The sequence below is a fragment of the Amphibalanus amphitrite genome, unplaced genomic scaffold, assembly GCF_019059575.1.
Source record: "Amphibalanus amphitrite isolate SeventyFive unplaced genomic scaffold, NRLGWU_Aamphi_draft 000626F_arrow, whole genome shotgun sequence".
Lineage (NCBI taxonomy): Eukaryota > Metazoa > Arthropoda > Thecostraca > Balanomorpha > Balanidae > Amphibalanus > Amphibalanus amphitrite.
Window position 1 is genome coordinate 86385 of NW_024882120.1, and position 142843 is coordinate 229227.

General features: G+C 48.9%; 7 protein-coding genes across 9 annotated transcripts; 3 read left to right on the forward strand and 4 right to left on the reverse strand.

Moving 5' to 3' along the window:
- Positions 1–5083: 5083 nt before the first annotated feature.
- On the reverse strand, positions 5084–14974 carry LOC122363543. Its single transcript, XM_043332958.1, has 2 exons — positions 14776–14974; positions 5084–6324 (listed from the first exon to the last, which is right to left on the reverse strand). Exons 1-2 carry the CDS (start codon positions 14861–14863, stop codon positions 5486–5488), a joined length of 927 nt encoding a protein of 308 aa, XP_043188893.1. The 5' UTR covers positions 14864–14974; the 3' UTR covers positions 5084–5485.
- A 29078-nt stretch (positions 14975–44052) lies between these two features.
- Positions 44053–47209, forward strand: LOC122363546 (glutathione S-transferase 1-1-like). Of its 2 annotated transcripts, none has more exons than XM_043332962.1 (4): positions 44053–44422; positions 45638–45843; positions 46071–46209; positions 46549–47209. In XM_043332962.1, exons 2-4 carry the CDS (start codon positions 45644–45646, stop codon positions 46867–46869), a joined length of 660 nt encoding a protein of 219 aa, XP_043188897.1. In that variant the 5' UTR covers positions 44053–44422; positions 45638–45643; the 3' UTR covers positions 46870–47209. The 2 variants fall into 2 exon arrangements, with proteins under 2 accessions (XP_043188897.1, XP_043188898.1); XM_043332963.1 differs by having other exon boundaries at positions 44302–44422; positions 45642–45843.
- A 3943-nt stretch (positions 47210–51152) lies between these two features.
- On the reverse strand, positions 51153–53664 carry LOC122363540. The gene is made up of 2 exons (XM_043332954.1): positions 53043–53664; positions 51153–51370 (listed from the first exon to the last, which is right to left on the reverse strand). The coding sequence occupies exons 1-2, from the start codon at positions 53662–53664 to the stop codon at positions 51153–51155; spliced, it is 840 nt and encodes a 279-aa protein (XP_043188889.1).
- Positions 53665–74567: 20903 nt separating this feature from the next.
- On the forward strand, positions 74568–84391 carry LOC122363536 (glucose 1-dehydrogenase-like). Its single transcript, XM_043332951.1, has 2 exons — positions 74568–74617; positions 83079–84391. The coding sequence occupies exon 2, from the start codon at positions 83122–83124 to the stop codon at positions 83899–83901; it is 780 nt and encodes a 259-aa protein (XP_043188886.1). The 5' UTR covers positions 74568–74617; positions 83079–83121; the 3' UTR covers positions 83902–84391.
- Positions 74665–82433, forward strand: LOC122363535 (glucose 1-dehydrogenase-like). Of its 2 annotated transcripts, XM_043332950.1 has the most exons (3): positions 74665–74796; positions 76952–77634; positions 81957–82433. In XM_043332950.1, the coding sequence occupies exons 2-3, from the start codon at positions 76987–76989 to the stop codon at positions 82086–82088; spliced, it is 780 nt and encodes a 259-aa protein (XP_043188885.1). In that variant the 5' UTR covers positions 74665–74796; positions 76952–76986; the 3' UTR covers positions 82089–82433. The 2 variants fall into 2 exon arrangements, with proteins under 2 accessions (XP_043188885.1, XP_043188884.1); XM_043332949.1 differs by lacking the exon at positions 81957–82433 and having other exon boundaries at positions 74677–74796; positions 76952–78126.
- A 137-nt stretch (positions 84392–84528) lies between the features above and the next one.
- Positions 84529–102021, reverse strand: LOC122363534 (Usher syndrome type-1G protein homolog). The gene is made up of 10 exons (XM_043332948.1): positions 101870–102021; positions 93101–93244; positions 89927–90152; positions 89457–89555; positions 88967–89140; positions 88527–88649; positions 88027–88090; positions 87545–87638; positions 86633–86760; positions 84529–86030 (listed from the first exon to the last, which is right to left on the reverse strand). Exons 1-10 carry the CDS (start codon positions 101890–101892, stop codon positions 85780–85782), a joined length of 1326 nt encoding a protein of 441 aa, XP_043188883.1. The 5' UTR covers positions 101893–102021; the 3' UTR covers positions 84529–85779.
- A 5627-nt stretch (positions 102022–107648) lies between these two features.
- Positions 107649–115400, reverse strand: LOC122363537 (facilitated trehalose transporter Tret1-2 homolog). Its single transcript, XM_043332953.1, has 2 exons — positions 115186–115400; positions 107649–109918 (listed from the first exon to the last, which is right to left on the reverse strand). The coding sequence occupies exons 1-2, from the start codon at positions 115309–115311 to the stop codon at positions 108494–108496; spliced, it is 1551 nt and encodes a 516-aa protein (XP_043188888.1). The 5' UTR covers positions 115312–115400; the 3' UTR covers positions 107649–108493.
- Between the last annotated feature and the right edge of the window lie 27443 nt (positions 115401–142843).

Below are 142843 nucleotides of genomic sequence, written 5' to 3' on the forward strand. Positions count from 1 at the left end.
CAGGGTCCCGGTAACTTCTTTCAGACTGGGGGGGGGGGGGGGGCGGCACACTATAATAGAGATCCACCTATGGTACCCCCGAATCTAGCTTTCTCATCGGTTTTAGGCCACTTATTTTTCGTCCCTTGGGGGTTTTCAACAAAAAAGAGAAGACTTTGGCAAAAAAAGTACGGTATTCCGTCTCAAAGTTGTGGGGGCACCGCCCCCACGGCCCCAGACTTGGGGGGGCAAGCTGTCCCACTGCCTCCCCCCCCCCCCGGTTTCTGCGCCTTTGCTGTCAGAGTTCGATGCCATCCACATAAAAAAACGATGCTGCATTCGCTCGAGCCGCACAAGGTGGGTTTTCCTACAAACATTAAACTTTTTTTCCTTGATGCTCCTTTGCGATCAATTCATGCGCAATACCGTTTGAATATAGATACAAATCGGTAACGAAAACTCGAAAAAGACATTGATGCAAACCCGGCTAGTCATGTGATAGAAAACTTCGAGCAGAACGAAAATTATGGTTGACCCTAGAATTATGGATTAGGCTTAACTTATATGGAATTGGTATTCACTATGATGTCAGTTACAGAAAATCTTAATGCCGATACCAAACCAAATAACGACCAAAACGGTAGGAAAATACCGAAACCGAACCAACTAGGAAATATTATGGAAATGCCAACTTTTTACTAAAATTTACAGCCCCTTATACATAAGCGAGGATCCATGATACCAACAAAATACCAAACACATTAGGATTGAAATACCAAATCAACCAATTCGGTGTCAGTTTGGTATCGGTATACCAAAAATTGGTATCCGATTGACATCTCTAGTGTTCACTGACCGGACAATGTTCACAGGTCCATAGCATATGAGGCCTTCGCCACGTTCAGTGAACCTGGGGCCCGACGCAGGGCTAGAAATGTCCTCAAGTTCACCTCATGCAAATGAGCTCATATATGCAGCGCTTCTCTGGCGCGGATGACCGGTTCTCGAGACCTGCAGGAGGCGCACTGCTCCCCGGAAATCACCTTTGACCCTAAGGAGTCAGCTCGAGTCTCGTCCAATGTCTTAACCCTCGCGGGCACAGGCCATTTTGCGTCATTCGACGGCACAAGGGCCGTCGGTACGAACCCCCCCCCCCCCCCACCACCACCACCTCGAGCGTTTGGCCCCTGATCGAGCTAGGGTTTCGCAGAAACAACGAACGTGTTTCCTGTGACAAGAGGAAGCCGATGATACCCAATTTTAAGGTCCTAGGTCATTGGTTGACCTTCCAGGTCAGGTCAATGACCCAAAAGTCGGGAAAATCGGGACCTGTTAGAACGTCGGTAAAGTGTGGCTGCTCCTGGGTTTTTTTCGGGGTGCTGATCACGAATATCATGTTAGTTTTGATCACAGATGATGTCTTTACGCATTTAGGCCAGGTCGGTTCAAGTCAGGTCAGGTCAACCGGTTGGGGTCGTGCCGGATATTCGTAGTACGTGTCAACCGCCTCTGATAGCTTCGTAACATGCTACGAAGGTACCAAAACTGCTTCGTAAATCTTCAAATGGTTGCTAAATTCAAAGTCAGCTCCAAAAACTAGCCTAGAAACATGTGAAACTCGAAATAGTGAACCGTGGTCATCAAAGGTCAGTGACCTGACCTGACCTTCAGGTGGCCTTGACATCCCCCCTTATGCATGGGAGCAGCATCATATCGTATGTTTAACCCTCGCCCGCACATGCCATTTTCCCATCCTAGAACGCACATGGGAGGGGGGTGGTTGCCACCCCCCCGCACCATTTCGTTCCTGTTGGAGATAGAGCTTAGCGGTAAAGACCAAAAAGATTCTTTGGGAAAAGACAAATCCAATGATACCCAGTTTTACCTTCTCAGGTCAGTCATTGACCTTCCAGGTCAGGTCAAACTAAAAAATGTTGCTGTTTTGGGTCACCGTTGGATATCAAGTGCGCTGCCTATTATATACCGATGACGATGCTGTTTTCTGGTGCCAAGCCAGCTAGAACCTCTTTGTCACACTACCCGACCAGATTTTTGCTGCTGAGGTCATTTCAGGTCAAGTTAGGTCAAGGTCAATTATATGTGTTTGTAGATCTGTGTGTGTCTGTGTGTATACTGATGTGTGCACCGATTGTGTTTGTGTCCATATTACATGAAATCATGATCTGAGAAGCTTTTACCAAAAATGCAGTAAAAAAACTTCACAAAAAGTAAATTCAGCTTGCATAAAACGCGATTATCTTAGATGACCTAGGTTGACCTTGACCCTGACCTTGACACCTGTACATCGTCGAACAACATGTTCCATGATAGGTGGGAGGTAAGACTGGCAAAAAAAGGCCGAAATCAAGGTGTCAAAAGCTCACAAGGCCCATAGCCAACGCAAGATGTTGAGAATTGGCCATTTGGGTCATGACATGACCTGAAAAACAAGGTCATATCTCCGAAACCAAAAACCACAGAAACTTGAAATTTTCAGTGGACGTTGAGAAAGGATAGAGGAGCAGCTATACGAAAAATCAGCCTTCTAGCTCTAAAAATGTTGAGTGCAGAGCAGAAAGACTACCTGGGGGGGTGGCAACCCCCCCCCCCCCCCATGTGCGGGCGAGGGTTAAACGCTTGAAACCACGAAAAGACTGCAAACGCGCGGCTAATGCGAGCCGATGGCTAAGCGATTTTTCATTTACAGGGTGCTGTCGCTGTGGAACGAGGCCCCGGCTAACGTGAGGGATGCCAGCGTAGCCAGTTTTAAGCGGAATGTGGAGGGCTGGCTGCAGACGCGAGGCCGTGCTCGACACTCCAATTGATTTTAGCGTAGTTGTATGCAATGCATCTTACTTCATGTTCATTTTCGTCGTGTTTTATTCGCTTGCTTTTACTACCTTGTATTGACTCTTGATCATAAATGCCATGTTATAGAGATCATACGAAGTAAATGAATGAATGAATGAATGGACTTCCGGATACGTCTTCAGAATCTATGGGATGACGGCACTGGCAAGTAGACGCTCATGCATCGTCCTGTTCATCTTCTCATTTGCGTCAATGAAGACGATTGAACACTTTTTTCCACCCGATCCGTTGGTTGTCCCAGATAGCCAAAGACATGACAGTGGCATTCTCATAGCTCTGACTGGATGTGACCGGCCTGGCCTGAGGGCATCCTCAAGGACCTCCCCTATTCGTTTCTGGCTTTGATACTTTGTTATTCTTCGCAGGGGGCTCCAAATTTCCCCGCAACCTACTTAACAGTCATGCCCGATTCACCGCCACGACAATGTGACCGTTAGCCTGCCTATTCATGACTTGCCGCTCATTATTAAAGGTCTGCTTTGTTTGACATCTGGTTGCGTAGCAGGATCATTGAAGATAATGCGTGCGGCTATTGGCTGCCCGGAAAGCAGCCGCAGCACGAGTAGAAGTGCCAGAACTTTTTGCGCACCCTTTACTTCAGTTAAGTGGTTTTGATAAATCCCTGCTCCCAAACCAAGCGGATATACGGGTGATCCGTTTTTATCGTATACACTACATATTCAGGCAGGCATAAATCATCTCATCACGTTTCTAAGATAAAAAAGCAACGAATAACACAATCTCTATCGTTATTTTTTATTTTTATCCTCTCATCATGTTTACCTTCTCTCGCTCAGCTCTTTCTTTTTCTCTTCTGCCTCTCCTCCCTACCCTTAGTCATCTATAACTTTTTGCTCTCCCTTTTCCACTCTCTTCTACTACCTCTAATCTCTTTCTCCCTCTCTCTCTCTCTCTCTCTCTCTCTCTCTCTCTCTCTCTCTCTCTCTCTCTCTCTCTCTCTCTCTCTCTCTCTCTCTCTCTCTCTCTCTCTCTCTCTCTCTCTCTCTCTCTCTCTCTCTCTCTCTCTCTCTCTCTCTCTCTTCTCATGACGATGGTACCAGCAGTGATTCTCCGCTCCCCTAACACCAGTGATAGCGAACCAATCCTTCTCTGTCAGACACGGGGGTGAGAAGCGTCGAACCACCACTATTGTCCACCAGTTAATGGCCGCCCATTAATGGCCGGCCACTAGCGCAAACACATTAGCGGCGGATGACGTGCCAGCGCGCAGAGGCGACCACCGGCAGGGGGGGGGGGGGGGGTGCAGCTGTCTGCTCCCACGGAGGGGGGGGGGGGAGATCCTCTGATGGTCGGAGGTGTGAGGTACGTACTAACATGAGAGCCAGGAGGGGACGGGGGGCTGCACACTGCACACTGCACAGTATGCACTACAGCTTTTGTACGGTGCATGGCTGGTATAGTGGTATGGAGATAAGCGTTGTGTGTTGGGGGGGGGGGGTGATCCTAAGGTTTGAGCCAGGGCGGTGTCTTATGATTAGTACTAAAACTGTTATTTCGAGTTGCTTTAAGCTCAAGTTAAATCAAGCATGTCGAATAAAATAAATGTTGGACTTTTGTCTTGTCACTGGCACAAGTATTTATTATACTGCATTCGTATTTCATCGTGATCGAACGTCTTGGGAGCATATCAACCATTATCATCTATCTCAAGGCGAAAAGCGTTTTCACTTTAACAAATAAAACATAATTTTAACAAACAACAACCATTTTAACCCGCGCCCCGCTGGGGCTCCTGGATTTCTACGTCTTGCTCAGGGGTGGGGTGTTTGAACACCCCCTCCCCCTTATAACCATCTAAGCCTAATTCATAATTATAAGGTGTAAGCATAACTTCCCAGCGTTCTGCCCGACTTTTTTATCATATGGCTAGCCGGGTTCGCTGCTGTGTCATTTCCGAGTTTCTTGATCGATTTGTTCATCTGCTTAAACAGTGTTGCGCAGCAAATAATTGCCAAGGAATGTCAAGGAAAAGAAACTTTAATGTCCTTTGGCTCTTGCAGCTTAGCTGTCACAGTTAGATAAATATAAATGACCGGTAGGTACCCGTAAATAAAACGACTACATATATTTTTGCTGGCAATGCACTGACCAGCATGTGTTCTTTTGAATGAATGTCACATTAAAATTTGCCCTATCACAAATGATTTCAGTGCAAAAATAGGAGATCAGTAAGGTATCATTATCAAAATGTTAAACATCTCTTCATGCTAAATTGTATCCAGCACTCTTTTTATTATCCCAGCATGACACATGCGATATACAACAAAAGCAAGATGCTAGTGTTCTACAATCTACAGTCACACAGACAAACACACTAACTTACGCCGAACGTAAGTATTTACAGACCGAGCCCGTCACGACGTCTCATAACATGAATGAGTCGAGAGGCACACAGCTCAAAAAGTGTAGCTGAATTTCAAACGAGTTTCTCGGTTCGTGTACTGGCTACTGCTACGGGTAGCTTAATAAGATCTAGCCGAGCACACAGTGCTATGCATAGTCGTGACATCGTGGTACATCACGATGTGCATAAGCATGAGTCGTATGTAGGTATATTGCGGACAATAAGTGAACGCGGCGCTACCATCCCAGGATACACTACCACCCTGCTCAGTTAGCAGGGAGCTATGAAGGTCCGGTACTGGACTGGCGGGGGTCGGCTGGGGAACACAATGTGTTGGTGTGTAACTACGGGTCGGTTGGTAGCTACAGGCTTGCTGGGAGGAGCCACGGGACGCTTCGGACTCTGCGTGATCTTGGAAAGGACGTCGTTCACGTTGACTGAACCGACTGAAAGGGGTCTCGGCCCAGGACGGATGATGCCAGCGCCCTGACTCCCGGGGCCCTTTATAGGAACTCCGTTGGTGAAAAGCACAGTAGTAGACTCAATCTCAAGTTTTGATTTACTTCTTCGCAACACTTTCGTAGCTATAAACTGTGTTACTGGCTTTATGATGGGAAGCCGGGTTAGAAAGCCGAGGCCGAGCCGAGCCGACCGCGTTTTGGGAAGCTTGGGTGTAGGGTTTTGCTTGAGCTGGAGCGGAGAGAGGGGAGGAGAAAAGGGACGGGGTTTGTTCGCCTGATTTTTTGGCTGTTTCTGAGTGGTTTTGCGACCGAGCTGAGCTTGTTGCCGTAAAGGGAGGTCACTGAAAGGCGACCTCTGAGGGCTTCGTTTGATGCGGCCGGCCTTGGCCAACAGTCCCACACTGGGTGCCGATGGCGTCACGGGCACTCGATAGGTGCAGAGGCGGTGCTGGACCGGCGGCGGACGGATCACGACCGGCCGAGTTGTCGGTCTCGATGTTGTCACATCGGAGGTGCCGCTCACACGAAGGCAGCAAACCGTAAAGCGCGGGCATCCGTCAGCGGTGGCGCCATCTACATTGCAATTTCTAGCTGAGACGCAGTTTCCGAGGAAGCCGCTAGATGTCACGCATGACTTGCCGGCCGGACCTGTCGATGGCACAAAACAAATGACAATATTGTCATTTGTTTTGAACGCCCATGCATTTATTCTCATTTCTTTATTTAAAGAAATGAGAATAAATGCATGGGCGTTCTTAAAAGATCATGCACATTAGCAGGTGCAAAACCCGTTTGGATTTTGCATAAGTAGGTACCTACCTATCTGCAAACTAGTAAGTAGATGGGTGCATAGGTGCGTAGGGTACCTACCTAACTGTGGGGAAAACGCACCCCTGGGTTAAACGCCTCCCCTAAAAAATCGTACCTATTTCCTATCGACGGATGGGTGTTTTATCCTGTCTTTCAGAACAGTCAGCTGCTTGTTTACGTAGGTCTCTATTTCCGGTTCTGCGTCTTGAGGAACAGCGTGGGTAGGTGCTGATGTTGGTTTTGGGTGTTGTTTTTGTTGTTTTTACATAAGATTCCTAATATTTTGATGCCCTCTTTATATCACAAAACTTGCTGTTGTGCACATCACTCAAAACTGCGTTTTATTGTCATTCTGATGAATTTATTATGCTGCGGCGTTAGTGGCGCGTTTTTTGTCAATATTTTATTGACCGGAAATGGAGTGGATGGGGAAAGACGCCTACTCGATGCATGGGGCAAGACGCTCCCAGTTTTCTGAAAGGGGGGCGTTTTGCACGGTGGTGAGAGTGCAGGGTAGCGCCCTGTAGGTCGAGGCCGAAAAGGCCTCTCCCTGTCCTTGTTTGCTGATATATCCTGAACGACTGCAGACATCGTCACCAAACTTTCAGGACTCCTCCGGGCATCCATTTTACACATTGCAACAAAATTTTATTCCAAAGGCTATGATAGGTTGACCACAAATGACGTCAGAATGACGTCAAGTTCTGCCATGTTCATCATGTTCTGTTGATGGATGGGGTGGGGGCGCTTTGCACATGGGTGTGGGCGTATTACCCAGGGTGTGAGGCAAAACGCCCTTTTGTAAGGGTATGCGAAAACCTTTTTGGGGGTTAAATACCACACGCAGGTGTCTTTCCTTGGTCTCAAAGCGTAGTTAAAAGAATGAGCTACATGATGGTGCCCAAAGGTTTGAGTAATCTGTGTTGGGTTGAGTGTCAGAAGGTTTCGCGCTTAACCCTCGCCCGCACATGCCATTTTCCCATCCTAGAACGCACATGGGGGGTTGCCACCCCCCCCCCCCCGCGCCATTTCGTTCCTGTTGGAGATAGAGCTTAGCGGTAAAGACCAAAAAGATTCTTTGGGAAGAGACGAATCCAATGATACCCAGTTTTACCTTCTCAAGTCAGTCATTGACCTTCCAGGTCAGGTCAAACTAAAAAATGTTGCTGTTTTGGGTCACCGTTGGATATCAAGTGCGCTGCTTATCAAATACCGATGACGATGCTGTTTTCTGGTGCCAAGCCAGCTAGAACCTCTTTGTCACACTACCCGACCAGAATTTTGCTGCTGAGGTCATTTCAGGTCAAGTTAGGTCAAGGTCAATTATATGTGTTTGTATGTCTGTGTGTGTCTGTGTGTATACTGATGTGTGCACCGATTGTTTTTGTGTCCATATTACATGAAATCATGATCTGAGAAGCTTTTACCAAAAATGCAGTAAAAAAAACTTCACAAAAAGTAAATTCAGCTTGCCTAAAACGCAATTATCTTAGATGACCTAGGTTGACCTTGACCCTGACCTTGATCCCTGTACATCGTCGAACAACATGTTCCATGATAGGTGGGAGGTAAGACTGGCAAAAAAGGCCAAAATCAGGGTGTCAAAAGCTCACAAGGCCCATGGCAAACGCAAGATGTTGAGATTTGGCCATTTGGGTCATGACATGACCTGAAAAACAAGGTCATAGCTCCGAAACCAAAAAACACAGAAACTTGAAATTTTCAGTGGACATCAAAAAAGGATGGAGGAGCAGCTATACGAAAAATCAGCCTTCTAGCTTTAAAAATGTTGTGTGCAGAGCAGAAAGACTACCTGGGGGGGGGGGGGTGGCAACCACCCCCCCATGTGCGGGCGAGGGTTAAGGGGGGCGTTTTTGACCTATTCACCCTACCTACCTACCTGCATGGCCTGGTCTTCGTTCCTATACCTACCTACCTACCTAAGGCCAAGCTGGTTCAAATGTAAACAGCTGAAGGTTTTTCTTCTTCCTTTTTGCGGGTGCGTCGCTTTTGGTTGTGTTTTCCAAATTTCCAAATGATGATGTCAAATTTTCAAACTCAATTTTTGGCAATTCTAGACCACATAGGGCAAAACAAAGACCACCAGTAAACTCCCCGTGACGAGCTGCATCGAATCGATACCCACTTTATGCAAAAATATCAACTTTGAAATTTAACCTAATTTGACCTGACCTTGACCTGACCTTCACCAAAATGTGACCTAGGCTGGCCCCAAAGGCTGCTAACCCACATAATCGCATTTGTCATGTAAAATGGACCATAAAACATGCATCACACCACTTCCATATTGTGACCCCCGGTGACCTGACCTCGCTGTGACCTGACCTGGTGTCAGTGACCTCAGATAGCAAAGTATGTGTTTGACGAACAATATACCATCGATGGTTTTCAATAAATTACCAATTTACTTGAATCCACAACACATTTCTTGAAATGCCTGTGAGCGGTGAAAATCCTACGTTTGACCTGACCTGTGACGTCATCGGTTTGACCTAGGTCAATGAAATTCGGTCACAAGGTAGTTCCCTGGTGGGGCTATCGAACGCCGTTTGAATTTTGAAAATCGGCCGGTAAATTTCCGAGATCTCAGGGGGGGCCGAAACGCCCCCCCCCCCCCCACCCCCCTACGGGTGGTAGGGTCCGCCGATAGCCCTACGGGGCACGGGCTATCAGCTGACCTCCCCTCATAAAAAGTTTCAATATCGGTCATAGCTACATCGAATGCCTGATCGCTTTGAAATCGCTCGCGATTATAACATATATGTTACCACCCTGTCGCGTTTTTTGCGTGTGAATAAAAAACCGCGGCGCGTAGCGCCGCGCCGCTCCGGGTAGCTTTTGGTATATCAATTTTGGACAATGTGTGAAATTTTTGACCCCAGGTCATGTCAGGTCAGGTCACCAGGTCAAGTTAACTGACCAAGCCTAAAAAAAGTTTGCAACCATGTCCAGCCTGCAGTGTTTGTCAGAAAGGTTTTAAACTTGGTGGATTGCATGCTGTTATGGGCGCCTACAATTTGTATATCTCGGATTTTTCATATCCGTGACCTAAGGTCAGGTCAGTGGCGTGACCTTTCCATTACAAGTCAATGGAGAAAAATGAAAATGCCTCTAGATCCGTGTGTACGCATCGGAACAGTCCAAATATTTCAGAATCACAATGATTTAGTCCACTCGTGATGACCAAGGTGTCATTTTTGCTGATAGCCTCTAGATAGGTCATCCGAGGTCATTTGAGGCTACAAACAGTTTTTTGCCAATAACTCGCGATTGGAAAGAGATAGAACGCTGGGGATGGTCTCATTGTGTTTGTCTTGTTGTGACGCATCGACTGATATGCAACATGACCTTTTCCGGTCAGGTCATGACCTTGACCTGAGGTCAAATTTTCAAGTTGACCTTTCAAGGTCAAATTATAGTTCATTCGACGCGTCTCGGCGAGGGGAACACGATTCTGGCAATAGAAATGTCGTGGCTTTTTGCAGTCGAAAGTTATTGTCGAAAAACACTTTTCGTAAAAACAGCTATTTTTGGAGTTTTTGCCCTCTGGAGGCTAAACCGTTGACCTGAGGTCAATATTGATAATGACCTTTTCAAAAGAAGAGTTCAAAAGCTATCGATTGCTTTTCCATGCGTTTTTCTAGCTACCATAGTTCCTGAGATAGCGGCATGTTTTCTGAAAAATATAATGACAATTGGCAAATTTTGACCTTTGATGACCTCTGGTGACCCCAATATTGCTCTAAGGTGAAAAATGAACGAAATACTTTCAAACGTAGGCATTGAGAGCTATCGACTGCTTTTTACCGCGTCTTTCTAGCCCTCTTACTTTTTGAGTTAGAGGTGGGTGGTAACATATGCCCCCCCCCCCCCCCCTAGGGCGAAGTTGGCTGAGACCGCCACTGGGGCGCGGGTTAAAATGGTCATCCCAGGTCACGAATGTTAGCATACAGTTTTTCGCAAATAGCTTTTGATAGACACATGCTAGAGCGATGACAACGCCTTAGCTGCGTGCACCTCGACGATACGGATCGACTGATATGTACCTAACATGACTCTTTCCGGTCAGGTTATCACCTTGACCTAAGGTCATTTTTTTCAATTTGACCTTTCAACGTCAAATTATAGTTCTTTCGATGCGTCTTGACGAGAGGAACACGATTCCGGTAAAGTAAGCTCGTGCAAGGCTTGAGTCAAAAGTTACTGATGAAGAAAAAACTTCTGCAAAAATCGTCCATTTTGGCAGTTTTTGCCCTGCAGGAGAATCCGTTGACGTATGGCTAAATCTGAGAAAAGTGTTCGGAAAAAAACGTTAGGGGAAGATGGGGGAACACCGCCCTTTGGGGAACACCGCCCACCCTGATATCAGAAATATAAAAAGGTCTAGGGCGACAGCTGGCTGTCTTTTGGCAGCGTGACAACAACAGAAGTGCAGGTATGGGTAGTGCACCGCATTGGTTTAGGTGATTTGTGAGAAATTTCTAATTTTACGTTTCGTGAATACGTTTTATATTTTTTCTAGCATAATAAGCAGAAGAAAAGTGATGTTATTAGTGACAGACATTTGTCCTGAAGTAGTATCGTTTGCCATAATTAGGACTCATCCAAGCATTACGTGCTCCTGCTCGAGCGAAATTTTAGCCGTGCTGCCTTATTGAAGGATTTTTTTTTAGAAAAATGCAGACACTTGGGTAACACCACCCACTTGGGAAATTTGGTATTTAATAGCACATTGTGACACCTGACCCAAGAGTGGTGCATTTCAAATAAAGAAAGAACGTTGTTGCTATGTTTTATTTTTAGTGGAAAAGGAAAAATTTCGAGAAAATGAAATTTTGGGACTTTAAGTCGTCTAGTTGTATAAATGAGTAGGTACTACATTGTACCAGGGATATAAAAAATCGTTTGCAATATATTTTACAAATATGCTAAAACGCCTCGAAATTTACGATAAGAAGAACAACTTAACACGCGCACCGACGGGGGGGCGGATATCCGCCCCCCCCCCCTGAGGTTTTTCGCGGATAGCGGGAAAACCGCGGCGCGTAGCGCCGCGAAATTTAGTACGACTATTTTCTCATCAATTTTACACATGGTGTGCAAGTTTGAACCTCCTAACTTTTAAGGTCAGGTCACCAGGTCACTTTGAATGACCCAACCTCAAGTCACTTTTTTGCAACTTTGTCACCGTGCCAGAGCTACAGTAGATGTCGGAGGCCTTTGAAAGTCGCAGGATGTTATTAGGTCATTAGTAGCTACAATTTGTATATCTCGGAATTTTGATGTCGGTGACCTAAGGTCAGGTCAATTTCGCGACCTCCCCATTATAAGTCAATGGGGGAAAAATCAACTCCCTGTTTTTACCACTAAAACCGGTCGGAATGGCCCCATATACCATACATGACTTCATATACGATCAACCTTCACTACCTTGAGGTCTGATTTGCTGTTGGGCAGCTGTAAGGTCATGTGACGTCATCAAAGGTCACCAAAGGTTTTTTGCCAATAACTCCGTACAGGAACAAGATACAGCCGCGCGGATGGTCTCATTGTGTTCAGCTCGTCAAGACGCATCGAATGATATGCATGATGACCTCGAGGTCACGTGACCTGAGGTCAACCTTTGAACTTGACCTTTCGAGGTCAACATATATATCATTCGATGCGGATTGACGAGAGGATCACGATGATGCCATTAGTTTGTTCCTATCTTGACTAATTCGAAAGTTATTCGAGAAAACTCTCTCCATACCTAGCGCCGCCATTTTGACCTTTTCGACCCCTGTGACGTCATCTTTGACCTGACCTGAAAATGACCTAGGTAAAAATTGTAGATCTTGTCCGTGCGTATCCGATGCCGTTTACCGCTTGTCGCTATCTTGCTTCGTTCTCGAGATCTCAGGGGGGGCGGTCATCCGCCCCCCCCCCCCCCGTCGGTGCGAAGTTGGCGCAGACCAGGGTTGTGCTCGACTCAAAAAAATGTGCCGACTCGACTCATCATTCAACTTCAAAAAGCCCTGACTCAACTCTGACTCAAACAAGGAACTGATTTTTTCCCTTGACTCGACTCATGACTCAAGCGGCTCGATGAAAATATGAGTCGACTCAAACTTGACTCAAATTTTTTGTTGAGTCAAGTGAGTTGACTCAAAATTGACTCAAGTTGTTGAGCGGGAGGAGGTGAAAAAATCTGGCAGCAAAGCCAGGACTAAGAATATATATATATATATATATATATATATATATATATATATATATATATATATATATATATATATATATATATATATATATATATATATATATATACTGTTTCTGGAAAGTTGAGTCAGCTGACTCGTGTTTTTAAATGTTTGACTCAACTCAATGTCAAAAGCTATTTTGCTGACTCAACTCTGACTCAACTCAACGACATAATATTTTTGTCCGACTCAACTCTGACTCAACTCAACAGCTCAACATTTTATCCGACTCGACTCAAATCTGACTCATTTGAGTCAGAGTTGAGTCAAATTTCTGACTCGACTCATGAGTCAAGCACAACCCTGGCGCAGACCCCCGTCGGTGCGCGGGTTAATAGTCCAGCAACATGCAAATTTCGTTGCCTGCTGAGCTCGGGCGCTGTTACCCAACGGTCGGTGTTACCCCGAAAAAATGTAGACATTTACTAAATGTGGAATAATGCAATTATGAACGACACTACAAGAAAACAATTGGATGATATGTATTATGTATTATGTATGTAAAATTAATGCGAAAATCCAATGAAACTGAGAGATTGAAACTGAGAGAGATTTGGCAAAAAATTACGTGACTAGAACCTAAAAGGTTAAGGGGGTCGGTGTTCCCCCATCTTCCCCTAATTATCGAGTGCGCATTTTCTCCGGCGCTGTAGCTCTATTGGTTCCCGAGTTATGCGTTGGCTTGTTGAAAATTGCCGACATTCGACCTGAAAATCGGTGAGATTTGGCCTTTAATGACCCCTGGTGACCTGACCTTTGACCTGACCAAAACTGGCTAAAGTAATTTCGTCATTAACCCGCGCCCCACTGGGGTCTGCCTATAACGCGCCCTACTGAAGGGGAGGGGCTATTCATAGCCCCCTCCTAACTCCGAAACTACTGGGCCGATCGCCAAAATTCAAACAGCGCCTGATAGCCCAATAACAACTGTCGAGATGAACCTATTTTCATTGGCCTCAGACTCACTGATGACGTCACAGGTCAGGTCAAAGTAAAAATAATCGGTGTTTGGCTTGTTCACATTTTAGGCTTTGGCCGCCGTTTTACAAGTCAGATCAAGCTCATTTTGACACACTCGTGAACAGATGCTTTAGATACCCTGAGGGTACCAAACTTGTACTTTGATTTTCAGGTCAGGGTCAGGTCATCACAGGTCACAGAAATCTTGTGTCATGCATCGGTCACGTTACATATGTTTTATGGTCTATTTAGGCCATAGATTTCGAATTTGATGTCGTGTGTGTCATTTGAGGTCATTTTGAGTTGAAGTTAGCTGAGGTCAGGCCACTTTCAGGTCAACAAAGGTCACATTTTGAAGTTAACATTTTTCAACGGCGTCTATTGGATGCAGTTTGAGCTCAGGAATACGATGTTGCTAATTATGTTGGTGTACGATGTCAAATACGTACTGAAAAATTGATTTGAAAAAGTATGATCGTGAAATTTTTGGTATAATGCGTATAACTTGGCTATTTTTAGGATATCTGGCTACAACTTGCTAGAGTTAGTCACAAACATGTCTTCTATCACATACTCGTATTTTCCGTTTTTTTTCGAAAAGCAAAATTTTTTTGAAAGAAAGATAAAAATACAAATTTTGAATTTTAATTTACCTATACCTATTGTTTTCGCGATTCTCATAAAATTCAACATCCGAGATAACAGACTGCAAAGCCCAGTCTGTTCTGAGCCCCCTCATGCAAAGAAATTGGATCTAGCTTAACCCCCCCCCCCGTGGGGCGCGGGCTAATTTTGACGCCCTTTCGAACGCCGCTTTTTTCTTGCTGCTACGTGGCCCAGGAAACGAGTTAAAAGGGGAGGTGTTCAAACACCCTCCCCCACCCCTAGCAGGGCGTGGAAATCCAGGACCCCTCAGCGGGGCGCGGGTTAAATATTTCTAAATAAGCATGTAGTAATAGATGAAGCATTCGGGAGAACCTTAAGATTACATAAGAAACTACCAAGCAGTGAATCATTTCCAAGGCTACCACCTTCCTGCTTTGAACACTGAGCAGCGAGCACTCACCAGTAAATGATATGATCTGTTGCTCTGTGGCTGGCTGGTGCAACACAGCTATTATTAAAAGTAACACCAGTCTTCGAAAGGAGTGCATGGCTCTCTCTCTCTCTCTCTCTCTCTCTCTCTCTCTCTTCTTTGCTCTTCTCCTCTCTTCTCTCTCGACGACTAATGACCCGAGTTCACTGCACCCTCCCGAAGTGAGTCTGACGCCTCATGCAGCGCAGCGTCGGCCTTTTATGTGGCCACAGCAAGTAGGTTACTTACCTATGTATGCCGGCCATCAGAATGAAACGGTTCAGTTGACACCTTAGCTCGACATCGTTCCATAATTCAGAGACCTGGATCAGGTAGGAACTTTCTTCGAATGCCATTCCTACCTATTTGCATTCTAAATGATAATTTCAAAGCACTGCAAGCAGTGACAATTTCCTCTTTCGTGTGTTTTCGCTTCCAAAAACAGTGGTGTGGTCCCGGGTTTATGTATATTTTTCCACACCGTCTTTTGGTGCGGGAATACGTATTTGTTATGATCACAGATGATGTCTTTATGCATTTAGACCAGGTCAGGTAAGGTCAACCATTAGGGGCCCTGCCGGGTATTCGTAATAGGTGTCAACCGCCTCTGACAGCTTCGTAACATGTAACGAAGGCATAAAAACTCCTCCGTAAATGTTCAAATGGTGGCTAAATTCGAAACGAGCTCCAAAACTAGCCTAGAAACATGAAAACTCGAAAAGTGAATCGAGGTCATCAAAGGTCAATGATCTGACCTGACCTTCACGTGACCTTGACATCCACCATTGAGCATGGGAGCAACATAACATCACATGTGTGAACGCTTGAAACCACAAAAAGACTGCAAACGCGCGCCTAATGCGAGCCGACATTATGCCGAATCGCGATTCCGGCCAAACATGGTCTCGAGAAATAGGTCAGAGCCAAAGGTCATTTAGGTCAGGGTCATGAAACTTTCAGGGTAGGTTTAAAATTGATTAACTCGAGGGTACTAAAAGTTTCGTTGCGATCTCCCGCTTTTTACGTGAGCTATTTGCAAAAAACCGAAGGAGTGTCCGCTCCCTATACGGGCGAGGTTTAAGGGGATTTTTAAACCCTCCACAGCAGCACCAAATTCAACTGGCGGGTGTTTGATGAGCGTGCGTTCTTGGCTGATGTCGCAGGAGTTGACTGGCGCGCGCTGGTCAGACGTGATGCTTCCTGTGAGCAGCAGTGGGATGCTTTTGCTCATGCATTGACACGCTTATTAGATAGACATGCGCCCATCCGTAGGTTTAAGGTCCGTAACCCCGCTCCTCCAGCGGTCACAGAGGATACGCTGGACGTCATACGGCAGCGCAGGGAGGCCTTGCGGTGCGCTGACGCTGACACCTATCAGCGTCTGAACGCGTTAGCTAAGCGTGCAATTAGGAAGGACCGGCGTGACGATATTACTGAGCGTGTGCGTGCTGCTCCTCCGTCGCGTCTGTTCAAGGAGCTGGAGTCCGTTATCGCTCCTAAGCGCGGCCCGTCAGTTTCCCCTGTTGATCTCACTGCCTCAGAGCTGAATGATTATTTTTGTTCTATCGGTAGAACTACTCGCGACACAGTGATGGCAGAGTTTGAGCGCTCAGATCGACACCCTCTTGATGTTCGGCTCCCACGCGTCCACACGGGAAGGCTGAACATCATCCCAGTGACGCTTGATCAACTTCACACCGTGCTCTTTAGCTTGCCTAACAAAGACCCGTGTGTACCGGGTGACGTGCCAGTAAAAATTTTAAAATCATGCTTTAACTACATCGGTCATCTTTTACTGCAAATTATTAACTGTAGCATAGTCACTGAGTCTGTCCCTTCCAGCTGGAAGTGCGCTGTTGTCATCCCTCTCCATAAGAGAGGCGAGCCCTCGCAGGCATCAAACTTCCGACCCATCACTAATGTACCCGTCATCTGTAAAATCGTAGAGAAGTTAGTACACCAGCAGATCTCCAACTACCTCGAACACTATTGTCTCTTTAGTCCCGATCAACATGGTTTTATGGCACGTCACTCAACTACCACGGCTCTTTTAGCTATGACCGATCACATACTCACTGGCATGGACCATTCCGAAGTCACCCTTTTAACTCTGATTGACTTAAGCCGTTGCTTTGACGTTGTGGATCACGCCACCTTGCTGACCAGCCTGGAACAGCTCCAGATATCCACGGGCTGGATCAGCAGCTACCTGGCCGGACACACACAGCGGGTACGAGTGGGCGACAGACTTTCTGAGCCCCTGCCCATCAACATCGGCACCTTCCAGGGTTCATGCCTCGGCCCATTGTTGTTCAACATCGTGAGCAACAGCATCGGCTGTTACATTCCATACAGCGTCAACGGCTTCCGCATCTTGGCCGTTCGCTATGCAGACGACACCCAGGTTGCGATAACTGGCCCTCGTAGCCGGCTTCCAGAACTGAAGCTTGCTCTGGAAAACGTGTTGGACACGCTGTGCACATGGTTTCTCCAGCACGGTATGATGGTCAATGCCAGCAAAACAGAGCTCCTCATGTGCGGTGACCGTCGCCAGCTGGCTCGGATCGACGAGCCTCCTCAGATCGAGTTTATGGGTCAGGTCCTTGCTCTATCGCGAACTGTCAAAAACCTTGGTGTGGTCATGGACCCCGAGCTCACCTGGGAAGCGCACATCAACACCATCATCAACCGCTGCTTCGGCATTCTTATCGGTCTCATGCACATCAGACACATTGTTCCACATTCTATTTTACCTCGGCTTGTCGACTCTCTCGTTTTGTCCCATGTGCGGTACTGTGCTCCTGTATACGGTAGCGCCAATCGCACGACCATAGCCAGATTACAGAAAGTTTTTAACTTCTCAGCCAGAGTTATCTCCGGGCGGCGAAAATTTGATCATGTTACTGATGTGCTAGACGAACTTGCATGGCTGCGTGTACCCGAGTTTATAGCGCATGTGGACATGTCACTGATGCATGGCATAGGGACAGTATCACCATTTTGATGAAATTTGACATTGCATAGGCCCCACCTTTCTGGTCCGGGAACTGAAGACCGATCCTCGAAGCTCCACACCGTTATCCCGCTATCGCCGCTCAAAGTACGAAAGGTGTACTACACTTTGAATCGTGCTTCACTATCTTCACTGTTTAAATGTTTGCGCCGTTTTGAATTGACCGCCAGTAATAAAACTTTTACCCTGGTCGGTCATTTCATCAAATTTTATAAAGCAAAAACGTTTTTCGCACTTATTCATCACCGTTGAATTCATTAAATAGTCGTAGGCAATTTCCGCTGTTTCCTTCGGATTCTAGCGGCTCAACAAAGGAATTCCTCCAGCTTGAATCACAATCTCCCTCCAATGTATGACGTATATGTATGACGTCATCTGATCAGTCTCGATCTCAACGACAACTCAATCAGAAGAGCGGCCGCGTAAGCGTAGCGTCAATAATGTATTATCTGCGCCAGTTCTGTAGTAATTTCGCAGGCTTTCAAAGTGGCGGCCATGCTTGTAGTGGTGGTTCGCTCATGAAAATAACTCGCTCATGAAAAAATATTTTTCACCGAGTTCGGTCCTCAAACTATGTTTTTCTGATTCAGAAAAATAAGAAATGCTAGTAAAAAAAATCATCTCCATACATTGATTTTTTTCGATGATACTTCCCTTTAAGTCGGGGAAGCCTGATGTTACTGCGTTCTTATATGTCCTATAACCATGAGCACGTGTGTCGAGACACCAGACAGTCGCACCTTTTAGCCGTATGTCGTGCGAAAAACAACCATGGCAAACGTCGATTTGTGCACCGAGCCGCCTCCCTGTACAATCGAATGGCGCTGCAAAACGGCTTGGCTGGTCTAAGTGTAGCAACGTTCAAGGCCAAGATGAAGGACTTACTGCGCCAGAGTAACGCAGTCTGGTAGGTCTATGCCGTGATAGTGTACTTTGTCACTGCTATGCCGTCATTGTACCTGTCAATTTATCTGGTGTGTGTGTGTTTTTTTTCATACCTATGTATATTGTCATGACGATGATCGGAGAATAGCCCTATTTTAGCGGAACGATCTGATGAAGTGCAATAAATAAATAATAAATAAATAAATTTACGGACGCATCCAGATTTATTTTTACCATATTTGATGCATTTTTCCACAAAGATTACGGGCTTGTTTCTATTTCATACCCAACCTAAGTAATATTTTCTTATTATATACCAGTAAAACGCCTTTGGGGCGACCAAAGGAGCGAGCGAGATGGTCGGTCTTGCAGTTGCACGTGCGAAATTACGAGGGGTTACGGGGACCCGCAGTTGCTACTGTACACGAACCCCAACTCTAGCCGCCTGTCCTGTCCAGTAACAACCGATAACATTGATATCGACTGCCGGTCCCTGTACAAGAGCACCTGAGGTTTTCTGTGCGTGCCCTCTGACAGCTTATCGTTGTTCCCTGTGAGGGTGCTGGGACAATTTACTCAGGGTCGCTGTACAGTAGCAACTGCGGGTCCCCCGTACCTCCAACTAACTTATGGACTGCACCCTACCAACCAGTATCTAGCGATGTGCCAATGTTGAGCGCAATCGGCCTAGACGTTCACGAGATCTGGAAGCGGCACCCTGCACGTGCGCACGTGCAAAATGGGTGCCAACTCCCAACTGACTTTTGCACGTCACCCTACTAACCGGTCCCTAACCATGTACCAAGTTTCAGCGCAATCGGTTCAGCCGTTCTCGAGATTTAAAATCGACCCCTGCACGTGCGCACGTGCAGCAGCACCCCAACTGTGGCACATGATGGATATGCATTGCCGAGTGCCTACCTACATGCCAACTTTCAGCGCAATCAGCCCAGTAGTTACCGAGATATTGCAATTTTTACAAAACGGACACCTCTTCGTTTTGCACGTGGCGTGGCACGTGCATAAGGGGTCACCCACATGCGTCGGGAAGAATCCCATACTTGGTAGAAGGAATGAAGCTACCCTACAAAAATTACCGCATGTAAATCGGTCAAGTGGTTGCTGAGATATATAAGCGTCGGAAAAGCGTGACCACGGCCGGCCGCTCATACTCAGAAATTTCCGTTATTCTAAGGAAAGACTCCGCTCGCTTCACTCGCTTCGTAATTGCCAACATATCGAGGTAACGACTCTACAAAATCGGGGGGGGGGGGGGGGGGGGGGGTGAGGGAAACGTGTCGCGCCGTGCGCCATTATTGTCATTAGGTCCACCTGAAGAGGTCAGAAAAATAAGCGTGGTATTGCCCTGACCGTTCCCATCTACTATTATAAATCTTAAAAAGTCCGCCCACGCCGCCGTCGGGGTTACTCCCAAAAACGCTTATTGCAAAGCCGTCGATTGACGCAGGAGGGTGAAATTTTCATGGCTCGTGAATCGCGTAATTCAACAGGTCGTATTAAATTTTGGGCACGATGCGGCCGGGGGTGCGCCCGTGGCGCGTGCTCACGTGGTGTGCCATAGGGTTTACACTAGAATCGGCAACAGGCTATTGCTCGGGAACGGTAAGGGCTACGGGGCTGAAATTTTCGCTACAAGTCGGACGCGTGCACTAATTTGTCGTATTAAATTTTCGAGGGTGTGGGCTCAGCGGTGTGCACGTGGTGGGGCCGCGACCGGTGCCGAGCAGAAGGCACGTGCTTTAGGCTCAGTTGTTCGCTTAAAAAACTGAGTGGAAATAATCAGAGCCGGCAGGTCATTGACCTTTGACAACGAATACCGGCGCCGGGCACCCCTCGCCAAGGGGATTCGCCAGTAAATACGATAAATTTGTGTTTGCAATATCTCAGCCGTTTCTGGGCCGATTTAGCTGAAACTTGGACTGTCGGTGGTAGTGTAGGGTAGGGTAGGGTAGGGTAGGGTAGGGTAGGGTAGGGTAGGGTAGGGTAGGGTAGGGTAGGGTAGGGTAGGGGTAGGGGTAGGGTAGGGTAGGGTAGGGTAGTGTAAGGGTAGAGTAGGGTAGGGTAGGGTAGGGGTAGGGTAGGGTAGGTTAGGATAGTGTAGGGGTAGGGTAGGGTAAGGGTAGGGTAGGGTAGGGCAGGGTAGGGTAGGGTAGGGTAGGGTATGGTAGGGTAGGTTAGGGGTAGGGGTAGGGTAGGGGTAGGGTAGGGTATAGGTTAGTGTATAGGAGTAGGGTAGGGTAGGGTAGGGTAGGGTAGGGTAGTGTAGGGTAGGATAGAGTAGGGTAGGGTAGGGTAGGGTAAGGGTAGTGTAGGGGTAGGGTAGGGTAGGGTAGGGTAGGGTAGGGTAGTGTAAGAGTAGGGTAGGGTAGGGGTAGGGTAGGGTAGGGGTAGGGTAGGGTTGGTAGGGTAGGGTAGGTTAGGGGTAGGGGTAGGGTAGGGTAGGGTATAGGTTAGTGTATAGGAGTAGGGTAGGGTAGGGTAGGGTAGGGGTAGGGTAGGGGTAGGGTAGGGTAGGGTAGTGTAGGGGTAGGGTAGGGTAGTGTAGGGGTAGGGTAGGGTAGGGGATTGTAGGGTAGGGTAGGGTAGGGTAGGGTAGGGTAGGGTAGGGGATTGTAGGGTAGGGTAGGGTAGGGTAGGGTAGGGTAGGTTAGGGTAGGGTAGTGTAGGGGTAGGGGTAGGGTAGTGTAGGGTAGGGTAGGGTAGGGTATGGTAGGGTAGTGTAGGGTAGGGTAGGGTAGGGTAGTGTAGGGTAGTGTAGGGTAGGTTAGGGTAGGGTAGTGTAGGGGTAGGGTAGGGTAGGGTAGTATAGGGGTAGGGTAGGGTAGGGTAGGGTAGGGTAGGGTACTACCATACAAAACACTTGAACACCCCGCATCTGTCACCAACCCTTACAGTTTAATTAAAAACATCTACCCAAATCTATCCAAATAATACATCTTAAAATACAAGTCAATCACCCAAACTAATGCACCCGTAACATAACATAAATCAAAACATACAGTTATCGCGTAAACCTGTACCTCTAGTCTATATTATAAATCCTAAAAAGTCCGCCCACGCCGTCGGGGTTACTCCCTAAAAGGCTTATTACGGCGCCGTCGATTGACGCACGAGGGTGAAATTTTCACGACTCGTGGGTCACGTCATTCAACAGGTCGTATTAAATTTTGGGCACGATGCGGCCGGGGGTGTGCCCGTGGCGCGCGCTCACGTGGTGTGCCATAGGGTTAGCATTAGGGCCGCGACCGGCGCCGAGCAGAGGGCACGTGCTTTAGGCTCAGTTGTTCGCTTAAAAAACTGAGTGGAAATAATCAGAGCCGGCAGGTCATTGACCTTTGACAACGAAGGCCGACACAAGGCACCGCTCGCCAAGAGGATTCGCCAGTAAATACAATTAATTTGTTTTTGCAATATCTCAGCCGTTTCTGGGCCGATTTAGTTGAAACTTGGACTGTCGGTGGTAGTGTAGTGTAGGGTTGGGTAGGGTAGGGTAGGGTAGGGTAGGGTAGTTTAGGGTAAGGTAGGGTATAGGGTAAGGGTAGGGTAGGGTAGGGTAGGGTAAGGTAGGGTAGGGTAGGGTAGGGTAGGGTATGGTAGGGTAGTAGGGTAGGGTATGGTAGGGTAGGGTAGAGTTAGGTAGGGTAGGGTAGGGGGTAGGGTAGTAGGGTAGGTTAGGGTAGTAGGGTAGGTTAGGGTAGTAGGGTAGGTTAGGGTAGTAGGGTAGGTTAGGGTAGTAGGGTAGGGTAGGGTAGGGTAGGGTAGGGTAGAGTAGGGTGGGTAGGGTAGGGTAGGGTAGGGTAGTAGGGTAGGGTATGGTAGGGTAGGGTAGGGTAGGGTAGGTTAGGGTAGGGTAGGGTAGGGTAGGTTAGGGTAGGGTAGGGTAGGGTAGTGTAAGGGTAGGATAGGGTAGTTTAGGGTAAGGTAGGGTAGGGTAGTAGGGTATGGTAGGGACTAGGGTAGGGTAGGGTAAGGTAGGGTAGGGTAGGGTATGGTAGGGTAGTAGGGTAGGGTAGTAGGGTAGGGTAGTAGGGTAGGGTAGTAGGGTAGGGTAGTAGGGTAGGGTATGGTATGGTAGGGTAGGGTAGAGTTAGGTAGGGTAGTAGGGTAGGTTAGGGTAGTAGGGTAGGGTATGGTAGGGTAGGGTAGTAGGGTATGGTAGGGTAGGGTAGGGTAGGGTAGTGGGGTAGGGTAGGGTAGGGTAGTAGGGTAGGGTAGGGTAGGGTAGGGGGTAGGGTAGGATAGGGTAGGGGTAGGGTAGGGGTAGGGTAGGGGGTAGGGTAGGATAGGGTAGGGGTAGGGTAGGGGTAGGGTAGGGGTAGGGTTGAGTTCAAAAAGGGCCCAACATACAAAACACTTGAACACCCCGCAACTATCACCATCCCTTACAGTTCAATTAAAAACAGCTACCCAAATCTACCCAAATAATACAGCTAAAAATACAAGTCAATCACCCAAACTAATGCACCCGTAACATAACATAAATCAAAACGTACAGTTATCGCGTAAACCTGTACCTCTAGTTTATTGTAAATGCAGTTTTGACACAGCAATCTACGACAATTTATTATTTTCCTTCAGCCTCCGAAGGTGCATTTCCTTCAAGGAAAAAGACCATAAAATGGTATAAAAAGCACAATAATACGTTGTATTCAATACGATAATGATCAATGATCATGCATGCATGCTACGGAAACACATAGACACATACGGCATGAAATGAAAGAAAAATGCTCACCAGTGCCTGCCTTAGGCAATAAACCCCATGTCTACTCATTCGGTGGATCGGTCAAGTCGAAACGAAACACGAAACACAGCACATCTCAATCATACCTGAGTGGCCCTATCAGCCATTGTTGAGCTGCACCACTCTCGAAAAGCAAAGCCAAGCGCATAGCAGCCTCCATGTGATAGGTTTGATGCATGAGGCGTGCGCTAGTGCTACTAAGCGGTCATGCTATATTACTAGCAGGGAGCTACGTAGGTCCTGTATTCCACTCTCGTGTTTCGGCGAGGGAGCGTATTTCGCGGGTTCGTAGCCACGGGTCGGCTGGGAACCACTTCATTGTTAGGAGATACGCGTCGGCTGGGTGCCACGGGTCGGTTAGCGGTGACCACCGTGGTGGGCCTCCGGCTCGGTCGCTGCTGAATCCTGGAGAGCACACTGTTCAGGTTGACTGGACGGGGTCTCGGTCCAGTGCCGATCAGTCCAGTACCCTGACTCCCCGGACCCTTTACAAGATCGCCCCCTGCGAATTGAAGAACGTTTAGTGGCATGTTGTTCGTTGGGCGACTAGGCCGTGTACTAGGACGCAAGAGAGGACGAAGTGACCTTTGCGGGCTTCGTCTGAATCGTCCAGATCTGGCCAGAAGTCCCACGCTGGAGGCCGATGACGTCACGGGCACTCGATAGGTGCAGAGGCGGCGCCGGGCCGGCGTCGGGCGGACCACGGCTGGCCGAGCTGTCGGTCGCGGTGTCTGTCTCTGTGCGTTGGAGGTGCTGCTCACTCGAAGACAGCAGACTGTAGAGCGCGGGCAGCCGTCAGAGGTGGCGCCATCTATACGGCAGCTGCTCGCCGAAACGCAGCTTCCGAGGAAGCCGCTAGATGTTGTCGTAGGCTGCTGTGTAGAACGAACGGTCTGTGTCAATCTATCCGTGAGCCGTACGACGGCCGACAGGGCCTTAGTTGGCTGTGGCCGATGCGACCTAGTAAGGTCGTTCGAGTGAATCTCCGTGTTCTTCCCTCGCCTCAGAGTAGCCGCTCTTCTCCAAATGCCCGAGCCGTTTTCGATGTGTATTGGTCTGGCAGCGAACAGCAGAGTCGAAAAACGAATTGACAATGTCGCCGAAAGCCGCGGTCATATGCTGGCCGTCCCTAGTACTACCAATATGCACGCAGGCGCGGCGAAAAACAAGCTTAACGTATGAGTCACCGTCCGGCTGCCGGGAGAGCCCCTACCGCGACCTTTGTTCACAGTCATGACGTCACGACAATGGGTTCCTAATCGTACGGGCAGCGGCCGCCTCATGGGTGCCGCCGTGACCTTTGCACGACACGTTCTATAGCGTATGGCACAGCGGTTACTAGGAAACGGCTGCAGGGCGATTTGGTGCGTCACCGTAGATCAGAAGCTCCGGGCCGCTGGGCTCATTGCTGAGCGGTGGCGCGGCCGGCGGGCCGCTGGACTGAGTACCGTGCGGCTGCACAGTCGGCAGGTCAGACTGTCGATGACCGGATTCGTCTGGCGTCTCCAGGAAGGCGGCCTTACACCGGTCGATGCTGATGACCTCCTTTTTCTGTCGACGGTCGATGGTGATGGTTTTGGTGGTCCTTTCGGTAACCGGGAACGGTCCGTCGTATGGAGCGTCCAGCGGGTAGCGGTGACAGTCCCTGCGCACGAAGACGTGTGTCGCCGTCTGGAGTGCCGTCGGGACGTACGTGGCGCGTTGGACCGGACGTGGGAGTGTCGGCCGCACCTGAGACATGGCGCGCTTCAGGTCCTGTACGAAACCGGCCGGTGATGCTGCTGAGGCTTGACTGCTGATGAAGAACTCGCCAGGAAGACGCAGTGAGGAGCCGTACACCAGTTCGGCTGACGTCGCCTGCAGGTCCGCCTTGATGGTGGAGCGGATGCCCAGGAGCACCAGCGGCAGCACGTCCGTCCATGACGTAGCCTGGTGTGCACGGAGGCTGGCCTTCAGCTGGCGATGCAGGCGTTCCACCATACCGTTGCAGGCCGGGTGGTAGGACGTCGTCCGAGTTCGCTGGCAGCCCAGGAAACGCTGTAGCTCCGACCAGAGGGCCGACTCGAACTGGGCGCCTCGGTCCGTCGTGATGATAGACGGAACGCCGAATCGGGCGACCCAGTGCTCGAGGAAGGCGCGGGCGACCGTGGTGGTGCGGATGTCCGGCAGAGGGATGGCTTCTGGCCACCGAGTGAACCGGTCGACGCACGTCAGGAGGTACGAGTGCCCTCTTGACGGAGGCATCGGGCCGACGAGGTCCACGTGGACGTGGTCGAAGCGTTGCTGAGGCGGCTGGAAGGTGCCGACGTCAGACTTGGTGTGCCGGCCGATTTTGCAGCGCTGACAGGCGAGGCAGGTTCGGGTCCAGCGGCGCACGTCGCGATCCATACCGGGCCAGACGAACCGCTTAGAGACGAGCTTGACGGTGGCCTCGACGCCAGGGTGCGACAGGTCGTGCAGAGCCTTGGCGAAGGGCCGGCGCAGCGCCTCTGGGAGGACCGGCCGAGGCGATCCAGTGGACTCGTCGCAGAGCAGACGGAGTCCATCGCCGACCGGGATGTGGCGCAGGCGCAGTGAGGTGTCTGAGGCCTCGAGGTCTTCCAGCGAGCCGTCTTCGGACTGGGCCTTGGCGATGGCAGTGAAGTCGGCGAGCGGGGGTCGCGGCTGGGCCACCATCGAGACCGTGCGTGACAGCGTGTCGGCGACCACGTTGTCCTTGCCAGGCACATGGCGGATGTCAGACACGAACTGGCCGATGTAGTCCAGGTGGCGGACCTCTCGTGGCGAGTAGCGGTCGGACGAGGAGCCGATGGCCGTTACCAGTGGTCGGTGGTCTGTGAAAACGATTGCTGACCGTCCTTCGATGGCGTGCTTGAAGTGCCGGACGGCCAGGTAGATAGCGAGCAGCTCCCGCCCGAAGGTGCTGTACTTCTTCTCTGCAGGTTGAAGCGTTTTGGAGAAGAAGCTTAGTGGCTGCCACTCGCCAGCTACGTGCTGTTGGAGGACGGCGCCCACTCCGCAGTCCGAGGCGTCGACGAAGAGGGCGAGCGGCGCGTCCGGGACCTGGTGCGCGAGGTGCGTCGCCGCGGCCAGGGCATCCTTGATGTCTCGGAAGCGCTGGCGTGTCGCGTCCGTCCACGCGACGGGCGCTTTGGAGCGCTTGGCCTTGTGCGTGATCAAGGCGTGCAGGGGCTGCAAGAGCTCGGCTGCCTGGGGGATGAAGCGGTGGTAGTAGGCCACCATCCCCAGGAACCTCCGCAGCTGTGACTGAGTGGTCGGCTCCGGGAAGTCTTTGATGGAACTGACTCGCTCCGGCAGCGGGCGGACGCCGTCGGCGCCCACCGTGTGGCCAAGGAAGACCACTTGCTCTTGTCCCAGGACGCACTTGTGCCTGTTGACGACGACGCCGTAGGTGTTGAGGCGCTGAAGCACTTGGTCCAGGAGCTGTAGGTGTTCTTCTGCGGTCGGGCTGGCCAGCAAGATGTCGTCCAGGTAGACGAAGCAGCCCGGTACGCCGCGGAGGACCTCGTCCATGAAACGCTGGAAGGTCTGCCCGGCGTTCCTGAGGCCGAACGGCATCCGAACGCATTCGTAGAGGCCGAACGGTGTCGTGATGGCTGTCTTGGCGACGTCGGCAGGTTCCACCGGGATCTGGTGGTAAGCCTTCACCAAGTCAATGGTGCTGAAGACGGTGCACCCATGCAGGTCGGCTGAAAAGTCCCGCAGGTACGGCAGCGGGTAGCGGTCTGGTACGGTGCGGGCGTTCAGCGCTCTGTAGTCGCCGCAAGGGCGCCACTCGCCGGGTCTCTTCTTTGGCACCATGTGGAGTGGAGTTGCCCAGCTGCTGCTCGACGGTCGAATGGTGCCTTGCTGGAGCATCTTGTTGAACTCGGCACGTGCGATTTGAAGGCGCTCCGGCGGGAGACGTCGTGGCCGCTGGTACACCGGTGGACCCTTGGTGACGATGTGGTGCGTCACGTTGTGCTTCACCGGTGTTGGTCCAGGTTTTGGTGAGGTCACATCCGGGTACCGGGCGAGGACGGCTGCGAAGCGAGCAGCAGCCTGCTCCCGGACGAGACGCACTCCGATGGAGCACAGCCTTGACCGCTCGGCGCTGGCGCAGACGGTGCCGTCCCGCAGGAGACGCTGGTTGGCAACGTCCACGACGAGGTGATGTGCGGCCAGGAAGTCGGTGCCCAAGATGGGTGTGGTGACATCAGTGACGAAGAATCGATGTTTCAGGCGGTGCTGCTGACTCAAGGTGACGTCCAGCAGGCAGGTGCCGTGCACCGCGATCGGTGAGCCGTTTGCCGCGACGAGCTGCTGGCCGACAGGAGCAGGGGTCAGCGTAGACCCGTTGGGCAGGCAGCGGCGAGGCAGCACGCTGACCTGCGCCCCGGTGTCGACTAGAAATTGCCGGTCCGTCTCCGTGTCCCTCACGAAGAGGAGTGGCGCGGCAGGAGGGGCGCCCGTGCTTTGCGCCATCAGCACGGGGCGCCTCAGTTTTCCGAGGCGATCCAGGAGCACGGCAACTTGCATCGGCGCGCTTGGGCGCCGAATCGCTGGTGGTACCAACACAGCGTGTCGTCGTGCTGCGGCGTTGAAGGACGAGCCGGTGACGGGCGGCGAGACTGGCGAGACGCTTGGCGCGGCCGGGAACGGCTGCGGTCGCGTCGCACGGCGTCCTCGAGTCGTCGGTTGCTGGCTTCCAAGCGCTCCATCTTAGCGACCAGGGAGGCGATGACGGTATCCAGCGCAGGGATTGCAGCTGGCGCTGGAGCTGTCACTGCAGCAGCGATGGGCGGTGCCGGCTGTGTGTACGGCTGTGCCGCGATCGCTGATAGCCGTGGGTCCGGTCCGCTAGCTTCCAGATACCGGTCGGCCGCTTCTGCCAGTGCGTCAAGCGTGCTGTCGGCTGGCAGGAGGGCGAGGGCAGCACGGACGGGCTGCGGTAGCCGTTGTTGGAACAGGGTACGGAAGAGCTCCGTATCAACCGGGGCGTCCCCGGCCGCGGCTAGCTCGTTGCGCATTGAGCGCAACAGCGCCGTCGGCTTCTGGTCGCCGAGCTGCTGGCGGCCGAGCAGGGCTTGTAGTCGGTCGGCGCGTGACTGTGCCAGGCGGGCTTGGAGCGCCGCACACAGCACGTCAAAAGACCGAGATGACCGGATGACGTCCTTGACCTGGACGGCGATGTTGGCGGGGAGGTTTGCAACGAGGAGCTTAAACCTCAGCTCGTCGGAGTCGACCCCGCTGACGTCGAAAGCGCACTGCACCTGCAGTAGCCACAGGTCGGGCTCTTCCGGAGAGTATGGTGGTAGCCGGAAGCTAGCCATGGGCCGATGAGTTGACTCGGAGGCTGAAGCTGGAACGCTGGCTGGGTCTTGAGCTGCGGCGCCGGACTGTGCGCTGTCCGCGGGCATGACGAGAGGCTAAGGTCGAACAACGGAAATCACGTCGGGGTCACCAATGTCGTAGGCTGCTGTGTAGAACGAACGGTCTGTGTCAATCTATCCGTGAGCCGTACGACGGCCGACAGGGCCTTAGTTGGCTGTGGCCGATGCGACCTAGTAAGGTCGTTCGAGTGAATCTCCGTGTTCTTCCCTCGCCTCAGAGTAGCCGCTCTTCTCCAAATGCCCGAGCCGTTTTCGATGTGTATTGGTCTGGCAGCGAACAGCAGAGTCGAAAAACGAATTGACAATGTCGCCGAAAGCCGCGGTCATATGCTGGCCGTCCCTAGTACTACCAATATGCACGCAGGCGCGGCGAAAAACAAGCTTAACGTATGAGTCACCGTCCGGCTGCCGGGAGAGCCCCTACCGCGACCTTTGTTCACAGTCATGACGTCACGACAATGGGTTCCTAATCGTACGGGCAGCGGCCGCCTCATGGGTGCCGCCGTGACCTTTGCACGACACGTTCTATAGCGTATGGCACAGCGGTTACTAGGAAGGCTGGGTTTACAAATAACAAACAAACTTAACGCACAATTGACAACAGGTAACAGATTGATTAATAAAGCGGTGACAATATAAATGAAAATAACAACATGAAATGACAAATCGCATAGATGATCCCTACAATGTCACGCATGGTTGCCCGGCCCGACCTGAGAAAGAACAAAACAGATGAAACTCATAGACCTGCATAAAAACAAGCATGGGCGTTCTTGGAACCTCATTAATCCGCACCCCGCTAGGGGTCCTGGATCTGGATTTCCACGCCCTCCTGGGGGATGTTTGAACACCTCCGCCCCCTTCTAACTCGGCTCCTGGGCCATGTAGCGATACGCGGAAGGCGGCGTTCGAAATGGTGCCGAAAATAAGGAAGAAATCACTTCGGTCAATTTTTTTTGGCAGGTCACCAGAGGTCAGTGAAGGCAAAATTTCGCCGTTTTTCAGGTCGAATGTCGACAATATCCAAGAAGCCAACGCATAACTCAGGAACCAATAGAGCTAGAACGCCGCGAAGTGCATTCGATAGCCCTTTTACCAGCATCGTGTTCCTCTCAAGACGCATCGAGTGTATTGATTATAATATGTCCTTGAAAGGTCAACTTGAAAATTTGACCTCAGCTAAAATAGTTTTTAAGCTATAGCTATAACTATTACAAACTAGCTATAGCACTTTTCAAGTTCCGCTGTTTAAACTCACCAGTAAATGATATAATCCGTCTTTGCCCGTCAGTCTGATGCACCAATGTCACCACTACCACAATCACAAACGCCGCCAGTGTCTGTGGTGAGGCCATGTCTCTCTCCTACTCTCCGTATCTCCTCCTTTCCTCTCCCTCGGCTGGTGCCACAGCCGCCCCGACCCGTCCAGACGACGCCACTCTGCGCACTGGCTTTGTTTGTTTGTTTTGTTGGGTTAGGCCCTTTCGGTCTGACAAGACCATTTCAGAGCCGGAAGGATGATAGGAATTAGGGGGAGACATTGGTCTGGGCAGGCACCCTAGAGAGTCGCCGGGGCTGAGCCCGTCCACATGGACAGGCCGACCAGCCCCCCAAGCACTCTCTGCACCCGGCTACGGGGTGCAGCTCCCTCGGGAGCAGCGGTGCCGCTCCAAGGGAGCAGCCCGCATGAGATAAAGTTGCCTGTCCAGCCCGGAGGGGGGTTGCGGCGTTGGGGAGAAGGATTTCAGTATCCTGAGGACAGAAGCACGGAACGGTGCGCACTGGCGTCGCTGCGCCTCCCTTATAAGCGAAACGGCCGAGCGAGCAGGTCACCGCCCCTCCGCCCGTCCCCCGTACCGCGCCCCACAGTTGCTGAATTAATTAACCCCCCCCCCCCCGTTAGGCTATGGGCGGACCCCTCTCTCCCTCAAGGTCAGTTTCGGCCCCCCTTGGGTCTCGGAAAGTCACCGACCGATTTTGAAAATTCAAACGGCATTCGATAGCGGCACCAGAGACCTACCTTGTGACCAAGTTCCGTTGACCTAGGTGCAAGCGATGACGTCACAGGTCAGCTCAAAGGTCGCACTTTTCACCGATTACGGACGTTCGAAGGAATGCTTTATAACATCGAATTAAAAGGCACGTTCGCCAGTGTTGGCAGAGATGTGCGTGGCGAGGGACCAGGAGCGCGCACGGCAGGCTCTCAGTGCTGTGATCAAGGTCGGAGCTGCGGCGGCTGCAGCGTATGTACAAAGACGTCCGGGCCGGGCCGGGGCCAAATCGGGCGGGCGTGCAACACCTCTCGGCCAGTGACGGGACGCGACACCAGTGACGGCGGCTCGACCGCCGCCAAATTGTAACGGGAGGGGGGACGGGTGTCTGGCTGCTGTGGGGCTGAGGGGTCCCTGCCGGACGGCCATGCGATATCTCACGAAACGGACCCGCCGAGCTCTCTTTGGCCGACGGGCCGGGGCTGTTTGCGACCAGGGGTGTGGTTCGGCCAACCGTGATAAAGTAATTGTAATGTGCCGCCGGCAGCGGACGGGGACGACTCAGCGGAGAGCCCGCCCGGCTCTCCCGGATGTAACTACGGGCTAGGACAAGAGGCGTCCGCGTGTCTGCGGTTTTAGGCGGAAATCGTTGTGCTGAGACCTGAACATGTTGTCTGGGTTCCTGGCCCTCTGAGTGGTATTCTCTTCTGACTTGTGTAGTGCTCGTTTGTTGCGGCCAATAAAGTGAAATCGCTGTCAGTAGTAGGTGACACCTACTATGGATGGCCGGCGGGACGCCTACTGGTTGATCTGACCTGACCTGACCCGACCTGGCCTAAATGCATAAAGACATCGTCTGTGATCAAAACTGTGATTTTTAACCTGACCCCCCCAAAAAAGGTCAGGTTAAAAAGGTCAAATTTCAAAGTTGACATTTTGCATTAAAAGGATATCTATTCAATGCAGCTCATCACGGGCAATCCAATGGTGGTCTTCGTTTTGCTCTGCGTGGTCTATGTATAACGGCTAAAAATAAGTTGGAAAATTTTACGTCATAAGTTTTGAGCGATTTTTTCGCCATAGCTTTGCCAAAATGAAGCTAGCATGCTCAAATTTGGCATGTCAATAGCAGACCAATAGTTCTATAACATACAACCAGCGCTGTTTACATGCCGTTTTTTTCAAAATTTTGATTTTTTTGTAATCTGGGGGTATTTATATAAAGATTCGTTTTTTTAAATTGGGGTCTAAATCGATAACTTTTAAAAATTCGAGATAGCAATAATTTTGTAGCCCCTGGTAATCATATACCTTTTCTACACCAGGCGCCCTGCGGGGGAGCGTTTGAACACTCCCCTTTTGCGTTTGAACACTCCCCTGCGGTTTCTCGCAAATGTCTCAAACACAGCAGCGCAGAGCACCACCGTTTTTGGTACATCTCATTATATGTACCTCTTTTTTGCACATATTGTTAAAATTTCAGACCAAGGTCAGGTCACCAGGTCACGGCAAGTGACCTCACCTCATAAAACGTTTAAATGCCTGTCATACAGCTGCACCGAAAGACTGATCGCTTTGAAACTTTCAGCGAATTGATAAGAGCAAAAGTGTGTACATAGTGCATCTCGGATTTTGGATATCGGTGACGTAAGGCCAGGTCAATTTTGCGACCTCTCCATTATAAGAGAATGGGAGAAAATGAAAATGCTCATCTTTTTGACAAAAGCCATTCTGAGCCATAGGCGGCGGAACGGGGAGGGCACCGGGGCACCGTGCCCCCCTTTGATTTTGGGATTTTAACATTAGCCCTATGGGCGTTGCATGGAAAGAATGGGACCAAAAGTCGGCAGTGCCCCCCCCCCCCTTAATTGAAGGTGTTCCGCCGCTACTGTTCTAAGCACTTTCAAACACCTCATAATAAGTACACCTGACACACTGAAGCGGAAAATGTTACCCGCGACCCCTCGTTATGTCCCTGAGGTCACCTCAGGTCACAAATGAAGTCTACCAGTTTTTCGGTAACAACTTCTGATAGATGCATGCTAGAGCGATGAAAATGCCGTATGTAAGTTCAGCTCGACGATACGGATCGACTGATATGCAACATGACCTTTTCCGGTCAGGTCATGACCTTGACCTGAGGTCAAATTTTCAAGTTGACCCTTTAAGGTCAAGTTATTGTATTGGCGAAATCAATGTTGTAACTCTCTTGACTTAAAAGAAATTACCGAAAAAAACATCTTTCGTAAAAACGGCTATTTTTAGAGTTTGTGCCCTCTGGAGGCCAAACCATTGACCTGAGGTCAGACCTGAGAGCCTTTTTCGGAAATAACGTTAAAAGGGCTATCGAGCAAGCTTTTCTGCGGTGCTGTAGCTTTATTGGTTCCCGAGTTATGTACCAGGTGGTTCGAAAATGTTGGAATAGGCAAGCGGGGTGTGGGTTAAATTGGCTTTGGGGCACCACTTAACTATTCCCGATTGATATGAAAACTCACAGGAGGCGTTTTTGCATGGTTTTACACCATATCCAGGCCTTCGCTGGTTAAAGATCAAAAGTTCGAAATTAAGGGCCTCCCTAATGGTCATTTGATCCGGTTAGAAAAATAGTCCCTAAATCATTTGTCGCATACCTCATTCCTTTTTAACAGAAGAAGACCCTCAGTGGCCTGACCTGACCTGACCTGGACCTCTTTAGACTGTCTAGTTTTATCCACAAAGCGTCCGTCCATCTTCAAACGATGGAACCAGCCTAGCTAGAGGCCCTTGGGTCGAACGTTCCGGCGATTATGGAGGTCACCCGTCCAGGATCACCTCATGTAAATGAAGCCACCCCGGCTGCGCGTCTCCGGCGGGAGATACCGGGTCTTGGACGGGTGGGCCTCCGCGGGTTTTCCCCGAGAGCACCCACAGAGGTCAGAGGTCAGATTATATCCGCTAGTATCGGATGAACGGGATAGTACCGCAGGGAGTGTAGGGACAGGGTATTATGATGTCATCACTATTTTCGGGGCTGAATCTCAATCGGAGATTTATCATGTTTGTAGGGATGTATATGGAGAGAGAAAGAGAGAGAGAGAGAGAGAGAGAGAGAGAGAGAGAGAGAGAGAGAGAGAGAGAGAGAGAGAGAGAGAGAGAGAGAGAGAGAGAATCGAGATGAACGCTAAACATAATACGCTGATACAGGCACTTCCTGCCACGTACGGTGACTAGCTGCTGTTGTGTTCATTGCACAGTGCTGTGATAAATGTGTCTACTGTCTAAGCCAGGCATCTAAATAAAATTCAAAACAGCTATTCGGGCCCAATATGAACGATAAACATAATACGCTGATACAGGCACTTCCTGCCACGTACGGTGACTAGCTGCTGTTGTGTTCATTGCACAGTGCTGTGATAAACGTGTCTAAATGTGTCTACTGTCTAAGCCAGGCATCTAAATAAAATTCAAAACAGCTATTCGGGCCCAAATTTGCTGGTTGAAATATGCAATTACTGGTTGCATAACGCGAGGGAAATCCCGTGCTATAACATTTGATGCGCGCTGCTAAAAACTTCATTGTCTACCCAGGGTATTTCCAAAGTGCGCAGACACCCAAGAGAGCCACTGGCCAGTGTAGTAGACCGACACGATATTCAGCCACGAGGTGCGCAATAATGTCTCATTTATGTACATACTAGCCGGTGCAGAGCGGAATGTTGTCTGTCCCAGCGGACGGGGCCGCCCACGTATTATAAGGCCCGGCTGCACGGGCGCCGACCGGACATATCGCGTGCGCTCGGGAAGAGCGAGGACTGTGAACGTCCTCAGGTCAGCTGAGATGATCTTCGTTCGACGACAGGTGGTGCTGGTGATGGTGCTGGTACTGGTGGTGCTGTTGGTGATGCACCAGTCGGCAGGACAGAGGCGGATTGTGTCCTTTTTTGGTGAGTCTTAAACGCGTATTAAACAGTTTGTGGGGTGCTGGTGACGGTAAATCTACAGCTCGGGAAGTCTGTTGATGAAAATGACACAGTATTCTCCGTAAAAGGTGATATTTTTAGGCTAATTAATCACCCGTCCTATCAGGTCAATGCTCCATCCATATAGTATCGCAAGTCGCAACAGACGTCATGAGCTCGCTTCAAGAAAAATTGAATAGTGGTGTCTTATTCTGTGTAGTTCGTTCTGTCTTAGTTTTCATTACAGATGTCAATAATAATCATGACATTTATTTGCTTCTTGCATTTCTCTTAGTTCTGGCAACGTGAAGTGACAAAACTTAAGTGTTTTTTTATAGTAAAACATAGAGGATAAAATAAAAAATAAAAAAGATGAAATAGAAAATAGAAAACCAAAAATGAAAAGACAAAGTTGCAATTTATTTTTTAATACAATTAATGTAGAATTATTTCTAGTGCAATTCAAAGGTGTTAACTGTTATTTTTTAAATTTTTTTTCATCCAAATATAGATATGCATCTATTTTTATTCCTCATTTTTGTTACATAATGTATTTTTCCATTGAACAGGGAGAAAAATAGCTGTCAAGCTTTCAAAATACAGATTTAAATTCAAAAGGGAATATCACTATTGGGAAAGTTTGCATGGCACCGTTATCACCCCCATCATAAGGTTTCTGCATGATAATGATGCAATGCAAATAAATGTTGGGCAGAATCCCACCGAAAAAAATCTCAAACTGTCTTTTGAGCTTTAGTCATGTCTTTCAAAGCATTGTTAAAATATACCTATTCAAAACTTTATTCTTTATTTTTGTCTAAAAATTTGTCCTAGCTCTTCATAAACGGCTCCAACAAACCCTAATGTTCAGGACTTTCAACTAGTCTCGCCCCCTCCCCTCTCCCCCCTCCAGTAAGGGAGAACTCTAGATTTCACCAGCGATCAGCGATTAACTGTGTTGCCCTGTCTTAGATTGTCACCTTTTCACAGGCCAGGCTGGCCGGTCATGCGTGACATCTACCGGCTTCCTCGGAAACTGCGTCTCAGCGAGCAGCTGCCGTATAGGTGGCGCTACCTTCGGTCGCTGTCCCGGCTTCACCGTCTGCTGTCTTCGAGTGAGCAGCACTTCCAACGCGCGGACACCACGACCGACAGCTCGGCCGACCGTGGTCCGTCCGACGCCGGCCCGGCGCCGCCTCTGCACCTATCGAGTGCCCGTGTCGTCATTGACTTCCAGCGACGGGCAGCTGGCTAGATCTGGACGCTTCAGACGAAGTCCTCAGAGGTCACGACCTAGCATCTGCGACTGTCGTTATGAAATCCGTGACGGTAAACCGCAAAAGGTGTGCCCTTTTGTAGCTGGGTGTCAGGTGACTGGGCCCGATTCTCAGGCGGTGGGGCTGATCGGAACCCGCCGGCCGACACTCAACCTGAACAGCGTGCTCTCCCAGCTCAGACGGCCGAGACCGACCCAGTATCGGACCGTGGTGACACTCTGCTAGGTCAGCAGGGGTCACGTCAGGTCAGATGGGGTCAGCTGAAGTTAACAGAGGTCATACGGGGTCAGCTGGAATTGGCAGAGGTCAGACAGAGTCAACTTATGAGGCCATATGAGGTCATATGAGGCCAGCAGAGGTCATACGGGATCAGATGGAACTAACAGAGGTCAGACTGGGTCAAAAAGGTTCAGCTGAGGTCAGCATGGGCTAGAAGAGGTCAGTCAGTTGGCCAGCTTGATATAGTCAAATCTTGTGAGAAGAACGTAAATAATGAATGTTTTCTAGTGCTGTAAATAATGTTGTTGATAAATATACATAGGTGACATAGTCGCATAGTTCTGTGATGATTAAACACAACACATGCAGCACTGAACGATTAGGTATAGAAAGGGAGACATGGAAAAGCGAAGCCCAAACAGACTCCTTCTAGATTCATGTGAATAAAACATCGCAAACTGTTATTGGAATTGCATTTTTAGATAAATGTTTTTTACACCAAATGCAAAGTAAAACATGGTAAAAACTCAAATCAAACACAAAATCAAATGGTAAAAACTATATGTTTCGTTATCAAACTAATGTTATGTGAACACCTCTGAAGCCTCGCAAATTGAATTGATCGCGACTATGTACAACATAAAAACGCTTTAAACATCAAATGCCAAAGCGTTTGCAGACAACTAATGTGGCCGGTGGCATTTATCAAATGAACAGCCGGAACCTTATTGACATCTTTATCGAACAAATGGGTCCCCAACCAAACAGACGCGCTGGAAGCAAACGAAGGACGTTGCGTAGTTCTAAGCGATGAGTTGTAAAAACGTGGGTGCGGCTTGCATGCAACAGCTCCTTTATTTGATGACTTAACCCTCGCCGGACCTATTGGTTTTCTACATACGCGCCGGCCGAGGGGGGGGGGCGGGTACGACCCCCCCTCGCCGTTTCGCCCCTGGTGGAGCTAGCGCGTCGCGGAAAAAACGAGCGTGTGCGCCGTTACGAGACGCAGAGATTGGTACCCGATTTTAAGGTCCTAGGTCAACCGGTGACCTCTGAGGTCAGGTCAAGTGCCACAAGGTACGGTTCAGTTTTTGGTGAATAACTTCGCAAAAAACGGCCGCAGAGCCGCAATTTTGGCAGCATCGTGTTCGCCTCGCTCAGGCGCGTCGAATGATATACTTTTTGTCCGGGTCAGGTCAACTTGGGGTGTTGACCTCAGGTCAAGGTCAGGTCAGCACCCCCAGGTCACGAAGTTGGTCAAAAGAGGTCATGTCGCATATCATTCGATTCGGCAGGTCTTCCTGAGTCCATTGGTGGCTTTCCCGACTCGCTAGCTCAATTTGATCAAGAGGTATTGACGAAAAACTAATATGACCTTGATGACGTCATAAATGACGTCACGCAAGGTCAACATTGCAAAAGTGACGCATCTAACCTTGCAAGGAGTGCATCAAATCACGATTCTGTGTGCTTGAGATAGTTGGAGATCGTTCCCGGCGCCAGAATAGCAGTTTTCATTTTTCCCCATTGACTTATAATGGAGAGGTCACGAAAATGACCTGACCTCATATGACCTTTAGGAAAAATCCGAGATATACAAATTGTGAGACTCATAATGGATACTAGATCCTGCAAGTTTCATTTCCCTGTGACATCTCCTCTGGCAGTGAGGGCGTTGCGAAGTTGCGACATCTGAAGACCGTGCAGAGGTTCACTTATGACGTCATAGGTCAGTGACCTGACCTGACCCAAAAATGCGGTATGTGTCAAAAGATCCGGCTTGAATCAAAGGTCAGGTATGCCAAGTTTCAGCTCTCTGTCGCCAGCATGTTCGGAGCTATCGCGAAAAAACCCTATGGGGGGGGGGGCGGCACCCGCCCCCCCCCCCCTCGTCCGGCGAGGGTTAAGTGTGTTCGACGTTGGTGCAAAACTGTGAACTAACTGTGACATACAGATGTAGCCTGAAGACCCTGCATGTATGTTTACAACCAATGTGGCGACTGGCAACTGTACTCACGGAGAGCCGTGTGCACCAGCTTAGCGTTTTTGATAGCATGCAGTAGATTAAAGGAAGACTGCCACTTCAAAAAGTTTTCTCAGATCGGCCTATGATTTATTCCCTGGACAAAACAAAATTTTAGAATTCACCTGACAAAGTATCATCACGTGAATCGCGAAAAAAATTATCGATTATCATACAATTATCAATCGGTTAATGTCTAGCGACAATGTTTACACATCACTAGACTTCAAGGTCATAAGATTATTACATTTTATTTGAAAAAGTAAGGTATTTTATGATTTACTAATATATGATTTCATAAGAAATTGGCCATGTTTAATTTATTTTGCATTTAACTTCGTAAAACATTTAAAAATCATGGCTCATTTGGAATGGGTCTGGCCCATGTTAAACCCCATTTCCCACACTTTTTTGGAAAAAATGAACTACCGAATATATAAGTTTAACTTTTGTTTTGACACTCCAAAATTCTTCTCTGATCTCGAAACAATCAAAGTTTTGACATATATTTGCCAAAAGATAAGAAAATTCATGTTTCAAAGTTATCGATAAACAGTAGAGATGTCGGTTTTCTTGGACTAAAAAAATGGCATCAAACTGAACTTTGGTCTCCGATTTCTCGCAAACGGGTTCGAATTTCGGAAAACCGACTTCAGGCTGGGACATAGGTGGCTCAGCTCTAGTGAAAACCGTTTTGTGAAAAAATGGTGGCAGTCTACCTTTAACCCGCGCCCCACTGGGGGGGGGGCTATTTATAGCCCCCCCTCCCGTTTTTCTGCAATAACTCCGAACTGCTTGACGTATCGACGCCAAACTTTGAGTACCTTCGGCTGCATCAATTTGACACCTTGTGTCAAAATTTGAACTTCGTACCTACCATAGGTCGGCCGGAAATGACGTCAGAGTGACGTCATGTTCGGCCGATTTCGACGCAAAACATTGAACCACGGCAATCGCTCCCAAGAGCTCAGTTTTTAAGCTAGATCCAATTTCTTTGCATGAGAGGACTCAGAATAGACTGCGCTATCAAACTGCTATCTCGGATTTTCGAAATTTTGAAAATTTCGAAAAGTTCATATAAAAAAAATCAAAATTTATATTTTTACATTTTTTTCAAAAAGTTGTTGACTTTTCGAAAAAACCGGAATATATGTGATAGAACGCATTATTATGACTAACTCTAGCAAGTTTTAGCTAAATATCTTCAAAAATGGCCAAGTTATACGCATTATTGCAAAAAATTAACAATTATTAATTTTTCAAATCCATTTTTCAGCACGAATTTGACATCGTACGCCAATATAAATAGCACCATCGTGTTCCTGAGCTCAAACTGCATCCAATAGACACCTTTTTTGTTGTAAAATTTTAACTTCAAAATTTGACCTTTTTTGACCTGAAAGTGACCTGACCTAAGCTAAATTTGACTCAAAATGACCTCGAATGACACAGACGACATCAAATTCGAAATGTTTGGCCTAAATGGACCATAAAACATGTGTCACGTGACCGACGGATGATATAATATTTTCGTGACCTGTGATGACCTGACCTTGACCTGAAAATCAAAGTACAAGTTTGGTACCCTCAGAGTATCTAGAGCATCTGTTCACGAGTGTGTGAACCAAAAATGAGCCTGATCTGACTTGTAAGACGGCGGCCAGAGCCCAAAACGTGAAGAAGCCAAAATGCTAATAATTTTTACTTTGACCTGACCTGTGACGTCATCAGTGACCTCGAGGTCAATGAAATTAGGTTTCGTTCGACAGTTTTTCCGGGGCTATCAGACGCCGTTTGAATTTTGACAATCGGCCTAGTAGTTTCGGAGTTAGGAGGGGGGGCTATGAATAGCCCCCCCCCCAGTAGGGCGTGTTATACGCAGACCCCAGTGGGGCGCGGGTTAAGCAATCATCTTCCAGGGTCGTCTTCAGGAACGAAATACCTATTTGTATGTCCCTGCAGCTGACGTTACTTGTATGACTGCGAGTTCTGCGAAGTAGCCAGTGGGCTGTCATTGTGCTAATGCTAATGCAATACTAATTCAATAAATACTTGGGCATTAAGTTCAATTAACGAAGTTTCAGAGATGGCGCTGATAGTGGATACTGATAGAGGCCAGTGTTCAAACGTGTGTGTATGGTGAACTTGTTAAATATATTGAACGGTAACGTGTTTGACTGTCTTTAAACTTTGCTATACTGGCAAGTGGCAACGGGTAATTGACGCAAGTGGTCGCGGATTGTGCATGGGTCTGGAATGGTTAGAGCGAAAGGTTAGATTTTAACTGACTTGGGCTTCACCAAAAATCAGAGACTACATTTCTGATATTGTAAGCGACATCAACCCAAATGGCCTTGTTATTTTTTAGGTCTTCTGCTAGCATAATAGATCATAAGACATTTCTCCATATCCATTTATTTGAACTCTGGTGCCAAGGTGACAATACTTTCAAGGTGTTATATTTTGCGGACGGGACGATACTGGCAGCATACTGGGATACCGAAAACATAACATTCTGTGTGATTCAAAATACGAACCCTTCTGCGCTCCCATTCTAGTTTTCGCCTCACGCTTGCGAATTTTCCGTTTATGTTATTTTATTTTACTTTATTTCATTTCATTTTTATTTCATTTTCTTGCTTCGATCATGCATGCTCGTTATCTCCTTCTATTCTACTTTATCGCTCTAAATATTGCTCGCAATCATTTTCTCACTCTCAGATTGGGCACCATCACTAGACACGCGGAAAGGCTCCGTATGACGTTTGATGAAAATATTCATGTCTTCGTCACGTCCCGTATGCTTTGATGATAAAATACGTTCGGCGACCAAAATTGCTACGCTAAAAATTGTGGCCAAGGGAACGACTATCAATACAGCTAGCATATCGCGAAACGATAATGCTCTGAAGCCAGAAGAGAGTCCGCATTTTTCCATGCCTCGCTTTGGCCACCTCTTCTTGAGACGAGAAATCACTCCCGCACTCCTCATTTTCAGCATCACCTTATTGGCTGCCTGTCGAAGCGATCGTTTTCCCTTGGCGAAGGCGAGGTACCCCTGTCGCGGAAAATCCGTGGTGGTTGGATCATTCAGAGGGACCATGTGAGTGTGACACCCCGCGGATCCAAGAGCGTAATGCATCCGGTCACCATCGAGGAACAAAAGAACCTCGGGCCCGACTAGATGCAGAAGCTCGCGCTGCTCTGCCGCTAGGTTTGCCGGGAGGTAGCGATCTCCTTGAAGCACAAGCTCGCGCACTTTTCGTTCGTCCGTGTTGGCACTTCTTGCCCAGCGGTCCAGATCCTCCGCGCCTGGTTCCATAGCGATCTTCCAGTTGGGGAGCTCCAGGAACTGTCTGAGGGTTTCGATAGGCCTGTGGACGATGGGGACAGTCAGATGGGACATCAGGTTCGCCGTGTAGCTGATGTAGATGATGATACTGAGGAGCCAAGCCACCAGGAACATGATCCTCGCCGATGCTGTCCTTGGGGTAGACACCCAGCCTTGTCTCAGGATAGACATCAGACAGGAGAAGATAGAAGACCCTAAGCTCATGTCTTCGTGTTCGTTTACTTCGCGCTTCAACAGCTTGCGTTGGACACATAGTGAGAGTCCCAGAGCTCCAGCTATTCCCAGTAAAGCAGCAAGCAAGGTCCACCAGACGTACACATGAAGCGGCTTCAGAAGTAGTCCAAACAGCTCGGTCGAGATGCGATGAGCCTCTTCCGTCTGACTGCTCACGAAGAAAGTGTTGTGGTAGGAACTCAGTGGCACTGCGTCCGCAAAGTCAACCACTTTAGCCCTCTCTGGGGTCATGCCGAGCCAGGTGAGGGCGACGTCGGCCCTGCCATAGGCCAGCTCACCCGTCATGCCTCCCCACGTACCGTTTGCGCCCAGGTTCCCGAATCCTCCCGAAAACAGCGGAACGATTCGGTAGTTCAGGCGGAGCTTGTGAGCCAGCATCTGCCATAACTCGAAGATGTAACCGCTGAACTCGAAAGTGCCGTTCGATTGACGATCAATGAAGAAGTAGGGAGGATCGTGGAAAGCTGTTACGGTGAGCTCCTCTGATTGCCAGCTTGGCGATTCGGTCTCCCATTCTTGTCCAAGGACATGAAGAGTAGCGCTTGAGCTCATGTGTAGTGAACGATACCTCTACGATCTATGGGAAGTTACTTTACTCTCAACGAACAAAGGATTGTGATGATAAGCTAAAAGTTGCTAGTCCAGTGGATTGATAGCCAGTACTTCCGCTGCACCAGCTGTCCGCACGTCCATCCACTAAACTGTTCATCCACTGAACTGACCGCACATTGGACTTGGTGACCGTCCACTGGACTGAGTAGACCAACTGCAGTGTCTGTCTACTGAGCTACCCATTCATCAAAATGCCACCTTTCACATAAATGACGTCCACATAGCGGCGGTGTTAGCGGGTCATGCGACCAGAACTCCTCAAGTAACCGCTCTTCTATTTGTTACAGATAATCCATACTGCGAGGTCATGGGTCTCTTTCAGTCTCCCAGCGCCATTAAAAAGATGATCTATCGAAACGATGACGAGTAAATAGAAGTGCAGGTGTTAGAAATTTGAGGAGATATAAAATTGAGTAATCATCTTGTGTTTGGATAATTTCTTTTCACACACACTCGCGCACTGGCCACAACATCTTAAAATTATGGAGCCAAATGCTACCGTCAATTCGGATGCAGGCAGCAGGTACCAAATGTGTCAAGTTTTTGGTACATCCTGACACCATCGGTGAAGATCAGTAGCATCTGACGTCCGACTAGATGCTGATTGCAGAAGTCAATGCTTGCTCTGCGGTCAGATTAATCGAGAAGTAACCATCGCTATGCAGTAGCTTGTCACTTTCTTTCAAATATTTGGACATATGTTTTCAAGACATAAACAAAGCGTAAACGGTGAACCGGGAGGCTCCGAGGCCCTCAGAAAAGATCTTGACTTTCAGTTATCCCGTGGCCCGTGCGGACTGAATGTGCGTCAACACTTCATCATTTGTCATATCGCTCTTTGCCCGTGAAGCCAGCGGCTAAAAGCATTGGCAATGTTGTGGCGTCCCCACGTTCAACATCGAAACCGTTCAGCTACTGAACCGCTGCCTGTCTTTTGTGTTGGAACCGCAGGGCAATGTCAGTGCGAGCATTCTCCTCGTCTACCCCTTCCTTCCTTTTCATCTCTTCCTTTTGTGGTAGGAACATGGGGAGTGGTAGTGTGTACTCGATGTGTGCGAGCGTCATGACTCGCAACTTCAATTTACAAAATCAACTGGGGAACGGTCGTCTTTTGGCGCAAAGTGCGCTGTGCGAGGCCGCTCCGTCGTCTCCTCTTGTTGGTTCAGACAATAAATTGTTCGCCGGTACTGAATGCATTGTCAAGTCAGCACGTAGAGTCTATGGGTGATTGTCGTCGCTATGGCAACGTCCATCTGTTTGTTGGCTGCCATGACGGTGTGTTCAACGTCACATAGCCGTGTTGATGGCTCTTTTCACGCAACGGAATCGAAGGCCGCCAGGACATTATGTGCAGTATTCGGTGTTGGAGCTGATCGTTGTCAGGTATATTCAGAGATTGATAAAATACTTCCTTCGATGATTTTTGCGAGCTGCGGTTACAATGTAAAACAGCATCAACCATCACCTTCCCCCTCCAGCTAACATGCTAGACGAGGACAGTCAGGAAGTTGTGACACACCCCACGGAAGCCCCGCCGTATCGCCGTCCCCTATCTGTCTGCAGTGGCCGGTATGGCAAGTCACGCGGACTCACCATCATTCTCGCCACGTCAGTGGCATAACATATTCTAGAAACACGGCCCCTATGATCCCATACCCACTTTTTGCTTATCATCCACTGGATTTTAGTCCTTAGAGACGCCGGGCAGCGTCGGGCAGCGGTTATAGCCCCGGCCTTGACTATGACCGTCGCTGGTGCCGCCCCTGTCGCCTGGGGCAGTCCGACGCGGGCGTGACTTGCACCTTCCGCCGCCACTGCCGCTGCCGGGTCTACCGCTGTTGTCGACTGACGGGACGCGGGGAAGGACGTGGAAGCGGCGGCTCCCAACGCAGCGTTCTTCAGTGTCTTCGAGCTGTACGCCGCATTCCACTAACAGGTAAGCAGTTACAAGCACTTGAATGTAGGACCGTTCGCTTCTCCTTGCTGATTCAGTTGCGTGCTTCCGTCGCCCGTATTTGGCACGTATTTAACAAGTATGTTATTGACAGAGTTACGGCACTAGGGATGTCCGCTGGTATTTACTGATAGCGTGTTACTGGATATCCACGACTAGTATGATAGCATGCCTGTCAAGTCGATAAGCCGAGGGATTGCGTTGAGAAATGGACGCCTCGCATGGGAACACCGTTTAATTCTATTATATCTCACTGGAATGTATTTGGCCGCGGAGCATGAAATGAGGCTGATCGGCTCTGGAATGTAAATCGTGCGGAGTAGGTAAACATCATCTGAAATCACTGACAAACATCCTTCCCATTCCTATACTTACAGATGTCCTGATCGCAGAAGTACATACATACATACAGCACTCTGGCCACGAGCATGCGAGCGGTGCCCCGCGTGGGTTATCAGACCAGCACCGATGTCATTTGACCTTCACTAGATGACGGAGACTTTCAGAGCTGACCTTCAACCTTCCTATGAAGTTCGAGATAGGGCCGACTGTTGACCTCCATAGTCCATACTCGCCATGGCAGATCGCCAGGACAACCATGACAACAGCCATACGAATTACGAACCATGAAAGTCCCGCCGCGCTGAACGTTCAAAGGCACCGTCAGCCGGTGTGTTTATTGTTTTCAGAAGGGGCGGGGTGGTTGTCGGGAGTCCCAAGTCAGTTTATTCAGGCGCGGTGGGGCCGATAATACTGGGAAAACGTGTTTACATCTGCACCCATGGCTCACAGCCGGGCAAAAATCAATAAATGAGATCATGTGTAAGATACATTACGATCGATCAATACGAGACGACCTGAGACTCGGTATATCAACCACGATGCATCGTTCAATCGATTTTCAAGCTTCTACCCACCGTTGCGTCTGGCCTGCTGCCGAACCGAAATGAGTCCCGGCGCCAAATATGATCAGCACAACAAAAATTATTTTGTATTATAACATCAGAACATGAGCGGAACTGGGACAGTTAACTTATGAAAAACAAATTTCCCAATCCTGTATTCATTTGGGTGGATTTTCTCTTAGAGCTTTTGCGTCTAAAGGTAACAAGACTCAAACCATCCTGGCGGCCTACGCAAATGAACTTCAAACACCCCATTCGACGCATCTAACACCTCATTCTGTTTCATCCTCAGCCAGCGATGGGAGTGGACATTTTCGGCGTGCAGGGCAGCCCGCCGTGCCGGGCCGTCTACCTGGTGGCCAAGGCTATCGGCCTGGACTACACCTTCAACAAGGTAGACATGCAGGCTGGCCAGCACCGGTCACCAGAGTTCCTCAAGATGAACCCGGCACACACAGTGCCTACCATGAAGGATGGCGACCTCTGCTTGGGAGAGAGGTATGTGGGAAGACGCCGGACTCCTTGGTGGCATACGGAGGCGTTGAGTTATCTCGCACTAATGCTTCACACTACATGAGCGATCAACGATATAGTTTCGATGTACGAGTCTTTCCACATAAAGCGGATCGTGTATGCTGTTCTTCAGGAAATGGTCGCGCCGTTGCTGACATACCTCATGTCTCGTCGGTACCCTCGAGTGTTAACCGTCCTCTACCCATTTCCAGCAAGGCCATCATCACCTACCTGATGAACAAGTATGCACCGGAGAGTGAGCTGTACCCCAAGGACCCGGCGGAGCGGGCCAAGGTCGACCAGAGGCTTCACTTCGACTCCGGCCTCTTCTCCAGCATCCGGGGCATTGTGGTAGGTGCCTGATATGCCTCAGCCTGAGAGCTTAGAACTTTGTTTACTTATAAATTACTCTCTAGGTCTCCTTAGTCCTTACCAAGTGCTCACATCTCTCTCAGCTGGGTTATGAACGCAAGCGTTCAGATCAGAAAAAGCTGGCGTTAAAAAGAGCTTGTAATAGTCGGGCTTCGGAGTGTGTCGTTCAACGTCAACTTATGGAACTTTCGAAGGATGAATCTTGCAGAAAAGAGCTTTGCGGCCTCTTCTATAGACAAAGACATGCATGTGGTAGAACTAAGATACCTAGGATAGTGAGAATCACTTCACCAGCATCTTCTCCACCCGCTTTTACAGTTCCCGGTGCTGTTCAACAAGAACCTGGAGGAATTCAAGAAGAACAAGCCCAAGCTGGACGAGAACCTGGACCTGCTGGAGACCTTCCTGGGTCGCTCGCAGAACGTCGCCGGCGAGAAGGTGACGGTGGCCGACCTGGCTGTTCTGGCCAACGTGTCCACCGTACAGGCGGCAGGTCTTCTAGAGAAGGACAAGTGGCCACGCATCAGCGCCTGGCTTACACGACTGCAGACGCAGCTGCCCTACTACAGCGTTAACGTCGAGGGTGCCAACATGCTCGGCGAGGCCGTCAAGAAGGGCATTGCTGAGCTTGGTGCCTAGTGGGAGCGATGTGACCCGGGTTGGATAGACGGTCCGACAGAGCGTATATGACAAGTAGGTATGTATCTCGGTTGTGTGCGAGAGTTTTTAGTTTATTGATGATATTTTCAGGGAATGTCAAAGGTAGTGTAATGACTGTGTTTTGAGATTCCTGCTTGTTTTGTAGGAACTGTTGAAGCCCATGTCAGCTGCCTTTTGCGGATATGTCGGGAGCCAGTCGATTCGCAAAGCACTCGGACTCGGCTGCTGTGGCCTCACCATTCGTCCCGAAATAGGTAAATTGCACAGTGCTCGGTAGATTGATACGTCTAACGATTTTGATAAATAAACTGTGTTTGAATGTTGTGTTTTCCGTCTTGCACTTGCTAGTGCACTGCTCATGTATGTAGGTTCTTTCATAAGTTTTACACTTTTACCCCAAGTGTGAGAAAGGGCCCAGCTCTGCAGTACCAAGTTCCACCGGCGCAACCGTCAGGCGTCAACCGACCAGCCTACAACCGACAATCTGTCGTGCACTTGTTTGATCCGTCACCTGGTGGATTTGTGGCCTGTCGGTTTTGACTGGTCTCACTTCTTCTCTTTTCAACCCAAGGTTCTTGAGGCCGCAGCTGGTCATATCAAAGCTGGAGCTGGACCCGAGTCACGTGAGGGCTTAACATATTGCCCGTGGGCCATAGGTATTACTGGTACCGGGCAGGAGAACCGCCCAGCGATGGAGAACCGCCCAGGTGTAGGAACAGCCATGCCCCCTGTGGTATCCTGAGCCGTCCCCCCTCCGACCGCGGCTGGGACCGCCCGTGGCTAGGCCGGTGCGGCGGCCGGAGATGCGCATGCGTGGGCCGGCGCGGCGGCCGGAAGTGTAGGCAGTCGCCGCTGAGCCCTGGCCGCGTGGGCATGTGTCTGGACGGGGAGCCGGCACGGGGGAGTCCCGTGCCGGGTGTGTCGGACTAATACAGAAGTGTGCCATTCCGAACCGCTCTCGGGCCAGGTGTCGCACAGCTGAGTAACGCGAGGCGAGGACAGAACCACGACAGAACAACCTGGCGACAAGGATGAGATGTCTCGCGAGTGTTTTGTGCGCGGTGGCGGGCGAGAGCGGATGGGCACGGAGGACGAACGGTGAGATGCGGAGCGAATTGCTAATTGCTTAGTGCTTAGTTTTTTTTTCGCTGCTGCATGTGTTCGGTTTGCCCGTTGCTCGATGGTAACATGCGTGCGTGTTTTCGCCGGATTTTGGCAGCGGCCATGTTGCGCGGTCGACGCGGTGGCTGGCGTCGGCGGGCTGCGCTGTGATTGGGCCGGCCGGTGGTGACGTAAGACTCTCACGGTGCGTGTGATTGGTCGGGACTCTCTGCTCGGTGACGTGACTGTGGCGTCACGGTCACGTGACTCCCCCGCCGGAGAAAGCGCGGGAACCGCCAGGAACCGACAGCGGCGGCGCCAGTGACCGGCGGCCGGGCGGTTGGGGGAGAGGAGAGGAGTGGAGAGTGACGGTCGGGAGAGGACCGGAGTGGAGAGTGACGACCGGGTGCGTCGAGAAGGCCGGGATAGCGACGACGGCCGGAGTCCGCGGCGGCGGTCGGGGTGTTGTGATCGGGGCAGGCAGCTCAGCCCGGGATCAGGATGAACAGCACGGGACTGTCGATTTCGGCGGTGGAGCCGTTTCGGCAGGGCGACGACTTCGGCCGGTGGTTGCGCGGTGTCGAGCGTTACCTGTGTGCGGTCGGGGTCCAGGAGGCCGACCGGAAGTGTGCGGTGCTGTTGCACCTGGTCGGGCCGGATGTTGCCGACCTCAGCGAGACTCTGCCGGAGGAGACGAGCGAGACGGCCGACAGCTTCGAGCGGCTCAAGAGGAAGCTGACGACCTACCTGTCTCCGGTCAGGAACGCGGTGGCAGAGCGCTCTCTGTTCCACGGGATGCAGATGGAGCCGGAAGAGGACCTGGAGAGGTTCCTGGGCCGTCTGAGAGCGCAGGTCGTGCGCTGCGGCTATGCAGCCACTGAAGTGGACCGGGAGCTGCGCGATCGGTGCGTGCTGGGGAGCCGAGCCGGTCTGCGGGCCAAGCTGGTAAAGCTGGCCGCCTCGAAGGGCGACGGTTTGACCCTGGCCGAGGTACGGCAGACGGCACGCGCGCACCAGGACATGGAGCAGCTCGGTGCTCAGCTGGGCGGCACGCGTTTGGCCGAGGCACCGGCAGCAGGCGCTGAGGGAGCCGTCAATGCCGTGAGGTCGCCCCAGTCACGGCTCGGAACCTGTTTCCGGTGCGGCGCTGCGGGGCACTGGCAAAGAGACTGTCCTGCTGCGGGAGCTGTGCCGCGCGCCCGTGACAGCCGCTGTCCGGCTGGCCAGGCGGCTAGCGGCGGACGCAGCGGAGCGGCCGGAGAACACGGCCGGGGCGCGCCGGGCAACAGCGGCAGCGATGGAGGGCCCAGGCAGCGGCGATGCTTCAAGTGCGGCTCCACCGGGCACCTGAAGGCGGCATGTCCGCAGCGGCGGGTGCGGCTGGTGGCTGCGGAGGAGGAACAGACGGACGGCGACGGCGACGCGTGGCTGGTGAGCTCAGTCGACGGCGACGCGTGGCTGGTGAACTCAGTCGAAGCCAGCGTCGCGGAGCCGGCAATGAAGACGGTGACGGTGAACGGCCAGCAGCTGGCCATGGTCGTGGACACGGGGAGCCCGGTGTCGCTGGTGAGCGCGGAGACAGCGCGGCAGCGGGGACTTCTGCAGCTGCTGGACCCGTGTGACCTGCGCCTGACCTCGTTCACAGGTCAGGTCATTCCCTTGAGAGGGGAGGCGCTGGTCAGCGTCACGGCGTCGGGAAGACATGCGACCCGTCTGCGGCTGGTGGTGACCGGGCTGGGACCCCACCGCCCGCTGATGGGACGCGAGTGGCTGCAGGCGCTTGGTCTGATGACGTCATCGGCTCGGGTGTGCCGCGTGCAGCCGGCGCGGACGCTCAAAGGCGTGCCGGAGAGGCAATCAGCTGTCTTCAACGAGGAGCTGGGACGCATCCCGATCGAGGGAGGACTGCGGCTGAAGTCGGACGCCAAGCCGGTGTACCGGTGGGCGCGCCCGGTGCCGCTGGCGCTGCGAGACGCCGGTGGAGGAATCGGACGCCGGGACACCGGCGGGAGCAAGGAGCGACGGGAAGACAGCGGGCGCCGGGATGCTGGTGGACGTCGGGACGACAGCGGGCGCCGGGATGCTGGTGGACGACGGGATGACAGCGGGTGTCGGGACGCTGGTGAGCGTCGGGGCGCTGGTGAGCGTCGGGGCGCTGGTGAGCGTCGGGGCGCTGGTGAGCGTCGGGGCACTGGTGAGCGCCGAGACGCTGGTGAGCGTCGGGACACTGGTGAGCGTCGGGGCACTGGTGAGCGCCGAGACGCTGGTGGACGCCGGTGCGCTTGCGAAGCCGGCAGGCGCCGGTACGGCGGCGAGAGCAGGAGGTGCCGAGACGATGGCGGGCGCCGGTGCGCTGGCGGAAGTGGCGGGCGCCGCGGCGATGGCAGGCGTCGGGGCTCTGAGGGAGCCGGAGGCCGCGCGGGTGACCTCAGGACCGGAGGTCGCGCTGGTAACCACGAAGGAGTCGGCGGCGCCGGGAGCCAAGTCGTTTGCGACTGCGGCGGCGCCGGGAGCGGAGTGCGTCGGGACGGCGGCGGCGCCGGGAGGCGAGTCCGCCTGGACCGCGGTGGCGCTCGACGCCACTACGCAGCACTCCGAGGCAGCGCGGAGCGGCAATGGACGGCAGCCGGCAACCGAGGGAGAACGTTCGGAGTCGGTGCGGAAGAGGGGCCCGGTGCTACGGAGGGCCACAGAAGTGGATCCGCGGCCGGGTTGTGACGCGGACCGGACCCGTCTCGTACGAGGTGGATGTCGGCAGAGGCAGTCTGTGGTCGCGCTACTGCGACCAGCTCCTGTCGGCGGCGCCAGGCAGCACCGCTCTGGCCGGCGAAGGCCGTGATGAGGCGAAGCTGCGGAGCCGGCAGACGGAGGTGAATCCGGGGAGCCGGCGGGCGGCGACGGATCCGGGGAGCCGGCGGATGGCAGCGGATCCGGGGAGCCGGCGGGCCGAGGCAGGGCTGAGGAGCCGGCGGGCCGAGTCAGATCCGGGGAGCCGGCGGACGGAGGCGGACCGATGGAGCCGGCGGACGGGAGGTGGATCCGGGGAGCCGGCGGACGGAAGACCCGACGCTGTCGAGTCGGCAGACGGCAGAAGAGACGAGCCGGCGGAAGACTGAGGGGCCGGAGCAGCCGAGTCGGCGGATGTTGACAGCGGCGAGCCGTCAGACGACAGAGGAGACGGAGCTGTCGAGTCGGCAGACGGCGGCGGAGACAGAGGAGACGGGCCGGCAGACGACGGAGGAGTCGGACGGTCCGAGCGGGCCGACGGCAGTGGAGGCGAGCCGGAAGCTGACGGACGACGGAGGAGCAGGAGCCATCGGGCCGACGGCGGACGGCAGAGGCGAGCTGGCGGGAGGCGGAAGAGCCGGAACCGGAGAGCCTGCGGGCGGCGGAGGAGCCAGTGCTGGTGGGCCAGACTTCAACAGACTAGCGTCGGAGGCGGAGGCCGGACCGACCGGTCGGGCTGGCAGCCCACGGCGCCGCGCGCAGCCGGGCATTCCGCGCCGCTCGACGCGCAGAGGTGGTGCTCGCAGTCGGAAGTGTCTCTGTGGCGGTGTGTGGTTTTTTTATGCTGATGGGCACTGTTCGGCGCGCAGTGGTCTCGCTCGATTGAGTTTGTGCGGCGGGAAGAAGTTGTTTTCTGTGTGAGCAGTGTACGTTTTTATTGGTTCTTCTCGTGCGCGTCATTTGTGTTTATGTAAAGGGGGGTGAGGTGTGGTATCCTGAGCCGTCCCCCCTCCGACCGCGGCTGGGACCGCCCGTGGCTAGGCCGGTGCGGCGGCCGGAGATGCGCATGCGTGGGCCGGCGCGGCGGCCGGAAGTGTAGGCAGTCGCCGCTGAGCCCTGGCCGCGTGGGCATGTGTCTGGACGGGGAGCCGGCACGGGGGAGTCCCGTGCCGGGTGTGTCGGACTAATACAGAAGTGTGCCATTCCGAACCGCTCTCGGGCCAGGTGTCGCACAGCTGAGTAACGCGAGGCGAGGACAGAACCACGACAGAACACCCCCCCCCCTTTCAGCCATTTTTGTGAAATATTTATTTTCGATTTAAATACAAAACTAAGAGCAGGAAATGGTTCAGCAAGGTGAGATGCGCACAAAACTACAAAGAATTTATTCATAGGGGTATTGGCCTGGGGCAGTGGGGCTCCCGTAAAGTGGCGTTGAAGTTTCACAGCCCCCCCCCTGTTCCGACTTTCGGGAAAGAATGTGGGTTAAAATGACGGTTTCTATTAACTCCATTCAACACCAAAGCATCAGAGCCGGTTCAACAGCGACTACATGATCATTGCAGCTTTAGTTTACATGATTGAATAGGTTTTAAACTGTTCCGAGCAAAATTAAGCCACATTTACCACTTAACTCATTCTATGGCATTTTCACGTATATGCAAACAGGTAAATCAGTGCCGTTCTTCCTTTACATGATTTACATTCGCTCGTTCTCACTGCAACTAAATATCGCTGAACACATATTTTCTCGCGGCTTTCCAGATGAAATACCTCCGGCTTGAGATGACGGACCACTAAATAAAAACACGGATAAATTGTCGGCTAGTCGCAACACTCCCCCCAGTGTTCTACTGGGTAGAACACCAATAATACGTGCGACTACTGGCCTATATGACATGACACGAACACTGCCCTTTAGTCCATTGATTTGCAGCATGCACATCCTCCAACTTACTGCCCGAGCGCTCAAGCTTTCAGCTCAGCTCCACTCCCGCTTCACTGGGATCTCTCACAACTTTCCAAGAAGCAAACTTTGTTTGCCGGACGACGGTAGACGGATCCTCTTGCCGTCTGCAGCGACACTGAGCGCACTCGACCATCATCGCTTGTGGTTACTTCTGTGATCCTCGCCAGCGGCCAGTAACCTCTGGGCGACTCTTGATCCACCATGAGGACGACATCACCAACTTGTAGATCTCGGGTTTCACGCACCCACTTCTTCCGTTGAATCAGCAGTGGTAGGTATTCTTTCTGCCACCTTCGCCATAGCTGATCGGCGAGTGCTTGGGACTGCCGCCACTTTCCACGGCCGAGGACATCACTTTCAGCGAAGATGCCAGGCGGGAAGGCGGCCTCCGGGTAGCCCAAGACGAAGTGGTTCGGAGTGAGGGGCTCCGGGTCACCAATGTCCGTGCTGACATAGGTCAGCGGACGGCTATTGAGTACAAACTCAATCTCCGTCAGTACAGTACACAACACTTCTTCTGAGACGCACTGGTTTCCGAGCACGACCCGCAGAGCACGCTTGACCGAGGATACTAGTCGCTCCCACACTCCTCCCTTGTGGCTTGCGTTAGGTGGGTTGAACCGCCAGTCAATCTGTCTTTGGCTGAGTTCATCGACGATCTTCTCCTGGTTCCATTCATCCAAACAGACCTTGAGCTCCTTCTCTCCTGCCACTAGGTTGGATCCGTTATCAGACCAGACGACACGTGGCCGTCCGCGGCGGGCGACGAAGCGCCTAAACGCCATGAGAAAGCCGTCTGTGTCCATGGAGCTGACGAGTTCCAGATGCAAGGCCCGAGTCGCGAGGCACGTGATCAGCAGGATGTATCGTTTCTCAGTCTTGCGAAACTTGCGAACCGTCAGCGGCCCACAGAAGTCGAGTCCGACGCATGCAAACGGCTTCGTCATGTCGAATCGACTCGCCGGCAGGTCTGCCATCATTGGCGTCTGAGGCTGCGCTCTTCTGTTTCTGCAGAATGCGCATCGGTGTAGCATCTTCCGCACAGTTGATCTCGCCTTCGGTATCCAGTATTGGAGTCTCAACTCACTGAGTGTGTGTTCCAGACCAGAGTGCATGACGCGCTGGTGTACATCAGTCACAATTAGTCGGATGATGTCTTCGTCCTTACCAAGCAGGACTGGATGGCGACAGGTTTCTGGCACCGGCGCGTTACGAAGCCGCCCTCGGGCTCTCAGCAGGCCTTGTTCGTCTACGTACGGGGAGAGCTGATGTAAGATGCTTTCTGTCGGCAGTCTAGATTTGCTAGCAGCAGCTTGCAGTTCGGCGGGATATGCGGACTTCTGAGCTTCTTTCAGAACAAACATCTCGGCGGATTTGAGTTCTTCGGCAGTTAAAGGCCCACTGACCCGCATGCCGCTTCCCTTACTTTGTTTGGCGTTCTTGGTGAAGCGAAGAACCCATGCCACGGTACGCTTGTACTTCACCCACGATGAGTGTCGAGCTGGGTCTAGCAATGGTCCATCGCTGTGGTGCGCCGCAAAGAAGACTTCACGTGGAGCCTTCACCTCCTCATCTGCTGCGGTCAAGGTGGCCGCGACTTCTTCCTCAGAAGGCCATCTCTTGCGATCTTCAGTCAGGAATGCTGGTCCCGACCACCACAGGGTGCACGTTTTGAGCTGTGAGCCAGACAGGCCACGAGAGCACACGTCTGCGGGATTTATCTCACCCGGCACATGCCGCCACTGACTTGTTTCAGAGGACTCATGAATCTCTGAGATCCGGTTGGCGACGAAAGTATGAAAACGTCGGCTTTCATTTTTCAGAAACCGAAGTACGACGGTACTGTCTGTCCATAGTAGAGTTTCATCAACACCAGTAGCCAGCTCCCGTGTGATGAAGTTGGCGAGCCGCACCCCCAGCACGGCCGCTTGTAGCTCGAGCCGAACTATAGTTAGTTGCTTCAAGGGCGCCAGCCGAGTCCGGGACATGAGGAAGGAGGTGATGTGCTTGCCATCAGTACACGACATTCTGAGGTATGCCACGGCTCCAAAGGCTCGCTCAGACGCATCGCAGAAGATGTGGAGTTCCCGGCGCATCACTTGACTATCCTGCGCAAAGCCGGCTTTGTAACATCGGGATATCTGGATATCTTCGAGGTGAGGAATTTCCATCAACCATGCCTGCCAAGCGTTCAACTCTTCTCCACTCAGTTCCTGGTCCCAGTCCAGTTGCAGCTTCCATAGGTGCTGGACAAGAAGCTTCGCTCTAAAGACAAAGGGAGTCACGATGCCCAGCGGGTCGAAGACCATCGACAACTTACGCAGCACCCCTCGTTTTGTCGCCGGAACATCTGCAGCAGACACTTGGACTGCCATGACATCACTTGCTGGATTCCAGACACAACCAAGAGCACGCTGGGTGCTCTGGCCGAGAGAGCCGATGTCAAGACTTGCAGCACCTCGATCTTCACTTGGAATCTCTCGCAGCACCTCTTCACTGTTGCTGCACCACTTCGCTAATCGGAATCCACCCTTAGCGACCAGCTTAGTCACCTCCGACTGCAGAGTCTTTGCTGTCGAGACGTCTTTCACCGATGTCAGCAGATCATCCATATAAAAATTGTTTCTCACGGCGTCAGCAGCAGCCTTTGACTCAGGCAAATCCGTTTCGTGATCAGCAGCTGTTCTCAGAAGAGCGTGATTTGCCAAGGTCGGGCTACATTTTGCTCCAAAAATCACGACCGTCATCTGGTAGACATCAGGAGGCTTGCTTTGGTCCAGGTTTCGCCAGAGGAAACTCAGAGCCGGCTGGTCCTCTTCAACCACTCGAACTTGGTGGAACATCTGTTCTATGTCTGCGACTAGAGCTACTCGTTCCTCCCTGAAGCGCAACAGGACACCAACCAAGTTCCGGAGGAGGTCTGGGCCGGTTAACAAGACATCGTTGAGAGATACGCCAGAGAACTGGGCCGCTGCGTCGAACACAACTCGCACTTTGGTCTTGTTTGCGCTGACCACCGCATGGTGCGGTAGCAGCCATCTCTTGTCTCTGTTCTTCAACAGTTCTTCCGAGGAGACCTTGCGAGCGTGATTCTTTGCGACATAGCCCATCAGAGCTTCTTCGTACGCTGCTGCTCTCGTAGGATCCCGCGACAGGCTCCTCTCCAGCGACTCCAGTCGCCTCTCTGCCATCTTGCGATTGTCAGGCATCTTCGTGTCTTCTTGTTTCCAGAGGAGTCCTACTTCGTAGCGACCATCTTGCAGCTTCGTGGTGCTATCGAGCATAGTCTGGGCTCGAGTGTCCTTCTGAGAATAAGACGCCTGGCCTTCAAACATGCTCCCAAACGACTCAGTCGTCCACCAGTCGCTTATCGCTGCGCACAACTGGGACTCCTCAGATGAGTGATGAATCAGCATAACATCACGCATCTGTCCGGGAACGAGTCCAGCTACAGAGCCTGTCAGTGTCCAACCGAACACAGTTCTGATCGCGACAGGGTCACCGGGGCTGCCGGTTCTCACTTCTAGCTGTAGGACCGCCTCAATCACGTTAGCTCCGAGTAGGAGTTCCACCTTGCGCCCACGGCAGTCTGGCAGCTTCAGATCATGCACATGCCGCCACTGTTTTGCAGGATAATGCGGCACAGTAAGATTGATCTCCTTTACTGAGAAGGCTTCTGGCACTGAAACAGAGTAGACTTCCTCTCCCTCAGTCAGCAGATTTAACTGCAGACGTCTCGTGCGCTGCTGGGAGCCATTCCCTTCAACATTTCTCAGTCGCAAAGTTTGGCGCTCCCCCTGGAGTCCGAGTTCTTCCACGACATCTTCTGCAACGAGAGAAGTTTGTGATCCTGGGTCTAGCAGCGCACATACCTTCCTGGTCTTGCCGTTCTGGCCGACGACGGTGACCTCCACAACCTGGAGAAGAGTAGTGACCTGTTCCACAGGCAGTGACGACGCAGCAACCACCCGTTGGCCATCAGGCTCTGAGCTCGGCACCGACCGGCTGGCCTCTGTACCGAGACCGACCCTCCTGCTGCCGTGCAACACCAGATGGTGCCTCATTTCACAACCCTCGATGCCACATCGCCTTGCAAAGCGGCACTTTCTGACGGCGTGACCTGTTTTTAAACAGAAGAAGCAGGCACCTGAGCTAGCAACAAAGGCAGCTCTCTCATCCACTGACTTGCTGAGGAATGCGGGGCATACAGTAACGTCATGGGCAGCTTCACAGCAGATGCAAGTCTTGCCGGCTCTGTTCTGTGCTTCAGTCGCCAGAGCCGTCCGCTGAAGAGCATGTTCTCCACTGGCTCCCTGCGTCTTTGCTTCACGCTTCCTTTCGGCTGACCGCCCTCCATGCTGTTGAGAAACAGCCGCGAAGTTCAGCGCGATCCTGACCTGTCTGCACAGCCAAGAGTCTAGATGGAGCAGGCTGGGCTTCTCTGGTTCGAGGTTTAAGACATGTTCACCCCACTCTCTCTTCAGTTCAGTCGGTAGCTTCTCTACCACACGTCTCAAATTCTCATAACTGTACAGGTCACCGTCATGCCCCAGACTCTGGAACACTACTACAGCGCAGTGGACTGTGGCTTCAAACTGTTCCAGGCTGGCAGGATCGAGATGAGAAGGTGCCGGACAGGAGAAGATGCTGTCGAGGTTGGAGTGGATGATGTCATCATCTCGGCCGAATCTGTCCTTTAGTACTCTAACTGCCTCCTCATACAGCTCCCCTCTATACAGCATCCCTCCGATGGTCCTCTGGGCCAAGCCAGTGACAGCGGCCTGCAAATGAGCCATTTTCTCCGTGGGGGTCAGAGCTGGCTGGTCATGGACCAAAGTGCGGAACAAAGCAAACCAGTTCACCCACTCGCTCGTGTCGCCGGCGAATGTGGGCAGAGTGAGTCTGGGGAGGCTGCGATGGAAAAGATGCTCAGGCTGGTAGACAGGGGCAACTTGCACCGGAGCAGCTGCACCCGGGGTAGAGTACCGTCTCGCATCCTCAGGCATGGGACGGCAAAGCACGACCGGGTCGGGTGGATCACTGCTTACCACTGAATGGGCTGGTCTGGGAGGACTAGTTGGACGCTGCGGCACTGTCTCTGCTACACCCGGAGTAGAACATCGTCTCTTGTCATCAGGCGTAGGATGGCGAGGCACAGCTGAGTTAGGCGAGTCGCTGCTTGTCACTGGATCGGCTGGTCTTGAACTAGCTTGATTAGCTGGACACTGAGACACTGACTCTGCTTCCACGGGGCGGCACTCATAATCCACTGGGCACAGAACAGCTGGCTCCCCGACAAAGTCGTCCCTCCGCTCCCAGCTGAGACCTCCCTCTGCGTCCTTCAACAGCCGCTCTTCCAGCCGTGCAGATGCTTCCGCATCTTCAGCCTCCTGAAGCTGGCGTCTTCTCCTCATATCCTGTTCTTGCTTCTCCAGCTCCAGTCGTCGCCGAAGCTGTTGGAGCTCCAGCTGCCTCACCTGTGCTGTTATTCGCGCCCTGCCGGGGTCAGTAGCCTTAGATGAGACGCGACTCTCTGCAGTCACTGAAGGCGCTTCGTCCTTCCTACCTGCCAGGTGCTCCTGAATGCGGACCACAGCAGCCTCATGCTGCTCTCTTACATCCTTCATATAGAGTTCGGCAGCCTGCAATTCGCCTTCCTCCTTGAGGCTGGCCACATACTTGCCGTTTGCTTCTTCGATTTCTTCCAAAGCCACATCAAGTTCTTTGAGCGTCTCGGCGAGTTGAGTTCGGCTGCCTTTACTATCTATGAGAATCAATGCACGTCTCCTTACTCTTGTTAGCTTGCACAGCCTTCTACCACGCACGGATTTCAACGTTTTCGTCTCGTCCATGTCTTGTATCTGTCTTCCAATTGATTGCACAATGCACAGTGCACGGAGTTTAAAACTGTTCCGACTTTCGGGAAAGAATGTGGGTTAAAATGACGGTTTCTATTAACTCCATTCAACACCAAAGCATCAGAGCCGGTTCAACAGCGACTACATGATCATTGCAGCTTTAGTTTACATGATTGAATAGGTTTTAAACTGTTCCGAGCAAAATTAAGCCACATTTACCACTTAACTCATTCTATGGCATTTTCACGTATATGCAAACAGGTAAATCAGTGCCGTTCTTCCTTTACATGATTTACATTCGCTCGTTCTCACTGCAACTAAATATCGCTGAACACATATTTTCTCGCGGCTTTCCAGATGAAATACCTCCGGCTTGAGATGACGGACCACTAAATAAAAACACGGATAAATTGTCGGCTAGTCGCAACACCCCCCCTCCCCCCCCCCCCCACAAACACACACTTTTCGTAAGGCTCCTATGCCCATGCGCCCAGCGGGCAGCGACGATCGCCACCGGCCATGGACTTATTTCAAGAAGCATTCGAAAAGTAGACTATCTTTACGCCCAGACGGATATGGAAAGAGCGTTTCTCAACTTGCCTTATTTGAGAAAAAATCAATGTCAGATTACGTCTATCAATTCAGCAGCAACGAATATCAGCCTCACAGCAGCATATTTCGGGGTCTTTCGATTTGGCTGAAAATCGGTATACAGGGCCTCCTCGATGCGCTGATTCCGAAAATGTACCTCTTTGGGGTGGTATTTTGCACCGTTAACGAGTTAACGGCCATTTAACATTTTAACGGGAAACGGCGGGGTCTTTCGATTTGGCTGAAAATCGGTATACAGGGCCTCCTCGATGCGCTGATTCCGAAAATGTACCTCTTTGGGGTGGTACTTTGCACCGTTAACGAGTTAACGGCCAATTAACATTTTAACGGAAAACAGCGGGGTCTTTCGATTTGGCTGAAAATCGGTATACCGGGCCTCCTCGATGCGCTGATTCCGAAAATGTACCTCTTTGGGGTGGTATTTTGCACCGTGAACGAGTTAACGGCCAGTTAACCTTTTAACGGGAAACAGCGGGGTCTTTCGATTTGGCTGAAAATTGGTATACCGGGCCTCCTCGATGCGCTGATTCCGAAAATGTACCTCTTTGGGGTGGTATTTTGCACCGTTAACGAGTTAACGGCCAGTTAACCTTTTAACGGGAAACAGCAAGGTCTTTCGATTTGGCTGAAAATCGGTGTCCAGGGCCTTCTCGATGCGCTGATTCCGAAAATGTACCTCTTTGGGGTGGTATTTTGCACCGTTAACGAGTTAACGACCAATTAACATTTTAACGTGAAACGGCGGGGTCTTTCGATTTGGCTGAAAATCAGCATACAGGGCCTTCTCGATGCGCTGATTTCGAAAATGTGCCTCTTTAAGGTGGTATTTTGCATCGTTAACGAGTTAATGATCCGTTAACATTTCAGCAGCATATATCGATTTCAGCAGCAAATTTTCGGGGCCTTTCGATTTGGCTTAAGATCGGTGTACAGGGTCTCCTCGATGCGCTGATTCCGAAAATGTACCTCTTTGGGGTGGTATTTTGCACCGTTAACGAGTTAACGACCAATTAACATTTTAACGAGAAACGGCGGGGTCTTTCGATTTGGCTGAAAATCGGTATACAGGGCCTCCTGGATGCGCTGATTCCGAAAATGTACCTCTTTTGGGTGGTATTTTGCACCGTTAACGAGTTAACGACCGATTAACATTTTAACGGGAACGGCGGGGTCTTTCGATTTGGCTAAAAATCTTTATACAGGGCCTCCTTGATGCGCTGATTCCGAAAATGTACCTCTTTGGGGTGGTATTTTGCACCGTTAACGAGTTAACGACCAATTAACATTTTAACGAGAAACAGCGGGGTTTTTCGATTTGGCTGAAAATCGGTATACAGGGCCTCCTCGATGCGTTGATTCCGAAAATGTACCTCTTTGGGGTGGTATTTTGCACCGTTAACGAGTTAACGGCCAGTTAACATTTTAACGGGAAAAAGCGGGATCTTTCGATTTGGCTGAAAATCGGTGTTCAGGGCCTTCTCGATGCGCTGATTCCGAAAATGTACCTCTTTGGGGTGGTATTTTTCACCGTTAACGAGTTAACGACCAATTAACATAGACCCCGCCGTTTCCCGTTAAAATATTAACTGGCCGTTAACTCGTTAACGGTGCAAAATACCACCCTAAAGAGGTACATTTTCGGAATCAGGGCATCGAGGAGGCCGTGTATATTGATTTTAAGCCAAATCGAAAGACCCCGCCGTTTCCCGTTAAAATGTTAAATGGCCGATAACTCATTAACGGTGCAAAATACCACCCCAAAGAGGTACATTTTCGGAATCAGCGCATCGAGGAGGCCCTGTATACCGATTTTCAGCCAAATCGATAGACCCCGCCGTTTCCCGTTAAAATGTTAACTGGTCGTTAACTCGTTAACCTATGGGTTAATGGTATGAGTTAAAATAATACTTTTAGTTTTAAGTTTTATTTGCAGTTAGAAACAAGACTTTTTGTATTTGAAGTGATTCTGAATATCTAATCTTTTTTACATTTTTCGCTGAACCAAAATTACAATTACACATACAGCACAAACTCAAGTATTGTGTGCACCTCCGCTCAGGGATGTGGGTCACCACAGGTACTTCCCCACCTAGAACGGAGTTACGTAGTGTGCTGACATTGTGCCAATCAACGTAACACGTCACAGATAACACAATCTGAAAAAAAATCACAACTTCAGCATCGTTTTTCTGGGTTCCACCTCAGCTAAATATAGTCGCTGGATCCACTCTGAAACGAACCCTTCTTCCACTTCTGGTACGTGGTGACTCTGCTTCCGGCACGACCTCTGGAGGGACCGATTCTGCTGGGCCGGGCTCAGCGGCGCTGCTCGGCTGTGGCTGCTCCTGCTCCCTGTCCACCAGCCGCCGGGTGTCGTCATGTCGCGGGAAGTAGGCGGGCTTCAGTCGGTCCACTGATACAGTGTCTATCGCCCCAGACGGTAGTTCTATGCGAAAAGTCTTTGCTCCTCTGTGAGCTACACGTAGCGGTCCCTGGTATGGAGCTTGGAGTGGACGTTGGATCCTGTCCACTCGGACCCACACATGCGTGCATGTCATTAAGTCCTTGGGAATGTGCTCCTGGACAGCACCGTGATCGGTTCCGAGGGAGGCCGTGGTGAAATCCAGTTCCGTCATGTGCTGGGCCAGCTCCTGGATCATCTTGAATGAAGAACGTGTTGAAGACTGTTCTCCTAAGCACAGTTTTGGACAGAGCAGCATGCCACCTGTCACTGCTGTGAACGGTGAGGCACCAGACTCGTTTGGCATTGCACGCAGACCCAAGAGAATTATTGGGAGTGACTTCAGCCAGTCTTCCTTCCGCGCCTTCAGTGCTGTCTTAAGTGTGCGATGAAATCTCTCAATCATTCCATTACTTTGCGGTCTGTAGGCGCATGTCCGGAGGCGATGAAATCCTATCATTTCAGCCAGAAGTTGGAAGAGCTCGGCTTCAAACTGGGCTCCACGGTCAGTTACCACGTAGAGAGGGACGCCGAACCGTGCAATCCAAGTCTCGAGGAGCGCGTTCGCTACTGATGTGGCAGTTATGTCGATAATGGGCGCGACCTCTACCCATCGGGTAGCGCGGTCGATGCAGGTGAGTAGATACCGATGTGTCGACGGGAACGGTTGGCCATGCTGAGATGAAGGTGGTAGCGGTCCAACTATGTCGATGTGCACCGTTTCAAAACGTGATGATGGCAGGTGAAACTCTATAGTTGCGGTCTTTGTGTGGCGATGGACTTTGGCTTCTTGACAAGCCACACATTCATTCACCCACGTCTTGATCTGTCGATCCATGTCTGGCCAGAAGTATCTTGCCTTGATGAGCCGAAGTGATCCTTTCAGACCAGGATGTGAAAGATGGTGATACCTCTCGAACACACTTCGTCGACATGACAGCGGAACAAACGGCCTCGGCTGTGGCGTAGACACGTCACAAAGCACTGAGGAGTCATTCTGCAGCGGCACAGTTTTGAGGCGATCCTGGTATGCTGCGATTTCTTCGTCCTTCTTCTGTTCCTCGGCGATGGCTGGGAGGTCACAGGCGTCAACCTGAACGGCGTTCACAGGGCGCGAAAGGCAGTCTGCGACGATGTTGTCAGCGCCCCTGATGTATTTGACGTCTGCGACGTACTCGGTGATGACGCACCAGTGTCTTTGCTGTCGATCTGACTTCGCCACATGAGGACTGTGGAAGGCTGTGACCAGGGGCTTGTGGTCTGTAAAGAGCGTGACGTTCCGCCCTTCGAGCAGATCTCGGAAGTGCAGCGTGGCGAGATAGGCAGCCAGCAGCTCTCGGTCGTAGGCTGAGTACTTGCGCTGCGGTGCAGACAGCTTCTTTGAGAAAAAGCTCACCGGTACTGCACTGCCGTCGACCATCTGATGAAGGGCTGCACCAGCAGCGACTTGGGAGCAGTCTGTGACAAGCTGGAAGGTGTCGCTGTTTGGCTGAGTGTGGTGGAGAGTGCAGGCGGCCTCCAGTGCTGTCTTGATGCCGTTGAAGGCCTTGGCCTGTGGAAGCCGACCATGCCCAGGAATCTGCGTAGATCATCAGACTTCTTCGGCGCGCACATTTCTGAGATGCTCTCCACCTTGCTCTTTGGAGGACGAATTCCAGTTGATGTCACCAGCTGTCCCAGGTAGGTGACTTCTGGCTGGTCAAACTCGCACTTGTCTAGTGAGATGCGAAGGTTGTGCTCGTGCAAGATGCGGAACACTCTCTCCAGGTCCGCATGGTGCTGTTCTTGGGTCGCAGATGACACAAGAATGTCATCGAGATAGATGAACACGCAGTCCACGTCGCGGAAGATGGTGTCCATGATCCTCTGGAATGTGGCTGGGGAGTTGCAGAGGCCCATTGGCATGAATACGTACTCATACAGGCCGAAGGGCGTGGTCACTGCAGTCTTCTCGCTGTCCGCTGGGCTCACTGGTATTTGGTGATATGCTCGGAGCAGATCGATCTTGCTGAAGCGCGTTTTTCCGGCGAGCTGTGTCGTCAAGCTTTGAATGTGAGGTAGAGGGTAGCAATCCCTCTTCGTGATCGAGTTCAGAGCTCGGTAGTCCCCTGTGACGCGCCATTCACCGGGTGTCTTCTTCTCCACCATGCGCAGAGGAGAGGCCCATGGAGACTTTGAAGGCCGCACCACCCCAGTTTTCAGCAGTGTGTCAAAACACTGTTTGGCGGCTTTGAGCTTGTTTGGTGGCAGTTGTCTCGGTGACGCAAATGTCGGTGGTGCACTGCCTGTGTCAATGGTGTGACATCCTGGCAGCTGTTTCATTGCCCCCTCCAGGTCACCTGGCTGGCATGGCTCTAGCACTGAGCGGTGTCTTTCCAGGATGTTCTTGATCGGAGCTGAAACTGTAGACAGGTCTTTCACCACCAGGTTGGCCTTCGATTGGTTACTGACTCGGCACTGTGATGACAAATCAGTAGATCTCAAATCAAAGTCAATCAAAGTCCGGGTACCGCAGTCGATCAGGAGTGAGTGCTGACTCAAGAAGTCCTAACCCAGCAGTGGTGTGGTGACGTCAGCCACCACGAAGGTCCATGTGAAGGTGCGGCGCAGTTGAGGGATTGTGACATCACATGTGACTTCTCCCACAACATGAAGAGACTCACCGTTTGCGGTTGATATTCGCACTGCTGAAGGCTGCAGGATAGAGCCAACCGGGACGGTTTTGGGTAGGAGGGAAACACCTGCTCCGGTGTCAATGACAAAATCAACTGATTTTTGGCCAAGTGTTGCTGCTACTTGCATGAGTGGCAGTCCATGAGCAGCATGAACTGGGATCTGCCCCTCTAGTTTCCTGACTGGGACGGCCTCGGTGAGGAGGAGCGAGAACGGGGCTGCATCTTGGTGTGTGCTTTATCAGGCCACTGACAACACGGCTTGCATGTGCGCGCTTCCACGCCAAAGTAAATGTGCGCTCGGCAGACCTTGGGGCGCTGTCCTTCACGGAACGGCTGAAGTCCTGCCGACACACCCTCTCGATGGTCCCGATCCGGATAGGGACTGCGCTGTCGCGAGCTGTATCGATGTCCGGTACTGTGCTGTCTTGATGGGCGCGTGCGTCCGTCTGAATAGTATGCGCCGCGGTCCAACTCATAGCGCTCAGATGGTGACGGTGACCGTGCTCGTGACTGCCGGCTACTGTGAGGTTGTGCCACCATGCACGAAGACTGCATCAGCGGCACCAGCTCATCAGCTAGTTGACCTAGCTGTGTCAGAGTCAGGTCACGCTGGGCTGCCAGCACGGCACCAACGGAGGGCGGCAGGCTCTTTATCATCTTGTGGCGCACGAGGTCTTCACCAACCCCGACTTTGCACGCCGTGTCTCGGAGCTCATGCAGGAATGCTGATGGACGTCCGGTCATCTGTGTCTTGCTTATAAGACGCTCGAATAGCTCCGGCTTCGATTGAGCATACAGACCGATCACGACTTGTTTCAGGTCATCGAATGACGTTTTGGAGAGTACGTCTGGGTCGAGGCGGCTGACCGTATCAGGAGGAAGGGCCGCCAGAACATGGTAGAACTTGGACTGAGTGCTTGTGATGCGAGCCAGGTGAAATTGTGCATTCATTATGGCGAACCAACCTTCGACGGCTGTGTCCATGAACGCCGGCGGCTTTACGTTAGACAGCATCACGGAACCTGCAACCTGTTCCGGTTCTCCTTCCATTGTTGCTGTTGTAGAATATCTATTCCCTATCAACTAGGAATAGTATTAGGCAATGTAGCAATGTAAAAATCACGTCGGGGTCACCAGTTTATGGGTTAATGGTATGAGTTAAAATAATACTTTTAGTTTTAAGTTTTATTTGCAGTTAGAAACAAGACTTTTTGTATTTGAAGTGATTCTGAATATCTAATCTTTTTTACATTTTTCGCTGAACCAAAATTACAATTAAGGCCGGGCTCCACTACGCGTTTTTTCCGTGCGTTTTATCCGAGACATCGGTTTTTGCGTGAAATCGTTCCCGAAAAAAAGTTCGCATCATTGCTCAACATTGGGCAAGCTACACTGGGAACCACTGGGAACGATGTCACGCAAAACACGACAACTTGCAAATTCCGTACCGATTTTAAGGAAATCTCGGTAAAACGCATGACGATGTCACGCAAACTCGGAAATCTCGTACCTATAAAAAGTTCAATTATTTGAACTTTTCATCGTTTTTTGCGTGATCTCGGTCGGGAGACATGACTTGCGCGCTGCGGCAAACAATGTGAATGTAATTTTTGTTTGTTTTTGACGTTGTTAAATATGTTTTTAATTCTTGTGTTGAAGCTAGGAATTTTTTGTAGAAGTTTTTTTTTTAGTGTAAAGAGGATGAGTGAAGGTAAGAAATGATAAACATAGCAACCCTACATATTTCATTTTGCGCTTAAAGCAGTGTCAATGCAGGGGAAAATGGTTTTAATTCAAATAGAAATTGGCGGAGTGGTGATAGATGAGTGGTCGGTAGAATGATGTGCACAGTGCACATGCGCTTTATGTAAAAGTGGATTATTTCGGCACAAATAGGCACCCAACTTTCATGGTAAGTGATGCAGAAATTTCAGCTCAAAATTGCTTGTGTCGAGTTTCGGCGCATGAGGGTCTCACGGGCGTCCAGCTAGTGTATGGATGTTTTCCAGTCTGGTGCATTGCCATAGGTAGGCGGAATGTTAAAGGAAAAGGGTCACCTTTAACATGGGGTTTGAAACTGAGATAGCCGTCTTGTAGCCCGTGTCCGAAAACCCCGAGAGTGTCCCTCCTTACGGCCGATTTCCGCCTCCATTCGTAGGTATCGGCAATTTTAACCCGCGCCCGGCTGGGGGTCCTGGATTTCCACGCCCTGCTGGGGGGGGGGGGTGTTTGAACACCCCCCCCCCCCCTTCTAACTCGGCTCCTGGGCCACGTAGCGATACGCGGAAGGCGGCGTTCGAAAGAGCGTCAAAAATAATGAGGAAATCACTTCGGTCAATTTTTTGCTCATGTCAAAGGTCAGGTCACCAGAGGTCATTGAAGGCAAAATTTCGCTGATTTCCAGGTCGAATGTCGACAATTTCCAAGAAGCCAACGCATAACTCGGGAACCAATAGAGCTACAGCGCCGCGGAAAAGCGCATTCGATGGCCCTATTAACGCCCTTTCTGAGTAATTCCCTCAGATTTGACCTAACGTCAACGGTTTTGCCTGCAGGGGGCAAAAACTGCAAAAATAGCCGATTTTTTTCTGAAACAGTTTTTCTGCAATAACTTTTGACCCAAGCCTTGTACGAGCTTACTTTTACCAGCATCGTGTTTCTCTCGTCAAGACGCATCGAATGAACTATAACTTGACCTTGAAAGGTCAACTTGAAAATTTGACCTCAGGTCAAGGTCATGACCTGACCGGAAAAGGTCATGTTGCATATCAGTCGATCCGTATCGTCCAGCTGAACACATCTAAGGCGTTTTCATCGCTCTAGCATGCCTCTATCAAAAGTTATTTGCGAAAAACTGTTAGATACCATTCGTGACCTAAGATGACCTCAGGGCATTAACAGGGGTCACGGACACCATTTTCATGTTTAGTGTGTCTAAACCACTTGTAATTCAGTGTTTGGGAGTGTTTATAATGTCGTTCGTCCAAAAGAGGCGCATTTCAATTTTCTCCCATTGACTTATAATGGGGAGGTCGCAAAATTGACCTGACCTTAGGTCATCGATATCAAAATTCTGAGATGTACATTTTGTACATGCTGTTGCTCTTAGCAATCGCTGAAAGTTTCAAAGCGATCGGTCACTCGGTGTAGCTATGACAGACATTGAAACTTTTTATGAGGTGAGGTCACTTCAAGTGACCTGGTGACCTGACCTTGAATGACCTTGGTCTGAAATTTTCGCAACATGTGTAGAATTGATGTATGATAAGGTGTACCAAAAACGGCGGCGCTCCGCGCCGCCGTTTTTGAGATATTCGCGAAAAACCACAAGAGGGGGGGGTGTTCAAACACCCCCCCCAGCAGGGCGCGGGTTAAAAGAAAATATGCCAGGAATGCGTCCTTATCCCAAGAATGCGTTCTTATCCTGTAATACAGCCACCCGCGGCGAGGCTTTGGTTTTTAACCAATCAGCTCCAATCAGCTCAGCTTTAACCAATCAGCTTATTTGACAAAAGCCGACGAGTCTGTCTTCTGAAGGCTGATTGGCTTGAGTGTGATGTCATCGCTATGACATCATACAGAAGGTGCGGTAGAGTACAAGCATAGTACCAATATGTTGAATAGTTTGAGATACTTTTTTGCGAATTATGCACTTCTGGCACCAGATTTAAAAAGAACATGAAAAATAATAATGTCAAAATGAAAAGCAACGATATCTTCATATTTCACAAAGGTGGCACTTTTCCTTTAAGAATAAAAAATCCCTTGCCCTCTTCAGCCACCAGTGGCTAGCTATGAAACAAGTTATGTATTTAACCCGGCCGGGCCCGGGGGGTAATCCCAACCACCGCAGCCCGGGGGGGGGGCGTTTTTCGCCCCCCCCCCTGTCTAACTCCGTAAATAAGGGAGCTACGGAAACAAAAGCGATACCAAACGAAAGGTCCTTACGAGACGATTCTAATGCACCTAAATTTTTTGACCTCAGGTCAATTTTCAAGGTCAGAGGTCAAGGTCAAAGGCAAAAACCGCCACATGTGTAGTGATCTCAAAGTAAGCCTTCTAGAGGACGGCAGGCTGCATCAAACCGGCAAAATTGGCTGTCAAACAAAAGAAGAGAATCTGAGGATTCTGAAAATGTGCTCAAAGTGAAAGGTCAAGGTCAAGGTCACGCTCAAAATTGACCTCAAACTTGGCACTTTTTCGCATATCTTGCGTGCTAACTTCCAAGATGTTTTGAAATGTTTTGAGGCTTATCAGTTCCCTATTTATGGTTCATCTTACGATACAAGGCTGCTCAAAGGTCAAGGTCACAGAAGAGTATCCCTGCTAGAGGCTATTTCACTGATTCAAGTTAGTAATAATAAATAAGACAATTTGGCACACCGGAAGCTCTAAATGAAGGCTTAGAGGAAAATAGATGCCAGATTGGTGATCAGCGGGTACAAATCCATCATAAACGACCTTTCATGTGTCAAGGTCAACCAGAGGTCATTCGAGGTCACATGAGGTCAACATAAAATTTGACCTTTTCCGAACAAAATATATATCATTCGACGCGGCTTGACAAGGCGAATGCGATGGTACCACTGCCGTAGCTCTAGGACCATTTTTGTCGAAGTTATTTGCGAAAAACTAAAACCACATTTCGGGGTCGTTGACCTGACCTCTGACCTCAGGTCACCAAAACTATTTTTCTATTTTTCTCTAGGTCAAACGCTACACAACCGTGCTCGTAATTTGTCTTTATCTCTAAAACTCTATTTTCAGCAGCTATTTGAAGTTTGCGTCTGTGACGCCGAAGTTTGCCGTGCAGGGGTCTAGAAAAATGGACCTTGTGACGTCATCAAGGGGGCTAGGTCCAAATTTTTTACTTCAGAAGATGTCAAATTGATGGGAGAAAAGGTACTGAAAGTTTCGCCTTCCTATCCCTAAGCGTTCGGGAGCTATCGCAAATATTCGCCAGGGGGGGCGAAAAACGCCCCCCCCCCCGGGCCCGCGAGAGTTAAGCAAGTTTATCATAGGTGCAAGGCTAGCAACATGTGCAAGACACTTCAGCATCAAATTCTGCTCAATTTTGTCATTTGTGCCTTTCAAAAAATGAACAGGTACATCAAAGGGAATGTACACGCCGAGCACAGAGGCTCCGGCGTGAGAAAGCCCAGCCTTGTGCCGTGCTGCCATCCACTTGCTGAACATGAACTGGGTGCGGGTGAAGATTGATTGGTGGGACCATGCTGCTATGCAACAACCTCTGCTTAGTGGGCACCCGGGCTCAAAGCCACCCACTCAACCCTTCAGACAAATTTTATAAAAGTTTGGCTTACTTTTTATTAAATGTACCTACTTGCACAACACCTTCTTTATAGGCTCAAAAGAAACAAAGTGTGATTTTCCGCGTAGTGGAGCCTGGGTTTAATGACAACAATAATGTCACGTGCTTCAGGATGACAAGCAAAAAACGATATCACGCAAAAACCGACAAATTGCAAAACCGATTTCACGCAAAAACCGATGTCTCGGATAAAACGCGCGTAAAAAAACGCGTAGTGGAGCCCGGCCTTTACACATACAGCACAAACTCAAGTATTGTGTGCACCTCCGCTCAGGGATGTGGGTCACCACAAACCCTCGCCCGTAAACGGTGTTTTGCCACCTTCGCCCATGCAGGGGGGGGGGGTTTGGTGCGACCCCCCCTGGCGTTTGAAAACGGAGCGTTGTAGAGCTTAGCGGAAAAGACCAACGGATTGCTCTCAACGAGATCTCGCGATTGGTGGTATATTTTTTGGTCCTAGGTCAACATTTGACCTACTTATGACCGGTCAAAGGTCAAATTTTCGGAAAAATCGAACTTTTTCAGATTTCCGCGCCGATTGCGGCAAAACGGTAAGAGATATCGACTTGAAACCTTCACTATCGTGATCCTTGATCAATTCTCTATCGTTTGGTGTGTATTTCGATGTCATAACTCTAAAAATGATGCGTTGGGAGCATCGGAAGTCTGCAAGGTCACTTGTGCATTGGGTCACGTCAGGCGTGTGACGTCACTGACCTGACCCTGACCCAAAATGAACTACAAGAAACAACCGACGATGCCTGAAATGGATAGCAAATTCGAATTCAGGGCATCAAAATACCCCGAAAAGGCATACAAGTGCAAGAAGTGATTACAGGTCAACCGAGGTCACTGACCTGACCTTGACCTTTAGTAACCTTGAAAAGGTCAACGGACATTGTGCCAATGTCAAATCAGCCAGTTATGATTCTAAAACAATCCATCAGTGTGTCAGGTCAGTCGGCATTTATACCAATGTGAAGCAATCTCAAATTTAGCGTAAATCTGGCCGGAGGTTGTTCCCTTTATGACGTCATAACTCCGTGACCTGACATGACCTTGACAAAAAAAAATACCAAAAGTTGCGCAAAGGATGCCCCATAGGGTACTGAAAATTTGAGCAGGCTATCTGAAACGGTTCGGCGTGTAGCTAAGAAAAACCTCAGGGGGGGGGGGGGTGCACCAACCCCCCCCCCCTACATGGGCGAGGGTTAACGGTGCAAAATACCACCCCAAAGAGGTACATTTTCGGAATCAGCGCATCGAGGAGGCACTGTATACCGATTTTCAGCCAAATCGAAAGACCCCGAAAATTTGCTACTGAAATCGATATATGCTGCTGAAATGTTAACGGTTCGTTAACTCGTTAACGGTGGAAAATACCACCCTAAAGAGGTAACTTTTCGGAATCAGCGCATCGAGGAGGCCCTGTATACCGATTTTCAGCCAAATCGATAGACCCCGAAAATTTGCTGCTGAAATGGATACATGCTGCTGAAATGTTAACGGTTCGTTAACTCGTTAACGGTGAAAAATACCACCCTAAAGAGGAGAATTTTCGGCATCGGCGCATCGAGGAGGCCCTGTATACCGATTTTCAGCCAAATCGATAGACTCCGCCGTTTCCCGTTAAAATGTTAAATGGCCGTTAACTCCTTAACGGTGCAAAATACCACCCTAAAGAGGTACATTTTCGAAATCAGCGCATCGAGGAGGCACTGTATACCGATTTTCAGCCAAATCGAAAGACCCCGAAAATTTGCTGCTGAAATCAATATATGTTGCTAAAATGTTAACGGTTCGTTAACTCGTTAATGGTGCAAAATACCACCCCAAAGAGGTACATTTTCGGAATAAGCGCATCGAGGAGGCCCTGTATACCGATTTTCAGCCAAATCGAAAGACCCCGCCGTTTCCCGTTAAAATGTTAAATGGCCGTTAACTCGTTAACTTTGTAAAATACCATCCCAAAGAGGTACATTTTCGGAATCAGCGCATCGAGGAGGCCCTGTATACCGATTTTCAGCCAAATCGAAAGACCCCAAAAAATTGCTGCTGAAATCGATATATGCTGCTGAAATGTTAACGGTTCGTTAACTCGTTAACAGTGCAAAATACCACCCCAAAGAGGCACATTTTGGAAATCAGCGCCTCGAGGAGGCCCTGTATACTGATTTTCAGCGAAATCGAAAGACCCCGCCTTTTCCCGTTAAAATGTTATTTGGTCGTTAACTCGTTAACGGTGCAAAATACCACCCTAAAGAAGTACATTTTCGGAATGAGCGCATTGAGGAGGCCCCGTATACCGATTTTCAGCCAAATCGAAAGACCCCGCCGTTTCCTGTTAAAATGTTAAATGGCCGTTAACTCGTTAACGGTGCAAAATACCACCCCAAAGAGGTACATTTTCGGAATCAGCTCATCGAGGAGGCCCTGTATACCGATTTTCAGCCAAATCGATAGACCCCGCCGTTTCCCGTTAAAATGTTAAATGGCCGTTAATTCGTTAACGGTGCAAAATACCACCCCAAAGAGGCACATTTTCGGAATCAGCGCATCGAGGAGGCACTGTATACCGATTTTCAGCCAAATCGAAAGACCCCGAAAATTTGCTGCTGAAATCGATATATGCTGCTGAAATGTTAACGGTTCGTTAACTCGTTAACGGTGCAAAATACCACCCCAAAGAGGCACATTTTCGAAATCAGCGCATCGAGGAGGCCCTGTATACCGATTTTCAGCGAAATCGAAAGACCGCGCCGTTTCCCGTTCAAATGTTATTTGGTCGTTAACTCGTTAACGGTGCAAAATACCACCCTAAATAGGTACATTTTCGTAATCAGCGCATCGAGGGGGCTTTGTACACCGATTTTCAGCCAAATCGAAAGACCCCGCTGTTTCCCGTTAAAATGTTAACTGGCCGTTAACTCGTTAACGGTGCAAAATACCACCCTTAAGAGGTACATTTTCGGAATCAGCGCATCGAGGAGGCCCTGTATATTGATTTTAAGCCAGATCGAAAGACCCCGCCGTTTCCCGTTAAATTGTTAAATGGCCGTTAACTCATTAACGGTGCAAAATACCACCCCAAAGAGGTACATTTTCGGAATCAGCGCATCGAGGAGGCCCTGTATACCGATTTTCAGCCAAATCGATAGACCCCGCCGTTTCCCGTTAAAATGTTAACTGGTCGTTAACTCGTTAACGGTGCAAAATACCACCCCAAAGAGGTACATTTTCGGAATCAGCGCATCGAGGAGGCCCTGTATACCGATTTTCAGCCAAATCGAAAGACCCCGCCGTTTCCCGTTAAAATGTTAAATGGCCGTTAACTCGTTAACTTTGTAAAATACCATCCCAAAGAGGTACATTTCGGGAATCAGCGCATCGAGGAGGCCCTGTCTACCGATTTTCAGCCAAATCGAAAGACCCCAAAAATTTGCTGCTGAAATCGATATATGCTGCTGAAATGTTAACGGTTCGTTAACTCGTTAACGGTGCAAAATACCACCCCAAAGAGGCACATTTTCGAAATCAGCGCATCGAGGAGGCCCTGTATACCGATTTTCAGCGAAATCGAAAGACCCCGCCGTTTCCCGTTAAAATGTTATTTGGTCGTTAACTCGTTAATGGTGCAAAATACCACCCTAAAGAGGTACATTTTCGGAATGAGCGCATCGAGTAGGGACTGTACATCGATTTTCAGCCAAATCGAAAGACCCCGCTGTTGCCCGTTAAAATGTTAACTGGCCGTTAACTCGTTAACGGTGCAAAATACCACCCCAAAGAGGTACATTTTCGGAATCAGCGCATCGAGGAGGCCCTGTATACCGATTTTCAGCCAAATCGAAAGACCCCGCCGTTTCCCGTTAAAATGTTAAATGGCCGTTAACTCGTTAACGGTGCAAAATACCACCCCAAAGAGGTACATTTTCGGAATCAGCGCATCGAGGAGGCCCTGTATACCGATTTTCAGCCAAATCGAAAGACCCCGCTGTTTCCCGTTACAATGTTAACTGGCCGTTAACTCGTTAACGGTGCAAAATACCACCCCAAAGAGGTACATTTTCAGAATCAGCGCATCGAGGAGGCCCTGTATACCGATTTTCAGCCAAATCGAAAGACCCCGCCGTTTCCCGTTAAAATGTTAAATGGCCGTTAACTCGTTAACGGTGCAAAATACCACCCCAAAGAGGTACATTTTCGGAATCAGCGCATCGAGGAGGCCCGGTATACCGATTTTCAGCCAAATCGAAAGACCCCGAAATATGCTGCTGTGAGGCTGATATTCGTTGCTGCTGAATTGATAGACGTTGTCAGATTCGGAAAATTCCCACAGAATCGGACACAGCTTCGCAAATTTTAAAGGGACCCTCCCACCTTAACATTAGTTTTGAGTTGAGATAGCCAAGTTTGCGGCCAGGCTCAGAAACCACCATTTATCCTGGTCGCAACCCCCGCAGCTTTATGGTGTTCAAGAAATTTCTTCCCTTTACTTGCAGGGTGGGACCAGCGTGGTCCCTATCTCTTAACCATTACGGGAATCTGATGACGTCATCAGGCTTTCGAGCGTCCGTTAAATGTTTGACTAAAACGTTTTGTAGCACGCGGTGGTATATGCTGCGTTGCGCGCAACAAATGCCGCACTTTTAAATAAAGTCGCTAGGAACAGCGGAGATCCCAAAAAGTAAACAAAAGTAAAAGTCTAATATATTGAAAACCGGTGAATATTTTTCGGTGAAATTTGGTAGATATTCGTTTTCGCTCTTTCTGAACCGAGTGACATCACTTTCATGCCAATTCATAAACTTTTTTGAAGGTGGGAGGGTCCCTTTAAATAGTACTCGCGTTCAGTGATTTAGTTTAGTCATTTTCAGCGCAGCACCGGCGGTTTCGGCGGATTTTTTTCAGCTTCCAGTAAAGGCTCTTTTGGCAAAGGCGAAGAAGGAAAATTTCGTTCTGAGAAATTTGGCTTTCGTCGGGCAGATTCAGATAAGTCGAAAATTAATATTGATTTGGATGGAGATAAAATGCCTTGGCTCAAATGTTTTTGTCTAATAATGCAATTCCAAGTATGCATGTGCCTCTGTATTGCCGATTTCGTGAAGTGTATCATCATTTCACATGAAGTGTATTATCAAATCCTCCAGCCTCAGGCACTGGTGTAAAAAGTAAAATATTCATGTTGAATGACCCCTAGCAGATAGCAGAACTGAACATACTTCTCATTTTACAATGGACTTTCTTACAATCTTATACCAATTTTACAATACCAATCTTACAACTGATTGTTCATTGCCAAAAAATTGTGAGGCTGTGTGATAGTGGTCACTGGTCAGTCTGGATGCCTCTGCTGAGATGCAAGTGCAACGTAACACATAAGACGCGTTTACATAGGGTTTGTTGCAACTGCAAGCTTATATCTCCGTCCGTGATGTTGCAAAAGATGCCAATGGTGCTTAACAATTTACAAAATGATCCCCTCTAAATATTTGAAGAAAACTGCATAGAAATTATCGCCAAATTAACGAGCTAGAGCCTCGTCAAAAATGCTATGTAAACCGGGTTATTGTGATCGCTCAGGTATTATGACCTTATCCTCGTAGTTTAAAATGATCAGGTAATACATGAAAGATGCTTTCTAAACTTTAATTTACAATGATATGGTCATATAAATTAAGAGGTTTCTTAACAATCCATGCATGAAGACTTGGTCCCTTGAAAAATACCTACCAAATATGTTAATGAATGAAGTTCAGGTGGGTGGCTTTTTGATGTGTTTCTCGAAAAATTTCAAAGCTTAAAATGATTGAGTGCCTAGGTACTGCTTTTATGAGTTTAAATATCTTAATTGTCCTTAGGTTTTAGGTGTCTATGTGATTCAAATTTCTTTGTGTTTATCAAAATGATCTGTGCATCTTTTTATTCAATGAGTTGGTTAAGTAAGAAAATGTGCATGTTTTCCACTTTTGCTTTGCACTTTTTTCTACCCTATCTCAGTCATGTAGGAGGTTCTTTGGAGCAAGAGCAATTAAATTCAATTTAATTGAAGCTTGCCTGTGCCTGACCATCTAGTTGCTTTATACTATTCACTATTCTTCCATTTGAAGCCCTCTTCCATATCTACTTTGCAGCATGCTGTAAGATTATAGAGCACTGTTTCATAATTCAGAAACAAGATGTTTTCAGTGGTGCTCATTTCCCAGTATTACTGAAGTCTGAAGCTGAGGTCCACACAATTTTTGAAGACCAAATTTTGTTTCTTGCCATGTCTTTAATGTCCTGAATAAAAATGTTGCTTAACTGTGCAGCAAATATCATGATAATTAGTTCAGGTGAGGTCACCTGACCCAACCTAATCTAATATAACCCAGCATAGCAATTTGTCAGAAGGTTTTAAGTGTTAGGTATGTGCAGGCTTTGGATGTTGGTCCTATTGACATGGAACCATGAAACTCTTTAGTATGATAAGCAAAAGAAAATGGGGTTTCATCCAAACTGTATTTTTCATCCAAACCGTTCCTGATCTCTATTCCTGAACACCTGAGTATACATTGCAGCTGCATCATGCATGTATCTCACAAGATACAATGGATGCATGCAACAATGGTTGCTAGATGGCGTTGCTTATGCTTTGGCTTCAAAGTAAGTAGGTGGCGCTGTTACCAAAGCCCCAATCCTTGCCCCGATCTTTGCCGTATCAAGTGAGCAATTCGCTTTCATAATTGTAGATGCTAAAAGGAGGTATGCAGTGTATGGTGGTATGCCTTATTGTCAATGATTAACGCATAGGTCTTAGGTGACTCCCCCTGATCAGTTGGGTTTCCTAGTGTCGTAAAAGGGAGACCAGAATTACGTAATATATAGTTTACGACACTACGACACTGTCGTAGACTATATATTCCGTGCCAGAAGTAATCAAGAGAGACTAAAAACCTTCATTCTAGGTGTACGAACCGTGGGGGATGAGGTTTGCAGAGCTGAATTGGCTGATATGGGTATAGCGTCGTCGGAAAGGACTTTGTGAATACCTGTTTCGTTCATACATATAAATTAGCAAAGTGTTGTTATTTCAAATTTGGATACCTAGCAAAAAAAGAAACTTTCACTTGTAGCCAACTGCTTGTATTAATTTCATCCACTCTTTGATGCCTGACTAAGCCACTCAATCAAGTACCCATGCATTTGCAAGAAGATATGTTTGGGCTTCAAGGGCTTGTCAACTGCATGCTTTATTAAAATTTGAGCTCAGACCGTGTTGCAATCTCCTACTGTCCCTTAACATTCATTATGCATCTTGCATTTGATTTGATTTCCATGTTACAGGTTTTCTCAACTAACATCAAACATCTTTATCCAAGATGCCCAACCTCTCAGAAAAAGTGGCGATCGTCACAGGCGCCAGCTCAGGCATTGGCGCTGCCACGGCTGAACACTTTGCATCACTGGGTGCGAGGGTGGTGCTGGCTGGACGTAACGAGGATCGTCTGAAGGAGGTGGCCGACAAGTGTCACGCGGCAGGAGCTGCGGCCGATCAGGTCCTCACAGTTGCTGGAGATGTGTGCAGGGAGGAGTACTGCCAGCAGCTTGTCAGCGACACCATCAAACACTTTGGCCAGCTCGACATACTGGTGAACAGCGCCGGCGTTCTGGTCGGAGGCCCACTGGAATCTCTTAGTTTGGAGCAGTACGACAAACAGATGGAAATCAACTGCCGTTCAGTGGTCTGTCTCAGTCAGTTGGCCATTCCGCATTTGGTGAAGACCAAGGGCAACATCGTCAACGTCTCCAGTGTCACGGGGACGAGATCTTTTCCGGGCGTCATGGCTTACTGCATGTCCAAGTCTGCAGTGGACCAGCTGACGCGATGCGCCGCTCTGGAGCTGGCAGACCGTGGGGTGCGAGTCAACGCAGTCAACCCCGGGGTTATCATCACAGAGCTTCACACTCGCTCTGGAATGGGACCCGAGAAGTATAAGAACTTCTTGGAGCACTGCAAGTCGACGCACGCTCTCGGTCGTCCAGGAGAAGTGATGGAAGTGGCCAAGCCGATCGTGTTCCTAGCCTCGGATGATGCTTCGTTCATCACGGGTCAAACGCTGGGAGTGGATGGTGGGCGTAGCGTCATGTGCCCAAGATAGATCGACTTGCCTTCCCGGAACAGTAGTAGTGCTGGGAATGGTTTCATCATTCCCAATGGGCTGTTCTGACGTGCGTTGAATGCACTTGTCTGATGTCGGGTAATTACGTGATGTAGCTGGGAGCGTGATAAGGCTGATGATCGGTGTTATCTTTGATGGGTATGTTTCATTGGGTATTAGTTCTCAGGTATGTTTAATCTAACAGGTACGTTTTTATCAGGTTGTCATGGAAATACGTACGTTTGTGCCTATTTGCGAACGTATTCAGAGTGGCATGGATTTACGATGCTTGGTCTTGACCTGAAGGTATATGAAACAGATTTCTTAGATAAATACACACTAACCGCTTCAAGGAAACAATTTGCGACTTTACTCCTGGCGACAACATTCCTTTTCGTGATTCATACTAAATACCAATTCCTAAGAACACTTCCCACACTGCAAATTCGCCGCCCTTCCTCTCTCGATTTTTTTTTCAGGCTGTTTTGCCTGATGGACTTAAGTTTAAACTTTCAGGCTCAATTGTTTTTGGTGTCAGAAACCATGAGTAGGTTAGAGTTTACATAACTAAGAGTTTTCATTGCGGCTCTGTTTTCGTAAGTACTTTCATAGGCGGCGGAACGTGGGGCATCGTGCCCCCTTGATTTTGCCATTTTAACAGCCCTATGGGCGTTGCATGAAAAGAATGGGACCAAAAGTCGGCAATGCCCCCCCCCCCTTATAATTGAAGGTGTTCAGCCGCTACTGGTTACTTTGGCAAGCACTCGAGTGCCACCCAGGGTATATTGGCTTACAGTGCCACCGGCGTTCCGTGCTTCTTCGTTTGGGCTAGCGCTATAATAGGCCATGTGTCACCTTTAACAGTGGAGAACAACTAGCCTCGGATAATGTCCGTGAAGTTAGCGTCAGCAACAGCAACGAATACAGCGTCGGATTCAGAATCGCTTCAAAAACTGCCATCAGGTCAATTGGGGGACGGGAAACACGAATATGACATTTATTTTGCCCTAGCTCCCTTCCTTCATCCCTTAATCGTCCCTTAAAGGATGGGGCGCGTCAAAAGTGCCCCAAGGCTTCGTCTGATCGCCAAAATAATGGTCGCAATCGATTCCTCGGGTCAATATCTAACCTCAGTCGAAGGTTCCAGACCTGTGCCTCCTATCCTTCATCCCTTAATCGTCCCTTAAAGGACGGGGCGCGTCAAAAGTGCCCCAAGGCTTCGTCTGATCGCCAAAATAATGGTCGCAATCGATTCCTCGGGTCAATATCTAACCTCAGTCGATGGTTCCAGACCTGTGCCCTCTATCCTTCATCCCTTAATCGTCCCTTAAAGGACGGGGCGCGTCAAAAGTGCCCCAAGGCTTCGTCTGATCGCCAAAATAATGGTCGCAATCGATTCCTCGGGTCAATATCTAACCTCAGTCGAAGGTTCCAGACCTGTTCCTCCTATCCTTCATCCCTTAATCGTCCCTTAAAGGACGGGGTGCGTCAAAAGTGCCCCAAGGCTTCGTCTGATCGCCAAAATAATGGTCGCAATCGATTCCTCGGGTCAATATCTAACCTCAGTCGAAGGTTTCAGACCTGTGCCTCCTATCCTTCATCCCTTAATCGTCCCTTAGAGGACGGGGCGCGTCAAAAGTGCCCCAAGGCTTCGTCTGATCGCCAAAATAATGGTCGCAATCGATTCCTCGGGTCAATATCTAACCTCAGTCGAAGGTTCCAGACCTGTGCCTCCTATCCTTCATCCCTTAATCGTCCCTTAAAGGACGGGGCGCGTCAAAAGTGCACCAAGGCTTCGTCTGATCGCCAAAATAATGGTCGCAATCGATTCCTCGGGTCAATATCTAACCTCAGTCGATGGTTCCAGACCTGTGCCTCCTATCCTTCATCCCTTAATCGTCCCTTAAAGGACGGGGCGCGTCAAAAGTGCCCCAAGGCTTCGTCTGATCGCCAAAATAATGATCGCAATCGATTACTCGGGTCAATATCTAACCTCAGTCGAAGGTTCCAGACCTGTGCCTCCTATCCTTCATCCCTTAATCGTCCCTTAAAGGACGGGGCGCGTCAAATGTGCCCCAAGGCTTCGTCTGATCGCCAAAATAATGGTCGCAATCGATTCCTCGGGTCAATATCTAACCTCTGTCGAAGGTTCCAGACCTGTTACTCCTATCCTTCATCCCTTAATCGTCCCTTAAAGGACGGGGTGCGTCAAAAGTGCCCCAAGGCTTCGTCTGATCGCCAAAATAATGGTCGCAATCGATTCCTCGGGTCAATATCTAACCTCAGTCGAAGGTTCCAGACCTGTGCCTCCTATCCTTCATCCCTTAATCGTCCCTTAAAGGACGGGGTGCGTCAAAAGTGCCCCAAGGCTTCGTCTGATCGCCAAAATAATGGTCGCAATCGATTCCTCGGGTCAATATCTAACCTCAGTCGAAGGTTCCAGACCTGTGCCTCCTATCCTTCATCCCTTAATCGTCCCTTAAAGGACGGGGCGCGTCAAAAGTGCCCCAAGGCTTCGTCTGATCGCCAAAATAATGGTCGCAATCGATTCCTCGGGTCAATATCTAACCTCAGTCGAAGGTTCCAGACCTGTGCCTCCTATCCTTCATCCCTTAATCGTCCCTTAAAGGACGGGGCGCGTCAAAAGTGCCCCAAGGCTTCGTCTGATCGCCAAAATAATGGTCGCAATCGATTCCTCGGGTCAATATCTAACCTCAGTCGATGGTTCCAGACCTGTGCCTCCTATCCTTCATCCCTTAATCGTCCCTTAAAGGACGGGGCGCATCAAAAGTGCCCCAAGGCTTCGTCTGATCGCCAAAATCAGACGTACGCGACCATTATTTAGGCGATCAGACGAAGCCTTGGGGCACTTTTGACAAGCCCCGTCCTTTAAGGGACGATTAAGGGATGAAGGATAGGAGGCAGAGGTCTGGAACCTTCGACTGAGGTTAGATATTGACCTGAGGAATCGATTGCGACCATTATTTTGGCGATCAGACGAAGCCTTGGGGCACTTTTGACGCGCCCCGTCCTTTAAGGGACGATTAAGGGATGAAGGATAGGAGGCACAGGTCTGGAACCTTCGACTGAGGTTAGATATTGACCCGAGGAATCGATTGCGACCATTATTTTGGCGATCAGACGAAGCCTTGGGGCACTTTTGACGCGCCCCGTCCTTTAAGGGACGATTAAGGGATGAAGGATAGGAGGCACAGGTCTGGAACCTTCGACTGAGGTTAGATATTGACCCGAGGAATCGATTGCGACCATTATTTTGGCGATCAGACGAAGCCTTGGGGCACTTTTGACGCGCCCCGTCCTTTAAGGGACGATTAAGGGATGAAGGATAGGAGGCACAGGTCTGGAACCTTCGACTGAGGTTAGATATTGACCCGAGGAATCGATTGCGACCATTATTTAGGCGATCAGACGAAGCCTTGGGGCACTTTTGACGCGCCCCGTCCTTTAAGGGACGATTAAGGGATGAAGGATAGGAGGCACAGGTCTGGAATCCTAGACTGAGGTTAGATATTGACCCGAGGAATCGATTGCGACCATTATTTTGGCGATCAGACGAAGCCTTGGGGCACTTTTGACGCGCCCCGTCCTTTAAGGGACGATTAAGGGATGAAGGATAGGAGGCACAGGTCTGGAACCTTCGACTGAGGTTAGATATTGACCCGAGGAATCGATTGCGACCATTATTTTGGCGATCAGACGAAGCCTTGGGGCACTTTTGACGCGCCCCGTCCTTTAAGGGACGATTAAGGGATGAAGGATAGGAGGCACAGGTCTGGAACCTTCGACTGAGGTTAGATATTGACCCGAGGAATCGATTGCGACCATTATTTTGGCGATCAGACGAAGCCTTGGGGCACTTTTGACGCGCCCCGTCCTTTAAGGGACGATTAAGGGATGAAGGAAGGGAGCTAGGGCAAAATAAATGTCATATTCGTGTTCCCCGTCCCCTAATTGACCGGATGGCAGTTTTTGAAGCGATTCTGAATCCGACGCTGTATTCGTTGCTGTTGCTGACGCTAACTTCACGGACATCCTCGGATAGTCGATGGTCCAGGCTATTCGGATCGGGGTGAAGCGCGAGAAGTTTCCTAATATCGGCGAGGTTGAAACTTGAAAAAAAACATCTTTACGCTGATGTGAACCTCACAGATTCTTACTCCTTCACATAGGCTCTCGGTCGTCCAGGAGAAGTGATGGAAGTGGCCAAGCCGATCGCGTTCCTAGCCTCGGATGATGCTTCGTTCATCACGGGTCAAACGCTGGGAGTGGACGGTGGGCGTAGCGTCATGTGCCCAAGGTAGATCGACTTGCCTTCCCGGAACAGTAGTAGTGCTGGGAATGGTTTCCTCATTCCCAATGGGCTGTTCTGGCGTGCCTTGAATGCACTTGTCTTGATGTAGGGTAATTACGTGATCTAACAGAGACCGTGATAGGGATGGTGCTTGATGTTATCTTTTATGGGGATGTTTCATTGGGTATTAATTTTCAGGTATAATGTGATGTTATATTTTAATCGGTTTGCCTTGAGAACACCTTTAGTTGTATCTGCGAAGGTATTCAGAGTGACATGAATTTACGATGATTGTTCTTGATCTGCATTATATAAAATGGATTAATTAATTAAATGTAAACTAATCACTTCAGAGAAACAATGTGTCTTTGCTCCTGGTGGCAAATTTCCTTTTCGTGGTTCATATTTTATACGAATTGTGAATAAGGGTTGCCACACTGAATGGCGAATTAGCCGCCCTTCTCCTCTCGAATTTTTTTTCGGGATGTTTCGCTTGATTGACTTAAGAAGGTCACAACTTTCAGGCTCTGAGTGGTGTCATTGAGTTTTCATCGCGGCTCTGCCTTCGTAGTTACTTTGACAAGGATTCGAGTGCTACTGGCGTTCCGTGCTACTTTGTTTGGGGTAGCGCTATAATAGGCGACTGTGTCACCCTCAACAGTGGAGAACAACTAGTCTCGGATAGTCGATGGTCCAGGCTTTTCGGATCGGGGTGAAGCGCGAGAAGTTTCCTAACATCGGCGAGGCTGGAAGTTGAAAAAAACATATTTACGCTGATGCGAACCTCACAGATTCTTACTCCTTCACATAGGTACTCTACGTTGACCCCTTAGTTCCACTGTCCGTTGGCCTGAAGATAACGGTTTAAGGTGAATAGAACTGTCAACGGCTCAATCATACTCAACAAAAAGATAAATCGCTGCCGCTCTTGAAGCTTGCAATCGGATCATGACTGATCACTTAGGGGCTTTAGAAGTTGATGCGATCTTTGTTTTTGCAGGGTTGACTTTCACTTTCCTTACGCCAATAGCTCTTTCCTCAAGATGCCGAACCTCTCAGGAAAAGTGGCGATCGTCACAGGCGCCAGCTCAGGCATTGGCGCTGCCACGGCTGAACACTTTGCATCACTGGGTGCGAAGGTGGTGCTGGCTGGACGTAACGAGGATCGTCTGAAGGAGGTGGCTGACAAGTGTCACGCGGCAGGAGCTGCGGCCGATCAGGTCCTCACAGTTGCTGGAGATGTGTGCAAGGAGGAGTACTGCCAGCAGCTTGTCAGCGACACCATCAAACACTTTGGCCAGCTCGACATACTGGTGAACAGCGCCGGAGTTCTGGTCGGAGGCCCCCTGGAATCTCTTAGTCTGGAGCAGTACGACAAACAGATGGACATCAACTGCCGTACGGTGGTCTGCCTTTCTCAGTTGGCCATCCCGCATCTGGTGAAGAGCAAGGGCAACATTGTCAACGTCTCTAGCGTCACGGGGACGAGATCTTTTCCGGGCATCTTGGCGTACTGCATGTCCAAGTCTGCCATGGACCAGCTGACGCGTTGCGCCGCTCTGGAGCTGGCAGACCGTGGAGTGCGAGTCAACGCTGTCAACCCCGGAGTCATCATCACAAATATCCACACTCGCGCCGGCATGACTCCCGAGAAATATCAGGAGTTCCTGGAACACTGCAAGTCGACGCACGCGCTTGGTCGTCCTGGTGAAGTGATGGAGGTGGCCAAGCCGATCGCGTTCCTGGCCTCGGATGATGCTTCGTTCATCACGGGTCAAACGCTGGGAGTGGACGGTGGACGCGGTGTCATGTGCCCAAGATGAATTCATGTCCTATCGGGACACAAGTGTTGTGAATTGTTTTCACTAGTTTCGCTGTCAGGTATCTACTACCTCACCTGGCAGGTTATATGGATCTTCAACATTAGGAAATGAAAAGTTCCGAAGAAGATACTTGCTATCTCTTTGCTTGTGTGAGCTTCCTTGCAAGTTGGCTTTGCATCAGCATGGGATTGCCATGTGTTTCATTTATTTTGAGGCCCATCTTGAGTTAGCGTTGAACGTAATGGAACAGTGGGTCTTTGCTTTGTTGCTTTCGTAACTAGACGTCCTCGATTTGCGAGGATATGTATATTGTAGGTGAAATGCCTGGTAGCATTTGAAACAAGGATGGACATTTATGTTTCAGCTTTTTTTTGCCGTGATCCTAATTTTTGATCGATGTGTGCTGATTTGCTTGATGCCTATACGCTTTTGAGCGACTACGAATAGAAAGTTTCTGAAGTCAGTTTTATAAACAGCTGCAGGTGTCTTACACTTCTTTTTTTTTAATGGCCTCATTGACTTCTCGGTAATCTTTCCCGACTTCCTCTAGGGTGTCTTTTTATGGTCAAAGTCCTCCAGCAGTTGAAATTAGACAGGCTGCTTTCGTCATGTAATAAAGGCTGTGGATTCCGATAACACCATGACTGTATTTGCCACTACCAATCAACTCGAGAGAGGAACGTCTGGAGGCGTGGCGATAGCAGTTTGATTATGTATGGCCGCTACCGAATCACTATTAAACAATAATCCACGCATCTTGCTATCTCACTCGCAAAATGTTCCAACACAATTCACAATGCACGCACCTCGTCCCATACACGCATGCTTCGCAACACGTCAGTAGTTCCTTGACTCTAGTACATCAACATGTAACTAACTACGTTACTGATTGGTGCATTATGGTACAGCGGCATCCATTTGATTAGCTGCCAACGCGATATATCTCATACAAGTAAAACGCGTCAAAAATTCAGTTTTTTCGGAATAACTCCATTTAGAGTTACGGAATGCAGTTCGATTCACGATACCAGCGCAACGTTTGATCATACGATTGTCTTTCACGTTAGCAGAGCACATCAGTAAAACTCGGAGCAGCCTTCCGGTAAGCACATCCATTCGCCAGGGGCCTACGCTGGGTCCGTAACTCCAGCAGAGCCCTGCTGCGTTGCATGCATCATTACAGGAGGCTTATCAGTCAACATGCATACATTTTCTTGCGATCATGATCAAAGCAGGAGCATAAATCAAACAGTGATCAAACTGCCGGCCCCAGAAGCATCACAGGGCGTGTTATGATCATGCATAGATGCATTGTCCAGCCATTGACTTTTCCGGGTTAATCAGACGAGATGGATAAACATTCACGCATTCACTAGTAAACGAGTAGTTAAATGTCTACAAATCATTGTAGTGGCTGAAACATTGGAATGGCTATCCGTGCCTCAACTGCCTACACTCCCATTAAATGCAATTACCTCACATTTCATGCGTTCCTCATCGCAGTTTCAGCAGCAGAATGCCCTACGAGTTACGTCCTACTCTCCTGTACTGGCATCCCAGATCACATGCCTTAATTAATCCCTTCATGATTAATCGCATCACCAATAGAATTATCCCAACGCCTCGCTTCCCTTTCACACACCACACATTTTGAACATCGCCAAACGATTCACTAGCACTCGTCCTCTCCACCGGTTTCTCCATACACATCCTAATCAACATCCACATAAGCCCACCGGTTTTCTCACGCACATCTTAATGCCACCTACTTCACTCTCGCCCACACGCCCTAATCACATGAACTGCGGTTACATCGCCCGCTCTTCGCGCTTCTCTTCTCGCTATTCACTCCGCTTCCTCCCGCTATTCTCTCTTCTCTCAGAGTTGCGTATCGACCATCTCGCCGGGTTGCTCCAGCGACTGCTTTCTCTCCCTCAGCGCCTTCTGCAGCTTCTTCCTCGGCCCCAGCGGCACCTCCAGCTCGATGAGGTCCTCCTCGGTCAGTAGCTCCAGCGCGGTGAGGTCAATCTGCTCCCTCACAAAGGTTGGGATGAACTCGGGAATTCCGGCGGATGTCAGGAACAGATGGAGAGCGGAGGTCTCGGGGTCCGGCTCCTGAGCCTCGTCATCTGAGGGAATAGACGTGGGAGAGGTTGGTCAAATAACGTCAAATGTATATAAAGAAGAGAGAAACCGAGAACGAAGGATATGATAGCAAACTTGGGCAAACTGGGTATATTTTTCATGCTCGAATGATTCTGAAACTGTAAAATGACTATCATGGCCGTAATAATTATGCGTAACGATTCTTCGGCATTTTACAATAAGATGCGTCGTATAATTATATATATTTGTTGATGAATTGATTTACAATGCATTGTTGCCATGAAAGGCTTTCTTGGTAATGCAGTTGTACTTAGGGATTCGAGGGGCTTTCTAAGAAAGCCCCTCGAAACCATTTTATGTATACGCTTGCACGAAATTGTGCGAATCCAAAGAGAAGCAAAGCACAAGTGCTTCGAATCCAAAGAGAAGACAAGTGCTTTGCTTCTCTTTGGATTTGCACAATTTCGTGCAAGCGGATACATAAAATGGTTTCGAGGGGCTTTCTTAGAAAGCCCCTCGAACCCCTAAGTACAATTCTAAATCAGATGCATTATTCAAAAGGCACATATGTAAAAGCATGCCTCGTAGCGCCATTGTCGAGCTGAGTCAGGCTCTATGGGCTCACCGCTGGGTAGGTCCTGTTCATCGAAGGGGTTCTCCTTTCCGTTGAGACTGCCGGCAGAGCCGATGCTGTCCTCCTGCCCTGGCCGTGCAGAGTCGTCACCTAGTTGGTTCAGATTCGGCATCATACCCCTGTCGTGGAAACGGGCAGAGCGTCATTGAATGATATCACGGGTACAGGGGTCATCACATGTAGCCACTAGGAGAAACGTCATCAAGATAATTCCAGGGACTGGTGTCATCATTAACTAATTAACCATCACAAGGACAAGGCGTCATCATCTTATCATGTAGGTACCGATGCAAGGACGAGATTCCTTACATATAAGATATGTTACCTAGATTGGGATGCTAAACAGCATAACAATTATCCGCCTTTTGCATGGTTTAGATGTGTCATACATATTCGTTGGATATGTGATCGCCGAACCTTATAAATCATCACCAAGCGAAGAAAGCTGTTGCTAATATGATGTGACTACTGACTGTACAAACAAAGTGCCCAATGGTTTCCGCTGACACTGGCTTGTGACGGCAAGTTTAAGACTGCTGACATTGAGATCCTACGTTACTGTATTTTCCGTCTGAAAGCTCGACTGACTAATGTGATGTTAGGACGTTAGCGACTAGCGAGTGTCTCTAGACGTAAACGCGTGCGTGAAGGTGTTGGCGAACTGCTCAGGACGTTAGCAAGTGACAAAAAAACGTTAGCGAACAACCCAGGACGTTAGAAAGAGTCTTACGGCGTCGAGAAGTGACTCAGGACGTTGACAAATGACTCAGGATGTTGACTAGTAACTCGGGACGTTGACGAATTGTTCAGGATGTTGGCTAGTAATTCAGGACGTTGGGAAGCAGCTGAGGACGTTGACAAGTGTCTCAGGACTTTGACAAATGTCTCAGGATGCTGACGAACCTGAAGGCGACGCTGCCGAAGCCCGGTCGGTCGAAGAGGTCTCCTCCGGTAGTTTTGCGCCCGAACTCGACGTCCGCGAGCTTCCCGCGACGACCTGGGGTCACAAGGTCAGGGACCTGAGGTCAGAGGGCGCCTAGACTGCGTTTGGGAATGAGATACGGTAAATGTCATGCGGTGCTGTTGCGTGTTGACCACAACAAAAAACAACGCCACAACTTATGCAATAGGTATGTGAACAGTTTTCCAGATGCGTCCGAACGAACACCTATCTCAAGACTTGAAATAATGCATCTAAAATATCGCAAATATGTTTCCCTCACCGCTTCACCAATCGTGCTTTTACAATGCAACATTTCATTGTGAAGAGAAAAATATGCATTACCAAACTCTGTTTTATGTTCCAAGCTTTTGCACTAAAAGATGAAGACTGCGACAAAATGAGAGGCATTAGGGTAAAGCTCCGATCAACTTCAGCTTCTTACTTGGTTCGTCGGAGCCGGCACCGTCTTTCGTGTCGTATTTGTTGGCATAGGTAACACCAGACACCTGTTGGCAATGTCAGTCAGTGTTATCGTTGACAGGTCGAGTGCGTATCAGTTCATTGGTGCCTTATCTGGGTTCTGTGCCGCACATTTCAGTAGCATTTAGTCTTTTATGTAGAAACGTAACTTACATAAAAGTCTGCACAGTAAACGTGTGTCGATGACTAGTGTACTAGTGACTAGTGTACAATATGCATATGGCACATATGTATACATATACATAGAATGCATATGCATTTCAGTTCAGGACATTACTAATGCCAGGACGGCTGTATCGACAATCTAAATTTGCAGGTCACCACCAAATGATAAATAACAAAAAATAAATAAGGCGGCGACCTGGGAATTCCCTCTGCGACCTGCCGCATTGTTTTAAAGAAAACCTATCAAAAAGTATCTTTCTAAGCACTACCACGGGTTCAATAAAAGGCAGAATGTACGGTGGAGTTGCGGTCCTCGAACTTGTTGTTGCGCTGTTGCAGCCTACGGTTGACGCCGCCCGGCAGGTTCTTGTTCCGGTTGGCTGTCGTGTGTGATGAGAAATTCGGAGCCTGGCTCACCGGCTGGCGAAAGGAAAGAGAAAAACGTCAAAAAGGAAGGCTTTCGAGACGCTTCAGGGTATCATTGACATCTATAGATTTGACTCGCATTTCATCTGCATCTCCCTGTCAATCGAACGGCGAAGATGAAATCAGAAATTTAGATGAACTTAAGACACTCGGGCGGCTTAAAACCACAGTGAATGAAATGGACTCAATTGGTTCAAATGTGTATTTGTGACCACTTCTTCCGCCTGCTTCCGCCTATCCCATATGCATCAAGCAGCATCTTTACGACGGACTTACTGACACACACATCCCAACCCGGAACACCTTCCCACCTGCATGCTCTGTGTCTGGAGCTTTTTGCCGAGCAGGCCGGCCGTGCCTCGAGAGATGGTTGCCATGAGCTTTTTTGGCCCTTTTGGCGGAGGGGCGCTGGTTGCCGCTGAAGAATCCCCATTCTCTCCCGCGCCGGCACTCTCAGACTGCTGTCGTTGCAGACGCTGCTCCTCCTGTTTACACATCATGGGAAAAGGGTTAGTCAATGATGGGGTACAGTTGACTTACTACAAAATGATCTCCAACTTCTCAGAGGCAAACAGTTGACTTGAGCCCTATGTCGTGCCGTTTATCGCACAATTAATTTTGTCTATGGTGAGCATTGGGTCAATTCCAGTGTCACAAAGCCCGAGTGATGCGCCACAACCTATCTCTCCAAGCAAATGATTGCCTGTGAAAGGTGGGACATTAGTCAACTGAACAACTTCTCTTTTGAGCATTTCTCTTGTGTGGGAGAAAATAATGAGTTTTATTCGTGGCGAGGCTTACTTTGGCGGCCTTTTTGTCGATCTTCTTCTGCTGTTTGTCGTACTCCTTGACCCTCTTCTCTGCTTCCTTCTCCGCCTTCATCTTCAGCGAAAGAACAACCTGAAGAGGACCAAAAATGGGCTTTTAATAAAAATTCGCGTTGTACATAAAACTAGTATCATCATGCACTCGCTCAAAAAGGAGGCTTGAACAATGCCGTCCCTAAAAATTAAATATCGACTTCCAAGTTCCAGACTAATGAGCGCGGAGAAAAATGTCAGTGATTCTCAGTCCCTTTATCCATCTCGTCTACTTGAATATTAAAAATATTAGTTCGTCTCTATTTCCCTTTCTCTCCCCCTTCATTTCAATAACCATTAAAAAAAAAAATAGAATCCTGTGATAGTAATGGCCATTATTCTTGCTCTCCTCCAACTACCTAACCTTCTAATTTCCTCCCAAACAAACCCAACTCTCCTCGTTCACTTTACCTTCTTATTGAGCGCCTCCTGTTTGGCAATGACCGTGTCCAGGAAGCGCAGGATTTCGTCACGTCCGCGGATTGCCGCCAGGTCCTTGCACGTGTGGAAGTCGTTGTCGAGCGCCCACAGGTTGGCGCCGAAGTTGACCAGGAAGCTGACGCAGTTGAGGTGCCCCTTGGCGGCGGCGCAGTGAAGCGCCGTGTTGCCATAGTTGTCACATTTGTCCGGATCGCCGCTGTGGGTATGAAGAGAGGGTCAGTCAGGATGAGAGCAGACGTGAGACAGGTGGTGTTGGTATCACGTGGTGAACGTGGTGAAGGCAGAAGAGAGAGAGAGAGAGAGAGAGAGAGAGAGAGAGAGAGAGAGAGAGAGAGAGAGAGAGAGAGAGAGAGAGAGAAAGAAAGAAAGAAAGAAAGAGAAAGAAAGAGAGAGACAGACAGACAGAGACAGACAGACTTGTGCAGCAAATAGCAACGGATCAAACAACCTAAAATCACAATTAAATCGCAATACCTACTATAAATAACTAGATCAAAAACATCAAAGCGTGTAATTATAATGTACGATAACCCCGTTTATATACGTGCACCAAAAGCAATGCATCGTGCTTCGCTGGGTGCACTGCGCCCTTTCGCCGCTGGCTCTTACAAAAGAGACCTTATCAGTCGGCGTACGATAGTGCTATCGAGTCAGACAGCGTCAGGCTGATGGCTATGTGGATGGATTAGCGACGCTGTAGGGTTATTATACTGGCCACATGATAGAGAGTGGCATTTGTCGCCGGTTAGTACAGGACAGAACAAAAGGAGAGAGTGGGACAGAGCAGGAGTAGGTACATGTGTCTGAGCATAGAAAACTGCATGTACTCGTAGATCAAGCAGGGTCTGATGCAGATCAGAGATGCGTACACAGAAATGGAAAAGAAGTACTGTGGGGGGGGGGACATCAACGATTCGACTACTGAGTTACTGAGCAAATGTCCACTGTCGTGCATCGAAATCGATGCATAGTTTTGGCTCAGACAAACCGGTCGTAGCTCTTTGCAGAGACTAGATTCTTCTAGCTTAGCGTCGGAAATGAGCAGCATTACTACCTGCAGTGCCCTGAGAACACTGCTCAAGTAATTATTGGTTAGACGATGCCCGGGCTGCAAAAACAATACAAGTGGCCACCGTTTGACGGCTTTCTCTTACTTCGCTTCCTGTGGAGAATGAGTGGTGGGAACTACAGAAGCGCTCCGAGTTTTTGCCAGTGTCCTAATGAAGTGTTCACATTGGAACACAGCTCATTATGTGAGTGTAAAATACAGGCGCATTCACGAGGGAGCGAGAAGGCGAAACGTCGGATAATTAAACGTACTCTTACCAAAAGGCTCGGGTCAGTGAGCGTTTAGTTACTTCACAAGGAATCGGAATGTTGTCTAGGACGATATATTAATGTCACACAATTGCAATGGTTCGCGACAGTTCATAACGTTGTGACGTCTAATGACCTTCTGTGACGTCTTACGTATTACCATAGTATTACACGTATTACATACATATAGTGTAGCATATGTATAACCGATTTATTTCGATAATTTGACGAAATCATGTCATTATCTGCGTTTAGGTCCATAGGAAGCCATATCCATTTGACATTTCGCGTAACGCTTTAGACATCACACATTATGTCATGACATCACACGATGTACCGTGACCTGTCCCTCCATGACGTCATATGATGTGTGACGTCAGCAGTATCGCTCTGCCTCGTGGTCACGTGTTGTGCACATGGTGTGCACTACGCATAACACGTGACCCAGCGCTGTCGGGAGACATGAAGTACCGTTAGGGTCTGGTTGTGCCTAGTGCGGTACTGAGTGCCCGTCAGTATGAGCTGGCACGCATACCTTGGGTTTGACTCCATGAAAAGAAGTGGTTTCCAGCATTTTTATTTTTTGGGCTAATACCTACCTTCCTAAGGTCGAACTCATTTTAATAATTCAGAGTTCAGACCCACCCTTGATCGAGGAGAATCATTCGAAGTTCAAAGATCTCCCGTAACAACTTCGATTCACCGTAGGTCGTAACCCCAATTTCAATTTCCAACAATATCAGTTGCATGTGTTTTACCAGGCCTGCCTGAGACTTTTTCAAGCTGAGTGGTGCTCGCGGACCACAGAAGAGGGAGAGAGGGGAGAGGAGAGGGGGAGGACGGAGATCGCCTAACGCACTGGACCGGAAGTCCTCTCTCCGGTCCGCTCCCACGCACCTCCCCTCCTCTCCCCTCCTCTCCCCTCCCCTCGCCTCTCCCTCTCTCCCTCTCCAGTGCCGGCACGGTGAGAACGACATGCTCATTGTTCACTGTTCAGAATTGTCGAGAGGGTGGAAGGTAGGGAGAGAGAGGTGAGGGAGAGAGAGACAGACAGACAGACAGACAGACAGACAGACAGACAGACAGACAGAGACCAGAGACCAGAGACCAGAGACCAGAGACCAGAGACAGAGACAGAAAAAGAGAGCGGACAATGAGAAGGAAGAGATTGGAGGCCGGGCTGGATTAGGGTCGCAGCTGGTGATCTTATACTTAAACTTTATATAAACGCGCTAAAAGCAACACTTCTGAAATAGTGCGTGATGGCTAACTCCTGACCTGAGTTTTCAGTCAACACCGTTTCGGTTTCAGCCAACCGCGTCACCCGTCCCGTCCTCAGCAGCTTTTCGTTATTAGCTTTGCCCCAGCGCGTTCACCACTCACCTCCACACTCACACAAAGGGGAAAGTATTCAGCTCAGCCGTGAACCCCCTGACTGCCCTCGCGACACTATCATCCGCGGTCAAATCATAGATCACTGAAGGGATCACGGACTGGATCGCGGAACGGATCACGGATCATTGAAAGGATCACGGATCACGGAACGGACCATCAGAACGAATCCCAGGCAGTACTAAACTGACGCATGAACTCATAGCTGCATTGGAAGGTGGACACCATGCACCAGACAAGTCTGACTTACGCTTCAGCTTCGACACTACCATCAGTTGAAGGAAACACCGGACCAACCAAGTTCTTTTGAAGTCGATCATTTTGGTTAATATTGCGAGCTACCTTATCTGTAAGAATCTTGGGCAACCCTACCTGAAATGACGTCATCGCAGTAACAAGTGACGTCACATCCACTTCCAAACCACACCAACTTACCCGCGCCCGACGATGAGCCTCAGGGCATCCAGGTGTCCCTCGTGGGCAGCCCACAGGGTCGGCGTCATGCCATCCTCGTCCTGAGAGTTACAGTCGCGCTTACTGGCCTCATGAAGGAGGTCCAGGTAGCCGTCACGAGCCGCCCTGCCGGTCAAGGGGCAGAAAATGTCACGAAAAAGACACGTTCACGACAAAGTCAAATTCACGACAAGGGCAAAGTCAGGGAAAGTTCATGGTCACTTGCAAAAGGTCAAAGTCACGAAAAGGTCACGGTTGCATCCTCCAAAAGACGCGACCATGAAAAGGTCACGGCTACTAGTAAAGGCGGCCTCGGGTCATCCGTAGGCCAAGTTCATTCATATAGCAACATCGTGCACAGCGGATGTATACATATGCTCATGCACAAGACAAGATTATGTAACTGTTGTGGGCTTTGTAGATCACTAAGTCTAAGAAAGCAATTTCTTGAGGCAAGTGTATAAAAAAGAAATTGAATGCATGCATAAGTTGGAGAACGAAACAACAGAAAATAGCACGAAGCAACACTTCAGATGCTGCAAATTGAATTCGTTTCCAAATTGCACAGCTTAGAAAAAATATGTAGGTTTTTTATCCACAACAAAAGGAAACAAGGAGCGAACTCTTCTTCCTCCGTTTCCGGCGACGCTTGCGCAGAGGCTGTTTGTAGACTGTTGTTTGTTTTGTGACGTAGTTGCGTCACTATTGCGTCATCCTGAGGTGACACACGCATTTTGAGACAGTTGGAAAATTGCAAGATGACGAAACAGAGCCCGGAGCCACCTACGTGGCTCGAGGGCAAGGTCAAATGTGGCGGAGCAAGACTCGGTACGCACTATAACCCTGCTATAACCTACATAGCAACAAAGGAGAGATGAGAGGGAGCAGGGCCTAGCATTCGAGGCATTCGCTGTTTGCATATCAAATATTACTTAAGCAACATCTTGGGTCAATTTGGCGAACTTGTGTGAAAGCATGAAACTGTCCATGGCTTGTTTTGCGAACAAGTGATATTAGGTAATTGGCTGATGGGCCAACCCCTACTCCAAAAGCATTTGCGGTCCTTTGGGGTGACGTATGGGTAGTAAACAATTGGGGCTGCTTTGAACACACTGGGCATTGCTTTGACCATTTACTTTACAGAATTTGCAAAATTTATTATGACGCGTTTTGCGTGTGTTGTTACATGTAAGGTTTACATGTGTTTGTAGCCAATCATCGCATTTTCACCAATAAAATTGCAGACTGAAACGTTATCCGCGGGATCCGTCGTTGTCTTCGCTAGGTGACACTGCAAGCTGACCGCTGACCATACATTCCGGATTTGAAGTGCCTCGACAATCAAATAACATGGTGCAAAAGTGAGGGCTTCGTCGCCTCAACGAGATTAAATCCTCCATTGAAGGGCCAAAGTAAACATTACATGGTTCGATTAGATTCTTTTTAGGTAAGCTAGGCACCTCAGATATGTCTCATGGTTCGTAGAGTTAGTTCGACTTTATCCACATACCTACTGCTGCTGTGAATTTGATCGTTTTTTTTTTTGTTTTTTTTTTTAGCTGAGCCGGTAGGCAAGGCGTCCATTCAAAGAAGCTGGAGGAGTGATTAAGAGAAAGTCGGGTTAACTGGCCCAACACTAGGCAAATTACAGCATGTAAATACACGTCGCATTTCAATAATTGACGCCCAACGGCATATCTTTACGAAGCTGAGTCTCGCGGTTACGGCTCTCTTTATTTTTTTTTTTTTTGCTTTTTTCACAGCCCATTGGGACGCCTGTACATCAAACGTGCAGTTATCAATGCACGCTTGTCTCCCTGATCTACCAGTACCAAGTCTAACACCCTACTCTACCATCACAAGCCTCAAAACCATGGCTTCAATAGGTGTAAGATAGCCTCGACCCACTCCAATACGAGCAGTGTGAAGACCCGATGAGTGGCATAGTGTCAACCCCTGGCAGGAGATTGGGACGGGGAGGGGGGAGTAATCGACCCCCACCAAGCGCTCAGGTCGAGATAAGATAGTCACTTGGGGGAGGGAGGGTCGGGGGTAGTTCGATTGGGACTATCTTTGCCGGTCCACCGTCCTTGACGAGCTGATATGGCAGCGGGATGGGGCGATATGGCAGCTCTATTGGGCGATATGGCAGCGCCATCTGACCGATCAGAGAACACACGAGGCGATGCTGGCAATGGCTGAATGGTGCATTGTTTTGCAGGACACGTGGATACCTAAACCTTGTTATATCACTAATACATTTCGGATAGTTTTGTAAAAACCGTGCGTGATTTTAGATGTCTTATGAACATTAGGAATTAGGATAATAGCCGAATCAGATGCTGAGCATTTTTATGTTGCTCAAAAAAGGGACAAACGCATCCTTTGGTAGGAAATGCAGGCAAGGTAAATGTTTTTTAGGAAAACGTAGGTAGCTATCGAGTAAAATGGTAAAAAGTCATTTAATTATTTAATTAATGGTTTTCATAAAGAATGCCGTCCAACGCTTTTTTCGGCTATAGGAAGTTTCAGGATTTGAGATGGAGAGCTTAATGAAGAATGTCTGTAACAACGGGATATGCTTTTATCAAGCCGCTTATAGGTACAGGTAACAAAACATCGCTCGAAATATCCAATGGTTGATCGAGTTTTTATGTGTTCACCCGTCTAAATGCAATTAAATATGCCAAGAAGTGGTTTGGCTGCTTCGGATGAGGCACCATCAGACAGCATACCAAATTTCCGAGCATCACTGATCATAAGTATAGCCCCACCCACCCATCGGTGGGTGGCACCCACCGATAACCTGAACGGGTCGGGCCATCGAACCCACTGGCCGGAAGTTACGGTCCTACTGCTGCTCGTAATTGCGCCAAAATACAGGGACTAGACCAGTTAGTTGCTCCCAAAATAGGCCATGTCGCAATGGCTCGTAGACTTCACCACAAACATTTTGATTACAGATTTGGATTACATTTTGGATAAATAGTTTTAACTGCTTGCTAACTTACCTGAATTCTTGGCAGTCTTCACATATGGCCGTAAGCTAAGCCCATGCAACAGGTTTTCCTTTTTTATAAGAAATGGTGCCACGAACACAGGCATAAAAGCATGACACAAAATAAATGTTTGTGTTCTGCTTCTTCACCATTGACTTCAGAACGTATTCAGGAATTTACAAACAGCTCAATGGTCTAAAACCCGTTCAGCCTCCCCGACCGGTGCCGGGGCATGAACCGTGCGCGACAGTTACCGCCTGAACGCTTCCTAACAATATGCGCCTCTGTGAAGGGGAACATTGAAGGACACGGCTGCGACAGTTCAGATCGAAGCTGGGTCGGATTTAGAACCATTCAGGCAAACAAACCCATTCGAGGGTGAACTCGAGCAAGGAAGCCGTGGTAGACGGTTAGTCATGGGCATTGTGGGGTTGAGATAGCATTAACCCCGCGTAAAACTATGATAAAAAGTTATTCATAACGATAGAGATTGGACAAATGGAACTGTAGCACGCTACATCTTGAACATCTAACGTAGTATCTTTTCGGCACGGCCGGCCCGGTGACGCGCAGCTGAGCAGAGCGCTGCCGCACGCTTCCCTCCCTTGTCATTATTCCCTCCCTCCTCCCACCCGTCCCCAGGTCCACCCTCCCCAATCATTTCTCACTGTACACACAGAATGGGCCGCCATTAAACTCCAATTAAGACAAGCACCTCTGAAGACAGTCACATCAGGATGAGTCATTGGTAGTCATTACAAAGCAGCTGAAGCTACAAGCAAACGTCGGCACACTGTGAGACCACGCGCAGGCTTAAGGCACGTAGCACATTGGGTCTCACGTAGCCATGGTAGCACAACAGTGCGTCTCACTGCAACGGAATCTGCTAAACTTAGCAAAAAGCCTCCGAAACAGACGTAGTTCAGGACGTCTCCACTGCGGACAGAAAGCGCTGTTGTCCGAAACAAACGTAGTTCAGGACATCCCCACCGCGGACAGAAGGCGCTGTTCTACAGACCCTCCAAACCAAGATGACGTCAGTGGGCGGAGCAAGAGTGACGTCACAAGGGGCGTTGCCGGCAGACGAAACGGAAGGAAACAAAAGTTTGAATAAAATGAAACTGAAGAATCAAAATTAAAACTCGAAAAGCACCAACCTTTCGGGGATTGGTTTATGCCAGCAACTACTAAGATGATAAAGCACTCAACACGAAGACGATTCGACGGCCAAAAATTGCAGGCACAGAGGAGCAAGGTGACTAAACAGGACAGAGGGCGCCATCTTACGGCCCCACCCACCAGAAGAAGGCAGAGGAAGATGACGTCGCAAGGGCGTGGCAGTCACCCCTCCCCCCCCCCCAACTATAAAAGGGTGCGCCACCCAACCAGAGGGGGAATCAGAGTCGAGCAGCCGAGAGTCACAGTCCACAGCTGGAGCCGGAGACGCCATCTGGGAGCCACCGTCAGTCCGGGGTCACCCGCGAGAAGCCTCTTCAGTTCGAGTGATCAGAGCCGGAGGACAACCGCCGACGCTTGTGACCACACTGAGAAACTCCAGAATGTGAGTGTTGTTGAAAAGTCTGCTCAATCCCAATCCTTGACCCCCCCCCCCCCTCTGCCCAGCCTGCCGTGCCGTGACGACTGCCAAACATTTTCGGTTGCCATAAAATGCACTCTCAATTGGAATTGGAAAACTTAAATTACTTTGAACTTATTGGTCCAGACACCCTAGTAGCATATTATAGGATCTGAATTGTGAGGTCATGTCAGAGCCGCCAGTAAATACGTTATTGTCAGTTGGAGTTCACGATTAGGCCGGGAGCGAGATGCTAAAATTTGAATAAGCAGCTCATTGTCACGAACGTTGAGATTGATGACATGATGCATGTCAGCATTGAATAATGAATATGTCTTTGTGTTTGGCCAAGCTGGTTCGTTGATTTATTATCGGGGTAGTCAGGTGCGATTAAGATTTGAGGTTGGGAAGTTTGTGAAATTAAGGGTGTAGATTCATGCTGTACTCACTAAAAGTTGCATTGCGAAATCATTGGTAATATTGCTATAGGAATTAATTGCGAAGTCGAAATCAATTATTCAACAGGTAAATACGGCTGAAAGGGAATGTAATGTTTAAGGTGGCGACTGATTCATGCAATCGATCTATGAATATGGCTATGAGTTATGATTTTCGACAGATACGAATGCTTGAGCTTACGGCGGAATTTCTTCTGTTACTTAGGTGCAGAGTTGTGAGCAGTGGTTTGAGGTTGACGGTTTGACACTTTGCGACTTTAGATGGTCACTTTGCGTCATTGAAATTGCGAAATGTCGAGTAACAGGTAGATGTAGAATTGTTTGTGGTTAGAACTAATATGCGACTAATATAGGTACCGATCGTTGTGCTTTTGTAGAATAAATACTAGAAAGGACCATCTTTGTTGGGGAACGATTAAATGTGACAAGGAGTTAAAAAAAAACTTACGTAGAACGGAGCTGATGAGATGTCGAACAGGGAGATATTGTAGCGATATTTTACCAGATTCACACTCACTGACACACCCGGTGAATCTACCCAGCGAAGAGACAACACGCACGAGCACTACACCGCGAGTGATGACGCGCCCATCGGGGCGTGGCCTTGACTGACTGTCGACGCGACGCCAGCCGGCGCGGCGGCCAGTATCGTCGTCCCCGACGCGGGCGTTGAGCCGCCAGAGGGCGCGAGGAGCAGCCACAACAGGGGCAGTGGGTTAGCCGTAATTGGGGGCGCGTGCGGTAGGTGAAGGTCATCGTATAGAAACATGGTTAGTTGTGGAAGTTGCAACGGGATAAGAACGTAAACAGTTAATGCATAATTTTAAATATGACATGCTATATGATATCTAGGACTGCAGTTCGTTTGATGTGCATTGGTTACTGCTAATAGGATGATTTAAATTATATTTTCTATGAAAGGCTAGGGATCCCTATGACAATATTCTGGCACTCTACAAAGATAATTTGTATAGGTAACTAGTAGCCCATCAGAAGCTATCGAACGAGTTTCAAGGAGTCATATCCGTTTGAGCATTCAGTAATTTACTATGATACGGTGGATCACAACCAGACGACAGACCGGTGCGTTTTATTTGGTTCCAGATCTTCTGATCAAATCAAGAGCGATTCAAGGTCTGCTAGGATTGTATACGAGAACTGATGATTAGGTTCACGCGTGCAGCAGCAATTAGGACTTGAGATTACGATTAGCTTTGGATCAATAATGCGTTTCTGTTATTCGCGTTCTTGCGAGTTAGCGCCAATAATTACTCCACCAATATTGGCACAGGGCATTGTGAGGCACAGACGGCTTGTTTGCCCGTCTCCTATGGCGTAACGTTTACCAGCATGACCGTATGAGACACAGATGCACTTCTCATAAACACACGTCCAGACCGGAATAATAAGAGGGACACACCGTCACGTACGCAGGGCATATGCACGTTTTCCGCCAGTGGTTCCGGCTACTGTTAGATTTCCCGCTTAGGTAATACTGGGTAACGAGGCAGTGAGAGGTTTCTATGGCAGAGGGAAGGAGTAGACTGGTACAGTGCAGTCGGAGAGTAAGTTGGAGATATGCCAAAGGTAAGAAGCCGAAGGTCAGGGGTGAGTCACCCAAAGGGCGGATAAGGCAAGCTGTAGTGTCCCGAATAAGTCCTCATACTTATTTTGTAAGGGTACCTTAATCGGTACTGGACAGCCTCAGGGGAGGTAACGATGTACTCCAGGACACGTAAGGCCTTGAAAGTAAATCCCAGGGTTTAAGGATAGTTCCTGAGGAGAGTTCCAGGATATGAACGGTGGTCCCTGGGTCGTGAACGGAGGTGTTACACGCGGACCGGAAGAGGGCATAGGTAATCTCTCCCGGATAGAGAGATAAGTCGGATATAAATCGTGTATGTGTGTACCATAAGTCTATCGGACGTGTAGTGAATCCCATAAATTAGTAGGGTGGATATTTGTGTAATTATTCTGGACGGCCCTGCGATAAGTATCTTTGTCGCCGGTTAGCGGAGCATGCATATGGATTTCGTAAAGAGACATTTATCTCGCCGGGGAGATCGCTATTAGTCCGGCACCTAACACCGTCGGAGGGAATTTGAGGGGCGCTAAATAAATTTGGGTGAATATATGACGAACGAATGTAGAGAGAGGATGAGTGTGAGAATGGTAAAGGATGAATCTTAGGATAAGGCCGATGGGAGTTTAGCGAAGCTCAGTTAGGACAGTCAAACTAATGACCCTCGAGGGCAACTAAACTATAGCAACGCTAATACGAACTAAGTGGGCAATTTTCGTTGGGGAGGCCAGTGATATAGGAATGGGTGACTGGACGAATGATCACATTCAATTAATCAACGTAATTACCACCCATAAGTTTGGCAGTGGTCATCGGGACTTCGAATGCCCTGTCCTTCACCTGCCCAACTGTGCCGCAAACCCAGCTGATCGGATCCCTCTATCCCTAATCCGAGCAGTGAAGAAGCATCTCGTGCATCATGGTCTATACAATGAACAGAATCATCAAGCCTCTAAATTAAAAAGCATCTTCCATCAGATGTATTTGTACGCAAGGTGGATCTGGATACCTACATCTCTATCAGGTGGATCCCATCTATCTCAGGATGTCATCTCTCCCAGGTGGACGTCATCTCAAGATCTCTATCTGGAGGCCCACATCTCTATCAGGAGGATCTCTAGATCACTATCTGGATCTCTCTCTGAAGATCCCTCGCGGGATCTCTTCAACGACTCTCAAGCTCCCCTGTATCACAAGCTCTACTATCGAGTTCATTACAGCAGCAAATTGTTCTCTCTTCGGCTACAACAGCCAAATGACAGTGGACCGCGGTGATTGATGAACCTCAAGATGCAGTTCTCTCTTTCTTTTCTTCATTCCCTTGCTACAGAACGGGAAGGATGAATAGAGGACGATGTGTGACAGATTATGGTTTAAATTGTGATTACTGAAGCATCGTGACGGTTGGCCACAGATTGCGAGTTTTTATTTGGTAGACGCTAGAAAAGAAAACTCAACAAGCCCAACTTCTAAATTGCTTTTGCTCGCCGCTCAAATTATTCCGTCCCTTGAAACATGACACGATCTTTGTTATAACGTTGTCACGGTTTATCTCACATTTGCTATCGTCAATCACTTCAATCTTCTAGCCCTCGAATTTGCCATATATTCAAAACGGAATGAATTTTGCGCATATGTTCACCTTAATGACCTTTTATTCTGTACCAGCCTTCATGAACAGACTCCACCCGCGACTCATGATTCATACGCCCACGAGTCACGACTCCTGCCCGCCTCTTGTTCCTCACGTTTTTTCAATAAATCCCGCTCCCAATGACCAGACCCGATGGACGACATTGCTCGCACTTTAGCACGCGTCCGAGCGTGTAATAAAATGGCAGTTGTCATATAAATAACGCAAATTTTTAGTAATATGCGCTGACTATGAGAATCGTTTGAAAATGATCATCCAAGAAACGCAGTTTCCACAATAACAAAACATCCATCAAATATCCGTCAACCAATTAAAGAATGACCAAAGTTTGAAGCAGGCACAACCCTTACACATATCATGCCCCAACTTATCTCTGACAGCCCCACATGGCAGCCGTTAGGTAAGTTGGGCATACAAGGCACACTTCACCCCCGTACCTCGTCCCACCGGAAGCGACCATTTCCGGTCTACCGGCGACTCACCTATGGAACCTGTCCTCCTCCATGACTGCTGGTGGTTGACCTCTTACCCTGGCTGACCTGTGACTCGCTCCCACCAATCTATCGGCACACCGCCCGCGGCAAGAGACCCACCTCTATAGCCCACACGAGTCTCCTCTCGACTGCCCGAAGCCAGGTGGCGTCACATGCGACCACCCGCGTCGCCTACGGCTTTGGGCAGCCGCCGCTCAGGCACAAAGTCGAGCCGCGGGCGTCGCGCGCCGGATGGGGCGGCCAGGTACGGCGCGGGCGATACGGCTCGTGGCGGTGGGGGGGGGGGAGGGGGAGGGGCCGGATGTGGGAGGAGTGGGTCGCGCGCCGCGGGGACGCCCTGGGGGAGAGGGGAGGGGGTCCGTGAGGGGAGGGGTGCCGGTGGCGGCGCGGTATGCGAGCACGTTTCGATTGGCTTTGCTTGATCAGGTGTCGATGACTCAATGGTAAGGGAGAGTAACAATAAGACTACCAAAAATGTGTTTAAGTAGGTTTTAAATGATGCTGTGTATTTCGAGCCATTGTGCTCACATGTGGCAGCCTACCAAGGTCTCATTTCGTGTTCAGGAAGCCGAGCTGATGTTTGGAAACATCACTTAATTGCGACAGTCGCACGGCACTACACTTACACCGGTCATTGCTTTACACCTCTGTTGCCCTTCAAATGTCGCGGCTGAAACACATTAATCATTGATTTCATACATGCATGAGGAGCTGCGTTTTTAGAAGCGCGATATACATGCTAAATAATAGATCGGATAGCCAGGGCATGCCAGGGCATCGAAAATGCCATGACATTTGTATAAAGAATCAAACACATTGAGACACTAGCAGATCCAGGGGGGACATCAGACATTTGGGGCAAATGCTCCCCTCATAGCACCCGAAATCGATAAAAAAACGTTTTATCCAGAAAAGAAAGAAAGCTAAAATGCTTCTATCAGATAAAAGTATGCTGCAGAGCAGTGCACAAGTAATCGAAATCTGACGACTGACGAGTTTTTAAACTTTGAAGAAAGCGCCGCCGTGTTTGGCACAACTGTTTATGCATCTTTTCTGCACATTATGTGAAAATTTCAGACCCATGTCGCTCAAGGTCAGGTCACCAGGTCAGGTCAAGTGACCTCACCTCAGGAAAAGTTAGAATCCTCGTCATAGCTACACCGACTGAACGATCGCCCAGAAACTTTCAGCGATTGATAAGCCGTAACAGTATGCATGCGACGTGTATCTCGGAACTTTGATATCGGTGACCTAAGTTCAGGTCAATTTTGAGCCCTCTCCATATCAGTTAGAGAAAATTAAAAGGCGTCTCTTTTGGACGAACGCCATTCTTCTCACGTAGGTAACCATCGGGAATCGGGATACAGGTAAACTTGACAAACTGAATCGGAAAATTGCACCTGTGACCCCCTCCTTGTGTCCCTGAGGTCATCGCAGGTCATAAAAGGTCCCAAACAATTCTTTTTTGCAATATCTTATGTATAATAGAGACATGTACATAGAGCGGTGAAAACACCTTAGATCTATTCAGGTCGACGATACGGATTAGAGATGTCAATCGGATGCCAGCTTTTTGGTATACCGATACCAATCCGATACCAACTTGGTATTTGGTATTTAAATCCCAATATGAATTATGATTGGTATTTTGTTGGTATTATGAACCCTCACTAATGTATAAGAGGCTGAGAAATTGGTAAAAAGTTGGGATTTCCCTCATGTTTCCAAGTTGGTTTGGTTTCGGTATTTCCCCAATGTTTTGGTTGGTGTTTGGTTTGGTATCGGTATTCCGATTTTCCGTAACTGACATCACTAATACGGATCGACTGATATGCAACATGACTTGTTCCGGTCAGTTCATGATCTTGACCTTAGTCATTTTTTCTCAAAATGACCTGTTTGATGTTTATGTCAAAGTATAGTTCGTTAGATCTGTGAATATGATGTTAGTCTCAATTAAGTTTACCTGGTGCCTGGTGGTCTAAGCTATGGTCTGACCTAAGAAATGACCAGAACATCTCCACAATGATTTTGAATGTTCTATCGAATGCCGCTTACCACGTGTCAATACCTAGCCCAGGAGCCGAGTTAGAGAGGGTGTTCAAATACTCCCTCCCCATCTCCATCGATTTCGGGCGCTGCGAGGGGGCATTTGAATTTTGACCCCAAATGCCTCCCCCCTCCTCCTCCCCCTCTCTCTCCGCCAGTGACATTCACGACATATGTACACCTGGTGGCCATTTCGTAAGCAGTAGTTTATGTAGATGACGCTGCCGTCAGCGCCGTACAGCGATATCCTTCGACGAACGTCCTGCGGACGGGGTCGGATTCCCTCGTACGGGGCATTCCACGTCAAATCGAACAAAAATCGGCTGTTTTGCACCTTACCATCAGCGATTTCATAATAAATTTGTGAGCGAGTTCCTGTGTCGCCCCGGACATTACAATGATGTTTTTTGCACATTCTGACCACAGGTCTTCTAAATATAGGGCATCAAATTTTTACAAAATGTTGCATCTTTATATTTTTGAACGACCATAACTTTGGTTGTACTTGTTTGATTTGAATGAAATAAACCTTACTGTTTAGGTAATTTCTTAAGCATTTGTTTAGAATTGCATCGACTTAAATATATGACCTTGAAATTTGCTTAACTCTGTTCTTAAGCACAAAAATTGAAATAGCAAAAAACACGCCACCTTCGATTTGGCTCATTTTCATATATTTTATTGCCTACCATATTCTTAACAACCTGTGAAAAAATTAGAGTGGGCCATTCATAAGTTTTGAAGAAAATGGCACATATGCAAACGTATGTTAGCACGCGCAGTGGAGGGGGAAGAGTGAATTTCGCCCCACCCCTCCTGTTTTTCGCCAATATCTCATAATATTGATGCAAAATTACTTATGGCTACCTGTCCAGAATTGAATTGCACATCTCACCGTGCAAGCAATAAGAAAATCGGTTCACAACTGTTCTAGTAATAGCGGTGTAAAGTGAACATCCTGTCGCTGCGGCGACGCGGCGACTCGGCAGCCGGCGCCGACCGCTACGCGCCGCCTGAATTGTAGACTGTGCCGGGACGGAACGGAACGGTTCCGTCTTTACATCGCGCTCCTTACCGCTGATTACGTTCGATTCGCGTCAAATTTTGTGAGAAGACTAAGAAATGTACAGGCAATCTTATGGTGAAAGAATTCTGAAAATAGGTTGGTAAACAATTGAAATATGAACGTGTAAACACAAAATTGTGACTGCTGCGTTTCCCGCGTCGGCCGATCCCGCCTCAGCCGGCGACATGTTACTCTTAGCAGGACTCTAACTGCCATATTTATTATCGGATTAACTAGAAATTCCCCATACATACTCCAAAATGTATGTTCTTTCGTATAGTGAAGATCAAAAGACGTGAAGATATCGTTGCGTGATAATGTTTTCGTTGAATTTATTTCATGATGCATTTCCACACGGTTCAAAATTCACCGCAAAATACCGTTTGCCTGAGACACTTTTACAATGGAACGTGAATGCTTGACTACGATGACTATGCATTTCCATTCTCGCAGAGTTTGGGATATCAATAATCAGCAATCATTCATTTCAGAAAGTGTACACAAGCAAGCATGTCTTGACTCTGTCTTTCAAGGTCACGCGCGGTTGCGTGATGTTGATGCATGAAAACGGCGTTTGCCGCGAAAGTTATGAATGGCCCACTCCAATTTTTTCACAGATGGTTAGGAACATTGTGACGAACATAATATGTAAAAATTACTCAAATCGAAGGTGGCGTGTTTTTTGCTATTTAAATTTTTCTGTTTTAATTCAAGGTCAAATGCATTTCAAGGTCACTTCAATTTAATTTTATAATTAAAAATCAAAGCCTTATCAATTGCCTACAAGACCCTGTTAATATCAGTTTGATACCAGAAAAGGAACCAGAGTTATAAGCATTTAAAAAAATGATGTGTGGCATTTTTGGCTATATTCGATGACCTATATCTCGGCGATACGTTATCAAATTTCGAAAATATTATACGTAACTCAGTTTTGAACCATGCCCAGCCTGCCTACAAATTTTCAGAAAAATCGAAGGGGATGACGGATTTCGGTGTTTGATTTGACGTGGAATGCCCCGTACGGTACGTAATCTCGGCCATAATATCTCGATTGAGGAGGATATTGAAAACCGATAGGTCCGGCTTGTAATCCGTGATCTGGCGAGGGCTAGTGCCTAAAAGAGGTGGCAAAAATGTGGACCCGAGGACCCGGTCCAAAGAACCAGTCTGGACCCATATGTCCAGGAACCAGTCTGGACCCATATGGGTCCAGCCAGACCGGTTCCTGGAAATTTTCTGACTGGTCCAACCGGGTCCTGCCATATAAACCATACATCTTGCACACTACACATTATTGCAAAATATGAAGTGAATGGAAATTGTTTGTATTGTTCTTTGCACACTGTAGCTCAAACTATTCCCTTATCTCCCAGTGGGAAAAAAGCTGTTTTACATGATGCAACTAATGATACCTGCAAAAAGTTTGTACTAATTGACTTTTGGGGAACGGGTCCAACTGGATCCGATTTCAACTTAGACCGGGTCTGACTGGTTCCAGAAATGTCCAGACGGGTCTGGTTCGAGTCTGGTTCCCAAAATTTTCACCTTTTGCCACCTCTAAGTCATTTGCAATCGCGTCAGAAATGTTGTCGTTTCCTTCCACTGATGTAATAAAAATTATCTTAATAAAATGCTACGCGAGAAAAAAGCAAAATAAGGAACTTTTTTTAAACATTTCGGGCGTACGTCATATTATGCAAACTGCAAGTGCAACGTCCAATAGCACCCTTCTGGATATCGAGCAGTATATATGCTGCTCGGTATACTGCTACTGCACTAGTTTATTAGGTAGGCAACACCAGCGAGATGCGCGCCTGGCGTTCATAATGATCCCCCGAATTTGAAAAGAAACACGAAGTGGCTGTGGCACCCTGATGCGAGTGATTTATTGCTGTCTCCTGAACACATGAAGAATGAGTTTCGTGATACACCGACCGTCAAACCATTAGGATATAGACGTGGGTTCTGGTAACCGGTTGTTTTATTCATTTCGTGGACTATTATGGTTTTGACTTTTGAGGCTGATTTAGTCAGTCTCCTATGCTTTGTTTCCCGAAATGATGACCATTTTTCATCGTGGCTCCGCTCAAAAACGGCATGTCACTGTCTGTGTCATCCTGGAAGGCATAAAGAAAGGCTTAAAAAAGAAACATACACCTCTGTGTGCACTGTTCTGGAGCTGATTCTTGGTACATGATAGTTGTGTGTCCTAATCACTGTTGTTTTTCTGGGATTATTTTTTAGGTAGGTAACTGTTGAGTATCGCACTGTGCGTCGCACGCTCCACAGTGCGTCCAGCGCCCGGGGCGGGGTCGCGTTAAGCGGGCGGCAAGCTGGGTCGGCCAGCCTGGACAGAGGTGACCTGAGCTTCGGCAAGGGCGCGAGGGTGGAGGGCGATCCGGCTTGTGCTCATAGCTATAGGAACTCTGTTATTATCTTTAGAAAATAGGCTTTTTTGGTGAAGTAATGCATGGCACTGCAATGACCAAAGGAGGTTTATTGGCCATTTTCGAGAACAGTCCTGCGTCACAAAGAAAACCTTAAAACAGAATGAATGGTCTGTGCAATGTGCATGCAGTATGTACATTGTTCTGGATTGGCTGTTCCTATAGTGGTAGATCTTCATTGAAGCATTTTGAACAGCCGATACACAGGTTGGTCATATATTTCCAGTGCAATGTAACGCTACCATTTGTATAACAAAATACACAAAGACGTACTTAATACCTATCAACTTACTTTTTCATTTTCTTCCCATAGCCTCTTGTCAAAGCTCGGTTCATGATATAATACTTTGTCTTGCCACTCGCTAATTTAGCGTCGATCAGTCCCGTTTCATATGTTCACAGCTACAGCGACATTGGCAGTTGGCACTTCCATCACAAAGTAGCACAAAACGATCATGTTACAATGTTGGCCGTTTTGATTCATATTGCATCCTCCTATGAATGCACAAAAATTACCTCGTAAGTACTGAGGTTCTTGGACACAGATGTCGGGCAGAGCTGGCCCGCACGAAAATTGCGCTAGACTGAGACAAGGCGAACATACAACTAGCACATACACACTACTGAGCGGCAACGAGCAAATCGACGCAATAGAAAGACAGATGAAACGAAGAAAAGGCTTGCTCAAACTAACACTGGCCAGACGCAAAAGCCGTTTACCATACACTTACGCAAGTAGTGTTACTTTGCTAAGACATAACGGGCAAGCGAGACACCTGTATAGATCGGTAAGTACCTCTGGCCTTCGACAACATTGGCACAAATGACACAACACTGAGGTTCCGCGCACAACGAGACAGTGAAAAGTCCACCCAAAGTCCATGTCATGTTCGGTGTTTGGGCCTTTGATTTAGTTTATTTAAACATTGAGGAAGTTTCTCGGCACACAGGAATGCACATTGCACAAAGAAACGCACACATACTTGTTTAGAGCATTTGATGCTTTTATGTAGGTTGTTGTGTAACCTCGATATCAGCACGAAGACATCAGTTTATCGCTGCAACTGGCGCGGCGGCACCCTGTTCTTCATTCTCATCCTCCGTTGGCACGGCAGCCTCTTCTTCGGCATACACAGGCAGAGCTGCTCTGCTCTCGACTCCCTTGAACAAGTGCTGGATCTGTTCCAGCGTCATACCACGTGTCTCGGGAAGACAGAAGATGGCGAAGAGTATCTGTACTACGCTGACACCCGCGTGAAGCACGAACGCTCCTCCCAGTCCCACCGCAGCCTGAAGATCCGGGTACACCTTCAGAAGGATGAACGTGCTGAAGTTGATGGACATGATGACCATGTTGGCGCCAAGCGCACGTGTCTTGTTGGGTAGCAACTCGTTGGCGTAGCTGAAGGAGATTGGTCCGACGATGCAGACGTACGGCAGCACGACGACCACTGCACCCAACATCACCATCCATCCGAGATGTGCCCTCTCACCGGAGGGTAGGAAGTAGAAGGCAGCGATGATGCCACAGCCGGCCGTGCTGACCGCTCCGGCGACTCGCAGCAAAGTGAGACGTCCAAAACGCTCCACCAGAGGAATGGAAGGCACGGAGAGAAGCAGGGCAAACACGGGCACGACCAGCGCGCGCTGGTAACTGTCCAGAGATAGGTCAGCGGGATCGAGAACGATGGCGGTGATGAGAACCACAGTCTGACCACCACCCCAGACGAAGAGTACCATCTGTAGAGCGGCTAGCAGAAGCGGTCGCAACGTCTCCCTCCGACCCATCAGCCGCCAAGCTGACACTCCGTCATCGGCGACGGTCAGGGATCGCTGGATGACGGCTACCTCAGCGGCGGCGTCTTCGTGTGGGTGGAAGAAGAGGATGCAACGACGTGCTTCTTCTGCGGACCGTCCGTGGGCGAGCAACCACTTTGCTGAGTCGGGAAAGAAAAGAACGCCGCAAAGACAGATGCCGGGTGGCGTGCATCCGGCTACAACAAACAACGTTTGCCAGTCCAGGAACTGACCTAGCAGCAGCGCCGCTACCTGGCCCACGTACAGCAAACCGTTCATCAACGTCGTGTACAACGCTCTCCGATTAGGTGGCACAATCTCGGACACGTAACCACGCACAGTTCCCTCGGACATCTGCAGTGCCACAAACATCACAATCCGCCCGATCAGCACCCAGACGAAACTCTTCCCAAGCCCAGCAGATATGGCGCCCAGCGCATGAAGAGGCATGGCTACCAGAAGAAGACGTCGCGCGCCCAGCACTGGAGCTGCTGGTACGGCCAGCAGGCATCCCAGCATTCCTCCCAGCACAGTGGCGGCGATGGTCCAGTTGAGCTGATCATCGGTGAGGAAGCGATCCGGTTGTTGAGGGACTTGGATCAGTGTTACGCTGTGCATGCCGAAGTTCATTCCCAGACAGAGAATGCCTTGGCCGAGGATCACAGCAGCGAGAACCTGTCGACAGAAGAGAAGAGCTGGTGTGAGGCGGATGATGCGCGGACAAATGACAAGAAGAGCACACCGTGTGTGCGAAAGACCACACATCACAAATATCATCCGGTGGAGGGGTGGAAATCCTTCCAAATTTTCCCTGACTATAGCCGTTTCATATGTCCTAAGACCTAACTATCCCGCGGTGTCACGTCAGCTTCAGCCTGCATCGGTCATTTTATGCACGTGTGCACCAGGACGCTCGGCGAAGCCAGTGGTAACCGAGTAAAGCCTGAACCATAAAGCTTCAAAGCTTCATGCAAAAGTCGGATACCCCTGGCAGTATTCCTGAATTTGATACTGATATGTGGTCACTGGTCAGTAAGTCACTTCTTACCAGTGGCTACCGGGATAGTTATATGGCTTCATTAGGTATAGGTAAGCCTACATCAGGTGCAGCGCTTGTTGGAAAAGAAGATTCCGTATTTCTACCATTACGTAGTCTGCACTTCGTGGTCCTTAATTAATTAATTAAGCGTACAACGGTCGTCTGAGATTCTCAGTGAGTCCGGGGACCGGGTTTCAATTTCTCCAGGTCTGGTTGTGCAATGTGCAGCACATTAGTTTTACACTTCTTTGTTCGCCCTCCTTTCTTTGTATCGATATACCCCGCTGCAAAGTTCCGTATATCAAACTTATTCCCGAAAAGTTTATGTAGTAGATATGATCCGAACGCCTTGATCTGGTCAAGCACTCTGTTATCGCCATGTCCTCGCTACATACTCTGGTTTCTCGTTTGATTAACTATACAGTTTATATTTGATCGACTCACGTTTCCTCACCCAAGCGAGAGAAGTTTTCTATAGATCATTGGATACATTCTATTATGCCAATGACCGTTGGATGATTATTCAATTGGGGATATCAAATGTCGATTCCGAGTAGTACATCTTTGAATTTTGAAAGATATCGAGCATTCCAAAAGTGCACATAGTCATAAAAAATGAACCAGCTTGAGCGAAAAAAGGGCAGTGTAGGCTGTATAGAAGTCATCGACATATTTCCCGTCAGAATCTCAAGCATGGAATGAGACCTCTCCGTGAACCTCTGCAGTGGACCAAGGCGCATTGGGGCATAACCTAGGGGCGTTATGTCTCCGCAATCCGTCCTTAATTCAATTAGGACATTTTAATCTAACGGTAAAACAATGCATTTGAGATGCATGCGCTTATAGGCCAGCAGTAAGTATAGCGACCAACTGGCAACGCCATCCCTGGATCGATGCTATTGCATCATCGTACTTGTTGCATAAGAGCTGGCCGCGTGCCGTTATTGATCTCAACTCGAGCTGGGAAGACTCTACTGATGAATCTGAAATCCAGTAGGCGTGATCACTGACCAGAGTAGCTTCTTCTTAGAAGCCCCGACTGACCGGATGGGTCACTGGAGGGGGAGGGCAGGGGAGGGGAGGGGGAGGAATGTGCCCTCAGTGTGTGCGGACTATCGGAGCGGCGATGACGTCATCATGTCACATGATTCTCTGACCGTTTGCACCGAATTTCGTGCGTCATGGCTGGCTGTCTCGGTTTGCAGTGAAATTGGTGGGCGGTGGAAGGGGAGGGCAGCTGCCCATAGCGGAACGCGATGGTCAGCAGGCTACGCTGCAGGCTTTTTTAGATGAGAATGCTGGCCGGGTTATTATGAGTATGATTGTTTTAGACGGAGTGACAGCTTCCTTCATCGGATACCTAACATAGGTAGTTAAATTATACACCTTAATCTCAGATGCATATGAGGGGTCCAGAGATAGGTACTTCCACCGGTTATATTCCATGAACATATACATATAAGTGCACTTGGCCAATGGCCATGAGTGTGTCATACTCATGTCATGATTCATTATTCATACTTTGCATTTTTTGAGTGACACTAGCTTCCGCATTTCACTGATTATTGTTAAGTGCCGCCCGTTGACCGATATTACACATACGTTTCCGCTTGTAGCCAGCCACCCCATCAATCACTGTCCATTTACCGATGACAAGTCCATCTGTCCTGACAGGTCTGTCCTCCCTGAGCCCAGTCCAACGCTGTCAAACCGCTGGGTGTTTGTTGCCAAAACGTCCACGAAAACACCCTCAAACACCACCCGGGGCTTGACCGATAGCACGGAGAGACTGTCAAGTGGACATTTTTCGACTGTCACAGTCGCCGCCGCGGTGTTGTGACCAGGCGTTCAATATCTCCCGCAGCGCTATCATCCTAGCTCTCTGCTGGCCTGGATCCACGAGGCCCACTGAGCTCCTCTCAACATAGCGGGTATCCCATTACGCTGATGAAGCGCGTGGTATGGACGGCCTGTCAGGCAGTGCTGACAGACCCCTCTACCCCCTCCCCCGAGCCCCCCCCCCCCCTGAGCCCCCTCGAGCCCCCTCTGCACCGGGTCGGTCATGACGAAATTATAAACAAACGCTGGGAAGCAGCGCCGGTGGTTCTGTGCAGGAGATATATTGCAGGCCTGCAGAGTGGGAGACAGAGTCTGGTCCTGGAACAGGAGGGTATAGTGGGGGGGGGGGGCAGATGGCTTGGAACAGCTGATAATCACCAATTTGACTCAACCCCTAACATTTGTATTACTTCGTCTCGTTTCCTTATTTGCCAGCTGAAATAACGCTTAAAAAAGGCACAACGGCTCTGCTTAACTACAGTATCCAACCGCTTGACCATCATTGTCCGAACTAATTAGCTTGTGTCGTGGGATTACGGGGTCGCACAGGACATGTTGGGAAAAGAACGCACAGGAAAACTGGCTCATCGGTACAGAATATATGTTTCGAAACAATTGCATCTTGTTTTGTCAAACATGTGCGGGGCCATGACATTTCGGTAAATTGTCGCACTTTTCTAGATGTGACTTTTGTGAAATGTGTAAATTGTAATGATGTCAGGCACTGATGATGGCAAATGCGACTCCAAGTCAACGAGCCGATGCAAAGAGAATCCAGATGCAATAGGGACCGTACATTAGTTTTTAACTGCCAGCGTTTACTGCAGTTGAAGCGTAAATCCTGGTCTGGCATGACTTGGAGAAAAAGGTTACAGGTCAAAATTCGTTTGAGTGAACATCTGTTATGCATAGCCCAGTGGCATCGCCCAGTTTTAGCACAGTTAAGTTGCGCATTAAGAGCTCCCCCGTTAGACACGTATGTTGACGCCCCAGGGGGGCCTGGCGAGCCCCAAACAGATGTCAGTTGAACCACCCATCAAATCTCAAATGCCACTTAAACCAGACATTACTGCCGCCAGGCGCTCAAGACAGGCATTGGTTTTGTAATCGAAAATTGGCACGTGTGAGAAATTTAGCAACAAACACAGGCCGGATGGCCATGGTAGCGATGTACTAAATGTTTGCTTAAAAACCTCGTGCGATCTGGTTATACTCGAACATAGATATCACGGGGCTCGATGGGAAAATTCATCCTCGTGAATGTCAATAGAATCTATATTTTGAATACACCATTTTACATTTACACATAGCTATCTTAAGACATCGATATCTAATAGGTACCTACAACTTTTATTAGTTATCTTATTGTTTTATTTATTGGTCGATCAATTAATTTAATGATATATTTATTATTTTATTCCTCTAACTGTTTTCAGCAAAGCTGATAGATGCATGTTAATCGTTGCCTTTCGATAGGGAGACCCACTTTACAGAAGCATGTAACAATGATTTACAAAAACGGTGACTCAACTCAATATGTTCACTGTGAATAAATTTAGCGACAACCACCTTTGTTTCTTTTGACAATAGTTCTGCATGCTTCATAGCGTCAACAAAGACAGCTTCCTCAAAATAGCTTTAATCTTTCAATGTTCCCTGCCCCAGATGCTTCCAGTGCTTCTGAGTTATTTTTCCTATCTGTTCAGCATAATTCAATACGTTATAATTACTTTCTGAACAGAACTTTTCTTACCTATATTTGTAAGCTGCATGACTATCGATGACATACCGTCCGATCGGGTATTTTCGGGTCATGGAGAGGGGAGAATTTGGATGCCAAAGTTTATCGTACCCATCTAAGCCGTAATTGTTCCCTCCGATTCAACTGACCAACTGGCTGCGGCTGCTCCCACCAACTGCAGACAATACCCCGTCAGGAATTTCCTATATCGAGCGCGGTAGTGTTGTTGTTAGTGAGTGGACGAGGGGGAGACCGGCTGGTCAACGAATCTTTGGCTGGCCGGCGGCCTAGGAGACACCCCTTTCCCGACCCGGCCCGACCCGACGGTGCAGCGTCTCGCTGTGTGTGTGTGTGTGGGGGGGGGGGTCTGTCCGAGGCCGACAGCGTCTCCCCCCCCCCTACCGTCCCAGCCCGGGGCGGTCCCTCCTCTCCCGCTGTGGGGACCCATCCCCACCGACCCTCTGAGACCGCGTTCCCTTTCATCTAATATACCCCAGCGTCGCCCTTCCCCGTCCCGGCCCGGGGCGGTGCATACCACGTGTTCTATCCCCGGGCCCTGAGGGGCTGCGTCCCCTCCCAGAGGACGCCTGAGAGGACGACGCTACCTGCGGTAGGATCAGTGCTGGTATGCGAGTACGCTGCCGTCCAGGGCCCTACTCCCCCTTCCGGCGGAGAAGGGTAGTCTGGTCGGAGGCTGCCGGCTTGTGTGGTCAGTGTGCGCACGTGAACAGAGACTGGTGTAAGTTTGGTCTACGAAACGGCTCGAACACGGGCTCTCACCACCGAAGTCTAACTCTTTGCCAACTGAGCTACAGGACGGGCTAGAACGCTCGAAGACTCACAAATTGGAAGAAAACACGGAACTCAAGAAACTTCCGGACATGTGTGTCATCATTACTCCATTACCTACGTGGCAGGTAAGAATAACAAAAGTTGCATGGAATGTGAATGAAGAATAAATGCAAAAGCTATACCCTAACCCTTTCGGCAAGGGTTTCCATGATATTCGTGAAATTTGGTCCTTGGGAGAGTTCTGCCAATATCAACTTTACGTACGCCACCGATGTTAAACAAAACTTTTATGAACAATCTTAACAGGTAATTAATTATTTTGATATATGATATCATAAATTTTTGCTAAACATAGCACCTTATGCACAAAATAAATAAGTACAGAATAAACTGCTCCATTGATCCGTGAAAGCCTTATAACTGTTGTCCTTGTGTCTGGCTTTTACTATTCTCATCGAACCAAGTCACAAGCATCAGCAACAAACACCATCAAAAACGTTACGACTGCATGCCACGTTTGAGAAACATTACCTGTTTGACGGTGCCAATCCAACTGCCGGTCGGGCGCTGCTCAGGCTCCCTCGCCTGCGTCGACTCTTGCTTCTCCATATCTGCTCCTCCCGTGGCCCCTTCCAGTGTCTCCGTATCCTCCATCATAACTTCAACGAGTCTTCCCCCTAAACTCTCCCGCGCGCACGTGCTCGCTCCGACCGACCGCTCCCGACTCCGTCACCCCTCTGGTGTATGGTGTCGGCGCGACTCGGATGGTACCCCCCCCCCCCCCCCCACCGACGCTGCCTCATGGATCGTCGGTGGCCAGAGGCGGGTCCAGCGGTGGTGTGTCGGGACGGCATGGTTTGGTGCCTAGGAGATGAAAACAGCTCTGGATCACCCAAACAATGCATGGAGATGATTTAACTATTTATAGCGAGAGATAAAATCGTACGTCTGTTTAGAATAAGCTGTATGTATAAAGACGGTGATTTTTCTCAGTGCGAACTTGCCACGATATATGTTTGAAGTTTGAACTAACATGCAAAATAAAGAGATGAGATGCGTTACTATGACAAGACCGAGTTCAAGTGGACCTAAATGTAAATGAAGGATTAAACGTGCGTTAGGAAAGACGGAAACTGCGAGTGAAACTAGAGTGCTAATTGGACATGATGCTGGCCCGAAAATCTCTTCAATTTAATCAGATTATAACTTATAAGCGATATATTTTTCTTCATATTCCGTATTGCTAAAGGCGCATTAGTAGAAATGAGATAAAAACCACTTCAAGAGTTAATCAAACATCAACATTTACATGGATAAACGCTTGTGGCCTCAGCTCAAATCACAAGAGCCCCGGCACCGAGACATCATATTTATTTACATTTGATTTATTTGAACATTTATCAGATGGATCAAAATTAATTACTTTGTCCATTTTTGCACGTATCGTTGTCAACACCATGATTGTGATGCGTCTTCTGTTGCTAAACATCAAGGAAGGTTTTTATTTTTTATTTCTTGTTTAGAAAAAAAACTATGTTGAGAGCCCGCTATAAGGCTTTCTGGATCCGCCGATGCATGAAGACACCGACAGTTAGACATCCCGACTAGTGTAATCAATCTTCTGAAGGGATGGGGGTAGGGGAGGGGGATACGGGGTACAGAGTCCGCCCACGCCAGCAGATCAGACAATCCAACCACCGGATACTTCCGGGAGTCCACGGGTCCACACCGGAAACTGGGAGTCACATGCTCCCGGCCCAGATAGCGCCCAGGCCAGTCAGACTCAGCATGCAGTTACCGGATACTGTGCAGTGTGCAGCTACCCGTCCTTTGCTGCTATTTTGGCATACACGTAAGTACCTCTATAGTCTATGCCTATGCAGGGCGCAGGGTCTCATGCAAGACATTTTTGCTGTGTTTTTAAGTGATGAAGATTGTTGCTTACCTACATAGTTACCTAAAATATTTGCAATATTTTAAGCTCGGTCTAAGATACATTTAATGTGACTTGGATTGATGCAATACGAATCGCACTGAGTTGGACTCCAAACGCTGCCCCATAAGAGAAATATGAGATATGAAGCTCATGGTTTATAATGACCAGAGGTGGAGTGTTTGTGAAAGGACAGGGATACTTTTTCACCATTTGTTGTAAAGGCACATTCTGCACACTGGGCCAACCGGTGACCAAATTTCTACAAAGCGGATTGTGAGCAACATTACCCTCTTTTAGGCGCTGAATCACTTACCGAAGCAAAAACAAAAAATGATAGCTGAATGCTGCCAGCCAGCGTCTGCAGAAAGAGTGCGCATGTGCGCGAACCGTCGCCGAATTGCGGGAAAAGGTGAACCCCTTCTCTTTTCAGCATGTATCAGCCTTGTATGTATCCAATATGTACCAACCTTATCGAACCTTGCGACCACTTTACGAAATAACATCTGACTGCCTTATGTTTGCGGATGACGTTAAATTTACCGGCACGTCTTTCACCATCTGACGTACTGCAACTGCAGTGCGGTGTTGACCAGCTATCACCGACAGCATGGTTCGTCAGGGGGACTGACACAAGCTCCGTCGATATGCAAATCTCTCTCGACCACTCCCAAGCGTGCCCCAGACCAAGTATTGTATCGCTGGTAGCGAGCTGGAATCTGTTGTTGTAAAATTAGAAGACTTAATAGGGCACCGCCTGGGCTATCTGCCCGCGGTAACCAGGTTGGAGGTCGGATCCGATCCGGCGGCACCTGTGGTGGATAATTTCTCTGGTGGTAATGATTACAAATAAGCAAAGAAACAGATAAGCGAATAAATGTTTATATTTATCATAGATAACATGAATCCGAGCAGAATATCGTACGCAGTTTACATTAACTATCAGGGGCGGAGCTTCCTTCCCAGTTGGTGGGGCGGCTGCTCCACTAATAAATGTTTTGCCCCACCAACCTTAGCTGATTTGTAGGACCTCGTTGCCTTACAAATCAATCTTTTACGCACTGAGGACGTTTTTAATCTCGTTGTAATGCAAAATAATATATCTGTAATGATCTGCATTGTTTCAGGGTGTCATTTTATTCAACTTGAACATCAGACCGACTTTTTGCCCCAAAAACTTCCCTGGAAAAGCTCGACCCATGTTAGCTTTGGCGCCGCCGAGCGAGCATGGAAACTAGAAGGAAGTCGCCAGAGCACCGATGTAGGAATGTCACCTGCAGAGCAGGGGTGGATAATTAGGGGTTCTGGGGGTGCTCGAGCACCCCCTGAAATTCAAGTCACCGTGCGGCGTGCAATAGTGCTCCAGGGGTGCTTAACTTACGTCTGAGACACAAACTGCTTTGCGTGAGCCGCGAGGAGGGTGATGCTGCTTGGAAAACGTAACTACCTACATACACATACTTTTCTACGCAAGAATTCGAAGCTTCCATTCGCCAGATGCTAGAAAAGCACCCCCCTGGGATTATGACAATGCTCCGCTCCTGCTACAGAGCTCCGCTTTTGTCGAACGCCGAATCTAGTGTGCGCCAGCCATAGCGCAGTGAAATAATGCGTAAAAAGTATGTTTATGTAGCGTATGATTCTTAAACAACTCAAATATTGTCCTGGTGGCTGTGCCCCATTTCGAAAAGCAGCGATCAACCGGAATATGTGTAAAGACTCAGATATGGCGACGATATGATCTGTTGGGTCACAGGGCCAGGGCGTGCAGGGGTGTTCTTCGGTAGTGCTTCCGGCAGTAAGGTGGTGTTCAGTGCTCACCGATCCCCCACCCTTATACCCCCCCCCCTCTGTCACCAGACTTTATTGCTGTTTACATGTCTCACCGAGCAGCCTGTCGAACATTGCTGTCTGGAAACTCTCCCGTCTGGTTATCTCGGTCGGCGTATGTTTTATCTCGGCAGCTCGGCCAGCCAGCTGGCGGCGGGAATCGATACAGCGCGGTCACTGACCCAATGACGTCACTGATGACGTCATCATAGTGCCAGGAACGTCACCTCAGATACCCAGTCGCATGACCTGAGTTAGGCTGCTGGCAGGTGCAGTTTAGTGCTAAACGGTTGATATTTTCCATTTTGTTCTTATGAAATCCAACATAGTCTTAAATCATGCCTTTCTAGTTTCTATAGTCATTACTCACACGTTTTATATGTCATTCGACGCGCCATGGCGCGAGGAATGCAACGGTGTTAAAGGGACACTCCCACCTTAACATTAGTTTTGAGTTGAGATAGCCAAATTGGTGGCCATGGCCTGCAAATACCGGTTTGGGCACTCACAACATCGACAAATGCTTTAATTCGGAGATATGGAATTTCAAACTTGCAGTTTTCGGATTCTAAGGGGCTAGTGCATTGGTATGCCCCCTTAGAATTTGTGACGTCAGTGGAGATCTAACGATTTTTAAATCTTTTACTAAAACGTTTGGTAGCACGCGGTGGTATATGCTGCTTTGCGCGCAACAAATGCCGCACTTTCAAATAAAGTCGCTAGGAACAGCGGAGATCCCAAAAAGTAAACAAAAGTAAAAGTCTAATATCTTGAAAACCGGTGAATATTTTTCGATGAAATTTGGTAGATATTCGTTTTCGCTCTTTCTGAACCGAGCGACATCACTTTCGTGCCAATTCATTAACTTTTTTGAAGGTGGGAGGGTCCCTTTAAAGTTTTTCCTCTAGCTATGCAATGTAAAAAGTATTTTTTGTAGAGAGGACTTCTTCGGCAAAATTAACTACGTCAGTTAAAAACGTATTACTCGATACGTCAGCTTTAGCAGAGTAGAGCCTTATAATGGGAAGAAAACAGTGGCTCTGTAGACCCCCTCCCCCTCCCTCGGACAGGCCCCTGTGCAGATGATCCCGAACCTTAAACAGAAAAAAGGTTAAAATGCTCTAGGGAATCGGTTCGCCCTTCTAAAAATCCATTCTATATCCTAGCATGCTCATTTACTGTGATGGATTTATCGGTGCCTTCGACTCGACTCGACTCCGACCCCGGCTTCCAAAACCGACTCCGACTCCGGCCAGAGCTGTCGACTCCGACCGACTCCGACCCCGACCTCGCAGCCCTCAGCTCAGAGGCGCACGTGGCCCCTCCATGATAAGATCCGTAGGTCTTCGTAGGTCTGTCGTATGGAGGGTCCTCAAAGTAGAAAGGGTCCTCAGAGACTGTCATAGTGCCATAGGCCCTTGGACGCCGACGGGACCCTCAGAAGCCAGTATAGGGCTGTTGAGGCCGGCGGAGGCCCTTAGAAGGACTGCCGCCTCACACTGAGCCTCGCATGCGGGTTGCGAGTTTTTGGGTTTTCGGGTTTCTTAAAAATTAAAGAATGCACTCTGTGTTTAGTGACCCACACCACCATGTAACAAGCGAGTCTGCATGTTTTCAGCCAAGGCCCTATATACCAGGTAGGGTCGTCCGGCGATTCTACCTGATCGTGACGTCAGCTCGTGACGTCATCTGGGGGCAAGTCTTGAAGTCCCGTTTAAGTCCTATGCAAATGGGCGATTTTTGAAGCGCTGTAGAACAAACTCTGCTTAAGCTAGCACAAAACTAAGTGCATCATCGGAAAGCCGAGACATTTTTCTTTATATTATCTAAAAAGCGTTTTTCACAAAACCCACTAGTTTTTCCAAAAATGCGTAAAAAAGCCCCCATGCCTCCGCAGCCTCCCTTCCGCCGGCCGTCACGCCGCCGCGGTAGTGTAGTGGTTAGGATGCTTGCGCCGTAATCCAAAGATCGTGCGTTCGAATCTAGGCGCGGGTCGTACTTAAATCGAAATTGCAAGCAGAATATGTGTTTTTCTTGATAAATCACTTATACTACAGCTAACCGTTCATAAAACTATCGATAACAATTGACTGAAACCCAAAATATAGAATACATTCTAATAAAACAAATTCAAATATGGCGGGCGTTGCGCCAGGCTCCGCCCCCGACTCCGCCCCTTCGTGTGACGTCATCTGTGCACTTGGACACACAGGGAGATAGGGGACGACATGGGCCTGGTTTTCAGCATGCGAGCCAACTTGCAACTTGCATTACAAAAGTTGATTTTGAGTCAACTTTCGAATTTCCTCGCTGCGAGGGCTGCGAGCTTTGGCGTATTTTGTTGAAGTCGATTTTTGGTTCGTTGTGCTGATATTGCAATAATATGCAATTTTCTGAGGGTGTACCGGCTTCACTGCATTCATGTAGTGACCATAAGATAATGCTTTGATCTCTCCATGAATGAGTATTACACCCGCGAATCAAAAACCCGCAGACTCGCAACCCGCATGCGAGGTCCAGTGTGCCGTGTGGGGCGGCCTTAAGTGGCTCTCAAAGATCGGCGTCCGAGCCTTCAGAATCAGCAGTGGAAGATCGGAGTGGTGTTCACAAGTGCCGGCCTGAGGGCCCTCAGAGGTCGGTTTGGGTCCCTCGGAAGCTACATAGCGTGGGATCCCTTCTTAGAGTTCAGTGGGACTGTTTAGGAGCCTACGCACGGCCCTCGTTAGCCCTGTGACACTTCAACGGCACTTGAACATGTCAACGACCTTTGGCCAGAGTTGGAAAAGACCCCGACCCAGCCTCGAATTTTTCGAGCTAGGTCTTGACACTAGAATTTCGTGTCAGCATACTACATAGACGCCGACCCGGTCTCTGCGAGTGGACGGAGCGCTGCTTCCGAGAGGAGGTAAGGGGGGGGGGCGCTCCCAGCTCCGCAACAGTGGTGAAAGCCGAGTGTAAAATTCAGCTAACACCAGCTAAGATATGGATTGAATCAAAGTTTAATATGTTCGAGCCTGGAGCCGAAGTCCTGAAAATTTTGGCGACTCTCACTTCGACTCTGGCTGGGACTCCCGACTCCAACCGATTCTGACTTCACAAATCACAGCCATTCTTGAGAACGATCCCCATTTTTGCCGACCCCAAAATCTCATCGGATCTACATCGATCTCAGGGGGTGCCCGGTCGGAGGTGTGGGGGGGGGGGGCGAGCTGCCCCGCTTGCCCCCCCGTGGCGACGCTAATGCATTGAAGAGCCTTGGAATGTCTGTGTAATACAACGTATTGTATCTCTAATGATAGGAATTTATCATTGTGGTATTTCATTCAACTTGACAATCAGCCATTTCTGGTTTGACGACTTTTTGCCCCACCAAATTTCCTGGAAAAGCTCCAGCCAAGCCCAAGCCGGAGGGTGGCATTTTTTCGATAGGCTATGAGCCGCTAGGGGCTTCGGCCCCCAGAGCCCTCCTCCCCCCGATCCACGCCTGCCGCGAATTAGTCGCTGCAGCCTGCATGTCAAATACCAATCTGTCGCTAATTACTTAAACTTGAGCTTCATCGAGTGAAAAACTTCAAAAGTTTAGCATTAGTTTGGCTTTAGTAAAGGTTTCTTTCAAATCTGGTAGGATCTTACGACGCTGTTCTGAATTGTGTCCATATTGAATCGGCTCGTTGCTGCTCGTCTCAAACAGTGCGGCTGGCTGCATGCGATCCTGCTCGAGGTCAATCACGGACAAGATAATTTGAACAAATTTTACGTGCGTAAAGTTGCAGCATATTCACATTCAGATTCGCTTGCACATTCGTGGACCCCTTAGATTTGGCTCAAAATTGCACAACTGATAGATTTTGATGTAACGGAAGTTAGCCCACATTCAGCCCAGATTCGGCCCAGCCCAGATTGGGGCTGCTAAATCTAGGGAAAAATATAAAAACCGTTTTACGCCTAAACGGCTGAACAAAACTGAAAAATAAGACCACCATTTGAAAGATGTCTTCATCCCGGACCTAATCATATGGTTAAGTACCTGATCAATTAAACCAAAAGTATGATTTAACCAGGATGAAAATTTTCGGTCAATGGGGCGGCCCCAACGATTTTCTTCAAAATCGGCATGGTGATACTACAGGCCGAGATGATCAATCTGACTGAAAAATATGGGCATTGAAATCTATGGGGTAAAAACGCCCTTGGAAAGTTTTACCCACGAATTTCTGCAAGTGTATTGCACGCATCCCCCTAATATGGGTATCATATGAAAGCCCATGAAAACCAAAACAAAATAGTGGGGAAAAGTTACTCTTTACCCCATTCAAGGTAAAGTTTACCCAAGATGAAAATTTTCGGTCAATGGGGCGGCCCAAACGATTTTCTTCAAAGTCGGCATGGTGATACTACAGGCCGAGATGATCAATCTGGCTGAAGAAACGCCTATGGGCATTGAAATCTATGGGGTAAAAACGCTCTTGGAAAGTTTTACCCACGAATTTCTGGCAAGTGTATTGCACGCATCCCCCTAATATGGGTATCATATGAAAGCCCATTAAAAACCAAACAAAATAGTGGGGTAAAAGTTACCCATTACCCCATCCAGGGTAAACTTTACCCTGGATGCACATCTTTTCCATCCCTGGATGCACTTTTCCAGATAGGTATGCACATCCATGCACATTTAAATTGCATAGGTGTTGCATAGTTCTGGACGGCATTCAAAGGGAGTACCATTTTCATGTTCAGGAGATCAAGGAGCATCATTCTTGTGATTTTGAACGAAATCGGAGGGGTCCGCCGAACGTATATGCAACACCTATGCAATTTGATTGTGCATGGATGCGCATATCTGGAAAAGTTCTTGACGGCGTTCAAAAGGAATACCATTTTCATGTTCAGGAGGCCAAGGAGCATCATTCCTGTGATTTTGAACGAAATCGGAGGGGCCCGCCGAACGTGCATATGCAACACCTATGCAATTTGAATGTGCATGGATGCGTATATCTGGAAAAGTTCTTGACGGCGTTCAAAGGGAGTACTATTTTAATGTTCAGGAGGTCAAGGAGCATCATTCCTGTGATTTTGAACGAAATCGGAGGGGTCCGCCGAACGTGCATAATGCATATGCAACACCTATACAATTTGAATGTGCATAGATGCGCATATCTGGAAAAGTTCTTGACAGCGTTCAAACGGAGTACCATTTTCATGCTCAGGAGGTCAAGGAGCATCATTCCTGTGATTTTGAACGAAATCGGAGGGGTCCGACCAGGTCCGACAAATTTGCTTTATCAGTGGCAAATTCGAATATCCCTTGTATTTAACTGTTAGCTGTATGAAAGAGGTTTTATGGCTGTTTTTTACATTTTGGTACAGCAACGCCCCTTGGATTTCAATATATTGTTTTTGTAGGAGGTAGTGCGAATGTCCATCATAAATAAAGCTGTCACGTGTCAAATAGCGCCAAGAGGTGAGCAAAGCCAAAGGTGCATGACCTTGAACGACCTGAACTAAAGTTGCTCATCCTGAAAAAAACCATGAGACGGCATTAAATACAAATTAGTTTTTTTTTAATCAGCTCTTATGTTTACATAAAATTAGAAGTTTTCCAAAAGTTGGGTTGGGTCCGATTTTTCCAATAATGGTTACGGTCCAGAATATGTTAGCAGTAAAACAAATGTGAATACCTATTTTGAGAACCACTTGACGACGTGAAATAAAGCATGATTTTCGGAATCAAAAGCTCAAAATCTATCAGTTGTGCAATTTTGAGCCACATCTAACAGGTCCGCGAATGTGCACGCGAATCTGAATGTGAATATAATGCAACTTTATGCACGTACAAATTTTTGGGTGTGTCTAAAAAGCAGACGAGATTAGCAGACGAGCCCATGCTCAGTATCCACTGAACCGATTTGGATAATTTCTTTATCATTCAATAGCAGGGAACGTATATAGGTGCCGTTTTTCGTTTGTTTGGCGATTGGTTCACTCTGACTGGACCAATCGGACCAAAATGGTCTAGAACCATAGACCTCCTTAACCCGCGAGTTGCTGGGGGGGGGGGCGTTAAACGCCCCCACTTTTTTCGCCGGGCCATAGGATAAAAACGGCGCGCCGCAGGCGCGCCAAAATTTAGGTACCTGTAGGGAATTGATGGAAGTTTATTGTGACAAAGTTTAAAAAAAATTCGGTCGGAAAATTTTTGAGATATCGAGGTTTTAGTGACGTTATGATTTCTGAGTTTTCGACCAAAAACGGCATATGTTCAAAAAATCATATAAAATCACAGAATAGACATACAGACATGCCGTAAACGCCATTAGACTGCCAATACCATGGACAATCAAATGGCTATCTTCGATTATTGATTATCGTTCTGCATTTTCCAAAATCTTGAACTGAATCTTGGCAATTTCTCGCGACTACTTCACGACCATGATACATACATTTCTTAAATTGAACTTTTTGAGCCAAACACGTACACATACGATAAAATGAATGTCACCATCGGGTTCTACGCCCGAAATTACCCATAAAACATGTGTCGCAGGCTGCGAATATCAGTTTTGATTTTCGGGGATATGTGCCTACCCGGTTGACCTGACCTTGACCCTGACCTATGCTTGACTGACCCCTACATGGAGCTGACACTCTTGTAGGCCTTATATGATGGATTGTGCACCGTTTTGACAACGTTTATGACGAGAGGCGCCCATTGCGAAGCCCTGAAGTCCATGCTACTGAAAGCCCGATTTCAGGTGTTTGACCTGACCTTGACCCGACCTGTGACCTCAAAATTCAACTTTAAAGTACTCATCTGAAGCGTCTCGTCGCGCTCTTTCGTTTGCCGCCTCGTGCGTTTCGCTGCGCCTATTGGTTCTCGAGTTATCGGCTGGGGGCGTTTAACGCCCCCCCCCCCCCAGCAAACGGTGGGTGGCGAAATACCCCAGCAACTGCCGGGTTAAAAGCAGACGAGCCCATGCTCCGAAACTACTGGGCCGATTTCAATGAAACCTTCACCATTAGACGCGCCGTGGTCTGAAACGGTGCCGTATTTGATATTTTTTGTTATTGGTCCACCCTAAGTGGTCCAAATCGGTTCAAAACCCCTAAAATCTGTTGCAGACGAACCCATGCTCCGAAACTACCGGACCGATTTCGATGAACCCTTCACCATTAGACGCGTCTTGGTCTGAAACGGTGCTGTTTTTGATATTTTTTATTGGTCCACCCTAAGTGGTCCAAATCGGTCCAAAACCCCTAAAATCTGTTGCAGACGAGCCCATGCTCCAAAACTACTGGACCGATTTCGATGAAACCTTCACCATTAGACGCGCCGTGGTCTGAAACGGTGCCGTTTTTGATTAATTTTTTATTGGTCCACCCTAAGTGCCGGTCCCGTAGCTCAGTTGGTTAGAGCGTTGGACTCCGCGTGGTGAACTAAAATTATAAAAGAAAAATAAGTGGTCCAAATCGATCAAAAACCCCCAAAATCTGTTGCAGACGAGGCCAGCTCTGAAACTACTGGACTGATTTCGATGAAACATTCACCATCAGACGCGCCGTGGTCTAACATGGTCCATTAGTTTCGGAGCATGGGTCGTGGACGAGCCCATTCTCCGAAACTAATGGACCGATTTCGATGGGTCGTGGACGAGCCCATTCTCCGAAACTAATGGACCGATTTCGATGAAATCCTCAACTTTAGACGCGCCGTGGTCTGAAACGTTGCCGTTTTTGATAATTTTTTGATTGGTCCGCCCTAAGTGGTCCAAATCGGCCCAAAACTCCTAAAAACTGTTGCAGACGAGCCAATGCTCCGAAACTACTGGACCAATTTCGATGAAACCTTCACCATTAGACCATTAGGACCAATAAAAAATTATCAAAAACGGCACCGTTTCAGACCACGGCGCGTCTAATGGTGAAGGTTTCATCGAAATCGGTCCAGTAGTTTCGGAGCTTGGGCTCGTCTGCAACAGTTTTTAGGGGTTTTGGACCGATTTGGACCACTTAGGGCGGACCATAAGAAAGGTACCCACTAAACATGCCGACGTCGGCCCGACGTCGGGCCGAGGCTCGGCCCGACGTCGGCCCAACGTCGGTTTAACCTCGGCCCGACATCGGCTGGACGTCAGATATGCCCGCAGGTTCCGACGTCCAGCCGAAGTCCAGCCGACGTCGAGCCGACGTCGGGCCGAGGTCGTTTGCCGAGGTTCACGAGATCGTTTGTCGTTGGACCGACGGGGCCGACGTCGGCATGTTTATTGGGACAACGCGCCAAAAATATCAACTGGCGGCGGGATTCCAGCCCCCCAGTCGCCGACGTCGGCATGTTTACTGGGACAACACGCCAAAAGCATCAGCAGGCGATGGGATTCGAACCCCGTGTCTTTCGAACGCGAGGTTAGTGTACTAACCACTACACCACGCAGCCAGCTAACGAGTCTGGTTTGTTTTGTTGGGTTATGCCCTTTCGGTCTGACAAGACCATTTCAGAGCCGGAAGGATCATAGGATGGAGACATTGGTCTTCTTGGCGAGCACCCTGGGTCCAGTTCATATAGAGTCCCTGGTCCCATGGCTGTTACGTGACACTTATTGGAAAGGGCGACCCCACAATGGATTCATATAGCCACTCTTACACACCTGCACCAACGTTTCCCAAAGTGTCCCTTTGATAAGTGACACTTTAGCAAAGTGACACTTGCCGACTGGCCTTTCTATATGAACTGGGCCCGGCCCTGGTGAGTTGCCGGGGCTGAGCCTGACCAAAGGATAGGCCGAGCAGCCCCCAAGCACTCACCGCACCCGGCTACGGGCGAGCTCGGCTTACGGGCAATCCCAAATGGGATAAAGTTTCACCATCCAGTCCGGATCAGGGGGTTGAGGCGTGGAGGAAGATTTGAGTTTCCTGAGAATATTTTGAATACAGAAGCTCTTTATGAAACATGAAACATGTATTTTATATTATTTTAACGGTCAAAACAGCGACCGATGTCGGTCCGACGTCGCCCCGACGTCGGCTGGACCTCAGCAAATGATCTCGGTCCGACGTCGGCCCGACGTCGGCTGGACCTCGGCTGTACGTCGGAACATGCGGGCATATCCGACATCCAGCCGACGTCGTGCCGAGGTTGGACCGACGTCGGGCCGACGTCGGCATGCCGATGCCGAGTTGCCGACGTCACGGTCACCCCGACCGACGTCGGCATGTTTACTGGGTTTGCAACAGATTTTAGGGGTTTTGGACCGATTTAGACCACTTAGGGTGGACCAATCAAAAATTATCTGAAACGGACCACGGGGCGTCCAATGGTGAAGGTTTCATCGAAATGAGTTTTGTAGTTTCGGAGCATGGGCTCGTCTGCAACAGATTTTAGGTGTTTTGGACCGATTTGGACCACTTAGGGTGCACCAATCAATAAATTATCACACATGGTACCGTTTCAGACAACGGCGCGTCTAATGGTGAAGGTTTCATCGAAATCAGTCCAGTAGTTTCCGAGCATGGGCTCGTCTGCAACAGATTTTAGGGGTTTTGGACCGATTTGGACCACTTAGGGTAGACCAATCAAAAAATTATCGAAATCGGCACCGTTTCAGACCACAGCGCGTCTAATGGTGAGGGTTTCATTGAAATCGGCCCAGTAGTTTCGGAACATGGGCTCGTCTGCTTTTAAGGGGGTCTATGGTTCTGGACCATTTTGGTCCGATTGGTCCAGTCAGAGTGAACCAATCGCCAAAAAAAAATTGCACCTATAGTTCCCTGCTATTGAATGTTGAAAGAATTATCCAAATCGGTCCAGTAGTTACTGAGCATGGGCTCGTCTGCTAATCTCGTCTGCTTTTTAGACACTCCCCAAATTTTTTGAATATTCCAAAATCGTCTCCCACGTGCTCACGTCTTGCTCACGTCTTTGTTCTCGGTCAAACGGCTGTATGAAGACACGCGCGCAGCGGCAGCGCTCCTGAAATTTTGGAGTGGTGTGTGGTGTGTGTGCCTGTGGGGGGGGGGGAGATTATATTCATAAACCTGTTTCAAGGAATGCTGTTCAGAGGTGAGTTGATTGTTAGGTAAAGGTTTAAGGTTTAATCTCGTCAGCTGGTGTCGACCAGGTCATGAGGTATGTTTGGTGGATTATCAATATGATTATATTCATAAACCTGTTTCAAGGAATGCTGTTCAGAGGTGAGTTGATTGTTAGGTAAAGGTTTAAGGTTTAATCTCGTCAGCTGGTGACTGGTGTCGACCAGGTCATGAGGCATGTTTGGTGCTCACATCCTGACAAGATTATCGGATCAGGCTGAGGAAACTGGCCCAGTGCAGCTTACAACTCAACCTATTTTTGAAACTGTGGTTGTTGAAGATTCAACCACTTCCTTAGGTAGCCGTTTCCACAAGTTTGCTGCTCAGTTTGAGAAAATTTAAAGGGACCTCCCACCTTCAAAAAGTTAATGAATTGGCATGAAAGTTATGTCGCGTCGATTCAGAAAGAGCAAAAACGAAAATCTACCAAATTTCATCGAAAAAATTCACGGGGGTTTCAAGATATTAGGCCTTTCTTCAGTCGGGGAAAACTATGGTAAAATCTGCTATTTTTAGCAGTCTGCTATTTTTTAACAGAAATCTGCCAAAAATGGTACGCATGTGATGTCATCGTACCAAATAGCAGATTTGGGTACGGCCCATACCAAAACAGATCTACACCCTAATTGAAGCAAATGCGCATCAAAGCCTGGCAGATTCATGATGAGAATAGTGCTGAGAGTGATCTCTGCTATTTTTGTTCAGATCCGACTATTTCAAATTCATTTTGAAAATAGTCGGATCTGATAAAAATATCAGAGGACATTCTCAGCACTATGCTAATCATGAATCTGCCAGGCATTTGATGCACATTTGCTTCAGTTAGGGTGCAGATCTGCTTTTGTGGGGCCGTACCCAAATTGCTATATTTGGGTACGATGAGCACATGCGTACCCATTTTGGCAGATTCTGTTAAAAAATAGCAGACTGCTAAAAATAGCAGATTTTACCTAGTTTCCCCGACTGACTTTTGTTTACTTTTTTGGGATCTCTGCTGTTCCTAGTGACTTCATTTGGAAGTGCGGCGTTCGGGCAGATGTTGGGCGCAAATAGCATATCACCACTGCTTTACAAAGATGCTAGTATAGTTTTAAAACGTTAGATCACTGCTGACGTCACAAAGTCTAAGGGGCATCTCAATGCTTAGCCCCTTAGAATTGGAGAACTGCAAGTTTGAAATTCCATATCTCCGAATTAAAGCATTTTTCGATGTTCTGAGTGCCCAAACCGGTTATTTGCAGGCATGGCCACCAATTTGGCTATCTCACACTCAAAACTAATGTTAAGGTGGGATGGTCAATTTAAGTCTTGAAACATGTTTTGCCCTTTTCTTTATAAGATTGAGTCCATGTCCTCTTGTTCTGTCCTGATGTGTCACCTCAAGAACTGTTAATGGTTCACTTCTGCCTTTCCAGTCAGGAGCTTGTACAAAAACCTCAATTCATCATCATCATCATCACTCAGGAGCTTGTAGGGGTAAAGTCACTGTTTACCACCTATGTTTGTCCCCATCTTGAATACTGCATCCAGGCATTGGGTCCACACACTGTCAAGGATATGAAGACTCTGGAACGGGTGCAAAGATGGACAACCAAACTGGTACAGGCAATTAGAAATATGTCTTATGAGGCTTGCCTCCATACATTAAAACTACCCAGTATCAAGGAGAGGATGCATAGAGGTGACATGATTGAGACTACTCTTAAACAGGTCTGTTCTGTTGCAAACCCAGTAAACATGCCGACGTCGGTCGGGGTGACGTCGGCAACTCGGCATCGGCATGCCGACGTCGGCCCGACGTCGGTCCAACCTCGGCACGACGTCGGCTGGATGTCGGATATGCCCGCATGTTCCGACGTACAGCCGAGGTCCAGCCGACGTCGGGCCGACGTCGGACCGAGATCATTTGCTGAGGTCCAGCCGACGTCGGGGCGACGTCGGACCGACATCGGTCGCTGTTTTGACCGTTAAAATAATATAAAATACATGTTTCATGTTTCATAAAGAGCTTCTGTATTCAAAATATTCTCAGGAAACTCAAATCTTCCTCCACGCCTAAACCCCCTGATCCGGACTGGATGGTGAAACTTTATCCCATTTGGGATTGCCCGTAAGCCGAGCTCGCCCGTAGCCGGGTGCGGTGAGTGCTTGGGGGCTGCTCGGCCTATCCTTTGGTCAGGCTCAGCCCCGGCAACTCACCAGGGCCGGGCCCAGTTCATATAGAAAGGCCAGTCGGCAAGTGTCACTTTGCTAAAGTGTCACTTATCAAAGGGACACTTTGGGAAACGTTGGTGCAGGTGTGTAAGAGTGGCTATATGAATCCATTGTGGGGTCGCCCTTTCCAATAAGTGTCACGTAACAGCAATGGGACCAGGGACTCTATATGAACTGGACCCAGGGTGCTCGCCAAGAAGACCAATGTCTCCATCCTATGATCCTTCCGGCTCTGAAATGGTCTTGTCAGACCGAAAGGGCATAACCCAACAAAACAAACCAGACTCGTTAGCTGGCTGCGTGGTGTAGTGGTTAGTACACTAACCTCGCGTTCGAAAGACACGGGGTTCGAATCCCATCGCCTGCTGATGCTTTTGGCGTGTTGTCCCAGTAAACATGCCGACGTCGGCGACTGGGGGGCTGGAATCCCGCCGCCAGTTGATATTTTTGGCGCGTTGTCCCAATAAACATGCCGACGTCGGCCCCGTCGGTCCAACGACAAACGATCTCGTGAACCTCGGCAAACGATCTCGGCCCGACGTCGGCTCGACGTCGGCTGGACTTCGGCTGGACGTCGGAACATGCGGGCATATCCGACGTCCAGCCGATGTCGGGCCGAGGTTGAACCGACGTCGGGCCGACGTCGGCATGTTTACTGGGAACGAGCCCATGCTCGGACACTACTGGACCGATTTCGATAAAACCTTCACCATTAGACGCACCGTGGTCTGAAACGGTGCCTTTTTTATTAATTTTTTATTGGTCCATCCTAAGTGGTCCAAATCGGTCCAAACCCCTAAAATCTGTTGTAGACGAGCCCATGCTCCGAAACTACTGGGCCGATTTCGATGAAACTTTCACCATTAGACGCGCCGTGGTCTGAAACGGTGCCGTTTACGATACGTTTCTGATGGTCCACCCTAAGTGGTCCAAATCGGTTCAAAACCCCTAAAAACTGTTGCAGACGAGCCCAAGCTCCGAAACTACTGGACCGATTTCGATGAAACCTTCACCATTAGACGCGCCGTGGTCTGAAACGGTGCCGTTTTTGATAAATTTTTATTGGTCCTAATGGTTTAATGGTGAAGGTGTCATCGAAATTGGTCCAGTAGTTTCGGAGCATTGGCTCGTCTGCAACAGTTTTTAGGAGTTTTGGGCCGATTTGGACCACTTAGGGCGGACCAATCAAAAAATTATCAAAAACGGCAACGTTTCAGACCACGGCGCGTCTAATGTTGAGGATTTCATCGAAATCGGTCCAGTAGTTTTGGAGCATGGGCTCGTCTGCAACAGATTTTAGGGGTTTTGGACCGATTTGGACCACTTAGGGTGAACCAATCAAAAAATTATCAAAAACAGCACCGTTTCAGACCAAGGCGCGTCTAATGGTGAAGGGTTCATCGAAATCGGTCCGGTAGTTTCGGAGCATGGGTTCGTCTGCAACAGATTTTAGGGGTTTTGAACCGAGTTGGACCACTTAGGGTGAACCAATAACAAAAAAATATCAAATACGGCACCGTTTCAGACCACGGCGCGTCTAATGGTGAAGGTTTCATTGAAATCGGCCCAGTAGTTTCGGAGCATGGGCTCGTCTGCTTTTAAGGGGGTCTATGGTTCTAGACCATTTTGGTCCGATTGGTCCAGTCAGAGTGAACCAATCGCCAAAAAAAAAAAAACGAAAAACGGCACCTATATACGTTCCCTGCTATTGAATGATGAAGAAATTATCCAAATCGGTTCAGTGGATACTGAGCATGGGCTCGTCTGCTAATCTCGTCTGCTTTTTAGACACACACCCAAAAATTTGTACGTGCATAAAGTTGCATTATATTCACATTCAGATTCGCGTGCACATTCGCGGACCTGTTAGATTTGGCTCAAAATTGCACAACTGATAGATTTTGAGCTTTTGATTCCGAAAATCATGCTTTATTTCACGTCGTCAAGTGGTTCTCAAAATAGGTATTCACATTTGTTTTACTGCTAGGTATAGGTAGGTATTCTGGACCGTAACCATTATTGGAAAAATCGGACCCAACCCAACTTTTGGAAAACTTCTAATTTTATGTAAACATAAAAGCTGATTCCAAAAAAAACTAATTTGTATTTAATGCCGTCTCATAGTTTTTTTTTTAGGATGAGCAACTTTAGTTCAAGGTCGTTCAAGGTCATGCACCTTTTCTCACCTCTTGGCGCTATTTGACACGTGACAGCTTTATTTATGATGGACATTCGCACTACCTCCTACAAAAACAATATATTGAAATCCAAGGGGCGTTGCTGTACCAAAATGTAAAAAACAGCCATAAAACCTCTTTCATACAGCTAACAGTTAAATACAAGGGATATTCGAATTTGCCACTGATAAAGCAAATTTGTCGGACCTGGTCGGACCCCTCCGATTTCGTTCAAAATCACAGGAATGATGCTCCTTGACCTCCTGAGCATGAAAATGGTACTCCGTTTGAACGCTGTCAAGAACTTTTCCAGATATGCGCATCTATGCACATTCAAATTGCGTAGGTGTTGCATACCTATGCATTACACTATGCAACAGTCATTTTGTTCCTGAGTAACGACCGATTTTTTTGGACTCATTGGGTCCCATTATAACCGAAATGGGCATTTGTTTATGTCCGTCAAGACAGCCCATATTCAGCCCAGATTCAGCCCGGATTCAGCCCAGATTCGGGACACCTCCGATCAAGCTGAAACTCGCACGAAATGTAGGCCATGACATGCCCAATCCATAGTCCAAGTCATTTGGTGGCACTCCCAGCCGTTTGACCTACAGAGGTCAGCAAAGGTCACGTGGCCCAAATTTGCACAGCAGATTGTGGCCCACCCAGTAGAGGTAGAGCGCTAAAAATGGCACCAATCGACTCGCCAGCATCTAATCTTACTTTCCCAACATTCATTTGACCTCTCAAGGTCATGCGATGACCTAAGGTCATTTGTGGGCTATGTCGAAAATACACTTGCACAGCAGTTTTCGAGTAGATGGATTGACCGAATTCCAAATCAAAGCACATCATCGGGTAGCCCATAGGCCGTAGTAACTTTCCTTAAAAACCGCTTTTCGATATGTGACCCCGTTTGACCTCGGCAGGTCAAAATGTGCAAATAAACGACACTCAATACGTCGCAGCCCGGATTCAGCCCAGATTCGGGACACCTCCGACCAAGCTGAAACTCGCACACAATGTAGGCTATGACATGCCCAATCCACAGTCCAAGTCATTCGGTGGCACTCCCAGCCGTTTGACCTAGAGAGGTCAGCAAAGGTCACGTGGCCCAAATTTGCACAGCAGATTTTGGCCCACCCAGTAAAGCTAGAGCGCTAAAAATGGCACCAATCGACTCGCCAGCATCTAATCTTACTTTCCCAACACTCATTTGACCTCTCAAGGTCATGCGATGACCTAAGGTCATTTGTGGGCTATGTCGAAAACACAATTGCACAGCAGTTTTCGAGTAGATGGATTGACCGAATTCCAAATCAAAGCACATCATCGGGTAGCCCATAGGCCGTAGTAACTTTCCTTAAAAACCGCTTTTCGATATGTGACCCCGTTTGACCTCGGCAGGTCAGAATGTGCAAATAAACGACACTCATTACGTCGAAGCCCGGATTCAGCCCAGATTCGGGACACCTCCGATCAAGCTGAAACTCGCACACAATGTAGGCCATGACATGCCCAATCCACAGTCAAAGTCATTCGGTGGCACTCCCAGCCGTTTGACCTACAGAGGTCAGCAAAGGTCACGTGGCCCAAATTTGCACAGCAGATTGTGGCCCACCCAGTAGCACTAGAGCGCTAAAAATGGCACCAATCGACTCGCCAGCATCTAATCTTACTTTCCCAACATTCATTTGACCTCTCAAGGTCATGCGATGACCTAAGGTCATTTGTGGGCTATGTCGAAAATACACTTGCACAGCAGTTTTCGAGTAGATGGATTGACCGAATTCCAAATGAAAGCACATCATCGGGTAGCCCATAGGCCGTAGTAACTTTCCTTAAAAACCGCTTTTCGATATGTGACCCCGTTTGACCTCAACAGGTCAAAATGTGCAAATAAACGACACTCAATACGTCGCAGCCCGGATTCAGCCCAGATTCGGGACACCTCCGATCAAGCTGAAACTCGCACACAATGTAGGCCATGACATGCCCAATCTACACTCTAAGTCATTTGGTGGCACTCCCAGCCGTTTGACCTAGAGAGGTCAGCAAAGGTCACGTGGCGCAAATTTGCACAGCAGATTGTGGCCCACCCAGTAGAGCTAGAGCGCTAAAAATGGCACCAATCGACTCCCCAGCATCTAATCTTACTTTCCCAACACTCATTTGACCTCTCAAGGTCATGCGATGACCTAAGGTCATTTGTGGGTTATGTCGAAAATACATTTGCACAGCAGTTTTCGAGTAGATGGATTGACCGAATTCCAAATCAAGGCACATCATCGGGTAGCCCATAGGCCGTAGTAACTTTCCTTAAAAACCGCTTTTCGATATGTGACCCCGTTTGACCTCGGCAGGTCAAAATCTGCAAATAAACGACATTCAATACGTCGAAGCCCGGATTCAGCCCAGATTCGGGACACCTCCGATCAAGCTGAAACTCGCACACAATGTAGGCCATGACATGCCCAATCCACAGTCCAAGTCATTCGGTGGCACTCCTAGCCGTTTGACCTACAGAGGTCAGCAAAGGTCACGTGGCCCAAATTTGCACAGCAGATTGTGGCCCACCCAGTAGAGCTAGAGCGCTAAAAATGGCACCAATCGACTCGCCAGCATCTAATCTTACTTTCCCAACACTCATTTGACCTCTCAAGGTCATGCGATGACCTAAGGTCATTTGTGGGCTATGTCGAAAATACACTTGCACAGCAGTTTTCGAGTAGATGGATTGACCGAATTCAAAATCAAAGCACATCATCGGGTAGCCCATAGGCCGTAGTAACTTTCCTTAAAAACCGCTTTTCGATATGTGACCCCGTTTGACCTCGGCAGGTTAAATTGTGCAAATAAACGACACTCAATACGTCGCAGCCCGGATTCAGCCCAGATTCGGGACACCTCCGATCAAGCTGAAACTCGCACACAATGTAGGCCATGACATGCCCAATCCACAGTCCAAGTCGTCGGTGGCACTACCAGCCGTTTGACCTACAGAGGTCAGCAAAGGTCACGTGGCCCAAATTTGCACAGCAGATTGTGGCCCACCCAGTAGAGCTAGAGCGCTAAAAATGGCACCAATCGACTCGCCAGCATCTAATCTTACTTTCCCAACAGTCAACACTCATATGACCTCTCAAGGTCATGCGATGACCAAAGGTCATTTGTGGGCTATGTCGAAAACACATTTGCACAGCAGTTTTCGAGTAGATGGATTGACCGAATTCCAAATCAAAGTACATCATCGGGTAGGCCATAGGCCGTAGTAACTTTCCTTAAAAACCGCTTTTCGATATGTGACCCCGTTTGACCTCGGCAGGTCAAAATGTGCAAATAAACGACACTCAATACGTCGCAGCCCGGATTCAGCCCAGATTCGGGACACCTCCGATCAAGCTGAAACTTACACACAATGTAGGCCATGACATGCCCAATCCACACTCCAAGTCATTTGGTGGCACTCCCAGCCGTTTGACCTAGAGAGGTCAGCAAAGGTCACGTGGCCCAAATTTGCACAGCAGATTGTGGCCCACCCAGTAGAGCTAGAGCGCTAAAAATGGCACCAATCGACTCGCCAGCATCTAATCTTACTTTCCCAACACTCATTTGACCTCTCAAGGTCATGCGATGACCTAAGGTCATTTGTGGGCTATGTCGAAAATACATTTGCACAGCAGTTTTCGAGTAGATGGATTGACCGAATTCCAAATCAAAGCACATCATCGGGTAGCTCATAGGCCGTAGTAACTTTCCTTAAAAACCGCTTTTCGATATGTGACCCCGTTTGACCTCGGCAGGTCAGAATGTGCAAATAAACGACACTCAATACGTCGAAGCCCGGATTCAGCCCAGATTCGGGACACCTCCGATCAAGCTGAAACTCGCACACAATGTAGGCCATGACATGCCCAATCCACAGTCCAAGTCGTCGGTGGCACTACCAGCCGTTTGACCTACAGAGGTCAGCAAAGGTCACGTGGCCCAAATTTGCACAGCAGATTGTGGCCCACCCAGTAGAGCTAGAGCGCTAAAAATGGCACCAATTGACTCGTCAGCATTTAATCTTACTTTCCCAACACTCATATGACCTCTCAAGGTCATGCAATGACCTAAGGTCATTTGTGGGCTATGTCGAAAATACACTTGCACAGCAGTTTTCGAGTAGATGCACATTTTGACCTGCCGAGGTCAAACGGGGTCACATATCGAAAAGCGGTTTTTAAGGAAAGTTACTACGGCCTATGGGCTACCCGATGATGTGCTTTGATTTTGAATTCGGTCAATCCATCTACTCGAAAACTGCTGTGCAAGTGTATTTTCGACATAGCCCACAAATGACCTTAGGTCATCGCATGACCTTGAGAGGTCAAATGAGTGATGGGAAAGTAAGATTAGATGCTGGCGAGTCGATTGGTGCCATTTTTGGCGCTCTAGCTCTACTGGGTGGGCCACAATCTGCTGTGCAAAATTGGGCCACGTGACCTTTGCTGACCTCTGTAGGTCAAACGGCTGGGAGTGCCACCGAATGACTGGGACTGTGGATTGGGCATGTCATGGCCTACATTGTGTGCGAGTTGTAGCTTGATCGGAGGTGTCCCGAATCTGGGCTGAATCCGGGCTGCGACGTATTGAAAGTCGTTTATTTGCACAATTTGACCTGCCGAGGTCAAACGGGGTCACAAATCGAAAAGCGGTTTTTAAGGAAAGTTACTACGGCCTATGGGCTACCCGATGATGTGCTTTGATTTGGAATTCGGTCAATCCATCTACTCGAAAACTGCTGTGCAATTGTATTTTCGACATAGCCCACAAATGACCTTAGGTCATCGCATGACCTTGAGAGGTCAAATGAGTGTTGGGAAAGTAAGATTAGATGCTGGCGAGTCGATTGGTGCCATTTTTAGCGCTCTAGCTCTACTGGGTGGGCCACAATCTGCTGTGCAAATTTGGGCCACGTGACCTTTGCTGACCTCTGTAGGTCAAACGGCTGAGAGTGCCACCGAATGACTGGGACTGTAAATTGGGCATGTCATGGCCTACATTGTGTGCGAGTTGTAGCTTGATCGCAGGTGTCCCGAATCTGGGCTGAATCCGGGCTGCGACGTATTGAGTGTCGTTTATTTGCACATTTTGACCTGCCGAGGTCAAACGGGGTCACATATCGAAAAGCAGTTTTTAAGGAAAGTTACTACGGCGTATGGGCTACCCGATGATGTGCTTTGATTTTGAATTCGGTCAATCCATCTACTCGAAAACTGCTGTGCAAGTGTATTTTCGACATTGCCCACAAATGACCTTAGGTCATCGCATTACCTTGAGAGGTCAAATGAGTGTTAGGAAAGTAAGATTGGATGCTGGCGAGTCGACTGGTGCCATTTTTAGCGCTCTAGCTCTTCTGGGTGGGCCACAATCTGCTGTGCAAATTTGGGCCACGTGACCTTTGCTGACCTCTGTACGTCAAACGGCTGGGAGTGCCACCGAATGACTTGGACTGTGGATTGGGCCTGTCATGGCCTACATTGTGTGCGAGTTTCAGCTTGATCGGAGGTGTCCCGAATCTGGGCTGAATCCGGGCTGCGACGTATTGAGTGTCGTTTATTTGCACATTTTGACCTGCCGAGGTCAAAAGGGGTCACATATTGAAAAGCGGTTTTTAAGGAAAGTTACTACGGTCTATGGGCTACCCGATGATGTGCTTTGATTTGGAATTCGGTCAATCCATCTACTCGAAAACTGCTGTGCAAGTGTATTTTCGACATAGCCCACAAATGACCTTAGGTCATCGCATGACCTTGAGAGGTCAAATGAGTGTTGGGAAAGTAAGATTAGATGCTGGCGAGTCGATTGGTGCCATTTTTAGCGCTCTAGCTCTACTGGGTGGGCCACAATCTGCTGTGCAAATTTGGGCCACGTGACCTTTGCTGACCTCTGTAGGTCAAACGGCTGGGAGTGCCACCGAATGACTGGGACTGTGGATTGGGCATGTCATGGCCTACATTGTGTGCGAGTTGTAGCTTGATCGCAGGTGTCCCGAATCTGGGCTGAATCCGGGCTGCGACGTATTGAGTGTCGTTTATTTGCACATTTTGACCTGCCGAGGTCAAACGGGGTCACATATCGAAAAGCAGTTTTTAAGGAAAGTTACTACGGCGTATGGGCTACCCGATGATGTGCTTTGATTTTGAATTCGGTCAATCCATCTACTCGAAAACTGCTGTGCAAGTGTATTTTCGACATTGCCCACAAATGACCTTAGGTCATCACATGACCTTGAAAGGTCAAATGAGTGTTAGGAAAGTAAGATTGGATGCTGGCGAGTCGACTGGTGCCATTTTTAGCGCTCTAGCTCTTCTGGGTGGGCCACAATCTGCTGTGCAAATTTGGGCCACGTGACCTTTGCTGACCTCTGTAGGTCAAACGGCTGGGAGTGCCACCGAATGACTTGGACTGTGGATTGGGCATGTCATGGCCTACATTGTGTGCGAGTTTCAGCTTGATCGGAGGTGTCCCGAATCTGGGCTGAATCCGGGCTGCGACGTATTGAGTGTCGTTTATTTGCACATTTTGACCTGCCGAGGTCAAAAGGGGTCACATATTGAAAAGCGGTTTTTAAGGAAAGTTACTACGGCCTATGGGCTACCCGATGATGTGCTTTGATTTGGAATTCGGTCAATCCATCTACTCGAAAACTGCTGTGCAAGTGTATTTTCGACATAGCCCACAAATGACCTTAGGTCATCGCATGACCTTGAGAGGTCAAATGAGTGTTGGGAAAGTAAGATTAGATGCTGGCGAGTCGATTGGTGCCATTTTTAGCGCTCTAGCTTTACTGGGTGGGCCACAATCTGCTGTGCAAATTTGGGCCACGTGACCTTTGCTGACCTCTGTAGGTCAAACGGCTGGGAGTGCCACCGAATGACTGGGACTGTGGATTGGGCATGTCATGGCCTACATTGTGTGCGAGTTTCAGCTTGATCGCAGGTGTCCCGAATCTGGGCTGAATCCGGGCTGCGACGTATTGAGTGTCGTTTATTTGCACATTTTGACCTGCCGAGGTCAAACGGGGTCACATATCGAAAAGCGGTTTTTAAGGAAAGTTACTACGGCCTATGGGCTACCCGATGATGTGCTTTGATTTGGAATTCGGTCAATCCATCTACTCGAAAACTGCTGTGCAAGTGTATTTTCGACATAGCCCCCAAATGACCTTAGGTCATAGCATGACCTTGAGAGGTCAAATGAGTGTTGGGAAAGTAAGATTAGATGCTGGCGAGTCGACTGGTGCCATTTTTAGCGCTCTAGCTCTACTGGGTGGCCCACAATCTGCTGTGCAAATTTGGGCCACGTGACCTTTGCTGACCTCTGTAGGTCAAACGGCTGGGAGTGCCACCGAATGACTTGGACTGTGGATTGGGCATGTCATGGCCTACATTGTGTGCGAGTTTCAGCTTGATCGGAGGTGTCCCGAATCTGGGCTGAATCCGGGCTGCGACGTATTGAGTGTCGTTTATTTGCACATTTTGACCTGCCGAGGTCAAAAGGGGTCACATATTGAAAAGCGGTTTTTAAGGAAAGTTACTACGGCCTATGGGCTACCCGATGATGTGCTTTGATTTGGAATTCGGTCAATCCATCTACTCGAAAACTGCTGTGCAAGTGTATTTTCGACATAGCCCACAAATGACCTTAGGTCATCGCATGACCTTGAGAGGTCAAATGAGTGTTGGGAAAGTAAGATTAGATGCTGGCGAGTCGATTGGTGCCATTTTTAGCGCTCTAGCTTTACTGGGTGGGCCACAATCTGCTGTGCAAATTTGGGCCACGTGACCTTTGCTGACCTCTGTAGGTCAAACGGCTGGGAGTGCCACCGAATGACTGGGACTGTGGATTGGGCATGTCATGGCCTACATTGTGTGCGAGTTTCAGCTTGATCGCAGGTGTCCCGAATCTGGGCTGAATCCGGGCTGCGACGTATTGAGTGTCGTTTATTTGCACATTTTGACCTGCCGAGGTCAAACGGGGTCACATATCGAAAAGCGGTTTTTAAGGAAAGTTACTACGGCCTATGGGCTACCCGATGATGTGCTTTGATTTGGAATTCGGTCAATCCATCTACTCGAAAACTGCTGTGCAAGTGTATTTTCGACATAGCCCCCAAATGACCTTAGGTCATAGCATGACCTTGAGAGGTCAAATGAGTGTTGGGAAAGTAAGATTAGATGCTGGCGAGTCGACTGGTGCCATTTTTAGCGCTCTAGCTCTACTGGGTGGCCCACAATCTGCTGTGCAAATTTGGGCCACGTGACCTTTGCTGACCTCTGTAGGTCAAACAGCTGGGAGTGCCACCGAATGACTAGGACTGTGGATTAGGCATGTCATGGCCTACATTGTGTGCGAGTTTTAGCTTGATCGGAGGTGTCCCGAATCTGGGCTGAATCCGGGCTGCGACGTATTGAGTGTCGTTTATTTGCACATTTTGACCTGCCGAGGTCAAACGGGGTCACATATCGAAAAGCGGTTTTTAAGGAAAGTTTCTACGGACTATGGGCTACCCGATGATGTGCTTTGATTTGGAATTCGGTTAATTCATCTACTCGAAAACTGCTGTGCAAGTGTATTTTCGACATAGCCCACAAATGACCTTAGGTCATCGCATGACCTTGAGAGGTCAAATGAGTGTTGGGAAAGTAAGATTAGATGCTGGCGAGTCGACTGGTGCCATTTTTAGCGCTCTAGCTCTACTGGGTGGGCCACAATCTGCTGTGCAAATTTAGGCCACGTGACCTTTGCTGACCTCTGTAGGTCAAACGGCTGGGAGTGCCACCGAATGACTTGTACTGTGGATTGGGCATGTCATGACCTACATTGTGTGTGAGTTTCAGCTTGATCGGAGGTGTCCCGAATCTGGGCTGAATCCGGGCTGAATCTGGGCTGAATATGGGCTGTCTTGATCAACATCATTTGTTTTGATCTGAAAATGCTTTTCCGGTTTTCAGAGACGATTTTCGATTTTTGGCCCCGAAATTCGGTTTTTGGCCCACTGTGTCCGGTGTAATTGAGTAATCGACTCGCGGTAACTTTCATCGCCCTTCCTATGCCACAAGCTTTCGAATGATATCCGGTTTTGCATATTTGCGTGTAAAAATAACGTCATAAATATATGTTAAAGTAAGAAAATATTGAAATTTTGTAAAAATTTGACATTTTTTTCGATTTCATTTCAAAATAGAGAAAAAACTAAAGGCCCTATCCAAATTCTGAGCCCAGTTCCTTGAAGAGCATTCAATTTCCGTTCGGAAGGTACTATTTTAGTGCATTTTATCGGTTTACTGTGGCGTCCAGATTGAGTCACTTGAAAAACGGGCCCCCAACAGATCAAGATTCTGAGCGACAGGACTGCTAAGTGCGGAGTGAAGTGCGCTCGAACTCAACTATGACTGAATCATCTCTAACCAACCCAGCATTGGATCAGGGTAACCCGGACCCAAGGGCCTTGAACGCAGAAGCTCTGAATGCCCTTGCCTCCAAGATCAGCAACATAGAAAAAACTATTCACGAGCATGTGAACTCTCTGTCAGGCTTCCACCAAGCAAGCAACCCAAGCAACGGGAACCCATCTTCTTCAAGAGCAAGTGTGAACACGAAGGAAACCTATGCAAAGGCTCTAACTGGAACCTCCACTCAGAGCACTTCAGTGATGGGCTATGTGCCAAACCAAACGGGCCCTGGAACCCAAGCAAGTGCTGGCCACTCACAAGACTACCGCATGATGGTCCGTGAAGAGCTTCTCGAGCTAGAAGAGCGCAAGAAAAGGCGGTCCTCCGTCGTGATCCGTGGGTTGAGAGCAGGGTCTCCGAGTGAAGCTGCATCTAGATTCGGAGAAATCACACAGTTTTTGATATCAGAAAAAGTGACACTGTCAGACATCTGCCGGATCAAGAAT

Bases quoted from the DNA above. Each gene is read 5' to 3' on its own strand.
- LOC122363543 (XM_043332958.1), bottom strand. From the start codon at position 14,863: ATGCACTCCTTTCGAAGACTGGTGTTACTTTTAATAATAGCTGTGTTG. The intron at 6,325-14,775 runs GTGAGTGCTCGC...TGCCATCGACAG, and splicing joins ACAGATCATATCATTTACTG to GTCCGGCCGGCAAGTCATGC.
- LOC122363537 (XM_043332953.1), bottom strand. From the start codon at position 115,311: ATGATGGAGGATACGGAGACACTGGAAGGGGCCACGGGAGGAGCAGAT. The intron at 109,919-115,185 runs GTAATGTTTCTC...TTCTGTCGACAG, and splicing joins GGATTGGCACCGTCAAACAG to GTTCTCGCTGCTGTGATCCT.
- LOC122363534 (XM_043332948.1), bottom strand. From the start codon at position 101,892: ATGGAGGAGGACAGGTTCCATAG. The intron at 93,245-101,869 runs GTGAGTCGCCGG...CTTGACCGGCAG, and splicing joins GAGGAGGACAGGTTCCATAG to GGCGGCTCGTGACGGCTACC. The intron at 89,141-89,456 runs GTAAGCCTCGCC...ATGTGTAAACAG, and splicing joins TCGACAAAAAGGCCGCCAAA to GAGGAGCAGCGTCTGCAACG.
- LOC122363535 (XM_043332950.1), top strand. From the start codon at position 76,987: ATGCCCAACCTCTCAGAAAAAGTGGCGATCGTCACAGGCGCCAGCTCA. The intron at 77,635-81,956 runs GCTCTCGGTCGT...TCCTTCACATAG, and splicing joins AGCACTGCAAGTCGACGCAC to GCTCTCGGTCGTCCAGGAGA.
- LOC122363536 (XM_043332951.1), top strand. From the start codon at position 83,122: ATGCCGAACCTCTCAGGAAAAGTGGCGATCGTCACAGGCGCCAGCTCA.
- LOC122363540 (XM_043332954.1), bottom strand. From the start codon at position 53,664: ATGGCAGACCTGCCGGCGAGTCGATTCGACATGACGAAGCCGTTTGCA. The intron at 51,371-53,042 runs GTGATGTCCTCG...CGCCGCCCGCAG, and splicing joins GCCTGGCATCTTCGCTGAAA to GCTCTCCGGTTCCGGCTCTT.
- LOC122363546 (XM_043332962.1), top strand. From the start codon at position 45,644: ATGGGAGTGGACATTTTCGGCGTGCAGGGCAGCCCGCCGTGCCGGGCC. The intron at 45,844-46,070 runs GTATGTGGGAAG...ACCCATTTCCAG, and splicing joins GACCTCTGCTTGGGAGAGAG to CAAGGCCATCATCACCTACC. The intron at 46,210-46,548 runs GTAGGTGCCTGA...CCGCTTTTACAG, and splicing joins CCAGCATCCGGGGCATTGTG to TTCCCGGTGCTGTTCAACAA.